General features: G+C 35.9%; 2 protein-coding genes and 1 non-coding gene across 3 annotated transcripts; 1 reads left to right on the top strand and 2 right to left on the bottom strand.

Moving 5' to 3' along the window:
• Positions 1-18,240: 18,240 nt before the first annotated feature.
• On the bottom strand, positions 18,241-47,957 carry ism1 (isthmin 1). The gene is made up of 6 exons (XM_056470627.1): positions 46,889-47,957; positions 34,740-34,940; positions 27,237-27,516; positions 24,126-24,269; positions 21,130-21,219; positions 18,241-19,378 (listed from the first exon to the last, which is right to left on the bottom strand). Exons 1-6 carry the CDS (start codon positions 47,024-47,026, stop codon positions 18,861-18,863), a joined length of 1,371 nt encoding a protein of 456 aa, XP_056326602.1. The 5' UTR covers positions 47,027-47,957; the 3' UTR covers positions 18,241-18,860.
• A 10,346-nt stretch (positions 47,958-58,303) lies between these two features.
• Positions 58,304-110,004, bottom strand: sptlc3 (serine palmitoyltransferase, long chain base subunit 3). Its single transcript, XM_056471155.1, has 12 exons — positions 109,543-110,004; positions 108,805-108,999; positions 107,071-107,225; positions 106,403-106,551; positions 94,226-94,350; positions 89,141-89,234; positions 83,031-83,136; positions 79,789-80,008; positions 73,359-73,485; positions 65,526-65,661; positions 64,159-64,288; positions 58,304-59,057 (listed from the first exon to the last, which is right to left on the bottom strand). The coding sequence occupies exons 1-12, from the start codon at positions 109,651-109,653 to the stop codon at positions 58,944-58,946; spliced, it is 1,662 nt and encodes a 553-aa protein (XP_056327130.1). The 5' UTR covers positions 109,654-110,004; the 3' UTR covers positions 58,304-58,943.
• A 29,515-nt stretch (positions 110,005-139,519) lies between these two features.
• LOC130240204 (U6atac minor spliceosomal RNA) lies at positions 139,520-139,643 on the top strand. Its single transcript, XR_008838745.1, has one exon. It is a non-coding gene; the product is annotated as a U6atac minor spliceosomal RNA (small nuclear RNA).
• The last annotated feature ends 4,536 nt before the right edge of the window (positions 139,644-144,179 follow it).

Below are 144,179 nucleotides of genomic sequence, written 5' to 3'. Positions count from 1 at the left end.
ATATATTGTCTATTTGGGTTTCACACAAAGAAATGAATAGTAGCCTAGATCATTTTCTCATGAATGAGGGCTTCAGGTTTGGAATGCCTGAAAGGCCTTAACCCTTTAACTGCCTGCTCTACCAAATGGTTGACCATATTTTTACTGTTTTAAATAATGACTGTTGGGAATGTGAAATATTTTATGGCATACTTCAATAAATAAACAGGATTTTTGTGTTAAAAAATGCATTGAGTTTGTTAACTAGCGACATTTGGAGTTAAGAAATCCAATCCAATTTTTTTTTCTTGGTGGGGCAGTTAAAGCAGAGATGCCCAAACTAGGGCCCGTGGGTGAAAGTTAGGCCTTTGTACCCACCAGAGGGAGAATGATTGGAAAGAGTTGGGGAATGCTTTTAACAGAGATTCTCATTTCTAATTTAATGTAAACTTGTGTTTGTTTGTTTGTTTGTTTGTTTTAATGTTGAGCTACAGAAAAAGCAAACTGAAATTAAATGTTTTACTTAAATATTGTAAATGATTCAGATTTTTTTTAAAAGTACATAGTGTAACTTAACGAATAGGGGACAAAGCACAAGACATCAGCGTGCAAAGGCAGGCTCAGCATGACTTGTGTATTCGGCATTGAATTTCGTTGTTTTATAAATGGATTTTTTTCAAGATTTTATCATAATAAATAAATTTGTTAAAATAATATACATTTTCAAAAAATTTGAATGCATTAGTAAATACGGTTAAAGTAATTTATTTATTTTTAAATATTATGAAATATGGGAGTCATGGTGGTGCAGTGGGTAGCACGATCGCCTCACAGAAAGAGGGTCGCTGGTTTGAGCGCCAGCTGGGTCAGTTGGCATTTCAGTGTGGAGTTTGCATGTTCTCCCCATGTTTGCGTGGGTTTCCTCCGGGTGCTCCGATTTCCCCCACAGTCCAAAGACATGCGCTATAGGTGAATTGAAGTGTTGGGTTGCGACTGGAAGGGTATCCGCTGCGTAAAACATATGCTGGATAAGTTGGTGGTTCATTCTGATGTGGCGACCCCTGATTAATGAAGGGACTTGGCCGAAAAGAAAATTAATAAATAAATTATGAACTTCATGAGGAAATTACCAATAGCAACTTTAGTGTATATTGCTATATTTACCTTATACCTATCAAGTTTGCATTTTGGCCCTTCATAAGAAAAAGTTTGCCGTAAGTGGAAAATGTTGAGCTTGCATGTCCAACCTTTTCTTGCAAATTGAATAAATAACACAAACTTCAGATAAACACCTTGAATGCCGATATTTGGATGAAATGCCAGTTTGTGGTCAAATAATTGTATTGGCTCATTGTGACTTCTGAGGGGAGTTTAAATTGGCTGAGAAAAACACATAAATTCCTTTGTGTAGATAACTCAAGATAAATCAACTTCTAGAATCTGACTAGTTTTTGCCTTGGTATGTCCCAAATCGAAGTATGTTGAAGAGAGTATGCCAAAGGTTACCGGATGGTTTACTGTTTCCGGTAGAAAATGCATGTGTTGAACCGTCCATACTCTAACCGCTGATATTGCCCACAGTACATTGATTGTTGGACGTCTACTCGAGGCCAGCCAGAAGTGCAATATGCACATCAATTACAATAGAATTTTATGACACATATTTAACAATAATTCATATTTTTACAATACTGTGACGGTTGGGGCGGGGGAGGCGTTAATACAATTTATTGAGTAATTTAATAGATAGCATAAATAATACTCGGTACAACTACTGTTTTTTTGTTACTGTGATGGTTTGTGTTGGGGTGAGAGTAGACGTTAATAAAATACAATAACTGGGAAATGTAATAAATAATATATTTATATATAAATAATTCTCGCAAACTTCCGGCCGCATCCAACATCTAGCAACAACTGTGAAAAGTGTAAATAAACTACAAACATGATGAAAGCATGAGACCAACCGTCAAGTACAGAGGCTTTGGTAAAGATGTTTGTATGACTGTTAATTAATATCTAGCCAACTGAATATTTAAATCACGTTTTCTGTCTTTTGTTTCATCTGCAACAACAATACTGAACTTATATGAAACATGCTTGGACATTAACATCTGAATGCATAATTATCCTGGGGAGATTGCTCTGCATGATAGACTCGTGAATGGGAGATTATCCTGCTGCTGCTTCTCCAATAAGGTAGGTAATTAAATATGACAGAAATGTGGATGATGTGTGGATGATTGACAGGGCTCATAATAACTAAGCAACACAATGATCTGTTAAGGAGGAAGTAGTATGTCCCAAAGCATTCTCTTCTGTTACACACTCAAAAGTATATATTTTTCCTTCACAAAAAAATTATACTTTTAGGGCGTAGTATTGACCTTATTCTTCAATGCGGAAGTGCGCTCGTTTTTGCGATTGTTTTAGAACTTCCGATTCAGCTGCCAATGGGAGAAATGACTATGAATAATAAACGGCAGAAAACGGTTAAACTACTTACTCTACAAACAAGTATTTGCATGACAATACAGACAAAATAGAATAATATAATTAGAAAAAATATCAATTTGCAACACCAGGCAGCAAAACGAGCTGTTTTAACGTCTAAAAATGAATGGAAGTGAATGAGACCGGAAGTCTCGTGCCAAAATGATTCAAATGGCTGCGCCCTCTCGTACGCGGAGAATAAGGTGAATACAGAGCAGACGAGTTTGTGCAGGCTTTAAACGTTTAGAAATTAAACTAAAATGTTTTTACTTTTATTGTTAATTCCTAATATGAAATTTAATCGTTCGCTAGGCAAGCAATTTTGGAGAATTTGATGTTTCCCCCGTTCAAACAGAACGGCCGACTATACGACGAGAGGCGTTTCAAAGATGGCCGCCGAGTGAAATGACTTCAAAACTTGCATAGCTATCTACATCTGGTTAACCCTCTTCATGCCAATCCGTACTTCCAGTTTTAATTTGAAATGCTTTCAGAAGCTCAGCAACACAGGTAAGAGACTGTTGGGATTTTCAAGTTCACCAAAAAGTAAACTAAAAAGACCAAACTTTTGCATTCACGTTGCACTGTTACACTGTAATTTGTGGATGCTGAATTATTTGAACGCTTCCTATGTTAAAATGAATTGTTTAATTTCTGGAGGTCTATTGTTCTCAGTGTTTTGTTTAGTCTTTATATCTCATGAGCTTTTGTAGAGTTCCAGACTGCTCTATTTGTAGCATCGTATTTGTTTTTGAGGCTCTAACAGACAGCACGAGTTCTATCCCTGTCCTCCCCCTGCTTTTCCTACTCCCCACATCTTATAATCTTAACTGTGGGCTGCCAAAGATTTATAGTCTAGAAATAAATTACACACTCGACAATAACCCAGAGGTGAAAATAGAAGCTCTCCAGAGAATGAAAGAACTCCCAAATGCTTTTGTTTGATGTCAGATTTACAGATTGATGGCATTTTGTAGTTCGAGTTAATTGTGCTTTGCTTTAATATCCATAAGTTACAATAAGGGACAATCATGTGGTTATCCCATGTCCTATAGGGAGTCTGGGTTTATACTTGTCCCATTGTGTATGTGGTCAGTGTCATTGATTTTTGTTGTTTGTTATGCCTGTAAGAGTGATGGATTTTTGCTTCACCATGTATTTCACTGTATGTTGACACTTGCTGAGTTGCTATTTCACAAATACAGTAATTGCATTTGTACTTTGGGGAGTGGTTGGTATAATGTTCACTTTTTTTTTTTTACATAGGTGTAGTTCATAAAATAAATCAGTTTCAGCTATAGTTTAAATTAGAGCTGCACAATATATCGTTTCAGCATCGATATCGCAATGTGATCATTTACAATAGTCACATCGCAGGTCATGCAATGTTGAGTTTGTATTATTATTTATCATTTGCATGTGTTTTTGATGCCTGTGATTGTATAATGATTTTAACATTCAGCTATAAGAAATTGTACCTTTTGTGACCTAACTAGGATCAATTTTATTGAATTGTTTTTATTTTAATCTTTCAGTTACTGTACTTGAATATCGTTAGACTCGGGAAATAATAAAACACTTTATTTTAATGGTATCCTTTTCTTGATTGTACATGTAGATGAGTTTCCAGTTTGTAAACATTCAGGATGTGCGCGATTGCAGAAAAAAACCCGGGAGTGTTACCATTTACAGCGAGGGAGTGACAGCCGATGTGGTAGTTTGTTGTTGTATTAGAGATAAGTTATATTGAATACATATCGTATATATTATTTACATGATGCTTTCAGTGTATTATGACAGCTTGTCACCCAGTGATAAGCACAGTTATTTGGCAAAATTAATGTTAAAGTGAGCGGCGTTCGTCTGATTTCGTCAGACGATTTTCGTCTGGTCCATTTACGATAGAACCCTCCCAAGCACGTCCAGCCCGAAATATACAACAATCTCATTGAAACTCCAAGTGATTTTACAAGAGGGAAGTTAAAGGCCTACAAATCTTTGGATGCCTACAATTTATTCTATACAATTCTATAGATTATGCATGAAAATACTCATAACACATGCAAATACAGAAATGCACTGAAAGTAGTAAAGACCACAATGAAAACGTGTCGGGAAAGCCCAAAAGGTTTATAGATTGTTTATTAGATTTGATGGAGATGCAACATTAATTGATCAATCTCTGCCTAAACATGTGCATGATAACACTCACAACACATGCAAATACAGAATCGCACAGACAACAACGAAAATGTTTCGGGGGACCCCCATAATTTTATAGATTGTTTATTAGAATTTATGGAGAGGCACTCCCACCGCAGAATCATACCAATCGATCTAACATTATACATAATTTCCAAAATAGAGATATGAAGTCATATGGTGAAATTGTATTCATGTCGCAATATATATCGCAAAATAATTTTTTTTTTATAATGTTAGAATTTTCCAATATTGTGCAGCCAAACCTCCCAATACGGAAGTAACAGAAACTGCAATTCATCAAAATTCCACTAGTCCTGACTCCATAATAGAGCAAATTGCAATTGAGCCCACTGTTAGAATGGGCAACTTTACAGCAGAAAAAAAGGTGTTTACAGCCTGGTACAAAGAACGATTTTGGTTCATATAGCTATTATTACCCTCCATGACAACTGTGAGGGGGGTGATTTTTTTTTTTTTTATAACTCATCCATTTCCTTTATATTAGGTTATATTAAGTCCGCATAATTAAGGGCGTGGCCACTTGAGTGACAGCTAGGTCTCGCTGGTCGCCGTCACTTCACCTCCGGCAGATTTGAATCCGGCAGATTAGCCACTGATCTTGGCATTTTCATCGTATTTTTGTTTTGTTTTATGTGGCTTTACACGGTCAGCTGCCTTTTGGACTTATTTCTTACAATTATCAGATGATATGGGATGCTGTGTGCACTTAATTGTGCTCACAAACCATTCACGTGGCCTCCGTTTCCCATGTGAGTAAAGTTATATACTTGGATACCATCTCTATAAATGTATTTGTTTTATTTAAGATCATTTATCATTTATGATGTTCTTTAGAGCTGTAATGCCCTCCAGAATCTGACAGATTGATTAGCTGTGGGCTCTAGAACAGTCATCTGAGGCGTTATCAAACAGTGTTATGCTGGAGTTCATCAATAGCCTTGCATTTACTAACACACCCTATATCTGAAGTGTTTGGAAGTAATTCGCGTTTTCCTCCTGTAGAAAAACGTCATAAGAACAATGCTTAGTGGCTCACTGTATTACTACAGTGTTTTTAAAAGTCTAAACACTTTATTGATATAGTGTACAGCCAAGCACATGTGGTCAGAACACAAACGAGTCGCAGTTAATAAAGTATCAAGCGTTTCTCCCAAAGTAAAGTCTGTCCTCCAGGTCTAAGCAAAGTGCCAGCAGGAGTCTGTAGCTCCGCCCACTCTCCGCCTCTTTGCCCTTGTTTGGTATCCCACCGTGATTGCGATGATGCGCGAACAAAATGGCGATGGTTGGCCGCGCCTACTTGTAGCTTCTTTTGCGCTCTTCAGAAACCTATGGGTGACGTCACGGATACTCCGTCCATATATTTTAGTCAATGGTGCAGCCCTAGTTTAAATCACGTTTTATCACCCAAAAACTCTTAAAATAAAGTCCTCCACCTGTTTTCTAGAAAAAAGAAGGGAAAAGAAAATGCCTTTGGTTAATGTCAGATTGCAGAATGATGGTGTTTTGTAGCTGGAAGGTTCGAGGTAATTGTGCTTTGCTTTAATATCCATAAGTTACAATAAGGGACAATCATGTAGCTATCCCATATGTTTGTTCTTAAATTTGTCCGTCTGTGGATTTATACATGTCTTATTGTGTATGTGGTCAGTGTCATATTGATTTTCGTTGTTTGTTATGCCTGTAAGAGTGAAGGATTTTTACTTCACCATGTTTTTTTCACTGTATGTTGACATGTACTTGCTCAATTGCTATTTCACAAATACAGTAATTGCATTTGTTCTTTGGCGAGTGATTTGTATAATGTTTACATTTTATTTTGTTTTGTATATTATTGTAAGTTTAATTCATAAGATAAATCAGTTTTAGCTCAATAAAACTGCATGTTTTGTCACCAAAGCACTCTTAAAATAAAGTCACTGCATAGACCCACACACATATTACAAAATACCATGTGTAGCTCACCTTGAACACTTAACGCAAGTATATTCCCTGTGTCACTTTCCATTTCAATCCAGTTGGCTGACACTTTTATGCTGTGCACGCCGTAATGTTATTTGTGAGGTTGTGGGGTTGCTGAGGGCCCCTTCAGCTTTGAAAAGAGATACTTGGTCTTTAAGAGGTGGCAGGGCACAGGAGCGAGTGCCCCCAACATTCAAGGTGTATCCAATGCCTCGTGCTCAGCGAGACCTAAAACGCAAAACAGACGGCAATGCGAATGGAGATCAAAGACTGCGACCGTGGCCTGCTGTCCACACATGCTGAGCTCTCCTGTCAGACTGAATCGCTGCCATGTGGCTGCATGGTGTCTTTCTGCGCACACCAACTTGCGTAACAGGTAGCTACTGCTTACGCTCACCAAAATCTCTTTATTTAGGCTTCTGGACTGGATTGGATTCTCAGTTTGATGCAATTTTTAAACAAATGTTTACCCTAACATTAAACTTTGCTGTTCATTTGTTCACACTGATGCTATCCAAGATCTTGGTGATATTTCTTTCAACAGAGAGTTAAAGATTTGCAGTTAAAAGTGTTAATTGTTTAATTAAATTAACTGTTAATGTCTCATTTCTAGCAAGTACCCTTCAGAACCCTACCCAACTAAAAAAGCAATCCATACTCTACCATTTGTTTTTTCTCTGTAAACAGTAGTCCAGTATCTAAAAGGTGGAGCTTGGCTCGTTGCAGAGCATCGGTTGCTTGAATTGGACATACTACAAGGCATGGGCCGGTATAAGATTCTCACAGTATGATAACCTTGGATAAAAATATCCTGGTATCACGGTATTGTGATTACTGTTCTAAAATATATTCTTTTTAAATGTCAAAAAACAAAAACTTTTTTCCCCTTTGAACACAATATATTTTATTTTTTGAAAGATTTATAATATTTTGAGACCGTAAACATGGCAGGCTAAATAATTCAAGTGAATCATTGACTTCTGCTGTCTTCATTAGTTACAAAAACACAGATTTTTTTACAATAAAACATCTTTGGATTTTTTTTTGTCCAAAAAAAAATTGTGCATATACCTTAGGAACGGTATTACAGGAAAATTTTGGCGGTTCTAAAACCTTGACTTTCCCAGACGACGGTATACCTTGAAAACGGTGATTGTCCCATGCCTAACTACAAAATGACATTGATTGCTATTTTCTGGCATAAACCACACCTATCAGGTGACCTCCATTACTGCTTTCTGACATACAACATGCTTTTCAAGTATGGATTCTGTTGGCATTGGAAATGCAAGCCGGATCAAGGTTTACCATTCTGTATCGTACAAAACTGCACTGTATTCTCTCGGCGGAAACAAGGACTTAATTTCAACAGCTACTAGGGCTTTGACTGTCATAAAAGAATATAGGGATTTTTTTTCCCTGCGTCTCCTGGCAATACATTTATGGAAGACCAGGAGTACCGATTAGAAATAAAATGAAGAATTAAATTATCAATTGAATAATTTAAGCATTAAAATGTGTATAAATAAATCACAATTTAAACGGACGATTAATGGACAAAAAAAATATGTAATTAAATGTTTAATTAAAGTGTGCTTTTAAATGTTACTTATTAAAGCAATAAAGCAATGCATTTAAAATAACTTTTAAATGTATAAATACATTTACAATTTTATAAATGTTTCTTTAATTCATGTTTTAAAATGCTGATTAATCAAACAATAAAAATAGTGAATAAATAAATCTTTTAAAATGCATTTAAATGCACAATTTAAGTAGCTTTTTAAAAAGACATTTAACAAATGCTTTTCTCTCTCTATTTGCCACTTGTTTTTCTTTTCCTTTTGCTACATGCTTTTCTTGAGTTGAAAATAAATTTAAAAATGCCATTGGACAGTCCACATGTGGGAGCAACCAATCAACTTTTGCCTTAAGTTGAGCTAAACCCTCTCTCGCTTGTAAATGAAGTGCGCAATGTCAATGGACAGAGAAAAAAAACATTTTAGCATTTAGAGTTTAAAGATTCATTAATCAGCGTTTTAAAACATGATTTAAATAAACATTATAAAATGTTTTATTTATTTGTACATTTAAAAGATATTTTAAATGCATTGTTTTATTGCTTTATTTAAATTGTGATTTTAAATGTCATTTAATAAACACATTTAATTATGTACATTTATTTGTCCATTAATTGTCCATTTAAATTGTGATTTATTTATGCACATTTTAATGCTTCAATTATTGAAATGATAATTTTGATTCTTCATTTTGTTTCTTACCGGCACTCCTGGTCCTCCATATACATTGGGGCCTATTGAAGTGAAATGATCAATCTGAAACTGAACATTGTTTACAAGATCTGTATCTTTAATCCACAGCTGCAGGAAACGGTCCTGAATGTATTCACACAGCAGTCTTCAGACAGAAGTATTTTTAAAAAGTCACATTTTCTATTAAATAGTCGAGAAGTCACTCTCAGGCCATCCATGAGAGTGACTTCTCGACTATTTAACAGAAAATATACATTTTGGGGTACTGTCCCTTTAAATCCCAATCATATGCCGTTTTCATGAGTCTCAAAAAATACACAAGAAATTGTTATATTAGTATTGCTAAAGTTATTATATTACTCAATTCAATCTACAAATACGCCTATGTGCTCTTTTTAATGTGACGTCTCGTGATAGACTGCTGTTATCTCAGTTCACACGTCAACTGATAATATCTTTGCTACAAAATGAACCTACATGGACATCAAAAGGTTTCTGAGTAGAAATAGTATATGGAAGCACTACTTGCTACAATGTATCATCTGTCAAGTATTGCTTGAGTAATCAGTTTTTCACAGAGGAAAGACATCAGTGAAACAGCTTGTAAACAATGTAACAAAGTATCATCACATTTACCTCAGCATACGTTCAGCATCTATAAACGTAATGGTTAGCTAGAAAATTAATATAAGAAAATGAGCATGTTGCTAAATATATCCATTTTATTATATTTACAAATGCGTTGTTTTTTTTTTTTTGTTGTTTAGTTTTTTACATTAGCTAAAGATGAAATGAAACCTCGAAAACCACAATCATTAGCAATTCGTAAGCCTACATGTTTATTTCAACAGCACGCAGAAGTAGGTTGTTAATCCTACATGTTATTTTACATTTAGCATTTTTTTATTTGCTCACAGATAAATTTAATACAGTAACTATCAACCAACGATATTTACTGTATAATTTGCAGTGTTAGTTCAGAGGCACAATGTCTGTGTCCAAAGGATTTTAAACTAAAATCAAACTGTAAGCTCCTCGGTCAAAATAAAATGGTAACATTTGTTTCTATACTGGGCACTATTATTTACCATGTCTAAAGTGTGTATACAGAGACAGTCACGTACACAGAGCTCACAGCTCGTCTTCTCCTGCTCCTGTCACACAAGGACATTCTGTGCTGGAAATAGCCGGCAGACACCCCTTCAGCATAGAAAAGAGAACTTAACGTAACTTTCCTCACTGACTGACTAGTTTACTATTTGTTTATAGTGGATCAGAGTCATATTTCAGACTAGGCGAGTAAACATGGTAAGGATCTATTTAAATTAGATCTGTCAATTTAGTGGGAAAATAAGTTAAATTACCTCTGACCTATACAGTTCTTTTTGTCTCCAATGGGATCAGTTGAACATTTAAAATGTAAACGATTGAGAATTACAATTAAATGTATAATGTTAACATTTTTCGTTCGCATAAATTAATTAAAAAAACTTTATCAAAAACACAATTATTCATTTTCCTTAGGCTTAGTTTTTTTTTCATCTGGGGTTGCCACAACAGAGTGAACCTGCCAACTTATTCAGCAAAGGTGTTACTCAGAAGATGGCCTTCCAGCTGCAACCCAGTAATGGGAAACATCTATACACTCATTCACATACTATACTACGGTCAATTTAGTTTATTGAATTCACCTATAGCCATAATTGTCAACCCTCCTGTTTTTTTCCTGGGATTCTCCTGTATTTTACAGTTCTATCCCACTATCATCCCGTAAAAATATTTTCCTGTGTTTCTCCTGTTTTTTTTTTTTTCAATCTTTCTATGAAGGATGGCAATAAACATTAAAGAACCAATAGTCCCTATACGCAACCTATACCACCGCACCCCTTGCTCTTAAATGTGAATCTATTCTGTGCTTTCATTTTATTTAGGCATGGAAACTTGAAAAAATGTAAAAACGGCAGGAATCCCTTCCTTTACATTACAGGCGCCGTCGCCCCTTCTATGCAATCCCTAAAGCAAGATAGATGTCAGATGATAAATAGATGCTGTTTCCCAAACGGATTCTGTACACGCGATTCGAAACGGACGAAAGTGGACACTGATTTTGGGTGCATGTTGGAACATACTTACACAAAATAGTAATAATAACAGCATATAAACATGTCGATCTTGGTGTGTTTTCTTCTAAACACAACAAAATTCACGCACACACACAAACACACACACGCACACACACACACACACACACACACACACACACACATATACACATACACATACATATAATATTTTCAATTAAGGATTTCAATTACACATATCTTCAAATTGTGTTTTCCTAAATACATCCTAAATGTATTAATATTTAGAAAAATATTTTTGCGCCTGAATCTTTGTTTCAGTATGATGTTGACCACATTTATATTATGTTCTTGTATGTTTTCTTGTTTCAAATAACACTAGTGATTCTTTTAAAAACGAAATTCTTAAAAAAAAAGTTTAAAATATATTTTAGGAGTATATTCTAATTTATCAAATGAGTAATCTCTTCTGTAAAACATTTAATTCTTATTTGCATTCTCATTTATTTCAACCAATAAGATTTTGTATACTACAATTTCATTCACTACTGACAACAACATAGTTTCAGATAAAATATAGGTTTAACAGTGTAATTTTTAACAGCAAATCTAAAGCTACAAAACATGCTCATTTTCTATTTTCCCATAGTCTAGTCCTGTTATCTCTAAGGTCACACACTTGTGCAGTGTAGTGAGGTGAAAGACTAAGGTCACGGCTAAGGTCGTAAGGTCATGTGTGCATTTTCAGCCGCCTTTATGTGTTCTTATAAGAACGAACCCTCGCGAGAGTTAATCTGAGCCCCTTTGAGGTGTTTGTCAGCTACTTGACCTGTTTGTTCAGCTGCGTGGCCCTCGTTCCCAACCCCTCCCTGAGTTTTTTTGCACCCTGTGCCAACAAGTCGTCTCTAGGTCAGGCATGGGGCCAGGTAATACTCCATTCACTCTCCCTGTGAGCCCAGGCATTCCAGCTAGTCTTCTTCGCCAAACGGCGACCTGGCAGATCAGGTCAGCTATTCCAGGTTCTTGCCTTCTAATTAAGCCCGCCAAGCAGCCGCGGCCCTTGCGGCATTGCGGGCCAGACACTTCCTGAAATGTGCTACACCACCCATAAAGTGCCAGCGCTGAGAGAAAGAGTGCAGAAGCGAATTGGATTTGGTCTAAAAACAGCCTCGCTCCAAACCACCACTCCACACCTCTCACTGGAGGAGGGAGAATAACTGAAGAGCTGGTCAGCGGCACTGTGGGATTTCTTATATAAAAGCCAAGTAGTGGTTCTGCATCATTGCAAAGTGTTTTTTAGTTGTAAAATGATCTAACCAGTACTTTTGGCTCTTTCACTTCAGATAGATTGTAAAGGGATTAAAAAAATTAAATGTTAAGGATATTTTATAATATTTGTATTGGAAGACCAGATCTATGTTTATGCATCAATAATTTATAAACAACGCTATACTTCTAGATAGCAATTTAAAAGTATAGTGTCTAGTGTTTAAATTACTTTATAGGGTAAATGTCAAAATATGGTAAAATAGTGTTACATTCGCCCCTTTTACACATACAGACCTTTCCGAAAAATTACTGGCAATTTTACAGAAAAGGATCATGTGTGAACAGGCCCTTTTTGAAAACACCGGTAAATTCATTCTGGCAATTTTCCGGAAAGAGAAGTTGTAACATTACCATTAATTTGTCGGAATGCTGCGCTGTATGAACGTAGAAGAAAAAAAATTGCCGCAAAGAGCACGTTCACGTTTAGAACATGCTGACGTGAGACGTCTACTCCAGCCAATCAGAACATTCAGACGCATTCTCATCCGTCCTGTTTATGAAAAATAAAAGCCTTTGAATATTTTTCCAGACACATTTAGCTGCTTGATGCTAGTCAGATAATGTTTCTATGTTCACAATACTTATCCATCCACAGAATTTGTAATGAGGTCAAATGTGTAAACATTTTGCTGTGGTTCGCGCTTCTGCTTTTGGATGTCTCTGGGACAAAGCAGGTGCATTAATGCTAAAGCTTTAAATAAAAGTGAAACCATCAACAAAAGCCTGACCCCTTCTATGTTTACAAATACAAGCACAGCCGTTTAGAGGTTATTTCTGGTTAATGATGTTAAAATTTGCTGGTGTTTTTTAATGGATGTGTGAACTGTCATTTCCGAAAAAAAGAATGTCCTTGCCTATGTAAACACACTTTTATTTACTGGTAAAGTTGTTCCGGAGATTTTCTGGATGTTTACCAGTATCACTGTGTGAAAGGGGCTGACAAATTAAACAGCATACGTATTCTGATCTGTACATAAAATACAGAAAATAAATTTAATACTAAATTCCAAATCATTTGTACACTTCTTTTTCTATATATGCAAATATTTATATATATATATATTTTGTGTATAAACTTGTTACACTTAATGATAATTTAATCTTTAAAAATGATTGATTGTCACAACTTTTTGCAAAAATGTAACTAAACAGGACACTTTGTAATATATGAAAAATAAATGCAAGATCGGACCTTTGTGTTTTAAACTGAATATTGAAATATTTATATGATAAGTGTTTTTAAGCATTTGAAGTACAAAATTAACTAGACATGACGTAATGTATTTCCCACCACTGAGGGTTGTACTTTCAGTGTTGGGTTGCTGAAAGGGGACACACTGTGTAAAACATATACCAAAGTAATTGATGGTTCATTTCAGCCTCCGGCACCTACACTGAATACAAATAATTCAAAGACAATTCCTTGCATTTACTAAATTCTTTTAAGTTAAGTGGTTATAAAAACAATGTTTGTTTACATTCCGCTCAAATAAATTAAGTTGAACATTACTAAACTTAATTTGTTTAAGTCACCACACATAAATAGTTTTCAACAATTTTGCAGACAATTTCAACATTTTTTCAGTGTAGACTGCAGATCTGCACAAGAAGTCTGGCCAGAAGAGAAATAGTCTTGTCTAACTAAGCCTTGTTTCTCTCAAGGTTTTTTTTCCTTCACTTTCGTCAACTGTTAGACTGTTAGACTACCCAGAAAAGCATAAAGGGCATTTTATTTGTACTCTGTCCTATTTTTATAGGCTTGTAATTCATATATAAATATATTTTAGCTATAAAACAACTTCATCACCCTAGTTGATCTAAATGAATAAAATCTTTCCAAAATAGAGCTATTCAAATCATCCGGTAAAATTTTATACATATCGCAATTTATGTCACAGCAAAACAAAATATGGCAATTGTCAGATTTTTCCAATATCGTGCAGCCCTAATTTATTATTTTGATATGTTAATCAAAATCTCTGTCATGAACTCTGTTAACAGAGAATGTTCATATCATGTTTTGTGAAACCACTTAACTTGTTCCTCACCAAGCTGAATTTCTTTGGTTTTGTCAACTCGAAACTTACTCTGCAACCCAGAGTTTGTTAAACTCGTTTAATGCTACAGGCCTCTGAACTTTAAGAGTTTTGTTGTTTTTTTCTGATAAATAACACCTACATTTTCAGTGAAGGCATAAGTCTCTTATTATCCATAGCCGTTAGTGCGTCGGAAGCCGAGCGGTGCTGTAAATAGAAACGGTGTAACTTCTCTTAGGACATGTGGACTGTGTGTGTGTGTGTGTGAGTTGGTATGGGGGATCTGCCACCGCTTTAACACAGGCCTGATGTTTTAAAATAAAGCAGGCTGTTTGCTTTGATGTGGAGGGGCCTCTGAAGCAGACGGTCTGATTCAATAAAGATCACTGCTGCTTATCCTGCTCCATGCTGTAAGCTTAGCCTTCACTCCAAAGAGCTTTTATGAAGGTGAGACAGGGAGAAGACCATGAGAATTCACTTGATACTAACGGCAAACGCACTTTAAACCCTGTTGATCTATGTCCTGCTGATCGCGTCAGAACGAGGTTGTGCTCCATGTTACTCGCAGTGGGCTTCTGTGATGAAGTTTGACCCGTTAAGGTCATTATGTACAATTATTTGACTTACTGTGAACATGCGTCAATATTTAACAGCTGCCAGGCACCAAATGCAGGTAGTTGCTGATGTCAAACCAACATAATGTTGTATTACTGAGGCACTTTTTCACATGGATGATGTTAATAGAGGTTCAAATGGGTGTCTATGTTTTTATGCATACAGGTTTTATACGTTTTATCAACAGGTAGATGTAAAAAATGCAGGCTTCCACACAATTGCTTCAAGTTGTCTCAACACAATTTGATTAGGTTTAATTGTTTAGCTTAGGTTTTATCGATTAATGTAATTGTTTTTACGAATTTAAGCGGATTGAACATAAAACAATTAAGTTGTTCCCCAAAAACTCAAGAATTGTTGATTCAGCTCATTTTAAATAAGTAGTCTAAACAAGGAGTAAAAATATTTTGAGTGTAGGTAAATGGCCTTTAGCAGATCCTTTTTGTAATGTAAACATTCATCAGGATAAATGTCATTAACTGAAACCAAAAAATCAAATAAAATCACCTACACTTTAATTTTCAATCATTAAGGGAGACTAGATGTAAAATTTGTCATCTGAAGTTGACAGGTTTTGGATTAAAGGTTAGAAAATGTCAATGTTTACAACCATTTCTAATACTTTTCCTATTTCTTTTAGAGCATTAATGATTTTCAGTGTCTCATTTCTTATTCATATGTAAAACCTGCAAACCTATTTCATAATATTAGATGTAATGATTAGAAAAGTTAAATACAAACTAGGAATGCTCCTAATAACTGATTCATCGTTAACAGAAAGTTTTTTTTCTTCTTTAATTGGCTGCGTAAATGTGCAACACGTATTTGTTAACTCAAGGGACGGTAACGCATGCAACCATGCATGCCTACAGACACATTTTGCTAAATAAGCAAAATGAAAGAAGAATATTGCTAGTCACAGTTTGACACCAACGAGTTGATGGCAAACCAGCGCTGATGCTGGTTGCCTCTGTCCTGGTTCCATGTCATAAACACCTCTGTTTATTTGCACAATTGGAGAAAGAAGCCGCAAAACAAAACTTTCTGAAATGTGCTCTGCTTTGAAAACAAGCCGGCCACAAGTCAGAGCGTCAGGATTTTCTCTCCATCAGAGTGTGCTCCGGCACTGCTCATAAACACAACAAATAGGCTATAGTTGTGATGATTTAAGTACAAGCAACAAACCAACCTTTTTTTCCATTTGAAAAATTACAGTTATTAATAGTTCTTATAAAAGATCCATTTTCAAAATAGCTTACATAATCTACAAATTAAACGAATCCAAAGATTTTATTCTTTTTTGCATAATGATGTCTCCGCACCAAACTGAGGCATTCATTTTATAGCTTATAAAACATGTATGCAAATTAATGCAGTGTCATATGTAAACAACAAAATTGTTATATGCTATAGTAGCCTATAATTTACAAAAAGTCAACATGTGAGTCTTGTCATTGTCTTTCTTCATACGCAGCGCGCACATGAACCGTGAGTGAGAGAGGAAATAAAAGCACACAAGCTCTAAGGTAAAACCAGACGCTCAAGACTTCTATTTAATAATGACTTCTATTTAAAATGTTGACAGAGGTTTGTGATATAAAAATTACAGTGGAGCATTAATTAAATGCAGATTTTCCATGAAGCAATCGATTTGGGGTAGATTGCAATTTTTATTTATTTTTTTGACGGAAGAAAAAAAAACATCAAAATATGATGGGAAAAAAACTGCTTATGCGGGTTCTTAAAAAGGATTCAGCCAGTGTTTTTGTTTTGTAATTTAAATTTGTCATTTAAGTGAAAAATATCTAGGGCAGGGTTATTTATTTTATTCTTTTCGTTTAGTTTATTCTTTTTTCTATGCTGTTGAAAACACTGCAGGTGCGTGAAGATGTTCTGTTGTTAATATGTTCGCATGTTAAAAAAAAAATAGTATTTTAAAATGCAATATTTAATGTTTCAGACACAAAATAGACACATCAATTATAATTTTTTTTTTTAAATAATAATTTAATATTAATCTGACCAGTTAACTGTTAATATTCGGTTAACAAGCATTGGTTGTCGGTTGAAAAAATAACCAAAATCAGCATCCCTAATGCAAACGCCTGCTCATTGACCATTCACTTTAGAGCAGAGATGCCCAAACTAGGGCCTGCAGGCCAACGTTGGCCCATGGTAACCTTTGATTTGGCCCGCCATTCCATTTGAGAAGAGAGGGAGGAGGATGGGAGGGTTAAGGCCAATGTCTTAAACAGAGCTCATTACTAATTTTAACGTAACCTTTGTTTGTTTAATTGTTGAGATACCAAAAAGCAAATGAAAATTAAATGTTCAATTAAATTGTGCATGAATCAGATTTTAACGGTAAGGATTCTCGACGAGCAAATCACGTGTATTTAATGTATTCAGCATTAGAAATAGGATTGTTTGTTTTTATTGCAAGAAGTTCATTATAAAATAAAAAATAAATATATATATATATATATAATTATTAATATGATTATTTTTAAAAGTAAATTTATCTTTAAATATTAGGAATTACCATATAACAGTTTGGTTTATTTAAACCAACCACCACCCTCAATCAAGTTTTGTTTTTAGCCCTTCTTAAGAAAAGGTTTGGCCACCCCTGCTTTAGAAAGTCGATGAGAAATGAATGGTAATAAAAGGGTGTAAACAAGATTGGGAATCCTGTTCTTCCAATCAATTAAAATGCATCTTACCAAGTCTAGACATGGCCAATGTATTGCCGAATTTGCTTGAAATTTTCAAAAACCTCAACAAGAATGTGCTGACAGCTACAAAACCATTGGTAATGTTTTCTATCAGATGAATACTAAGAGTGCTGATTTATGCTAATATTGATCTAACACAAAACCGTGAAAACCTAATTTACACAAGCATCTAAAGAAGTGCTCTGAGGTTTTAACACTGGCCATAAGAATGCGGCCCGCTATTCATGTGACTGCGCGATCGTAGTCAGAGAAATTACTGAGGAATTTGAGAATATGAGCAAGCTTGCAAAAAAAAAGAAGAAAGAATCTGAGCCCCATTTAAAGGGGGAAGAGTATTTTGCGTCAGACATCAAAAGCAGAGCTTAGGCCTGTTTCTGGATGGAGCTAATAGGAGTCTTGTGGAATAGCTTAAAGTGTTTAATATCTGAAGACAGATCTTATTTGACTGTAATAGAAGGTGAAAGACCCTTTGACCCCAGCAGTTCATATGGATTCATCTTCTGCACATTTAACGTTTGATGATGACGATTAATGTGACATGGTCTGTTTATTTAGCACTCAAAACGTGTCCATACATCTAGATGCACAAATTCCTACCACTGACACATAACTATGACTTAATAAATACTTTGCAAAGATTACGCAGAGGGCTGTTTTGTTCTTAGTAAAAACGGAACCGTGATACAACAGGACATTATGTAGGAATTCTTTCATCCAGCTAGACAAATATACGCATGTTTACACAGGAACCTGAATGTTGTATCCAATGTCCTGTTGGAGAGTCCTGAGGAGAGGGTTTCCAACTGCATGTTAAGTGTAATACAAGCATGCAAAAATATGGGAAACTCTCGCTGTTGGTAGATCATTGGTGCATTGGTGATTCCTGATAACTTCCCTTTCATTCTTTCCCTTTACTCCTTAAAAAATTCAATGTTGAGATTCCCCAAATAATATACATAATACAAAGAGAACCATGATGGATTTTCATCTTTGAACGCAAGGTTTTGAGGGTGACCATATGAAGATCTCTGTGCATTGCTGACGGTGCTGTCTGTTTCTTATAGCAAGTCCTATTCAAACGCACAGCCAGCTTTCAATACAAGTTCTGCTTCTGTTTTCGAAAGTCCATAGTGTTCAAAACTCCCTGGCCTCTTCGAACTGTTTATAGTAGTCCTCATCCTGAGGGTTTTCTGCACATTTCTGTCCATTATTGGGGGGTCGAGCGTGGTTATAGCGGCTCCAGTCCCCCTTGCAGATGATCCAGGGTAGGATGTCCACTTTGTAGTGTAGGTCAGCGGAGAACTCTGTGCTGATAAGATTTGGCGTACCGGCTCCTTTTCCACGGGTGATGAGTTTCATGCTGTCGTCGTAGCAGCAGTGCTGGGCTGCCAATGTTGTGGATTCTAGCGTGAGCATGGAGCGGATGCAATAGCGGGCTGTGGGTTTATAGATCTCCAGCTTCTCCTTTGGCCCACTGGCGTCTTTCCAGCGGAAGTTACGTCTGGTGGCTGCATCGTGGACATCCGCGGTGCTGTAGGCCACCTCGGTTGGGTAAAAGCAGGGACAGCTTGGTAGATCGGTGGCCACTTTGCTCATGTATTTCTTGAGAAACTCACTCTTGCAGTTCATCCAACGCTCACAGCTGTCGGTATCTGAGGAGGAATGAATGACAGTTGTCAAGATCACACAGTTAAAGTAATGTTAAGACTTTAGTTATGTTCACTCAAAGACAGAGCTGATCTTTTTTTCCCATCATTCAAAAAAGAAAAAAGTAATTTAACATTCTTTCTAGAAGTATCAGCACAGACGTAAACAAAACGTGTGTAAGGATTCTGTGCATGCTTCAAATCTTCTTAAAGTCTTCATGATTGAATCTTAGCATGGCTCTACAGCAAGGGTAGAATTAGTATGGATGGAGGGGATGGTAAATTAGGTCCCCACCAATATCAAAAGCATATAAACCCCTTGCTATACAGTACAATTTGTGGGGCCGTGGAAAAACGTGGTGTGTCCACGCTGGTGTGACTAACATAATCAGAGCTTATTAACTGTTATATAAATAAAGATTCTTAGGGTTTGTAGTTCGTTCCTACTGACTGACTGACTGACTTACAACAATATATTTTTAGCAGTACATCCTAACATGAAGTAAATATGTATACCGTGAGCATTTTTTAAAATATATTAACAGAATTAATGAACAATTAAACTGTTTCTACTCCTTAATATCTAATTGTGGTCCTAATTTTTAGATCCCTGACTAGTGTAACGGAGGCCAGGTAGTAAGTGCTGTGCAGGTAAAGCTCACTCCTCTGACCTCTAAATGTGCTTTAGCGATAGACGCTAGAGGCCATGGTCTTTAGCCTCCTTGGTAGAGCAACCGACTCCCATGCAGAAAGTCGCTGGTTCGATACCAGCTTGGAGTGGGTTGGGTGGCATAGGACCGCCAGGGTTACATTGGTGCTGTGACCCGGATGGGAGTGAGCTTTAGGGGGGTGAGTGTAACGGAGGCCAGCTAGTAAGTGCTGTGCAGGTAAACCTCACTCCTCTGACCTCTAAAGGTGCTCTAGCGACAGGCGCTAGAGGCCATGGTCTTTAGCCTTCTTGGTAGAGCAACCAACTCCCCTGCGGAAGGTCGCGGTTTGGGTGGCGTAGGACCGGCATGGTTCTACTAGGAGTTGGTTCTTTTAGATCAGAGGTGCCCAAACTCAGTCCTGGAGGGCCGGTGTCCTTCATTTATTCATTTTCTTTTCAGCCAAGTCACTTTTATTCACACACATACACTATGGACAATTTTAGCTTGGCTAATTCACCTACAGTGCATGTCTTTGGACTCTGGGGGAAACCGGAGCACCCGGAGGAAAGCTACACGAACCAAGGGAGAACATACAAACTCCATACAGAAATGTCAACTGACCCAGCCAAGGCTCACACTAGCGACCTTCTTGCTGCCACCGCGCCACCCAGACCAGTGTCCTGCATATTTTTATTCCAACCCCAAATAAACACACATGAACCAGCTAATCAAGCTCTTTCTAGATATACTAGAAACTTCCAGGCAGGTGTGTTGAAGGAAGTTGGAGCTAAACTATGTAGGACATCGGCCCTCCAGGACAGTGTTTGGGCACCCCTGTTTTAGATGAATCAGAATCATCCAGTGCAATGAGTAAAGATTAAGTTTAAGGATGATTTAAACTAGCTGCGCTTTATGAAGAATCCTCCTAGTCACATCATGCAAGCACAATTATTTAACCAGTCTATATTTTTTCTATAGTGCTTTAAGGATAGTACTTAAATAGTTGTTTACAAGTTAAAACTCTATTAGATCAAGACTGGATTGTTGTTGTTGTTATGTTCTTAGCGACCAGTTGCCCAAGTGATGCTTAATTGCAAAATAACTCACCAACTCCAAACAGCTCTGTTGCATTGAACTCTTCAGTTCCAGCGAGCAAACTGACTTCAGTTGCTGCCGTCTTGAAAGCATCTTCAATCCCTGTACAAACAAATAGTGTTTAACTCTTGTTAATGATGGCCATTTTGACCATGTGTCCACCTATTTTTTCCCACATAAGAAAAGGCACAAACATTTACTTCAAACATTTAATTAATCTCGCATCCAGTGCCTTCCAGTTCTATTTAGCTGTACAAAACAGCTTGTTATGCTGCTTGGTGCAAACAGGTATTTCACACCATATTCTTTTAATGTGTTTTCTTCCTAGTTAGCACAATGGATTGTAGTGCAATCCTTTTTTTAAATTTTATTTTAATTCTTTACTGCTGCTAATGAAGCTGATGTCTTGCACATTTACAGAAACGGCTTACTTCTATATTGAAAAATAGCGGTAGATGTGCCACTTGTAATCAGTTTTAATGACTTTTATTGTGTAACCTATATCCGCTTGTTAAGTCTGATGTCACAGGTCACAGTTTCTTGGTCCAAACGAACAAAAAAAGGTACAAATAAATATACGCTCTCAGTGTGCTGTAAAACAATTGATGCCTAATCATAATCATAGATGGTCAGACAGTTGTTCAACTTTTAAATACATTTCTAAAATAATAGTGTTGGGGGTTTAGCAAGTCCAAAGACTTAAGTGCACTCCATGATTTTGTAAAAGATTTGCTTTAAAGGCACAGTATGTAATTTTCGCCACTAGAGGGCACATATTCACAACAAACAAAGCGTAGTTTGATGATGCCATAACTGAGTGTGGAATCATAAGAGTTGTCATCCTCATTACATCCTATGCCACAGTCCACTACTTCTGGTTCTTTTCCTCGTGATCATGTGGGGAACAAGAAGATCTGTTCAGTCATACTAAATACGTTTTAAGGCTAAAAACATTGTAATGCTGCTTTGTAGGGCTGTGCGATTTTGGGGGAAATATCAAATTGTGATTATTTTTTATTATTATTTTTTTTTTATTATTATTTTTATTTATTTATTTTTGCAATTTCGATTTGATTTGCAATAAAAAATGTCTAGAGCAAACAATAGGGAAATATGGTGTTAGTTATCTCCTGGTCCCTTTGTGATGTTTTTTTTAATATGGTGTAACAGCTGCAAACAACTGAAACAACTGAAAATGTACTTTGCTGTTGCTAGCTACTATATTCAGTGTCATTGGCGATACTTTTTTCAATAGCATCTGGATGCAGCCTTTATGATGCAAGCTGAGATAGCATCTCTCAGATTGCATATGCACTGAGTCTGCAGACAGACCCCTCTCGCTTTTTTAGGGGCTGGTTGTTGTATTTCCTCATGCTGTGGCAATAATTCTATGACAGCTCTTACAAATGACCTGTTTTTGTTTGGTGTCCTTGTGCTGTTTTTCTTTGATTATTAAGGTCCAATCCCAATTAAATTTTTGTATCCCTACCCCTTCCCCTTCCCCTTGGCCCTTAAAAATAAGTGTTAAGGGGAAGGGCTTCAAAATGTACCCCTAAGAATTGGGACAGCACTACAGCACCTGCAGAAGTCATATGCCATCACGATCTCTTGCTTCATATGAGATCACACGATCGCGACTGCTGTAGTTTTTCCAGTTGTGTTATTTTTTTGGTGTTTATCTTCAAGAAATCACTGAAGGCATTTATTATGTTATCATAACAATCAAATGTGGCAATAAGATCGTAACATATTCATCTATGTAAACACACCAAAAACTACTTTAACATTATAGCAGACACTGCAAAATGTGGCAATAAGATCGTAACATATTCATCTATGTAAACACACCAAAAACTACTTTAACATTATAGCAGACACTGTAAAAAGGTAATTCCTAGCCACTAGACTTTTCTCACAGGGTATTCGAGTGTCATTGAGTGTCAGAATGTTGTGGACTGCTATACAGGAGTTATTATTAGGGATTATAGATCGCAAATTTTAAAGGTTTTTATTTTAGCGTTTTTTTTTTTTGTTTTTTTTTAAAGCATGACGGTAAAATACGAACCCGGCTATGAATATATTATAACATGCTTGTTTGTTGTAAAAATTCGTAATAATGACAAAAAATACTAATTTGTGGATCTCCTTACCCCTTGGTTTCTACCCCTTGCCCTTAGCCCTACGCCTTGGGACAGAATTGGGAGACCCCTACCCCTTGGTTGGAACTCGCAAAACAAGGGGTAGGGGTAAGGGGAGGGGCTAAGGGGTAGACTTGGGATTGGGCCTAATTCTTCTGTTAATGCTTCTGAAGTGACAGACTCCATCATCCTACTTGTTTGCGCGTTCCTGTTTGTTTGTTTTATTGTGGGCGTTCCGCATTGTTCGGTTGTGCAATTCTGATTGGGCAGAACGAAAATGTGCTCACTTAATTGGCTAGTAAGACTGTCACACACAGCCGGCAGCCACGCATTTGCTCGACCGCTAAATATCGCTTAATGAGAAACAGCCAGAGTTGAGAATCCTTCAACTTTATGCAAATTAAAAGTGACTTTCTTGAGCGACCAGTAGAGCTCACGTGATCCTCTCTCGCTGGCTCAGAGGCCAGTTGCATTCGTGCTCTATATAGCTACGCAGACCTGCGAGAGCAGCAGGTCGCCACCTAGAGCGACAGGCAGCTACAAAGTCGCTGCTAGTCTGAATGAGGCATCATACTTCAGTTTCATCAAATCTTGACAAATCAAATGCTCTGTAGTATCTGACATGCCCTGTCCTCTTCAAGACACTTCACATTTGCTTTTCACTTGATGCGCTTGAGCTCAACCAGTCTCATTGGCAGAGCTGTGATAAAAGCAAAATGCTATTGGCTGTTTCTTTTTAAAGGGGAGGAGCTACACTATGTCCCACCCTCAGATTACATCAAACATTGAATAAAAAAAATGCACATTTCAAAGCATTTCACGGGACCTTTAACAAGCGGATGGGTTACTCCAAATGAACACTTTTCTCACCTGGACAGCTGGGCATGTCACATGTCCGTGACTCTGTGGCGGTGCAGGCATAACCACACGACCTGGTCCGCTTCTGGTTACCATTTCCACAGGATACACTGCATGGAGACCAAGCACTCCAGTCGCCTTCCCCATCTATGTAGTCTACGAGAGGCAGAAAACCAGTCAAATCTCACACATTCACTGGCACTTGAGTGTTATGACATGATTCCAGCGCAGGCCGTGTTGTTGTACTCCTGTCCCACTGTGGAGATCTGATTCAGACCGTATGTTTATAATACCTGAGGCTCTTAAACCAGGCCTGCTGCTCTATACCATTAGCATACCTCTCTAATTGACTCATACACTTGGGAGAGGGTGAGTGAATGAGCCAAGTCTGCATACTTATGCCAGCTTCCAACTGCTTTTTAAACAACATGCATGTACTACTGGTAAATTTCAGTGACGTTATCGAGTGGCAACCAGAACAGACATTTTGAGGTGGAGTATTGTAGAAATTCTAAAATGCATTTTCTGACATTCCTATAATTTTATGACCTTAAAGGCAGTTTTTATATCCTGGGCGTTTACTATTAGTCTACCAGATGCAGAGATTTCTGGTCATAATGTATTAGCTTGAAACCAACATGAGCTAATACATTTTCTGTTTAGGCCAAAACACAGCTATTATTGTTATTATTATTATTATTATTATTATTATTATTATTATTATTATTAATTTATATAACCAAAACAAATATAATAATAAAATAATTCATATATAAATTACAAATATTTAAAATGCTTTATTATCATTATTATTTATTATTATTATTATTGATTTATATAACCAATAAAAATATAAGATAATTCATACATAAAATACAAATATATAAAATGCTTAATTGTATTATTATTATTATTATTATTATTATTATTATTATTATTATTAGTAGTAGTAGTAGTAGTAATAATTTATATAACCAATAAAAATATGATAAGTAATAATTCATATATACAATACAAATATATAAAATGCTTAATTTATTATTATTGTTAATTTATATAACCAATAGAAATATAATTAAACATTTCATATAAAAAATGCTAAATATAAAATTATTTTTATTATTTTTATTGATAATGATGATACATAATCAAATCATTGTAAAAGCTCTATAGAAATAAAATTATAAATAAAGTTATTAATAATAATAACAATAATAATAATAATAACCACATTTATTTTTGTATACAAAACTAATTTAGAGCATAAACGTGTGTTTTGTTGTTGTTGTTGTTGTTGTAATTGTAATTGTTTTATATATATATATATATATATATATATATATATATATATATATATATATATATATATATATATATATATATATATATATATATATATATATATATATATATATATATAAACCAAGCAAGCAACCACATTTATATCCACTCCCCCCTGATGAGAGAAAAACAAAGACCTTTGGTCTCAAAGACAGCATTACTCTCAGTGCCGTCAAACCACATGGTCACAGTCGAGTGCGGGCCAAATCACAGGCAACAACATGTCTAAAACCCACACTAGCCACAGTTCCTACACTCACCGCTAATGCAAACGAATAAGCCAATCAAGAGCAAATACAGCAAACCCTCAGGAATGAGTCACAGCCACAACAGACCGTCTGTTAGTCATGAAGACCGTTCATATGCTGCCTTTTTAGCTTCAGATTGGTATTATCTTTACTCGTCTATCAAAGAGAGTTTCTGCAGTGCAAAAGAGTTTGGGCAAGTGGTGACAGGGTAAGAATGTGTTTGTCAGTCTCTTAGACTACCTGTCAAATCTGGGATCGGTACTATTTTTAAATGTTTTTAAAAGAAGCGTATTTTCCTCACTAACCTACCAAAAAAGTCCAAAAGAGAGCTATTATTCTGGAGGAGCAGATGCTCTGGATTCTCTCTTTCCTCCTTTGATGTTGAGGAGTGTTTTCTGTCATGAAGACAGACTCCGCCACACAGGAATCTGTCTCTTACAGGAAACAATCTACAATCACAGACTCTGTATGAGGTGCTGTCCTTGTTATAGTGACAGCATAAATCATCTGCAGTGGAAATTACAGATGCTGTCACCTAACGTCAGAGCCCTTCATTAAGACAATAGGTCATGATGCATCCAAGCTCTTTGTTTTTCCTTCATATTTTAACCTTTCAAGGTAAACTCCATATACCAGAATACAAACTTTAAAGATTCATCCCTGTGTCTGTGCGTTTTGTCTCCATAAGTAAAAAAACAAAAATATGTTTGTACTTGGATGTCTTTTAATCCCCTCTCACAACTGTTGGTTTTGCTGTCTTCAGTAGTTTGTTGAGATGCCACAATGATACTGCATTACCAATTTATACTTGCAGTCAGCTTGTTTTGTATTGATACCTTTTAAAAAATCTATATCAAATTATACAAATATTTAGTTCAACTTTCCAACTTTTTTCAGTTCTTTAGTGAAATGTTTGTCCTAAAAAACTTCATTTTATCTGTCCTGTGTTACATGACAAGCAAGCACATGCTTCCACAAAAGCCTTGTTTTCCAAGTCAGGGGAGATCGTTAGAGGTGAAGTTAACTTTAATATCTAGATATTAAGAAAACTGTTTTAAAAATACTGTATTTAAGAAGATTTAAGTATTTGAAAAGCAGATACTTCATTTAGAAATGATTTGTTATCCACATCTGTATCTGTACCAGTATTGTTAACATTTTAACAAAAAGTGTTTGTATCTTATTCAATGTTAAGAAAATTTAAAGGCTGGTTCAGTCTTAAGGTGCAGTGGAAAAAACTAATTAGTGCAAAAATGAGAAAAATCAGGCTGTGTGAGTAGTGTAAAAACCTAAAAAATATTTTTTAAAATCATGACAACAAATGCTTTTGGTACATTAATTTGAATTTCATCATAAGTTAATTAGGATTCAACCTTTTTTCTTGGTTACACCAAATTTAACCTAATATCTTAAGTCAGTTTGAAATTATGTTGTAGTAAGTTGTAATAGAATTTGTAAGTTGAAATGACTAGAATGTTTTTTTGCTTCAACTAAAAAGCTTTTTTAGCGTGTACATAATGTGCTGATGAAATACCGTATTCAGTCTGGGTTCTGCTTCCCGCTCCAGCTTCACTCTTCACTCTTCTCTCCCAGTCTCCGAGCGGCTTGAGGAAGTTGCTGTCCTCTGTGTTGCTCTCGTAGGGGTAATCCTGTTCCTCAGGCCCCTTCGGAGTGGACACAAACGATGAGGACGAGGATGATGAACGCTGCCACCAGTTCCTCCAGTTAGGAGCCGCCCAGCCAGGCTTGTTTTCTTTACGCATTCCCTTCTCTGGCTCAGAACCTTCCAGACTGTCCACCACTTCTATGGTGACCTAAAACAGTGGAAGAATATTGTCATTACAAGTGTTTACTGAGGCAGATGTTGCTATTAACTATTTTGTTTATCCTTAAGATTAGGGATTTGAACAAACACTCAACCATAAAAATTAAACTTCAATGTGGAAGTCGTTATTAATCATTTTGTGAAATGAGTGATACCTAAATAGATTTGTTATTTATGTAATATTTAAATAATTCTGAATGCAATTAGTAAATCAATAAAAAGTTGTTCATATTTTTAATTCAGCAACGATGCATGAAATAGAATATAAACAGCAGACATTTAACATTGACCTTTCTATAAGCATTATTTTTATTGTCTTGGTTTTATTTTTATTTTCATTCATTTTTATTTCAATATTTCTCAACATTTGTATCAATATAGATCAATATTTAAATAAATAAATTATTTTATTTTAACTATACATAAAAAAAACAGCGACCCCAGATTAATAAATGGACTAAGCCGAAAATAAAATTAATAAATGAATGAATAAAAATATTTAAAAATTTGGTCGCTGTTTCCAAAAACTTCGGAATTATGAAGAGTTATATTCTGATGTCATAATTTTACTGTGAATTAACAAACGGGACATTTTAAAAGTCTGTTCAAGTCCACCATAATGACTATACAAAATTTTGCATTTTAATCAACAGTAGACCTACACATGGGCCTAATATTATTGTTGTTTTACCATATGTTTGAGAATGAACAATAATAATAGGCTAATCATATTAACCTTTATTTTACATTTACAGAATTGTGAGAAAAATCATGATCTTGATTTTAAAGAGCCCATATTATTTACATTTACATTTAGTCATTTAGCAGACGCTTTTATCCAAAGCGACTTACAAATGAGGACAAGGAAGCAGTTTACACAACTATAAGAGCAGCAGTGAACAAGTGCTACAGACAAGTTTCAGGTGTGTAAAGTCTAAGAAGCTAAGCATTAGTAATTTTTTTTTTTTGTGAGAGAGGGCACAGTTAGTGGTATAGCCAGAGAGGCAGTTAAGATTAGGAAGGAAAGTGGAGACTAAACAGTTGAGTTTTTAGTCGTTTCTTGAAGACAGCAAGTGACTCTGCTGTTCTGATGTAGTTAGGGAGTTCATTCCACCAACTGGGCAGATTGAATGTGAGAGTTCGGGAAAGTGATTTCTTCCCTCTTAGGGATGGAACAACGAGGCGAAGTTTCTGGAGGGCACATATATCTGCAGAAGTGAGAGCAGATAAGAAGGAGCAAAGCCAGAGGTCGCTTTGTAAGCAAACATCAGAGCTTTGAATTTGATGCGAGCAGCAACTGGCAGCCAGTGCAAACGGGTGAGTAGCGGAGTGACGTGCTCTTTTGGGTTCATCAAAGACCACTCGTGCTGCTGCGTTCTGAAGCAGCTGAGAAGGTTTGATAGAGTTAGCTGGTAGCCCGGCTAGTAGAGAGTTGCAATAGTCCAGTTTGGAGAGAAAAAGAGCTTGAACAATGAGTTGAGCTGTATGTTCAGATAGGAAGAGTCGGACCTTTCTGATGTTATAGAGTGCGAATCTGCAAGATCGAGCAGTTCTAGAAATGTGGTCAGAGAAGTTTAGTTGGTCATCAATCGTTACTCCAAGGCTTTTTACCATTTTGGATGCAGTAATGGTTGCCCCATCCATCTGGATTGAAAAGTTATGGTGTAGAGTCGGGATGGCAGAAACTTCAAGCATTTCCTTTTTTGCGAGGTTAAGCTGAAGATGATGATCTTTCATCCAGTGTGAAATGTCTGACAGGCAGGCTTATACATGAAATAAGGTCATATTTAGGTTGTAAGGGTCTCCAACAACAGTCTAATATGCATGCAAGGTCAAAAAACACTTTCATGGTCTTATAATCTGCATTTATTTTTACCTAATTATCCCAGCGACTCCCATATGATTCGTTCAGCGATTCATTTGTACCCAAACCCGTCCTCAGCGCGAAGCTAATCTGCGCTGATTGGACCGATGACAGCCTGCTGCGATTGGTCGAAACTGACAGCCTTCAGCGCGAGACAGAGTGAAATGCCCAGCAGCTAATCAACAATATAAAAGTAGTCACAGTGCATACACGCTTTATAGTGTAAGGTGTGGATTTTGGCTGCCAGTGGGTGAATGTAAATACAGACGATGCACTTAAAAACAGACGACAAATTATTTTATTGAGCAAAAACTCCAAGAACTGGCGAGGAGCGCGTCACCATCTACCTGCTCTTTTCACACAGACACACACACATACACACACACACACACAAACACCTCCTCCTCCTCCTTAGAAGACACAACACCAATAGAGAGGGAGACGTCCGCTACACCTCCCTCACCACTCGCGTCCACAGTTATATCTGCGACACCCCCCGTCCTCACTTTGCTAACGGGTCACTTTTGTTTTCACTTTCGGGTTGAGGGTGGCGTGATCGTCCTTAACCTAGAGCAGCAGTTCAGCTTGCTGAACCGGCCCTGCGGAACACACACACACATACACACACACACATTACCCTCACCGTTCGCCTAGACTAGAGTGCCAGTTCAGCTTGCTGGGTGCAATTTGGACACCTCCCTTGAACCTAAGCTGAAATATTTTGAAACTTGACCGTTGCATGTGTGTAGGAATAGCTGCCGATCCGTAAACAAAGCGGCACACGTCGCGTTTTCAACGTGGCTTTACACGCGATATGAGAAAATAAAGAGTTAACCTGATACAGTACACGCGGTTACAAGTAACAAAACACAACTAAATACATAATTTGCAAGCTAGAGTAAACGAGGCAACAGTTTTAATCGCACATACTTACACTTGTGAAATGGGGGTAGAAACTGATTCATGATGCACTGATCCATGTTCTGACAGTCTTTACTGATCCTTCCTTTAACAAACTGATGAAGTCTTCTTTTTAAGCATGTAGTTTCCAGAAGCACTCTGGGCTATAATGCTGAGCTTTCATCTTTGGGTAGGCTGTCGATAGTATCCATCTGCACAGCGTGACTTCATTTGACCGGTGTCTGTGTGTGTGTGTGTGTGTGTGTGTGTTTGTGTGTGTGGGGCTTTTTTTCTATGTTAGTGGGCGGGGCCGCAGGTTTCAAATGTCCTGGGTTTGCGCGGGCAACTACTTGTGCTTCGTAGCCGCGTCATCACGAAACACCTAATGACTCGTTATCAAGACGACTCGTTTGAAGCACTATGAGTCGACTCCTTTATAGATGAATCAATAGTTTTAAACACTGTACACTTACAGATTTAAGCCTTAGCTGGATATTTCACTTCACTTAGAGCTATGTTACACACTACATGGAAGGGAATTTTCAAAAACCCATAATATGGGCTCTTTAAGCAAAAAAATTGTGATTCACATTTTTGCCAGAATCGTGCAGCCCTATTTAATTATTTAGGGCCAGTAAGATTTGGAATTAAATGAAATAAATTAAAATAATCCTTTTTGTTTATTAATTTTTCATTGTAAACATGATATCAAATATTTATTTGAATCAGCACTATGGTAGTACCAGATACAGAAACCGTCATACCTCATAGCAATTTCCTTTTGCAAGAAACATTTCCAAACAGTAATTTCATGCTGTGCTATAAAACTAAATCAAACACTGCAGTTCGTATCGGGCCCTTTTATTGCGAATCTAATTTGTTTACTTGCACATGTTGAGAATAATCACACAGATCAAGAGTGTTTGTTGTAGCGAGAGAGGCTTTTTTTTTGTTTGTGGCACATCAAACAGCGAGGGCTAGTGTGATCTTGTGGAGGTCCAGATGGACGTTGGCTCAGGTCATGGTCATGCACCACGAGGCTGCCATTCTGCAACGACACCCCCCAATCCCACCCCAAAAACCCCAGCAGTAACACATGTGCCTCCCAGATTGGGGCAGGGCCTCTTTCTCTCGCTCTCTCTCCACCTAAACATCAAGTTCAAAGGGCCTCTCAGCCTCCTTAAGACCATGAAAGCCAGATGATGCTTTGGATCAAAGATACCCTTGCCCACACACACATACACACACACACACTCCCCCTGATCCCCACACACACACACGCACTCACTGGCATCTTTAGACATCGATACACTTCATCCATTATGCCATTCTTGGTCAAAATTCACATGTTTTTCTTTCTGATGTAGATTGAGGTTGAGGTGGATTAGTTGGCGGTCAGTGCTGTGCAGGTGTATGTGGTTATGGAGAGTTGAAATAGGTGAATGTGTGAGTAAGTGTGTGTGTGTGTGTGTGTGTGTGTGTGTGTGTGTGTGTGTGTGTGAGGGAGAGAGAGAGAGGGAAAAACAAAGAACCAGAAGGCTCTCTTTATTGAAAAGAAGTGCTGATGTGCATCAGAGCTTTCTGCCACTTTCTGTTTGCTAAGATTTTAGTTTCTGTGCTTGGTCAGGCACATCTCCTTTAAAAGTTTTTGCATTTGTGTATGGTGAAAAATCATTTGCTGACATTACCTTTGTCTTTTTGTCAATATCTACAGTGCATCCAGAAAGTATTGAGAGCGCTTCATTTTTCCACATTTTTTTTTGTTACAGCCTTATTCCAAAATGGATTAAATTAATTTATTTCTTTATTTTCTCAAATTCTACGCACAAATACCCTGTAATGACAATGGGGAAAAGAAGATTTTTTTTTTAATTGTTGCAAATTTATTAAAAATAAAACCTGAAAAATCACATGTACAGAAGTATTCACAGCCTTTGCTCAATACTTTGTTGATGCACCTTTGGCAACAATTACAGCCTCAAGTCTTTTTGAGTATGATGTCACAAGCTTGGCACACCGGTCTTTAGGAATTTTTGCCCATTCCTCTTTGCAGTACTTCTCAAGCTTTGTCAGGTTGTATGGAAAGCGACGGTGTACAGCCATTTTAGATTTCGCCAGAGATGTTCAATAGGACTTAGGTCCGGGCTCTGGCTGGGCCACTCAAGGACATTCACAGAGTTGTTGTGAAGCCACTCCGTTGATATTTTGGCGGTGTGCTTTGGGTCATTGTCCTGCTGGAAGATGAACTGTCGCCCCAGTCTGAGGTCAAGAGTACATTTCTGTATTCATCTTTCCCTCTATCCTGACTAATCTTCCAGTTTCTGCTGCTGAAATCTTCCAGTCCCCACAGCATGATGCTGCCACCACCATCTTTGTTTTAGATGACTTTTGGCAAATTACAGATGGGCTGCTATGTGCCCTTTACTAAGGAGTGCCTTCCGTCTGGCCACTCTACCATACAGGCCCGATTGGTGGATTGCTGCACAGATGGTTGTCCTTCTGTAAGGTTCTCCTCTCTCCACAGAAGAATGCTGAATCTCAGACAGAGTGACCAATGGGTTATTGATCACCTCCCTGACTAAGCCAATCACTCATCTTAGATGACCGGCCAGCTCTAGGAGTCCTGGTGGTTTCAAACATCTTCCACTTACGGATGATGGAGGCCACTGTGCTTATTGGAACTTTCAGAGCAGCAGAAAAATTTCTGTAGCATTCCCCAGCCTAGTGCCTCAAGACAATCTCGGAGGTCTACAGACAATTCCTTTGTCTTCGTGCTTGGTTTATGCTTTGACATGCACTGTCAACCCTGGAACTGTATATACACTGTAAAAAATGCAGGGTTCCACATGATTCATTCATGTTGTCCCAACACAAATGGATTAAAGTTAACATAACACTTTTAACAAATTCATGTGGATTGAACATGAAAAAATTAAGTTGTGCCAATGAAATCTCAAGACTTGTGTTGATTCAGCTTATTTTAAATTAGTTTGAACAAGCAAGAATTTTTTTGGAGTGTAGACAGGTGTATGCCTTTTCAAATCATGTCTACTGAATTTATGAGAGGTGTACTCCAATTAAGCTTGTGAAACATCTCAAGAATGGTCAGTGGAAACAGAATGTACCTGAACCTACTTTGCAAAGGCTGTGAATACTTCTGTACAAATGATTTTTCAGGTTTTATATTTGTAATAAATTTGCAACAATTTCAAAAAAATCATTTTTCACATATGGGGTATTGTTTGTAGAATTGAGGAAATAAATGAATTTAATCCATTTTGGAATAAGGCTGTATCATATAAAAATGTGGAAAAGTGAAGCACTATGAACACTTTCCTGATGAACTCTAGTACTAGATTTTTAAATAAAATGTCATTTAGACAATTTTATTTTTGCTCTGAAAATGTTACAAAAAGATGGCATGTTTTCAAACATGTTTATAATTTTTTAGATAACACAATGATTTACATGATTTAACATTTAAGAAGTGTTAAGAAATCAATATTTGGTGGAATAACCTTGTTTTTAATTATATACAGTTGAAGTCAGAATTATTAGCCCTCCTGTAATATTTTTATTCTTTGTGACGTTTTATAAGCTAATTTCGAGAGAAGCACTTGATGTGATTGATCAAAGCTGGTGTCTTATCCGCAATTATCAATAAACCAATCAGATCAATCCAAGCCTACAATAAACAGCCCATTTCCACCTTACCACCCTTATCTTCGTTTTGGAAGAATTCCCCCGTCCAGCCCATCCCCTCCTTTTCCTCCTTTACCAGGGGGAGCTCTCGAGACCTACCTGATCTCTGACCCCGTTTTCATGCTAAATGACCAGGTGGGAGCCCTGGGCTTAATTATCTCAGAGCTCAGGGTTCTCTCCCGGGACAGCATGCCAAACCTTCAATTAGTATCAAGCAAAATCTAAGTGTGAACTCTTGAATATATTTTCCCCCCAAGTTCTGTTTAACAGAGAGATTTTTTTCCAAATATTTATAAACATTAAAGTTTTAATAACTAATTTCTAATAACTTAATTCTTCTATCTTTGCTATGATGACTGTACATAATATTTTACTAGATATTTTTCAAGATACTAGTAGTCAGCTTAAAGTGACACTTAAAAGTTTACCTATTTTATCAATTGAAAAAAAAAAAACATTGCTTAAGGGGGCTAAAAATATTGACCTTAAAATAGTTTTTGTTTTATGTTTAAAAATTTTATTCTAGCTGAAATAAAACAAGTAAAACTTTTTTCCAGAAGAAAAAAAAAACATTATCAGAAATACTGTGAAAATTTCCTTGCTCTGTTTAATATCACTTAAGAAATATTTGAAAAAGAATAAACATTTCACAGCTAATAACTTTGCCCTCAACCGTAATGTCATTGTAATACATAATATAATTACAAATATTGTAAGCGACCCTAATAAAGATAGCAAGCATCTACCTGTATGTTGGGGTTTTGCCTATTTATATCTGCTTTGGAGAGGTCAGGGAAGTTCTGCAGGTCCAGCAGGAAAGCTCCAGGGCCGTCTCTCTGCAGGCTCCCCACTGTCCTGGGCTGAGACGCTGGAATATGAGCCACCCGGGTCTGTTTGTCACCTAGCCCCAGCTGAACTGAGGAGCTGCTTTCTGCATTCACATTATTCTGTGTAACAGAAACAGTAGAAAAGCATTCGATTAGCATATCTCTGCTTATGGAGCCACATTTTAGCATTCTGTCACTTCGCTTTCTCAGTGGTTAGTTACATTTATTACTTTTTTATTTTTGCAAAGTTCACAGCAGTCCACTAAAAGGACAAACTTTTGGCTCAGTTCATTGTGAGCATCCAGTTGGTCCACAGACATTCATAGACTTAAATTATTCTAAGAAAAGATAAATGTTCAAGGAAGCCGATCTGACTGAATCAACCCTTTGTATACACTTCTTGACTCTCTGTTTTCACAAATTCAGAAATTCATCTCGGTTATTAGCTTGATTCCGTAAACACAGATGAGAACAATTAAAAGTGCTCAACATTGTTAGATTCATTATTCAGCAGTTATTCAGCAGTTGTTCATCATTCTATGTTATAATCATATTATACATTACACTAATAGTATACAGTTTTGAAATAAAATTTTGAAACGTTATGATTTCAGTTTTTGATTTAAAGTGTGATTATTTATATATATATATATATATATATATATATATATATATATATATATATATATATATATATATATATATATATATATATATATATATATATATATATATATATAAATTTTTTATTTTTGTACTTTTTGAATATAATAATTTATTATATCTGTGTAAACTCTAAAGGATGATTTTGGTGAAAACAGCATACGGCATTATGTTGTGCATTAGTGGTATCCCTTCAACAACAATGCTGGACTACAGACCCATATTTTTTTATTATTGTTATTTATTTATTTTTTTTTACAAAGTGACATCATCAACTACTGACTTGGAGTACATAATACAGCAATTTTAGGCATTGTAATTGATACATGTGAATGAAGACCATTCTGACAACACTAGTTACTTCTCCACCCAAAGATGCGAATTAAACTTATGCACAAAACTGGGACATTGCATAAAAGACGTACGAATAAAGCAGCGTTTCCGTCCAATGAGTCAAAGAGAACAAAATCGTCACTTCCTGATTAACTGGCGGCAAATATCTGAAGTAACAGAATTTGGCGTGGTATAGAGAAGCTGTGTGAATCTTTTCCTTATTTAATAAATGACTTGCACCTCGGAAGACAATGCCGACACACAATGAACGCGCTATAGCATTTGGAAGAGTGAGACTTGAGCACAGATGCTCTTTACAAATCTGGAGGTAATAATATAATTAAACTAATACTGAAATGGTTAAGGCATTTTAGAACGACCAAAACAACATTTTAGATGTTTTACAATGTACTCAGCCTGCTGGTTTGTCCGTTCACACACATTTTTATCATCACATGATCTCATAACAAAATCACATGACCTTTTTTAATGCGCATGTTGGAATTAGTTGGGTAAAAGTGTTTCCATCGTAGTTTATACTCATCTTTTCTTATCAAATAAAAAGTTTATTCTACTCAGAGTGGTTTTCACAAGCAAATTGTTAAACACAAAATAAGATATTTTAAAGGATGTTGGAAACCGGTAACCATTCACATCAATAGTATTTGTTTTTCCTGCAATTAAAGTCAATGAATAATGGTTTCCAACATTTTCAATGTATCTTCTTTTGTGTTCAACAGAACAATAAAAAATTGTGTGGAACAAGTCAGAGGTGAGTAAATGATGACTGAATTAAATTTTTGGGTGAACTGTCACTTTAACAGGGTGACATGGTAGCTCAGTGGTTAGCACTGTCGCCTCACAGCAAGGAGGTCCCTGGTTCAAGTCCCGGCACGGCCAGTTGGCATTTCTGTGTGGAGTATGCATGTTTACCTCGTGGTCATGTGGGCTTCCTCCAGGTGGTCTAGTTTCCCCCACAGTCCACAGGCATGCGCTATAGGTGAATTGAATAAACTAAATTGGCCGTAGTGTATGTGTGTGAAAAGAGTGTGTATGGATGTTTCCCAGTACTGGGTTGCAACTGGCATCCGCTGTGTGAAACATATTCTGGATAAGTTGGCAGTTCATTCCGCTGTGGTGACCCCTGATGAATAAAGGGACTAAGCCGAAGGAAAATGAATGAATGAATGTCACTTTAACATTCATCCAGTTGCATCTTGTTCAGATTTTGTCTAGGTGGTTTTCTCTTTTGTCACGCTCTACATGAAACTCATGTTACACAGCTTATAAGCAAATGAAAGCAATCAAAATAAAATGTTATTGATGCCAGCTATGATTTCAGTCATAATCTGTGTGTTTTGATAAAATGCAGTGAATACATTATGATTACATTATTGGTTTCTCACAACACATCATATACTAGTCACAAAGTTTTGACATATTTTCTCCAAAAATCAGGGTTCGCTCCTCATTTTATCAAGTAATTGATTAACATGGTAACCGTAGACCTCAATTCTATATGGTTCTATATAAAAATGGCTTCCTGAATATAAGTTTATTTTTTCTTTACACTTTAAAGGTGCGATTGCATCCTAGACGTCTTCAACGCCCCTGTAACCAGCCATATGTTCACGAAAGAGACCTTGAAGATGGAGATCAAGGGAAACAATACTGGTTTCATCTGGCTGAGCCCAGCACTGTTTGTTTACACTGAGAGAGATTAGAGACATTAGCAGCTCTACTCACTCAATCTCACCTCAGATGGCCTAATTACCCACAGGTGCTGCATTGCTCCTTATCGCCCCATAATATAAACACACACACACACACACACACACACAAGACTTTCTGTGAATCCTAAAACAATAGCCCACAATTTACAGATTACAGAGGGATAATTGAGAGCAGAGTGGTTAAAACTCAGTTACATGTATAAATTAATCATGTAATCATGAAACCTTTTTTATATAATTCTTGCTGAAAAGCATTAAAAAATCTTTCAAATTCTTTAGAAATATCAGTCGCATGCTTAAAAGAATAAATTACAAATACTCTAATTACTGAAGTAGATTTAAAAACGTGTACTCATTCAGTCATTTTCCTTCGGCTTTACTTCAGCACTACTTTATTCTGTGGTGATTGCTTAAGTAGAATAATCAGTGATTCTCGTCCAATCAAATCATGCATAGAAAAATCATATTAGACAGACTGACGTCAAGACATAGATGTTTTAAAATGCCATATAAAATGCCAAATGGTCTTAAACAATAGCTAAATGCACTACAGAATGTTACGTTTGTAAACACTTCTACAAATTGCATGTATTCTATCAGTGCAAGTAATGGTACTAAATTGTATGTATGATTTTTCAGTACTTTTTCCACCACAGCTTGAAAGTAAATTATTTTATGATTAACATTTCTGAGCAACAGTTTTGAAAACTAGTTTATATTCCTGCATAAATGCATTAATAATTTTGACCGTCAATACTGACCTTATGACCTATGTTGTGTTTCATTTTGGCAACCAGTGGTGTGAGTAAAGGTTGATTTATACTTCTGCGTCAAGCGCATGTGTATGGTCTGGCACAGTCTTCGCGCAGTCACATACCCCTCGCCGACGCTGAGACGTGCACCTCTCAAAAAAATGTAAATACATGTCACAACGACTCTGTGATCAGTCGGCTTGGTAGCACTGACGAATGTGGGCGGGGTGAGAGCCCCGCAAACCCATTGGAGTGAGTGTTTACAAGTGTCGAGTCCTGCGAAGGAGCTCCAGATGGAAACTTTTGTTTTGGATTTACCTTAAACCCAAATTAAAGTTGTTGCATGTCCGCCTCTGAATGAGTGAATTTTAGCTACTTGTACTTTAAGGTAGCATTCAGAAAAACACCCACAAAGTAACTCGATACAGAGGACATAACATATCCTACTGCCAGCTGGCGTTTCAAAAGTGTTATTGCAGAGCAACACAAACAGCACACAGAAGTATAAAAGCACAGCTACAAGCAAGGCATACGCCGTAGGTTACAATGATAACTCGACACAGCAGTATAAACCAGCCTTAGCGCATTACAAGTAACGCAAGTTATGTAATAATATTACTTTTTTAAGTAACAAGTAATGCATTACTTAAAAAAAATGAGTAATAATATTTGAGTTCCATTTTTGAAAGTGTAGCGTGAGTTTTAGATTAATTAATTAACTTTTAAAAAATAAATTGCTAAAATAAAATTAAAGTAGTCACAATGAATCACACAGTTAATGAATGAATGTGTTCATTATTTAATACATCGAAGAAAAGGAAAAGGGGATCATCTCAATGGACAGTTATTTTACTTAAGAGAAATAGTACAAAGTAGAAAACGCATTGCTTTAAACTTTAAACTCATTAATCTGTATATGTGCCATGTATAGCTCTGGGGTCAGGAATTCTCAGATAACATTATCCTAAAAAATATATATATATTAATAATTATAATAATAATAATAATTATATATATATATATATATATATATATATATATATATATATATATATATATATATATATATATATATATATATATATATATATATATATATATATATAATTATTATTATTATTATAATTATTAATATTATTAATATTATTTATTATTTATATATATATATATTATTTATATATATATATATATATATATATATATATAATTTTTTTTTTTTTTTGTACAGTGGTTATGCAGTGTGTTGTTAATTTCAGAGTTAAAAATCTGTTAAAAAAAGAAAGAGTAACGCAACTAGTTACTTTTTTTGGGGAGTAACTTAATATTGTAATGCCTTACTTTCAAAAGTAACTTTCCCCAACACTGTTGGCACCCACCTGTTTTATTAGTCTAAACACAAAACCTCTGTTTTCATGATGCGTAATGAAAAGATATTTTTTAGTCATTTCTTAAGGGCTGTCAACTGCTATCAGTCTGCCTTCTGTCTTTCTTTGGATCAAAAGAGGAGTTCTGGCTAAACTCTTCCACTCTTTACTCTAGAGCAGATGAAATAGATAGAAACTGGAGCTCATAATGCAAAACTGTTGCGCACCTCGCTGGATGACAGAAAAATGTGCTTTTCCCTGTCAAAGAGGGTTGTAATTGTTTTTCCTTAAGACTGCCAAGGCATGTGTTTGCTGTCACATACACACAGGGGGCAATTACTCCACAATTGGACAGCTATAAGTAGCTTGTAATCATGCATACTGAGCTAGAGAATAAGATCAAAGGGCACCATCAATCTTTTGTCTCTTTTCTTTCCTCCTCCTTGTTCACTCAAGCCATTTTGTCTGCCTGGCTGAGCACTGTGTTGTGCACTAGCGTAGAATGTGTTTCTCTTCAGGTAAAAGTAACCCAGGGAAGCTACTAGAGTTACTTGATTGTGGGTAAATTATAGTCAAGCTTTCCTTTAGCCTTACTATAGACTACCAACCGAAAGTTGCTCTCTTTAATGATGATTATCAATGAATAGATTTTTCAAACTGGTTAAGGGAATTTAATTATTCAAACAAACTAGTTCTGGTGGTGACCAGAATAATGTCAGCATTATAGTGTGTGATATTTTTGTGGAGTTGACAACTGCTTTGAGTGTTAGTAGCTGAAGCCTGTTAGCTAATTGGCAGACGGTATTGTACCACATTTTACTAATTTTTTTTTTTTAACAAAAACTTGCTTAATCCCAAAGTATAATTCTCTTTTTTTAGGGTCACAGTATACAGAAGTGTCGGTGTATAGTGCATACCTGTAAACTCTCCTGTTTTTCTCAGGATTCTCCCACATTTTACAGTTCTATCCCGCTATTATCCCATAAAGGTATTTTTCTGTATTTCTTCCATATTTTCAATCTTTCATTGCAAGTTGGAAATAAACATTAAAGAGATGATCCTCCCTATACGCAACCGTCGAACCACCAGGGGATGCCCCTTGTTCTTAAATGTGAATCTGTTTTGTGCTTTAGTTTTATTTAAGCATGAAAACACTTTGAAATAACTATAAAACGGCGGGTTTCCCTTCGGAAGGGACCCTTCCTTTACATTACTGGTGCCGTTGTCCCTCCTATGCAATCCTCAAAGAAGTCATGTAGTGATGCGTGTCTGTCAGATGCGCTCCATAGTGATAAATAGACACTGTTTCTCAAACCGATTTTGTACACGCTATTTGAAGCTAAGCAAAATTTTGGGTTTTGGGTGCGTGTTTGAACAGACATATACACATAATATTAATAGTAATAATAATAATAAATTAAAAAAAATAATAATAATAATAACAACATCTAAAGATGTCGATCTTGGTGGTTTTTTTAAAAACGAATAATTTTGTATTAAATAAGCATCCCTTATTTTCACATCCCAATGTAATGACAGGTATGGTACAGTGCACCTAATGCAAATTTTGTCATCAGAATAGTTTTCACGGCTGTCCATTCGACTATTCATAGAATACTTAAGAGGTCTGAAAAGTCTCTAAATCAAACAGCAAAATAACTTATAGGGTTAGTTCACAGAAAAATGAAAAATCTGTTAACAATTACTCAACCTCATGTCGTTCCAATCCCCTGAGACCTTCATTCGTCTTCAGAACACAAATTAAGATATTTTAGGGCTCTCTTAGATAGACAGCAATGATCCCAAGACAGTTAAAAATCAGCATTAAAACATTCCATGTGACTTTAGTGATTTAACTTTAATCATACTGTATGTAACTCCACAAACACTTGTGCAGCAAAAAAAAAAAAAAAAAAACTGTACAAATGACTTTATTTGTCTGTGTCTTCCACGTGAGATCAGGGTGTGTGTTTTCTACAGGCAACACTTCCGTGCCACTCTGCTGACTCTAATGGCAAATATGTCAAACTTCAAAATAAAGTGCACCCTGACCTGACATGTAAGACATTGGAGAACAAAGTCATTTTTACATTTTTTTGGGGGGTGGAAAATAAGAGTTCTTGGAGTTTCATCTGAATACAGTTGAACTCCTGAAGTCATGTGAAGGTTTTGACAGTGTTTTTGGTTCCTTTGAATGTCTGGGAAACCATTGCTGTCTACACTGTAAAAAATGCTGGGTTCCACACAATTCCTTCATGTCATCCCAACACAAATCCATTAACTCAATCATTTTTACAAATTTAAGTGGATTAAACATAAAACTATTAAGTTATCACCCAAAAATAAGGATAAAAAGTTATCCCCTCAGATGTCATTGAAAACATCTTCATTTATTTCTGAAATACGAAGTAAGGTCTTGGGGGACTGAAACAACATGAGGTTGAGTAATTAATAAAATATTTTTCATTTTAGAGTGAACTAACCATTTGGTGCACCCAGAACCAAACAGCTGTTGATTCCCTTTGACTTCCATAGTATATATTATTTTCATACTATGGAAATCAATGGGGAGCAAACATTTTTTTGTTACCCACATCAATAAATTAAACACCAAATCACCTGTCAATAAAATATGCTAAATCAAGTCTTTTAAACTTTTCCAGTAATATGTGGTTTAAAATAAATCCAAAAATGTAACCAATTCTATAAAATCTTGAATTAAACAATAACAGGTGTAAATGTGGCCTTAGATAGTGCAGACAACTGTATGACATTTTTACAGTTGTTATGTAGACTTTACGCACCATTCTTCAAGCCCAATGGACCTCTAACTATGAAAACAGACACATGAGTGACGTACAGACGCCCCCATTACATTTCTGACTGCTTCCACCTCCTGCTTCCTCTTCTTTCCCTTTGCTTAAGGAGCATGACACCATTTCAATGACACCCCTCTGAGGGGGTCGTCCCACAACAGCGCACAGGAAACGAAGGCCAAACACAAAGTGCAAAAGGCTTTTCAATACAACACTTACACAGAGAAGTCAAATATTTGCTTTTTTGACGTTAGCTCTAAGGAAATAGGGCCGCACGATTCTGGCTAAATTGAGATTTTTTTTTTAAATTAAAATCCATATCACAGTTTTCTCAGAGTTCTGCAGATGTAAAATAAAAGTTAATATGAGTAGGCTGTTATCATTGTTATTCTCAAACGTATGGTAAAACAACAACACTAATATTCGGCCTATGTAAGTCTGCTGTTGGTTAAAATGCTAAATGTTGTATAGACTTAGAATGGTGGACTTGAAAAGACTTTCAATTTGTCCTGGTTGTTAATGCACAGTGAAGTGATGCATCAGAATACATCTCTTTTTATAATTCTATAGTTTAAATCAATGACATTGTCATTGACAACATTATTAGACCATTTTTTTCCACTGGTAAAATGAGACATTTGTCATTCTCAGATTCTCTCTTTTATTATATTCAACATCATATTTGCTAGAGCAGTTATACTGACAGTGTCTGACACTGTTAAACATTTATTCTCATGCACAACGCTTTGTGTTCGATATGAAAAAAAAAAACATGTTAAATGCTTGTCGTAATCATAACTTTAAAATGCGATATGATCATTTAAATGATGTGCGCGCTTTTGGTTTCAATTTGGCCATGAATACACCATAACATTAAGACAGAAATGACATTTTTTGGGTGAATTATACCTTATAAATTCAGTATGTGACTCTTTTAACACTATACGGAGGTGTCCATGTTGATGAGCAATGCACTGTATGTAAAACAATGTGAAGACTTGAGCGATCGCCTTTATTCTTCTCCCAATTGTGAAAATATAATTGGCTGAATCGTAGAGAGGCTGGATTAAGATTGTGTGGGGCGGTCAAATCGAGATCAGGATCTTTTTTCGGTTAATCGAGCAGCCCTAGAAAATACACTTTTTTTTTTTTTTTTTTTGTAGTCTGAATAATTATGTAACCAAATATTAAATTTGGCAAGATTTATAGGTAAAATCTTAAGAATTGGTCACTGTACATTTTCACTGACCATATTGAGACTACCAATTTTAGGATTATGGCTAATTTAATTCCTATTATATCAATTCACTTTGCTTTTCCATCAAATGTAAACTTACAAAAATGTTTATTTAAATGTGGATAAATAATGTTCCATCGTCACTCAATGTAACACGTAGCTATGCAAAAATTAAACAACATATTTATTATAACATGTACTAATTAAAATTGAGTTTTGTTGTATTTGGGGACTCTAAAGTGTTATTCCAATGCACAATAATGTTTAAGAAATATACTATTTTATTTTTATGTCATCAAATGTTTCGCGTACTGAATATGCCTGACATTGTTTTGTTCATAAACTGTTAGATTGAAAGACAGTGAAATGAAATGGAAGGTATTATCGTGCATTCACACAGGGCGTCAGAGTCAACGCTTGACTGAGGGCATGTCTGAAGTTGGGGCTGACAGAATCGCCATAGCAGCCAATGAAATTAGTCCGCATCGGCTACTGTCTGAGCTGCGGTATTTGCATAAAGTGATCTGATTGGCTGACACTTCCGTTGGCGCTTGAAAAGTTTAGAAATCCCCAACTTCTGGGGATATGCACATCAATATAGCAGCATTTTTTATGACCCTGTATAACAATAAATCATATTTTTACAGTACTGTGACAGTTGGGTTTAGGGTTGGGGTGGGCGTTGAAAAGTACAATTTATTGAGTAATTTAATAGATAGCATAAATAATAGTCTGTACAACTACTGTTTTTACGTTAATGTGATGGTTGGGTTTAGGGTTGGGGTGGCGGTAGATGTTAATAAAATACAATAAATGGGAAATTAAATACATAAGATAAATAATTCTTATTAACTTCCATCTGCAACCGTATCTGATCTAGCAACAACCCTGCTGAAGCAGCGCTGACTGGCCCACAATTCAGTTCGCCAATGATTGGCGTCACCCATTTAAAGTGAATGGGAAAATCGTTACTTTGTTTACAGGATAGAAACCTCATAATAATTATGTTCTTTATATATGCAGGTGTTGGTGGTTCTGTTACTGTTTCAGTACATTAACACGTTTTTTGAGATTCCGTCATAACCGAAATCCCTCACTGCTGCCCCAAACTCTCCACAAACTAAGTTACGTTTGATACTGTCTGTGAACATTCCAGACATATTTCCACTAGCCGTGTATGTCATAAACGTGTTCCCAGAAAAGTGAGTTCTGTCCCAAGACTCTCCACACAAAACCACAGCCTTGACCTCCAAGGCTAAACTGTAAAGACTCACCAGGGATTCATTCACTTCCTCCAGCCACTGACTGCAGTAAAAACAGTGAACAGACTGATGAAATATAATTCAGCTTCTGAAATGCCAAGCAGCTGCTTTAATAAAAAAAAGATATGTCCCACTTTATTTTAAGTGCTGTATACTACTGTGCATTTACATAAAAACTAAATAATGCAGTGTAGTTATTAATCAATGTACTTATTGTGTTCATGTCGTATCACACAACACTTATGGTGCTATTGAGGTGGAATATGGGTGAGGTTAGGGACATGGTTAGTGGTATAGTTAGGTTATGTCATGTTTTTTAGATACAAGAACATGAAAATATGCATCTTCCTGTAGCTCAAATGTGAACTTGAACCACCCTTATTAGTTTTTAATTGAGATTTATACATCATCTACACTAAAAAAATGATTTTTATTATTTAAAATGAGCTTAAACAACACAATTCTAGAATTTTTCGGGAGACAACTTAATTGTTTTTTGTTCAATCCACTTATTTTGTAAAAACTAATGAATTAACTTAACTTCTTTATGTTGTCCCAACACAAATCGATTGTGTGGGGCAATGAATTTTTACAGTGTAAAGCTTAACATTGATGTATAGTTTGTTGGGTTTAGATAAGAGATGCAACTGTTTGATAATTCGGAATCTGAGAGTTCAAAATCACCTTTAATGTTGCCCAAATTAAGTTTGCAGCAATGCATATCACTAATCAAAAATTAAGTTTTGATAAATCTACTGTAAGAAATTTACAAAATGTCTTCATAGAACATGAACATTACTTAATATTCTAAAGATTTTTGGCACAAAAGAAAAATCTATAACTTTAATACCAATTTGGCACATAATATTTAAGGCCACTAAACACCAGACCAAAAGATTATCATACTGAATCCTGCAAGAGTCACCATAGTGGATGAACACACATCTATCATGGGGTTATGCCAACGTTTGCAGACTGACAAAGGCATCTCGGTGTCAATCTAAAAATACATCAAAAAGCCAGCCGGAGGGTTTTTAATGCACCCAACAAAGCCCTGTTGATCTCAACCCTTCTTGACCCCGGGGTCTGGTCTCTGGAAGCATTGCACTTGCTCCGTAAACAGATGGCAGAACACTTTTAGCTGAAATCTGCACAGACTCATTAAAGCCAGGTCTAATCTCGGCCAGCGGCACTAAAAGACAGTCTAAACTGAGAATGTTTTCGGTGGCCCTGAAAGTCACCCTGCTCTGTTTTAATGGCCCACAATCATGCTGCTGAATACATGTAGGCTCTATATTTGGCTTTCCCGGTCTGATCTTGGCAAATGCACAGTTTGATGCAAGGGCATATTAACTGGAAGCTTGTGTGGCACTGATGGAGCAGTGGTGATAAACGGTAGGCTGCAGCCATCAGAGAAAATGGCCATCTCTTACTTCAGCTCAGGTTGAACCACATGCAGTGTCAAAGCTAGCTGTCAAAACAGTACATCAATGTGCGACATCAAAAATAATGTTAGGGTTGAACTTTTTATGAAGTTTCCTAAAGATATGCACATTTCACACCATAGTGAAAGGCAGGTAAATACAAAGTGTATTTTAATTATAAGAATATAAATCCTGCAAATATGCTTATAACTTATTTTAATGATATTTCTCAGCAGTAATGCTATTTCTTCTGTTAAAAATATCCCCAAATTGATTTATTTAATTGAATTATTATGAAAAAATAACTTAAGTGAATAGATTCAAAATATTTGGATATGGATTATACACGTATATATCATTGTATGGTCATTTAAAACAATTGTAACAGTTTTAACGATCCTACAAATACACTGTATTACTTTATTCTTTTGCTTTTGGAGTGAAGTGTAACCTAAACACGTCTTCGAGAAATTCATCCACTCACCTCGGCCACTCGCGAGTCTTGCTCCAAGCTCACCGTGTCATTCCCGTGCTGCAGCGGGCTGCTCCGCAACACCGTGATGTGTAAGGTCAGAAGAAGGAGTCCCAACAGCAGCAGCAGCTCCGCCGCCAGACGCACCATCCTCTTCACCCGAGCGCTCTTAGGACCCTGCGCCGCCGCCGCTGCCGGGCTTCCGCTACTGCCTCCTGCCGCTGCAGACACTCCGAGCTCCGGATCCGCCGCGGACGAGGAGCCGCAACACCACTGCGGAGCCACCTCTGGGTCCAGAAGAGCAATACTCACGGGAAAAAGAGTGGCTGGAAATGCCCTCGAAGAAGCCCAATCACTCCACGTTTGAAAACCAATCAGACCAATGAGTGATCTATAATTCCTGAGCTTAAAGTGGTGTAATCCTGATGTCCAAAAAAGAACTCGATTTACATTTACAAAATAGAAAAGTAAGTCCCACAAACTCCAAAATCGTGTACCATTCCATTGAGGTATTCACTTTCCTTATAACATCAGAATAAAATGCACTTTATAGGTTGAGATGCGATGTTTTACTACTTTATTTGGGGACAGTTTTACTTGTGCGCAGGTAAATGTTGCGTAATTCTGAGATCATTCATTCTTAATTTTTTATTTTTTTTCAAAATGAAATAAAACACTAATGTCTTCAGTTCAAGCAAGCTCAGATCTTCGTGGTTCGTTCACCTCTCTAATATAAAACCTCTGAGATGGATACATTGCTGCGCTTCGGCGTGTTGCGCAGTGCTGTCATCCTCTCCAAACGCCCAAGTCTTCACGGATGAAGTGTAAAGCCCATCTTCAGCGTGATCAAGATCCAAAGTTTCTCCTCTGACTAACTTATCTGAGCTCTGTCCTGCGGAGGGTGTTTGAGCCGCTCTTGCGCAAGAGTCTCCACGCACACCTTCTGCGTAAAAGCGCGCTGTCAAATAACACACGACACCACAGCTCAAGACTTGTGTGAGTATGAGCGTGCGTGTGTTTCCTTTTTGCGTTGTGTATCTTTAGTCCAGCACAAACACAGTCAGACTCGTGCCCACAAAGCCCTTGGTGTTTTTATATCCCCCTCTTCTTTTGGTTTGCTGTCACCTCCCCTCCCCACAGATTTAACCCTTTATGTGCCCTCACACGAGTGCGCTCTTTAGCAAACACGCATCTGTGTCCTGTGCTGAGCGCCAGAGGGAAAATAGATAGGAATTCTATATTTTCTGTGTTGTGTCTGGATTTTTCACAGTGGATAGTGCAATATGTAACAGACAGGCATGTTAGTTCAAGCTAAATATATTAGACATTTTAATGAGATCAAATAAGACACATTAAGAATAATATTATGATTATAAGTTACATAAATGTGGCAAAATGCTTCTCAGTTATGCTAAAGTTATGTTTCTTGGCAGGGATAGGCAAAAGTACATTAAAATTTTACGTGCATCAAAATAAACTACAAAATACAGCAGCCACAAGATGTATCAAAATAAAGTACTCTAGTTTTGTATTTTGAAAATACTACAAAATAGGGAGCATGACATTTCTTCAAAAACCTTTTATAAATAGGTCTATTGGAGCACCATTAAACTGATTTAGTGAAGTAAGCAATGACAAGTTTAAGTCTGCATCATGCACCTCTACTGTACATGAGGCGGTATTCATAAAAATCTAACTTGCAGGCCCGCAGCCAGGGGTGGGTCAGTGGTTCGAAAGACCCACCCCCTCACTGATAAAAGGTCTAGAATTTGTCCCATACATGAGCTCATTTGTCTTATTTTAACTGCTATGTCATCATAAATTGTGAAGGCATTAAAGAAACCTTTCAATAAATGCAATCAATTATAGTCCAACGGCCAGTTGTGCAAAAAAAAGTAGAATCTGACCTAAATGAAGTCGTCTTTCAAGTAACTTTTATTTTAAATCTTGGACCTTATTCTTGAAAGAAAACAAAATAACTTCAGAAAGGTTTAAAGCACCAAAAGCGGCCCATATTAAAGATAATTAAAATACTAATTAGGCTGTTTTTGCTACCCATGACCTTTCAAAACGTACTACTTTTAAAAAAAAAAGAGAATATAAAAAGCTTGAAGTTCTACATTATTAATGTTTAAAATGTTTTGTTATTTAGTGCCGGCCAGTTTATTTGCCCAATAAATGACAATAGGTTACAGTTTTTCTTTAATAAAGTTGTATTAAAAAAAAAAAAAAAAAAAAATATATATATATATATATATATATATATATATATATATTCCATTTAAGTTGAACTTTCAACACTGAGCTCAAAACTGTCTTCAAATGAGTAGAATTAACTTTCAGTCAATTCTGAGTTAACTACACTCATTTCATTTGATAAAGTTGACCGTTGGGTTTTACAGTGTAGGTAATTTTGACGATGTTTCAGTTTAGTTGCATGACAGAAGATTTCTTCATCACTCAGCAATATGTCCATTTTGACAGTTGAAATAAGGAATTTTTTTCCCTAATAGTCAAGACGCTAAAATGTACTTTTACGCTCTTAACAAACGTTATAAAAAACAGGAAGCAGTGTACTTTATGTATGTATGTATGTATGTACGTACAGTACTCAGCATATATAAATACACCCGTCTTTTAAATTCATATTTTTAAAAGGAAGCTATACAATATTATATTTGTGCATATACATTAGATTAGTCAGTACTGAAGCCAAATATGGAGCATATCTGATAAAATAACTTACGATAACGGTCCAGAAACTAGTACACCCAAATTTATATGTTGTAGAAAAATATTAAACAAGATTAAACTCGGTTGAACATAAAACAATTAAGTTGACCCCCCAAAAAATCTAATTTGAAATGAGTATTTTGAATAAACAGCAAATGTCATTTTTTAAGTCTGTACACTGTAAAAAATGCAGGGTTCCACACAATTCCTTCATGTTGTCCTAACACAAATTGATTGTTAACTTAATCTTTTTTTTTTACAAATTTAAGTTGATTGAGCATAAAACAATTAGGTTCCCCTACCAAAAAAAAACTTAAAAACTGTGTTGGTTCAACTCATACTAAATAAGTAGTTTGATCAAGCAGCAAAAGTCATTTATATGCCAAAACATGCTAATTTAAACACTTTTGAGCACGCTATTTTAAAACATTGATGAATACGGCTAGACTAATAAAACATTATTTGTAATTAGACTTCACACCAACTCTAATAGAGTGATTGAATTAATTTAAAGCACTAATTAAAAGTGATTAATGGGTCATTTGTAAAAACTCATATAGGCCTTGCTTTAGTTTGACTGATTATAGTGCTAATGAACTTATCATAGATTCTAAGTTGAGAGGTGATGGAACAATAAGAGGGTCTCTCTTTCCCTCCTCCAGATTTTCACACTTCCAGGAATGTGAGGCCGAGGTGTGTCTTGATTTGCATTTGTTTGTTCTTCGTGGGTCGTCTGAGAGCTCACATCAAAAAAAGTGCGACAAATGTTTTAGCTCTCATCCTGAACTTGCGTATTCAGCGGTTCAAAGGGCTTCAGCACATTATGTTTTCTCAAGAAAGATCTTTGTTTGGACTGCTTCCCCTTAATTAAGCACACAAATCTGCACTGCTGAATGTGTGGAACGCAGGGCTAAATCATTATTTTACACTTCACATCTAGGTTACATTTCAAAATCACCCTTTTTTTTGTCTAAAACACTTATATGTAGTACTCCTCTCCAAATCTACTGGTGGTGTTCAAAACAATACATTTTTTCCAGTTGGAGTGGCACACAGTTGGTCTGGCAGTTTGAAAGGGTGGATGAGCAGTTAATGGGGCCCCTATACTGACGGTCAATGCTTAGACAGATGTTTTCTTGGAGCAGCACATTGCTGTATTGGTAGCAGAGGAGATGGAAGGAGCCTTAACATCTGTTCTCCAGACCAACTGGACCCTCTGACACTCAAAATGGGGGTAAACTGATGGAGAGAGGCCCATCCTGTTGCCTGTGTTTATGCTGAAATCTGGGTCCATCCTTGATTGTTTTCCTATAAACTGCGAGGAATTGTTTCACAAGTAGGGTGGTTTTAATCTTTAATGTCAGTAATTAAAGTATTGTTATGTACCTTGGTGAAGTGAAAGTTGATTAGTTGTCCTTTTGTGAGGTTTAAACACTTGCAAATATCCTTTACTACCTCAAAGTTTACCAACTGTTTTAAAATGAAAGCTCACCCTAAAAATGAAAATGCACTCACTATTTGCTCTCCCTCAAGTCATTCCAAACCTTTATGAGTTTCTTATGTTGAACACAAACGTTTATAAACTGAAGAAACAGAAAACCTGTGACCACAGTAGGATAAACTGATAATATGGAAGTCAATGGCTACATGTTTCCAACATTTAAAAAAAATTGTGTTCAACAGAAGAAACTCAAAAGGATGACAGAATTTTCCTTCTGGGGTGAACTGCCCCTTTAACGAGCATTTTTGACGAAGCTCGCCACTAAATAAATGTCTGAATGGCTTCTAAGGCTATTTTATTAGGATGCAATTTGTTGGATCGGATCGCAAGTACAAGGGAGATGCATTGCTGTTTACCATTTAAATGCAGTTGTTTGTTTCTGTTGAGGGCAGGACTGTGGTGGGCTTTTTCTGATCTTTTATTCTAATACTGTGAAAGCTTGCACAATTTGAATACTGTATATATAAAGAACCTGAATTAAATCATCATGTACTTTTTATGTTTAATAAAATTAAAAGTACATTTGCATTTATTCATTTAGAAGCAAATATACCAGTAAAGGAAAAAAACTTGAACTTGAAATCATCAGTGAGCAGCAGTATGTAAATGCTAGTATAAGTTGTATGCTGCATGCCAGAGTGTGTGTATGGTCACGTGATGTGCGTTTTCAGTGGTGTAGTGTGGACTGAAATCTTTTTCAGAAACGCTACGGGAAACACCAGTGTGGACGCGGATCATTTTTGTTATAAAACGCTATTTTAAAACGCGCAGTTGAAGTCAGAATTATTAGCTTCCTTTCAATTTTTTTTCTTTCTTAATTATTTCCCAAATGATGTTTAACAGAGCAAGGAAATTTTCACAGTATGTCTGATAATATTTTTTCTTCTGGAGAAAGTCTTATTTGTTTTATTTCGGCTGGAATAAAAGCAGTTTTTAATTTTTTTAAAAACCATTTGAAGGTCAAAATTATAAGCCCCTTTAAGCTATAAGTTTTTTCGATAGTCTAGAACAAACCATCATTATACAATAACTTGCCTAATTACCCTAACCTGCCTAGTTAACCTTATTAACCTAGTTAAGCCTTTAAATGTCACTTTTAGCTGTATAGAAGTGTCTTGAAAAACATCTAGTCAAATATTATTTAGTGTCATCATGGCAAAGATAAAATAAAACAGTTATTATAGATGAGTTATAAAACTATTACGTTTAGAAATGTCTTGAAAAAAAATCTTCTCGTCGTTAAACAGAAATTGGGGAAAAAAATAAACGGGGGCTAATAATTAAGGGGGCTAAGAATTCTGACTTCAAATGTATTGGTATAAACGGGGCCTTAGTTTAGATTTTTCTCTTTTTTTCATTTTCTGAAAAAGATTAATTGGATTTACATTTTTTTTTTAAAGGTAAGTGGTTGCAAACTATTTATTTGGGAGTTTTTCAACAAACAAATTAAATGTAGTAATCTTCAACTTAAATTGTTTAAGCTGAATTGTTAAAATTCAGCCCATATCAATAGTTTGCAACCACCTAAAAAACGAGTAAATCCAATGAATATTCTTTTTTTTCAGTGCAGGTGGTTTATCAAGCTCACTCACCTGTGTGGAGAACACTCAGATTTTTTGATCAGATTTTAGACTAAGATTTGCTTATTAGAAGGTGTCTGGTATACATGGAGGAAAAAAGGGCATGTCCCACAGGTGGATTGTACTAAATCAATTAAAGATGCTTTATAAATACTTTATGCATTGAATCATGTAAATAAACACAATTTAGTTCCTGATGTTTTAGATGGGCATGTTGTTGAAAACTATTCTGCACAGATTGCTTTGCTTTGCTTTGTTAGACCTGTATTGTCATTTTGTAATTTTACTCACATTATGTAAATTTAACAAGGACCACAGTTTAATAAAAAACAGTCTACTGAAGTAAAAACTCACCTAAATCTTGGATGCGCCAAGGATGAGAAAAGTAACAGCAAATATACATTTTTGGGTGAACTACTGATATAGCTAATCATAATAATAATTAAAAAACAATAAGGAGAATCTTCATTTAAAGAAACTTTAAGGTTCACAGTTTAAAAATGCTATACACTGTACACTACCTGACAAAAGTCTTGTCGTCGATCTCAGTTGTAAGAACAACAAATAATAACTTGACTTCTAGTTGATCATTTGGAAAAGTGACAGAAGGTAGATTTTTCTGATGAATCATCTGTTGACCTGCATCTTAATTATCACAAATACTGCAGAAGACATATTGGAACCCGCATGGGCTCAAGATTCTCACAGAAATCAGTCAAGTTTGGTGAAGGAAAATCATGGTTTGGGGTTACACTCAGTATGGTGGCATGTGAGAGATCTGCAGAGTGGATGGCAACATCATCAGCCTGAGCTATCAAGACATTTGTGCTGCCCATTACATTACAAACCACAGGAGAGGGCAAACAATTCAGCAGGATAGCACTCCTTCTCATACTTCAGCCTCCACATCAAAGTCCCTGAAAGCAAAGAAGGTCAAGGTGCTCCAGGATTGGCCAGCCCAGTCACCAGACAGAAACATTATTGAGCATGTCTGGGGTAAGATGGAGGAGGCATTGAAGATGAATCCAAAGAATCTTCATGAACTCTGGGAGTCCTGCAAGAATGCTTTTTTGCCATTCCAGATGACTTTATTAATGGGTTATTTGAGTTATTGCAGAGATGTATAGACGCAGTCCTCCAAGCTCATAGGAGTCATACACAATATTCAGTCTTTTTCCACTGCACCATGACTTTATATTCTATACTGTTTGGCGGCAAGACTTATTATTATTATTATTATTATTCAGAATTATATTCAATGTTTCATATTGTATGACAATGGAACGTTGTTTTACCCATATTTTGACATTTTATTTTCACAAAAAAACATTCTTGTCATTGACTCGCATTAAAATGAAGCCAGAAAACTTTGTTTCAATAAAACATTTTTGTTGTTGTTCACAAAATGAATACTTTTATTCAGCAGTGATAATTAAGTTGATCAAAAGTGGCTGAATTTTCAATAATTAGAAATAATAATATAAAAATTTCACAGATTTTATACAAAATATGGTAGACCAATAGAATATTGGTTATAAAAATACACCCTAATAAAAGTAAAAAATAAAGCCTCTAAAAAAAAAACAGAAGTCAGTTTGTAATAGACAAGCGGAGCTCCTCCACATATGTTGGTCATCACTCAACACAACCTTGCTTGATAAATGCTGTTTTCCATCTATTCTCAAATATTTTCCAGTGCAACGACAATTACCCCCTCTATGTCCCCGAAACGGAACACAATCATGCATTTTCCAGCGAGTCCCTGAGACATTTCCCCAGTTTCCCACCGCAGCCTTGAGAAATCATCATCACTATGGTGTTGGTATTCTTGAAATAACAAACATTGTTTCAAACACGAGTGAAACAAGTGCAGACTAGAGCCCATCTGTCTGCAGCATTTACTATCTGTCTTGATTCCTCGCAGCATTAATCAGTCGGTTACCACACACCTGCGGAATGTGCATCTCTTTTACTAATTGCTAGTTTTAGGTGAATATTGGCCCGTGTGCAACATAGCTGGCATGTTGAGCTCTGGCGTTCAGACAGTCTTTTGGGTCTCTTTCAAATGTAACAATTAAGTTTTGTCTCATTCGGAGCTCGGTAAAACATGTGCAGACGCTACTTTTGTTTTCACAAACCTAATTTGCAGCAAGTCAAAGAGATAAAGACTATACGCTTTGGTGTTTACTGTGGTAAATAGAGTTTCTATAGAGACCATGTAAGTGTTAAGGAATGTGATAAGTTTTACGTTTGTATGATTCTGGTTCTGTAATGGTTAATTAAATAGGGATGTTTGATTGTTTGAATCATACAACATAAAACACCAGTAAGATTCCATATAAAAATAGTTATTAGTTCATTTTTGGACTGCACTGTTTGTGATCTATGATATTGAATCACTGATGAAATAATGAACTCTTTAGTGTCATTCCTCTGAGAATCAGAGTAGACTGGCCATAGGTTTATGATTGATTTAAAATGAAAAATTCTAATACAGGAATCAGCCAATCATACAGAATGCTCATTTCAATTAATCTTAATTGAATTATTCATTTCAATTCATTGTGATTACATTTATATTCTATTTTAAGGGGCAATGCCTGCCCAATTGATTTCCAAGGGCATTTACCACATCATAAGGGCAATTTAATTATCTTAATCTGCTTTGTCTTTTATGTCAAATTAATGATTTAATCAGTTACTTTAATCATTCAATTAATAAATCAGAACACTTTAAACTATAACAAATAACAATAAACATTTAAAGGGGTCATGAAATATATTTTTCCTTTTTTTTATTTTAATTTTGTACTGTTCTCTGAAGTCCACATATAATTATAATATGATGGTTGAGCAGAATTGTTTTGCCCCATTGTTTCCCTCCTCATTGGAAACCAATAGCTGTGTCTCATTTTAGAGGCTGTATCCTCTGAAGGATGCATTCGAAGGGCACTGTGTCATCGATGCACGACGAAGGTTGTCTTATTTAAGAAAAAAATAGTCGAAGGCTGCTTTAAATGCAGCCTCAAAATGCGTCTATCGTTTCCCAGGTAATGAAGGACACAACCAGTGGATCTTTTGTGGCCTCCTTCGTGGAACATCCCAAGATTCGTTGTGCGCTGATAAAACAGGATGTTTTTTAAAAATAACTCTGAATTAAATGTATGAATAAGGTTTACTTTACTTGGATATCTAAACACATGTTAAAAACAAAGAGTATGACATGTCTTACTAATGCTGCTTTCACACCAAAGTGTCAAGCACAAGTGATTTACATGCAAAGACGCGGATAGACATTCGTGGCGTGAATGAAGCGGCTTGAGTTGAGTGTTTTGCGCGATTGATGCAAATTGCTCGAGTTGTAAAATCTGAACTACAGCGGACATTCGTGCCGTGTTAACCAATCAGGATCTTTCTCTTGTAGGGCCGTGATTATGAGGTAGCACCTGTTGTTGGTGTCCCCGAAGAAAATTCTCTTGCCGACACCGCACAACAGTTCATCAAACTGAGCTCGGCTCAGTCGGAAGTACCGCTAAAAGCTATCATCATCCAGGTATAGTTTATGAACTCACAGAGCTGGGTGCACCTCTGAAAAGATCTAGTGGACTCAGACACGACTCCAAACGAATCAATGCTCTCTATCAGCCTTCCTAAAGCACATAAACACAGCTATTCTCTCAATAAAATCTATGTTAGCCATTTAGCAACAAAGCTAGAGTCACCGGGCAGACAGAAGCCGAATTCGCGGATGATGCGAATTCGTGTGTATTGTAAAATAAATTTGACATGCGAATGAAGAGAGTAAACTCAAAATGTTCAGGCGTCTATCGTTCCGTGACTGGTGTGAACACAGAATAAAAAGTGATTTTATAGACTGTTTACATTATATGTATATACGGATCAAAAAAAAACATTTACAGCTTCTGTAATCCTTGTTTTGCCTTCAGATCACTTAAAATAAGTTTTAAAATTACGTTGAAAAATAGTTATTACAAATTATATTACAGCTTATTAATGGCAGATGTTATGGTTGCTAGGTGATAAGAATTGTCTTCTATAGGCTCAAAAACGCTTGGTTCGGCCTGTGAGGACTTCGAAGGACTCACCTTTGAAGTCTGCATCCTTTGGAGGATGTAGCCTCCGAAATGGGACACAGCTATAGGTGTGATGAGGCGGTGATAGTCACAATAGGTGTGATGAGGCGGAGCTTATCCACCCCATTACATCTTAAAGTAAAACATTCCAGAATCGGTCATTTTGGCAGACTGCTTTTAATATAAGCTATTTTTAGAGGAAGGAGGTCTGAATCTTACATGATGTTTTTATAGTGCTGTGACCTCTCGTATGTCAAAAGATTAAGCAAATTTTGGTTACACATTTCATGACCCCTTTAAAATTGTATGCATAATATTGAAGATAATTATACCAGGACAGATCTGCGATGCTATGACAAATATTATTGTTCTTGATAGAGCAATATTAATAATTAATGTTGATTAATGTTGATACTCAGACAAAACTTGCCAGTTTATGAAGTTAATTATAGTGCAGGTTATTTAATAACTCACGTTATAATCTCTGAATCTATAAAATAATGTCAAATGCCCAGGACGCTCTATTTTTTTGGCATGCAACATTTTTACAGACACTGCGACAGTTGTAATATACTTTGTGGCATCTTTTTTAAAACCCAACTAAACATATAAGTAAAATATATATATATATAATCTACGCCATTTTATTGTGAAAAGAAGTCCAATGCATAAAAAGCGTAGTGCTTTTAGCGCAAAACTCCTGTCATTGCATAAGTTACAGAGCTCCAGAAAAGGTGTAAAAAAAATCTTGTGAAACATGCTAATCTAAATATAATGCCACAAACGGACACACTTCATTCATGTTGACATTTCACTTTAAATGGGATCGCTAATAATATTAATAGTTTAGTTTAATTGTGCAGGAACTGGGGTATTTTTGTTCATTTTGACCACAATTCTGGCCATAAGCCACCCTGGTCAATTAGTCATAGTAAGGCCCACACGGACTCTGCATGCGCAGAATTCCACAGATTTACGCAGCTTTCCAGCCTGTCATTGATTCTGTTTATTTACTTGTGTAAATTTATTTTATTCAGTTTTTAATTAATTACAGTAATATTATTGACTAATATGAAAATGTTCATATGATTTATTTACAATACAGTTTGTAAAGTAATATTTTCTGTCTTTTAGTAGATATATTATATAAGAGACTTGCTTTGTTTACCAAATAAAGTGAATCTAATTAGACTTGCATTGTAAACATTAAATAAAAGTTAAAAAGGTATTATCTTTTATTTAATATATTGGGTTTTAGTTATGATACTCCGCAGATTCCATTTGGCCCTAGTCATATATCAAAAAAATCTTTTGATTTCTGTTAGAAAAAAACAAAATGTCCTGCAAATGAACAGAATTCCTGCATCTAACATATGTAAACAATCCACATAAGCCATTTGATTTACAAGAACAATCAGTCAATTTATTATTATTATTATGAATATTATTATTATAAGTCGTTGTTTCCTGAAAAAACATTAAAGCATAACAGCTTAAATTAGGACCTGAATCTGTAATATGCAAGGTATGAATGTTTAATGGCTGTGAATGAGCTGCGCCGGGTGTGTAACAGCCAGCCTTGTTCAATCTTTTAATCAATGCACTTGTGGATCACACAAACACATAATCCAGCACAGAATGAAGGTCTTTCATCAGTCCATCTCAGCAGCAGGATAAAAACAACAACAACAACAAAAAAAACAGGGTCACTTCAAGGGCTTTCTTATCCGCAGCTCGAGTTTTGATGTAGGTCAGTGTTAAGGGAGTTAATTGTTTGATATATTTAGAGCAGCTTTTGATATGTGTTCTATAAACACAACCGTCGCGACCCTCCCTTTGTCCCACAATCCCCTGAGATAAAAATCATTTATCAAACTGCACAAACTCTGAAACAGCAGTTAAAATAAACAATTAAATATAATTGTACAATATATACACACTTATAAATGTCCAAGCCTCGTGGTAGGACAAACTTTAAAAGCTGTTAGAAACACTGCAAACTTTTTTCTTTTTTTGGAAAAGCTGAACTGTCTTGCATGGAACGGCAAGACATTTTATTTTATGATTTATTTAAAAAAATAAAAACCAAGGCATTCACACTAAGGTGACCTCAGTGGTCCTTCAATGTGGACAAGGCATCACACTCACTGTGTGAATGATCAACTGTCCAGCCTAAAGTTTGTTTCAGCGTACAGCTCTGGCCGATAAGGGCGTCTGTGACGGGAGAATTTCACCCTGATGTAGTCTCCAAGTTCATCAAGGCTCTGAAGTACCTGAAAGGTCAAATAAAGAAATGTGAGGCTACAATATGTCTGAATAAAACATTCTTACACCTTTTCTAAAGTCAAATTTAAGCACTTTTAAGTACTTTTTCAGACTTTTTCAGCACTTTACAAGAATGGCAAGTGATATATTTATATACAGTTGAAGTCAGAATTATTAGCCCCCCTTTGATTTTATTTTATTATTTTTTATTTTTTAAGTATTTCCCAAATGATCTTCAACAGAGCAAGGACATTTTCACAGTATGTCTGATAATATTTTTTCTACTGGAGAAAGTCTTATTTTGTATAGAAGTGTCTTGAACAATATCTAGTCAAATATTATTTACCCTCATCAAGGAAAACATAAAATAAATCAGTTATTAGAAATGAGTTATTAAAACTATTATGTTTGGAAATGTGTTGAAAAAAATCTTCTCTCCATTAAACAGAAATTGGGAAAAAAATAAACAGCAGGGCTAATAATTCAGGGGGGCTAATAATTCTGACTTCAACTGTACATACTTCATATCAGATGATATTTTTTGTTTAAGTATTCTATATTATAGTTTCCCAAAACCTAACACTAAATTACTGTCGTTTACTCTTAAGTCATTTAAATGCATCTTAAATGTGTCATCTTTTATCTTAAACTGATATTCATTTTAATATTATGCACTGTTAAATCATGAGGCTGTAATCTCCATGCATTTTGACTCCTCCAACTGTTTATGCAACGAGCGCAAACACAAAAGACAGGCAGATTACACTACAGGCGCATGCAGAGTCCAGAGTTTTCATTATATGCAAAATCAAAACAATTTCTTTTAAATGAAAGATTATTTTATTTAAATGCTTTATTATTATTACCTATTTAGTCAAATTAATTATTATGAAAGCAGTTTCAAGCGCTTTATCTAAAATCTAAGCATTTTTCAAACCTTGAAAACACTCTATTAAAATTCAAGCAATGATTTCCAGCACCTCTATAAACCCTGTGAACATATTCACTTCTGTGGCATTATTAGACATCCAATTTAAGACATTTGAAGCTCAGATTGAAATGGACTGGCTTTCACTTGTGCTCAGAATTAGGGCTATGCGATTTGGGGAAAATATTGAATTGTGATTTTGATATTTTTTTTTGACAGATATTGCGATTTAGATTAGATTTGCTATTTAATTTTGTAATCGAGCTTCAGCTCAATAACCTTTATCGTAGCTTCTATCGTAGCGAGTGTTAGTTAAAAAAAGAACAAAAAATTTAAACATTTATTCAAATTAGTTTTGTAATATTCAGAAATGAAACACTCATTTTTCTCGAGAGCAAACAGTAAACACAAATAAAATGACTTTACCTTTCTGTAAACAAGTTGAACTCAAATTACGGAGCTAGTGTAGCTTATTATGCAAACAAAATAATTATAAAAATACACTTAGCAAACTAACACTGCTGAAACAACTCTGATTGAACGCACTGGCAATACTTTCAGTTGACTTTTTAGCAAGACACTCCTCATATCCCCTCAAAGCCTGTGGTGCTTTTTTAGGTGCTGGTTATTCTGCGACAGCTCTTATAAAATGACCTGTTTTCTTTCGGTTTCTGTGACTTTAAAACCAAAATATTTCCATAATACTGATATCCAGTTTTTCTTTGATATTCATCTATTGATGCTTCTGAAGCTGCAAACGCTATCATCCCACTTGTTCCCGCTTTTCCGTTTGTTTGTTTTTTTTATTGTGGGCATTCCGTATAGTTTGGTTGCGAAATTCTGGTTGGTCAGAACGAAAGTGTGCTCGCTCAATTGGCTATTAAGACTATCACACACAGACGGCAGCCATGCATTTCCCCCTGGGTGGGGGAAGGTAAATAATACCTATTTCATATTGCAGCCTCTTGCGATTAGATAACTGCAACATTTCAAATAGCGATTGCCATTCGATTAATCGCACAGCCATACTCAGAATGCTTAACTCTTGTTTTACATTTAAGGGGGCGTTTACACCAGTGTTTTCCCGATGCTGTTCCTGGAGGCACACCAACAATACTCACTTTGGATGTCTTCCTTATCTGACCCATTCATTTCAGGTCTTGGAGTCTCTTCTAACAAAGCTGGTGAATTGAATCAGGTGTGTTTGATTAGAAAGTGTTTGAAAATGTGTATTGTTGGTTGAGCTCCAGGAACAGGGTTGGGAAAGGAGGTTTTACACAACACTGTTTTTAACAAAAAAAAAGAAAAAGGAGAAGAAAAAAAACATGTTGGCAGCTCATTTACGGGATATTGGGATTTTAGAGCTTGAAACAGATAACTTTAGGGATAACTTTTAGGGATTTTTCTTCTAAAATGGTACCTGTCTCTGTGTAAACTAGAAAAACACAACATTGTGAAAACGCTGATGTCATGCGCATGTTTATTATGTGTATAGGCCTTTTTTCTTTGTTGCTGCCGGGAGGGCACCACAGGGACCAGCACCTTCCGGTAGGATGCTTAGAACATCCATTAGAATTGTCATCAGTGAGAGCAGCGTTTTATCAACTGTTAATTCTCGATCCGAAAGTAGGTGTCAATACGGTTTTGAGTGGCTTACGGAATGTGTTGTGATGCACAACTTTGATTTTGAAAGATGTGTGTTGTGCCGTTATGGGGCTTTCAGATGTGGTTCAAGTGTGAGAGAAAAATGTTCTCCTAATTCAGTGTCTGCCGTCAGAAATGAAATACAGTTAAAATATTTGAAATACACAAAAATAAGTTGAAATACAGTCAGTGTTCCTGACCTGTGAGCTATACTACTGTACTCAGCAGACTCTTTAAGAGACACACACATCACTGCATTATTTAGAGCAAACCATATCACTGGCATGCAATTTCCAAAAATGACCAATAAAAGTATGTTACTGATACTATGTTGGCTGATTTGCATGTTGATTCTAATCGGGAGCAGTTTGTTTAATGTAGTTAGTTTGTATTGTCTGGTGTTTACTATGGTAATGTCTTTTCTGTAACTTAAAAATGGCACTTTATTTTCGCTTTGTGTCACTTATTCAATCAGTGTGTTACAGTACGTGTGCGTGTCAAACATTTTGGTGAATTACATTTGCTTGGGTTGGTTATAAATTTGAAAAAAGAGAGAAAATGTTTACTTTAGCGATGACAAGGCTTCATTTAAACCAGGCATGTCCAAGCTCGGTCCTGGAGGGCCGGTGTCCTACAAAGTTTAGTTCCAACCCCAATCAGACACACCTGGGCTAGCTAATCAAGCACTTACTAGGCTTTCTAGAAACATCCGTGCAGGTGTGTTGAGGCAAGTTGGAGCTAAAATCTGCAGGACACCGGCCCTCCAGGACCGAGTTTGGACACCCCTGATTTAAACGGTACGAGTTGCTGTCTGACGATGAGGGTAAAATGACTTGCAGCAATTATTTTTCATTCCCATTAGATCACATTTTTAAAATAATCATTCCAGGAGGTGGTGCTGATCAACAGCAGTATTAGTTCAAAGATGTTAATAGCAAATATAATAAATTAACAAATAAATGTTACAAATAAATGTACATGCTATAGGTACAGTATGTGTGATTACCTAACAACAAAAAGAGTTGTAGATTACATTTGCTCACATCTAATCTTAGCTGAAGTTCATTTTTAAAACAAAAATACTATTAAACGACATTTATTTCAATTCCCAAAATGAATGTTTTTAATTCTGCACATTATAATATATTGATTACTAAATTCACCTACTGCATTTAAAAAGCACTGTAATTATTATTTACTAAATACTTTTTTTGCTTTTACATAAATAAAACTTTTTTTTGTTGTCAGTTGTGACTCCAACTTTACTTTTTGTCAAAATTAACATGTACGAATGTTGAATTGATCTTTATTCTTTATTTTTACTTTATTTTACTTTTCATTAAGGTTTCTAAAGTATTTAATCGCACAATGTCTAAATTCAAAATATTACTTAAATTGTTTTTGTTTTCTGTCCCACATTTGACTCCAATAATGGTCTGGCATTAAAACATGACTTTCATTTAAAGTTTTAAAAGAGTTTTTAAAGATTTTTTTAGCACAGTGTCAAAAAAAAATAGTTCAGCTTAGGTAATTTGGTCTTCCAAAATTGTATTATTAGTTTTGTAAGTGTTATAGTACATAAATATCAAAAGTAAAAAAAAACAGCTGTTTTGATTATTATAGTCTAAACCAGTGACTATGATGGAAACACTTTTACCAAATAAATTCCACTACGGGTGTTAAAAAAGGTCATGTGATGATAAAAATGTGTGTGATTAGACAAACCAGCAGGCTGAGCACATTGTAAAACCTCTGAAATGTTGTTTTGGTCATTCTAAAAAAACGTAACTGTCTCAGTATTGTTGTTATATTATTAATGACCTTCAGAACTGTCAAGAGCGTCTGTGCTCCAAGTCTCGCGCCTTGTCTTCTGAGGTGGAAGTCATTTATTAAATAAGGAAAAGATTCACACAGCTTCTCCTACTGCAGCAAATTCATTATTTTCTATTAATATTTATCTCCAGTTAATCAGGAAGTGACGATTTTGATTGCTTTGACTCGTTGGATGGAAACGCTGCTTTATTCATACGTCTTTTATGCGATATTCAAGTTTTGCACATACAATTATTTCGTATTTTTAGATAGAAACATAGCTAGTGTCAGTATGGTTAAACCACTTTAGTATTTACTGTAACTTACTGTAACTTACTTTAGTGTATTTTCATTTGGGCGTCGGACAACTGAAAAATGATCTAGTAGCAGATATTGCAGCCTCTGTTTTTGCTTTTTACCTTGCTCTTTTTTTGTTAACATTTATTATTATTTATTTAGGCTGTGTGTTTTCACAGTCTAATTCCAATGCCTAATTATTACATTGTTAAAATGACTATAATTTAATAAAATTTTCTTAAGAATAAAATATTATGTGTTCTTTGGAAGAGTGTACTTGTCATTCTTGCATTATATAATGAGTGACATTAAATGCCTTTTAAATGACAATAATACTGTTTATCACAATATATTTTTATGCAATATGTCATGCAACAAAAAAATGAATAGCATGACAGGCCTAGTTTGTGATATTAAGTGCTTATTACCTTGTTGAGCATGTCTCTGGTGTGAGCAGCAGACACACAGAATCGAGCTCTGGCTTCTGTAATAGTAGTAGCTGGAAAACCAACAACTACCACACCGATCTTCCTCTTCAACATGGCCCGTGAGAACGCTCTGCGGGCAGACAATTAAAACCCATAATGATGATCAGCCCAAACTTTTAAATGAAGTTTAGACACACACACACACACACACACAGACAAACACATGTCTGCCAAACCATTAAATGTTCTAGAACAGCTTGCATCTTCAAGTTTTGTATTAATATAATGTCATGATTGATGGTATAAAACAGGGAGAGGTTTTCACGCTAACCTCGAAAGCAGCAGATTCCTTTTTAATTTGCTTGTTTCTTCCAAAACCATTAATGCATTCAAGTTTCCAGACATCGTCAACACTCAAAGTATGACAATCATCATTACAAACAGAGGTTGTTATTAAATATCGCATGCTCGTGAAGCGGTTATGGCTTGTCTTTCAGCATTCAGAGCAGGGTGACGCTGTCCCATTCAGAGTTTGCACTGTCTGCTACCTTTCCTCGCCCTTTGAGCGAAGGGAAATCCATTGTAAACCGCACAGCTGGACTGTCATTTGCATTAGCCAAGAGGGAGAAAAAGAAATGGATTGACAAGGCAAAGGGAAAGGTATAATGGAGGAGGGAAAGATTGAGAGCGAGAGGAGGAGAGAAGGCCTCCACTTTGTCAGCGGCGAGAGAACAGAGCGGCGACGGAGAGTGAAAGCTGGATTTAAAAGGCCTCACAGCTGCCGTGGTCTTTGTTGCCGTGCCAGGAAGCTGTTATCTTTGGAGGAGTCTGAAACGCCTGTGCAGTGATGAGCCTCTCGCATGTCATGTTTTCTTTCTGCCTCTCTTGTTTTTTGTTTTTTTTTACTGATTCATGGATCAACCAGACCATCCAAGATGGCCACGGTCCAACGTCTTCTTGAAAAGACCACATCGCCTTCTTTGGAATGACCAGTGGAGATGACTGGAGCTTTTGTTGGGGTGTCTTCAAGCAGTCAGTACATTTTCCACATGGCATTCAACGCTATCACCTTTGTAACCCGATGTAAGCCTCGCATTGTTGTTTTACTGGCAGCCCCGAATGTGGGCAGGTTCACAAGTTCAAAGGAGGATTACTATAGTGTCCAGACATTGGAAACTGTCCTTAATCACAAAGACAACGCGCAGACCAGGAGAAAAGCTCACAAAGGAACGAAATGCTTTGCTTCTTGCTGGCTGAGCGATCTAAGGGTTCTCAAATGGACTAAATAGGGGTGTGTGCAAATGCGAGACTGGAGATGCTGTTATGTAAACTGCACATTGAGGGTTGGTTATCTGAACGACTCTTACCCGACTTTTCCTGGTTGATATAGCAGGAGCGGTATCACCGGAGAGTCTCTGTTGCCATAAATGATGAAGCCCATCTCTTTCAGCCGAGATCTGAAGTAGCGTGTGTTCTCAGCCAGCTGTCGAACTCTTCGCTGGCCTGTGGGGGAGATGCAGACAGAGGTGTCATCCAGGAGAATTTGTTAGCTTTCATTGGAAAAGGAGAGACGTAAATGGGAGGCTAGAATAAAGTAAAGGTCGTGATTTACAACGGAGCAACCGTAGGTCAAAAGGAAAAGTGCAAATAATCTCAAAGGGCTCCTCCGCTGGGACAGGATTTGAGGGATTTGATTGCTCTAAGTATGAAATGGATGTATCTTATGCAAGTCTCAGTTACCATAGATGTACTGCGTTTATTTATAGGCTGATTACTAAGGTGACAGTGAAACTTTATAGGCTTATTTTTTGAACTAGTGAAAGAAGTTAAACAGAGAAGATAATCCAAATAGGAAAAATCGCAATGATCAGAGCAGAAATACTATGAAGCTTGTGAGTGAAGTAGAGTGGTGTGATGGCTCAAGTGAGGCCTCCACTTACAGTATGTAATAGGGTTGTCACGATGCTAGAACTCAGTACCAATAGATACTGAAATTTTAAAAACGTCCATTTCCTGTGAATTTTTGAGCGCTGTTGAGCTTGTTCTTAAACACTTCTGATTTGCCATTGTGTTCACATGCTCAATAGAAATGACTGTGATTGGCCATGAAGGTCATCACCTCAGCGAACTCATCGCCGTTTAATGTGTGTAACAACAGATAGAGAAACACTGGAGTGTTTTAAAGCCGCGATTCATCAGCGGATCACTCGTATGTCAGTTTATAGACAAACCAGCTGATTGACGTGACTTTGAAATGCTCCAGTGTCCCTGTATCTGTGTTTACACTCAGTAAACAGCGGCGAGTTCGGTAAACCGATGACCTTCACGGCCAATCACAGTCATTTCTGTTGAGCATGTAAACACAATGGCAAATGAGCTGTGATTTAAGAACTTGCTCAATGTAGTGTTGCAGGATACCAAAATTTTGACTTCGATACGATACCTAAATTAAACATCACAATACTAATTCGATACTAGACCATCATTTTTTTTCTTTAAAAAATAATTCATTAATAAACACTCAGTGTTTGCTGTCAGCTGAAACAGAGTAGAACCATTTTTTAAAAATAAAACAAAAATAGAAATAAAACAAATTATATTCGTGGGCTTGCCATGACTATCAGCAACACGCACAATAATTCCAAATTTCACTTTGTTAACCAGCTGTTTGTGGGGTTTTTTTTTATTGCATTGTTTTGTCACTATTGATGAGCACTTGCAACTACAGCTGTCACCCAAAAGTACCGGTACTAAAAAATGCTGAATCATATTGTTTTGAGAGCCAGGGTATCGCAATACTTTTTTAGTTATCAGTATATCGTGCAACTAGCTCAATGGCAAATCAGCAGTGTTTCAGAATGTGCTCAACAGCGCTCAGATGTTTGCGGGAAATGCATGTTTTTAAAATCTCAGTACCGACCAGTACCGAATTCCAGCATCGTGACAACTCTAGTATGTAACACTCATGGTCCACAGTGAAGTGTACATAAATCTGGCTCTGAAATTAAATGTCTGAAATGTGTATTTGTGTGTAATGCATTTATCAATAACAGTAGACCTATAACAGGTATTATGTTTGCTTTTAGAGCAATTTATTGAATAGCTGGTAGACAAAATCATGACTGCCAAATTGCAGAGCTTGTGCAAACATCTACACCTATATATGAACATGTTTTTTCAGCTTTTTCTCACTACAGTGATATTTCTTGTTTATTCTGATAATTACATAAGAGTGCAGCACATATTTATATATTCATCAGTGAACAAAGGAAAAGCAGTATACAGCTGTTCTCTTTTTTCTTACCCCTATTCAAAAAACTTTGCTGTGAGTTTTTCCACAAATAATAAAGAACGGTTTCCACATTCTCTTCAAAACTTTTCTCATTCTTTGTCCTTATATATTATGTTATATACAAGCTTACAAGTGACTAGAATAGGCAAGTGAACAAAAAGGATATAGATGGTGACTACGGTATGATTTTAATCAATTTGTATGTCTTTGTACAGTCCAGCTAAACAAAAATATACTGGTTTGGTGTGCTTTCTTACAACATGTCCTATGTTGAGAGGATTATATGATTGGTCAGTAGGCAAAAGTTCTTTTGAACATATTACCATTGACACTTGCACTGTTGAAATCTAGTTTTAAGATGCAGTTTTTTCAAAGACTGAAATGAACTTTGTAAGTGGGAAAAACTGAATGGTTCACTAGTGAGAAAACAGTTAAACAGACCATCTGCATGAGGATAAAGAATGAGCCTCCTCCATTCAGCCTCTTTACTTTCTCTTTACTTTACTTTACTTTTACAATTTATTTTACTCCTTTACTTTCATGGATAAGGAAATGGTGTTGTACGGACTCCACTGAAGACATCCATTAGCCTACATATTGAATTTTGTTTGTAAAGTGCAAAGATTTGTTTCAAAACTATTTCTAAATTCAGTTCTAATTTCCAGCAAACGAATAAAAGAACAATAATAACAAAGTGTGGTCAAAAAACTGAGTTATATCTAAAAACACATCCTGTTCTTATGCCCCATATGGTGATGCATACGTTTCCAAAACCTGACAGATGGACAAATCTAAACTTATTTTTATTCAAACAAATACAAATATGCATAAAACAAAAATTACTGCTAATAACAATAACTTTATACAAATGCAAATTGTCATGAATAAATTGATTAAAAGCCCCTCATTTTTCATATGAAAAGATATTTGTGTATTGCTGTACATCCTGTGTGTATTAAGCAACATGTAAGCATTTGGACCTGCATAGGCGCATAACTAACGCACTCAGCACTGGACTTTAGACCCGCTTTTAGTTGGTCAATGTAACAGTCAATTTCAGTTCCTCAAAATAGCAACACGCCAACAATGCGCCTTAATTCACCTCCTTTATAGACCAGCACACCCATGAGGCCACAAAGTGGCGCAAATGGATTTGCTATTTAAGAATGTGGGGCAAAACATGAAAATTAGGGTTGCACTGGTCTGAAAATTGCAACAAATTGCGCCAAACACATCTTGCACCTTATTGCACTGGGTGTATGATAGGGCCCTAAGACTAAAACTAAATTTACTAAATGTATAAAAACATAATTTGTAAAGAACAGAATTGATATTCATAAGCTTCACTTTTAATGACAGTCTCCCTATGGTTGTGATGATTTTCTCATATTTATTGAAGCCATTTTGTGTAAACAACAGGGGTTTGAATCTGGTGTTCATTTGAAAATACACTGAAATGTCGTCACAATAATTCTGTAGTAATTTGTCGTGCTCTGAAAGTCTGTGCCCACTCTGCGGTAGCACCAATGCCAAACAGACCATGTCAGGCAGAGTCTGCAAACCATAGTACAAATATGTCTACAAACTAGTCCTAAAAACAGCTGGCACAAAGACAGCCCCACTTATTTTCCAATTCTTTTTGACTACACTGTTTGCCTGCAAGTTTCATAGTTGTTCTCTTTAAATATAGTTGAAAACACTGGGAAAATGGCCAAGGAATTGCAACATAATGTAGTGGCATCAAGCCATACCACCAGCAGTCCCTGCTCTTACAAAACAGCCTTAGCAATACCTCAACTTTAGACAAACTAGAACGAATACTTGATTCCCAATCAACAAGAGTTTACAAACAACTATTAGTTCCCTTTAGGGATACAGGCTGATTGTATGTGAAAGACTAGAAAAGGGGCCCAAGAGAGGAGACGGGAAATGACATCATGTGTTCTGCCGTTCAAATCCCAGGATGGCTCTTTTAATAGCCCCTCATTAAGACCATTAAGTAGTTAGGTGAGACAGAGCAGACCCATTCATAAAATAATCCAAAAACATAGTAACAAACAAAAACAGGAAGAAAACGCTCAATTCTTTTAGACATTAAATGTTTTCGATACCTTCACAAGCTCTCGAATCTTCTGAAAACGCCTCCTAATGTGTGTGTGTGGAGTTGTTCGATGTGTAAAACAGTACCAGCTGGTTTTGTTTTGTCAGGCTGAATGGTAGACAAATTTCATTCTTTGCCAAGACACTGTTGGCTTGAACGATAGGATACGATGGATTTGGCACACAAACGGAGGCTGGGGGTAAACTGAGAAGCATGGAGTCAGATGAACACGGTACCATGCGGTTAGCGGTAGCTTAGCGGTTGAATTTTGGTGGTTCAAGACATAAGGAGATAATTCTAACAACTTAATGCAATTGGAGACACATCAATAACTCGATGGACACCAATACTTTTCACGCGCTGTCTTGTTCAGTTTATGTCCACATCCTCTATCTTTAATGGTGTGAATCATGCCATTCTGGAGGGCTGGCCAGCTCCACCTCCAGCTCTCTTTGGCACCACCGCCTAAGCTCTTTAGAAAACAACAGCATGTTTGCATATAACTACCTGTGAAGCGATTGGCAGGTATTTCAAAAGGAGGTGTGCTATGAAGCCAAGCTCTAATGATCTCATGTCAGCAGAACGAATACAACCGCTGTTAACTTTCATTACATTAGAAAGCCTTCAACAGAAACGCTGGCAGACGCTGGAAACAGCAGGTGAAGCTCAAACCAAACAATTAGTCATGGATGTGGTACAAGTTCAGATAGTCTTCTGTTTAGATCGAAATGGAGCATTATAAAGTGAACTCTCAGGCTCTGCTTACACTGGTAAAAAGATGCTGTTTTGAGAATTCGCAAATGGATGATGGTAAATTTAAGGGATATTTTTTAAAGGGGACCTATTACCACACAAATACCACACAAATAATGTTTTATAACTCTTTGAAACTGCCCATTGATACAATTGTGCTGTTTTGGTGACTGACGCTTTAAATTCAAAAGAGGGCAAAGCTACAAATGCCTATGTGTCAGCATAATGACAGATTTAGATGCCGTTTATGCTAATGAAGGAGAGATTGTTACTAATGGGTGGAACGTTCACCATCTGATGTCATGTACAAAGGGAGAATGTCAAAGTGTTTTGGTAGACTGTTTTTACCACGTGATTATAAAAATAGAATGAATACATTTTTGACCATTAGAGGCTGGCTATATTCACACTGTTGCCACAAAACGGTGTTTAAACCCCTTATAAATGTGATATTTTTTTTTTTACCATGTCCATAGGTAGTCAAAAATGCATTAGATTACTTTCATTTTGTAGACATTGACTACGTTTACATGGACATGAGTAATCGATTTACTTGCCTTAATACTATATGATTAAGCTGCTTACGTAAGTTTAAATGTTCCTTTCATGATCCGGTTTATACACTTTCCATGTTTGGATTGTTGAGATAAGACAATATTTGTTTGAGATGCAACAATCTGAAATCTGAGGTCTCAAAAAAAAAAAAAAAAAAAAGAAAAAAAATGTTGAGAATTGTTTGTTGTCCAAATGAAGTTCTTAGCAATGCATATTACTAATCTAAAAATTCAGTTTTAATATATATTCTGTAGGAAATGTACAAAATCTCTTCATGGATATTATACTTAATGATCTAGGTAAGGGAAGTTCATTTATATAGCACATTTCCTAAACAGTGATAATTTAAAGTGCTTTACTTAAAGAGGAATAAAAGAAACGAGTATAAGAAAAAAAAAATTACAAACATTTAAATGTTGTAAAACAGGTTTTAAAAGAATAAAAAAAAAGAAAGACATAATAGTGTAATCTGTCAAACATAGCACAGTGCTCATTCGGTAAAGGCACAGCTAAACAGATGTGTTTTCAGTCTTGATTTGAATGTGCCTAATGTTGGCGCACATCTGAACATTTCTGGAAGCTGATTCCAGCAGCGGGGGGCGTCAGAGCTGAAAACCGAGTCACCCTGCTTTGACTGAACTCTTTGACTGAATTTCTAATTTATTTTATCCTAAAGATCTGGGGGATCTGTTAGGTTTGTATTCAGTGAGCGTATCTGTAATCTATTGAGGTCCTAGGCCATTTGGTGATGTATAGACAAGTAATAATACTTTAAAATCTATTCTGAATGTAAATGGAACCCAGTGTAAAGACCTGAGGACAGGTGCTCTACTTTTCTGGTTCTGGTCAGAGTCCTGACAGCAGCATTCTGGATGAGCTGCAACTGTCTGACTGCCTTTTTGGGAAGGCCAGTGAGGAGGCCATTACAGTAATCCACTCTGCTGGTGATAAAAGCATGAACAAGTCCTCACTGGATACAAAGCATCTAATTCCTGCAATGTTTTTGAGATGATAGTATGCTAATTTACTTACTGCTTTGACATGACTAATGAAACTCTGATCTGACTCCGGAACAACACCAAGATTTTTGAGCTTATTCTTTGTTGTTTGACCCCTAGAGCCAAGGTACGCATTCACCTTGAGAACCTAATCTCTGTTCTCAAATGCAATGACTTCACAACTTCTAAGAACTTTTTCATTTTCACAATATTAGATCAGAAGTGCAGAGAAGCAACATTGTACACATACCCACTCAATAACCCTCCCTCACCAAGAAATAGACAACATATACATATTAAAATGCCAGGTGTAAATGAGAATGTGTCTCCTTTGTCTACTTGCGATCCTATTAATCAAAACTCATCTTAATACCAGGTGTAAAGCAGGCTTCAGATCAGTGTGACTCATAATGCCAGTAATAACAGTGATGGGAAGCTTGTCCAAGTCTGATATAGACATCACAAATCAAAACAGCCTAGAGAGATTCTCTCTGCACAAGTTTTGACAAGAACCACTTGTCCGACTGAAGCAGAGGAGTTTTATTTGAAATAGTTATCTGAATTAAAAGGTGTGCTGTGTATACAGACTTTGACGCAATCATCCTGAAAGCCTCTTATCTTTTATAAACATAGAATAAGGATGATTCCACAACTTCCACAATTAAATCTGTTTTGTTTGTTCTTCTGTTAACTCTGGCATCGGTAAGGTTTTTTTTTTTTTAAATAATTTTTGGAGCAGGTCATTGGACAACACCAGTGGTTTGTTCTGTTGACAATCAAAAAACCCCAAAAACATTTAAGGAGGATTGCAATAATGACTATAAAATTGTTTTTAAAGAATTAAAAATTCCAGCCAATCTAAAAGAAATATGACCTATCCAGAAGAAAAAAAATTATAGGAAATGCTGTGAAAAATTCCTTGGCCTTGGGAAATATTTGAAAAGGAATAAAAAGTTCACAGGAAGGATAATAATTTATATTAAAACACTTTCACTGTGGTTTGAATTCTCTCTTATAACAGTGTGAACTTCAGCGAAACTAAAAAGAAACACGACGTCTCCTCTAAAAACATAAATATATGGATTAACGCATATCAAAAACAGAAGGCAGCTTGGGAAAACCCTTATAGCATCTGGTGCCATTCTGCTGACTTCTAATACCTGGAAATATGTGACCTTTCCTTGACTAAAGGTCTGGATTCTTTAAGCTAGTTCCATTGCTTTATTGTAATCTGTTTTCCATTTATTTTTATACGCTGCGGTGAAATACATTTTATATGGTTATTAAATCTCTTTCCTATCAGATTCCTCTTGTTTAGGCCAACGTGTTGGGTGGAGAATTTCACTGTCTGTTGATATTAGAATCACTGACTGGTTTGAAGTGAGGTCTCGGCATCCTCTGACTCATCAAGTGTAAAGTAGTGCTTTGACTAATGTGGAATTATACATGTGAATTATCTTTTAGTAATGAGTAAGTGTCGATGCAGTTGTTGGTTACTTACCTTCAGTGGTTCCATCGACTCCCATGATGCATTTGATTGCCCTGATGATCTGCTCCACGACAGGTGGCGACATGGCTGTAGCGTAAACTGCACTGTGAGAGTGACACCGCAGATAATCCACCAATTCCTGCAGAAAAAAATAACAAACATAGTTCATTAAAATAATACTTAAATAAATTGGTATTTACTAAAATTAAATCACGGAAGCACATACAATTTTTATTCTAGAAGAAAAAAATTTGCATAAACTACGATGGAAGCACTTTTACCAGACAAATTCCAGTATGCGCATTAAAAATGGTCATGTGATTTTGCTGTAAATTGTCACGTGATGATCCGCGACTTCAAACACCACTACATGTTCATTGAGTCATGGCATTTGTCTAGGCGCAAGTCATTTATTAAATGAAGAAAAGATTCAAGCAGCTTCTCCTACCGCAACAAATTCCAATAGTATGGATGCAGCCTTGATGATGCAAGCTAAAATTGCATATCTCCGTGATGTCAGACACAATACACTCAATGGAGCTAGTGATGTCACTGAGGGGTAGGGTTAGGGGTGGGGTTAGGTTAGTGCATTGGATGCAACTGCACCAGGTCTGCATCCAGACCCCTTACGCAAATTCCAAATTTCCATTTTGTGAATATATATTCTCTGATTCATTGGATGGAAATGGTGCTTTATTCGCACATCTTTTATGCGATATTCCAGATTTGCACATACATTTATTTCACATTTTTGGATGAAAACATAACTACTGCCTAAAAATAAATGCAATTGAAGTAAAAGAAAGAAATTTATTACATGGTTTCCGCTATATTCATTCTTCCATGGCGGGGTGCCACACCAAAATTCATACCGACACAGCTACATTACAGCTTCTCATTCAAAACATTCAGTCGTTTTTTAGTGGGTTATATTAGCACAAAAATGTATAAAAGGTAAGTGAATTAAAACAGCACAAACTTTTCTGTAACCGTAGTAATGCTGTGCGTTATTTGTTTAACCCTTTAAGGTGATGTGCTTAGAGCACAACTTAGAGCACAGTAAATGGTACAACAAAATGTTTTTTTTACAATCCCATTTGCTGAAATAATACAAGAAAAACGCCACAATGGTGTTATCAAGACTTTCAGAAAAAGGGAAAAATTGTGTGAGACTGATGATGGCAGCCAGAGGAGAGAATAATGTCAAGTTTACTCTCAGCACAATAGATGCTGCATTACAAACACCTCGCATGCGGTAATTTGATGCAAAGATGATATAATACACACGTAAATACAGAAAAATGTTTAAAATTAAAATGTTTAAAAAAATCTAAATATTAAAAACTTTCTAGTATTTAAGATTACGATGACTGTTAAATGCGTCATAACAGTCTTGTGAAAAGGGTCCGTCACCAACAACAATGGCGGCACACACTATCTGCATTTTGATTGGTCAGATCACCTGTAAATCAAACTCCAAGCTGAACATTCTTTTTTGTTTTTCATTTTCTTCTCGGCTTATTCCCTTTATTAATCAGGGGTCTCCACAGCAGAATGAACGCAGCGGATGCCCACCTGCAACCCATCACCGGGAAACATCCATACACACTCATTCACACACATACACTACAGACAATTTAGCTTACCCAATTCACCTATACCACATGTCTTTAGGCTTGTGGGAGAAATCGAAGCACCTGGAGGAAACCCACGTGAACACGGGGAGAACATGCAAACTCCCCACAGAAATATCAACTGACCCAGCCTAGGCTTGAACCAGCGACCTTCTTGCTGTCAGGCGACAACGCTACCCACTGCGCCACCGCGTCGCCCACCAAGCTGAACAGTCAATTTGATTTTGATTTTACAAAGACTAATCTGTAAGTTTTAGGCAGAGTAGGTGATTCATGAGAATTGTATTGTGCACTTGAGGTTTAACCTCAGGTTTGTTCAAAAGACCTGAAATAGTAAGTGATTTAAAATGCCACCTACTTGCAGGAGTAGATGAACCGAAACACTGAACAGTCTAAAATACACCACTAGAGGGAGATGAAACTACACAGCAAACAAACACTTACTGATTTACTCGTAATGACAGCTTTACTCCCTTTTTACTATTTATTTATTCCATTAAACACTAAAGAAGATATTTTCAATAAAGCTGGAACCATGTAACCACTTTCATCCATAGTAAGAAAACCAAATACTAAGGAAGACAAAGGTTACAGATTTCCAGCTTTCTTCAAAATATCTTCTTTTGTAACTCAAACCGGTTTGGAACAAGTCAAAGGAGAGTAAATGATGATGGATTTTCCTGACGACTGTCCCCTTAAAATACCTTAACTACAAATCACTTGACACAATGCCTCACATTTTGCTGTCTAGAATTTAAGAAATGGAGTAAAATGTGTGTAATTCAGTTCACAAAAACACAAATAAGAGTGTGTGTGTGTGTGTGCATATTTTAGGACCATTTTGCCAGTAGTTCCAAATAAATTTAAACCTAGCATTTTCATTACTGTTCCATCTCTTAATACTTAAAAAATATAGTTCCCCCTAACATTCAGGTCATTCTTTCAGCCTTGGGTGGACACCAATACAGTGATTTCCACACAAACAGATGCTGTTGACTAGTTATGTGAAACATTCTGCTTCTCAAACAATTTTTCCAGACTTTATTCCTTGTCGTTTCTGCATCCGTTAAAAGGCTCCTGAGCAGCAGCCGATAAAGCTGAGCAGTCTAGTCTCCAGCTCTTAATCTGTGTCCTCCGACATCTGCATCCATGTGGAGGGGCGAGGGGAGGGACGCACATGGGCCTCTGCATCCAGATGTGTCCTCTACTTTGAGGACGGGGGCGATGGGGTTTTTAGAAGGGGGAGAAAAAAATCTGCAAATCAAACATCTGCTTCCACTTAGAGTGCAAGATCTGCAGAGCTTTAGGTCCTGGGAGCTTTGTGGAAACAGCGTAAGATAAGTCAGTTAAGAGAACGTGTCCGAAATCCACCCACATCTGTGGAGTGAAGGACTGGCTGGAGCCATTTGGCCAACCTCCCACTGCGCCTGTGTACACTGTCCTCACAGCTGCTTTACTCTGCAGCTTCTGGGCTCCTTTATTAAAGAATAAATTGTCAATCTAATTAAAGGGAACATTTTTTTTTTTTTATTAAGACTAATTATGACTAAAAAGTAGGTCTGCACAATACATTGTTTAAACCTCAATATTGCACAATTGTGTGAATTCTAGTGGTGTAATGGATCACAAATCTAACAGGTCGGACCATTTTTTGGATCAGCAAAAAAAGCAGGAGACAAATGTCAATTGCTTTTCATTTATACAAAAATATTACTGCAGAAACCAATGGCTTTAACAAACAGAACTTACAAGCTGTAATTTTAATAAAAATAAAAATCAAGAAAGAACCAGCTGAAAAAAGGGAAATATTCACTACGGAAAATACAGTTGCTGATAATGCTAAATATAGGAATCTAACATCTTGTTCAACAGATCATATTTATTCTCAATTAATGATTCAACAATTCACACAAAACTTCATGTTTGATTATAGGTGGATCATTTTTGAAAACCTATTCAGTGACATAATTTTGATGGTTGGTTACACAATGTAATTGCTACAACATTCACCAGCGTCAAGTTCCATTAAACGGTGATTTTAGTCTTTACCATAAACATCAGTGTTTATATCTGAACTATAATCTGTTCTCCAGGTACTTCTGTGTAATTTCATTGTTTGTAATTAACTGAAAAAGTGAAAAAACTGAATCTCTCTCGTTCAAACGCATATTTGAACGCAGCGCTTTGAAGGATTAATAAACATATGCAAATCATTATCATTTAACATTCATGTTGCGCGGGTTTGAATTGAGATCACAACCTTTTAATGTTTAATTGTGCAGCTTTACACTGAATGCATTAATGCAGCCTAAACAAACAGTGACAGAAAACACCTTCAATTATTAACCTAAGAAAGCATTTAGGTAGGTCCCACCACAACTTTTTCTGTCATCATTATATTTAACAGAGAAACCTAACTGCTTTCATACACATGATTTGAATGAGGCGGGAGGTGATCTTTCATTTATTGTTATAAATGTTGGATTAACCTACAAGTTCATTAAAAGTTATTAATTCGTGGGTCACGTGCGAACCCACAAACTGTGGGTTGTGATCATGATCCGTTACACCCCTAGTGAATTCGCAATAGTCACAGGATCTGCAATGTGGAGACAGGATTATAATTGACCAGTCACCACAGTTAGACTTGAAGTGACTCTGCAATGTTACCAAAAGTTGTATCATTTTAAAGGCTTGTGATTGTAAACATTTGAAGCCAGTTTAAAGCACAAGAATTTATTAATTTATTTATTTATAAAGGTTTGTTTTAATGTTATATCAGCAGCATTGGCTACATTCATGGAAACACCTGTACTGAATATTCAATATATAATTTACAATGCGGCATGGTGGCTCAGTGGTTAGAACTGTTGCCTCACAGCAAGAAGGTTTCTGGTTTGAGTCCCGGCTTGGTCAGTTGGCATTTCTGTGTGAAGTTTGCATGTTCTTTCTGTGTTGGCGTGGGTTTCCTCCGGGTGCTCCGGTTTCCCCCACGGTTCAAAGACATGCGCTATAAGTGAATTGGATGAACTAAATTGACTGTTGTGTGTGAGTATGAGTGTGTGTGAATGTGAGAGTGTGTGGGTGTTTTCCAGTACCCAGCATCTGCTGCAGAAAACATATGCTGAAATAGTTGGTGGTTCATTCCGCAATAACAACCACTGATATATATGAGACTAAGCCGAAGGAAAATGAATGAATGAATAATTTACAATCATAACTGTTTCTTAATCATCCATTGTACAAAAATATGCAAATAACAACAACAACACTGTCACTGATTAAAAGTCATATAAGTTTCCTTTTGATAATTGATATTCAAAAAATCCTGCAGAAGACAGGATTCGTTTCCCTTTAAATAATTCCTGAATAAAAACATTTTCTAATATAATTTAAAAATATACATTCTATTAATAAATGTTTTGGAGAATAAATTATAATGTTTGCAACTATTTATGTATGTATTCAATAAAGACTATTCAGTCTTGTTTTATAATTGATTATTCAGTTTGTCTACCTTAACACTGCTAAACTCCCAGAAAACTGTGCGCTGTTGATTTGATTTGTTTTGTTTTGCTTTGCTCTGTTGTGTTTATCAATGCTTATGATTTTATTAAGCCATTGCAATACTGCTCTACTAAAATGTTCAATTACTCAATGTTTTTTTTTTTAGCTTATAATATATTGTGGTGATATTGCTTTGATATTAAATACACTAAAGCTTTATGATTCATTATTGAAAGATTATGATTCTGATTCAAACACACAGCAGTCCTATTACTAATAACCATAATTCTGAAGAACCATAATTGTCACTGAATCATCCAAGAGATTTGTTCAAAAACACTGATTCATGCAATAATAAAACAAGCGAAGCCTTCTCGAATCACTGAATCATTCAAACTAAATATTAATTCAAATAAGGATTTTTTTAAATAAATGACGTTTTTTTTTTATCATATCCTATTCATCGAGCAATGCTTAAATCAATAACTTTTACCACAAAATAATATTAAGTGGAACAGTGTTCAACTTTGAGGTCAGTATATTAGAATGCCCCCTGAAGGCTCATGACTGGAGTAATACTGTAATACATAGTGAAAATTCTGCTTTGATATTACAAGAATAAAAGTAATTTCAAAACATTCATATAGAGAAAAGTTATATTCAATCATATTACAATGTCAGTCAAATAAATGTAGCTTTGCTAAGTTCAAAAATGTTTTTAAAAAATCCTACACTGTCCTCAAAACTTTGAAGAGTAGTATAGATTACAGCCTAGTGCCATTTTAAGAAGCATCCTGTCCAAACCTGCAATTCTGATTTGTTCCATAAAACAGACCTGGCACTGGTCCAACAGTCTCACCTTATTAAACAACACATGCATGGGGTCTCTCTCTCTCTCTCTCTCGCTCTCTCTCTCTCTCTCTCTCTCTGTTCTCCAAAGTATCTGTAATTCAAAAAGCCTGCAGTCGTTTTCAGTCTTTTATAATCAACTGCCATGTCCGTGATGTGGTTATGAAGTGAAGTGGTCTTTTTTAATGGAGTAATGAGATGAGAGCGGCGGTATGACAGGACCGTGACTGACATTTGGGGAACATATGTAGTTTTACATCATGAAACCAGACCGTGTGTTTGAGTCCGGGGAATGGTATGCATGTTGAGTAAAGGTGGCAAAAGTCATTTGTGCAGCACCAGCGTCACCGTATGACAAACAGTAGCTCTATGGGTGAATTTCTGTACGTTAGGCTGATTTCTGCCTTTTGAATTTTGATGACCTTGATGGTAAAGCATTGAATGCTACCCACCTTTTTGCCAGCAATGTACCCGCCGGTAGCCCCGAAGCTCTTTGTGAAGGTGCCCATCAGAACGTCTATTTCTTTAGGGTCCACCCCAAAATGTTCTGTAACTCCTCGACCGGTGGGCCCCACGGCTCCAATGCTGTGGGCCTCGTCGAGGTACAGATAAGCCTTGTACTTCTTCTTTAGTGCTATGACCTCTGGCAACCGGACGAGAGAGCCTTCCATACTGAAAGAAAGATTTCAGTTACGGTGTTTATAAGACAGGGTTGTGACTACAATTAAAATGTAAATAGTAAATTATTAACGTGCATTTCATTACTTGAAATAAAGTCAATTTAAACTGAAAATGGTCACATTTTACAATAAGGTTTCATTAGTCCTTATTAAAATCCAAATTCATGCTAGTTCACATTAGTTAATGCACCGTGAGTTAACATCAACAACAGTATTTTCATTAACTAACGTTAACGTAAACAATTACTGTAGAAAATGTATTGTTTGTTGATTTTTCATGTTAGTAAATGCTAGGGCTGCGATTATTTTATTTTTCTGCAATTTAACAATTGCTATAGGAATACAGTTTCACAAGATAGTTTGAATAGCTCTATTTGATGGTTTTCTGAGGAGTCTAACAGTATTCGGGTACAGAAATTGAATAATTACAATGCTAAAAAATGTTTTGCTTACTTTGCTTTGTCTCTTTCTAGTCCAAATATCTAAAACTTTTTAGATCAATTAAGAAAATAGTATAGCATGTTGAGTTTTTCCTTAAAACAAGTCAAATAACTGTGTTTTAGCTTTGAAATGTAGATATTGTAGATATGTTATGAAACGAGACAAAAATTCTGAGAAAAACTTTTTTTTTTTCATAAATCTTATAAATTCCATATACATGCAGTAATTAAATTAAATTAAATTATAGTTGACCAGGGGCTACAGAATTGTGAGTCAACATTGCATCTTGTGATGTGATGATTGCAGATGCGCATGTTGCGATATCGGTGGTAAAACGATATATTGTGCAGTAAGTAACATTAGCTAATTAATAAGTAACATTACAACCTTATTGAAAATTTTTACCCATAAAATATTATAATTAATATAATTTTTGAATATTATTTATTGAATCTAGTTGCTAAGTTTATTTGTTTAACTTTCATTTAGCTTGACTTCAATAAATCACAATAAAACTTCAATATTACCAAAATAAAAAAGTATTAGAATTTTATTTTCAAATAATGCATTTCATTTTCAACTTTTTCTTCACAGCTATTTATTACTTTTTATTTAGTAATATAATAAAATAGTATGAATCTCATTCGTATCGATTAATATAATTTGCTCATACCCCAAGTCATGATTTTACCAAGTAGGACATGTTCCTGGATTAACATCTATGTTGATCCTGAAACAACATTCCAATCAGCTAATCAGAATTAAGGGATATGTTTACAGTTTATGTTAAGTTTAGGCTTACGGTTAGGTTTATGCACTTCATTGTTATCCAACTTTTATTCCCCTCTGATTTTGGGAATAATTTACGGTTATGGTTGGGTTTAGGGGTAGGGAATAGGTATGGATTACATTTTCAACAAAAATGATGTTCCAGGATCAACATACAGTGCTCAGCATATATAAGTACACCCCTCACAAATCTGTCTTTTAAATTCATATTTTTAATAGGAAGTTATACAATATTATATTTGTGCATATACATTAGATTAGTCAGTACTGAAGCCAAATCTGGAGCTTATCTAACAAAATAACTTACGATAACGGTCCAACATGAGTACACCCAAATTTATACGTTATAGAAACATTGTGGAAATTTTGTAGGTTGTAATTGTTTTTACAATATTTAGCTTGAATTTAATTGTATTATCTCTTAGTTTCTAAATATGTTTGGTGACTAGAATATTATTTGAATAAATATATCTGTTTAATAAATCTGTTTTGTTTAAATGCACCAAAATACATTGCCTATATTCACTGAGAAATGGATAAAAATATTCTATTTCAAAATGGGGTGTACTTAATTATGCTGAGATCTGTAGATGTCTTTTAAAAATATATATTTTTTACCTTTAATTGAGATAGGACAGTGGAGATCACAGACAGGAAAGTATTGGGAGCAAAGAGAGGGGAAGGGTTGGCAAAGGATATCAAGCCGGGAATCGAACTCGGGTCGCCGTGAGCACCATAGTGCTATATGTCAGCCCACTTAACCACTAGGCTATTGGCGCCGACAGAGCTCGGTAGATGTTAATCCAGGATTGCATCGTACTTGGCAAAATCCTGACGTGCCATGCCCCCTAGGTTTCCATTAGGTGTCCATTTTACATTAAATTATTAAAAAAATACAAAAAATAGTTAAGTATTAGTGAAAAGGTGGCTAATTTATATGAACTGATACAATGCCATTTGTACTAAAATGTACAGCTATTTTTAGTACAAATGGCATTCTCAGTATATAAATACAAATTAGCCTAATGTATTCACCAATACATGACACTTTTTTGTATTTCATGCAACTATTTTAGGTTATAATGGATATTACATTGTAATATATTAATTTAGCATGATAACTGTATCATTGCATGTAATATTATGTATAATAATCATTATACACATTAATCCTTATAATCCATAACCTTTTGTGTCTCTTTTTTCCAAATAAATAAAGCATCTGTACTCTTAGACAGTGGTTCTGAGAAATTCCACTTTTGTCAGTGACAGCACAATGCACTCTAAATGGTTTGATCTGGCTACCTTGTACAGGTGTGGTTGCAAGTTAGTGAATCATTCATAATCTTTTATAATCCTGTGTGAATTTCATATAAAATTCATGAAGCTTTAGTGTTCACATCACAGCACAGTGAGCACAGATTTATGCAATAAATGACCTTACAAAAAAGGGTTATCAATGCTTAAAAGACTGGAAATGGTTACGCATCCACCACTGAAGACATTGGCCTCAATAAACCGACAAATCAGAATAACATAAAGAAACGAGAGCAATAAAGAGGCACTTCCACTGCATCCAAAACAACTGCCACTGGTTATTTAAACCCTAAGAGATAGTAAATACCTCTCTCTCTCTTATACATTCCTTCTTTGTCAAGTAATCCAAGCTATAAGTGAAGCTGAATACTAATTTATTATTTATTTGCTTCATCCTTTATTTCATGCAACTGCTTATATTAAGAATGGACTAAACATAAGCGAATAACATCCACGAGCATTCTGACCTGTAAATGCCCTCCACCATTATAAGAATCTTCTTCCAGGAGCGATGGGTACGAGGCTGCCCGGAGCAAATCGCTTCCTTCAGCAGCTTTTCTAGACTCTGCATGTCTGAAACCAAACACAAAACAAGCACACTGACACAATCAGCTAAAAGAAATACACACCCTTAGTTGGTATTTTTTCCCTAACCAAACAAAGAGCTTTCTTCTTTATTCATCTTCCCAATGCAAACAGAAAGAGACACTTATAAAGGTTTACAAAAAGGATTGGTTATAAGAAATTTTATAAGAAATATCACATTCTTTTCTTTATCCCTTTCGATTAGATCCAGATTAGAAGACTAAGACATTACAAATTGAACAAACAACTGAACATGCTTCTGGATGCCTCTACTGTATTAGGATAATGATAAGGTTCTGGTATATATACTGTACCCTGCAAAAAATGTTTATCTTACTTTGAGTTTTTGACTTGTCGCAGTATTTAAAATGTATAAAATATATTTTTTGGTTTTCCAAAATAATACATCAAGATAGGTGTTTATTTCCCTTATCATATCTAAACGTAACCACATTGGCAGACAATTTTGCTTGTTTTAATCTTAAAAAAAAAAAAATTACTTAATTTTGATGTACTTGTCTATAAAATGTAAGATTTTTATTTATTTATTATTATTTTTTTTTAAATTTGGACCAGAAACGAGACAAAACCTCAAAGTAAGAAATCAAGATGCATTTTCTAAGCAAGTATAAAATATAGTTTTTTTCTCAGAAAATCTAAACTTCACTTACAATTTAGCATGTTTAAAAAAAAACTCACTTAAAGATGCTGTATGTAAGTTTTTTCTCTTCTAAAGCATAAAAATACCATAATATATGTTCGCAGATATTTAAGAAACATGCTAAGTGAACATTCTTGTTTATCTGAAAAACAATGCAGAAGTCAGATATTCTGCTTTGAAAATGGGCGTTCCCTGCCAGAACGCTATCTTTGTTTTGGTTCTTTTAATCCACCCACTGCCTGTTTAGCCAATTATATTTCAGCACCTCAGGTTGCCTTGGTAGAAAATCACATATTTCAATTAGTCTGTCAGAAAGGCTCTGAAAACATGCGTCCGTGACTGAAATGCGACCTCCTGTGGACAGTTGCAGACAGAAATGAGATGAAGATTCTGAGTTCCACACGAGGTTATTAATTAGCAAATAATATAAATATTACGAACGTAAACATTAGGTGAGCAGGTTACATTGTAACCCCATATCAAAACACGCTATGTGATGAGATTTGCAGTGATAAGCAATTTGGCTGTTTGCACCAGTAGAAATATGACAGAAATTTAAACACAGTCATTCAGAAGCACAGAATATGCACTCACTCATGAAATGGTAAGGTTAAGAATCAGCTTAATACATCTTAAACCTCTTTAACATTATTAAATGTAGATGAGTTGGTTTTGAGTCATTGTTCTAAAGTTCAATTTCAAACAGTTTATTTTATTTTCAAGATCTGAGGTGAACTATCTGCTGCTGCTTTCAGTAGTATGGCAATAAATGTCATGTGAAATGGCACTCAAACTCACATTATTAGCATTTAACACTAAATAAAGCACATGAGGCGTACCTGAGGTGATCATTGTTTTTTGTTTTCAGCTGCAAGAAATAGAAGCTGTTTCTAATATATCAATTCGATGTGTTGGTTAGAACAAAAACTTATTTTAATATGGAAAATATTCCTTCTGCGTACTGTTGCTTTTATATAGAACATGATTTAAATCAGCCTTTAGGCTTGATTAGACTCGCTCCTGTTGGTCAATCTGGCAACCTGCACTTGCGTTTGTTTTGATCCAGGAATGTAATACCTAGTTCAACCACTGGGTGTCAAACTTACATACTGCACCTTTAATTTTGATGAGGTAAAGAAATTGTAAAAAAAAAAAAAAAGTCTTGTCTTGTCTAGAAAATGCTGCTTGATTTAAGAATTGTTTGATATTTAGACTAGAAACCAGACAAAGCATTGCCTAAATAAGTCATCAAAATAGTTGTTTTTTTTCCCCATAGAAAATCTAAACAACTTGCCCTATTGGCAGAAAATTAAGCTTGTTTTAAGAAAAAAAACTCTTATTTTTGATTTTTTTTACTTGTCTAGAAAATGCTGCTTGATTTAAGAACTTTAAGATATTAGGACTAGAAACAAGACTAAAACTCAAAGTAAGAAAAGCATATTTTGCAATGTACATTGGTGTTTGCTAATCCATGTATTCAAAACCTGAATTAAAAATGTCACTACTGCCAAAGTAAGACTTAGCAAAAAATAAAAAAGTCAATTATATACAAAATAGTTGCCCTACATCACTAAAATAAGTCTAAATAGCTGTTTGTCCATGTGGGAGAGTGGGGCTTTTATGTATCAGGTAAATTACTTGAATTCAATGATCTGATTTATTACAGCATGAACTTGCATAAAACAAACATTAACCAAAGCTAAATTGCATCTTACTGCAAAAAAGTCTTTCCAATAATTGTATCCTAGGGGGAATGACTGGCAAAGCCTGAAGCATTGAAGGAAAGGGAAATAAATTACAATGATTAATAGTGATGTTATGTAAAACGGAGTTCTAATTGCACACTGGGATATTCAAGGGCACTATTATTGGTTGGTCCGATTTATTGTGTAGGCCCAAATGCATGAGTGCATTATGTAAATAAGCCCCAAAACACATTATAAGCAACTAGCCCAAAGCTTTTAATAAACAGACATTGTAATGTTATAAACTGGCCAACAGATGGCAGAGTTGAACTACAAAATCAAACTAGGAAAGCTGGATTGTGACCTGTGTCACATCCTGATCTCATTCCTCCACTCTTACCCTACAAACTTCTCCCCTTCCCTACTGTCTCTATGAATATAAAGTGACAAAAAGACCAAAGAATAGACTGTTCCATATAGTGTCTCATTAAAGTGGCCTCATTTCAAACAGGTGGACATATTTAGGCCAGTGAAGGCCAATGTGGACACGGCCTGCTTTCTTTATCCACGCAGTCCTGAAATACACTCACCTAAACAAAGCTTTCAGGCCAAGAACAACTTGAATAGGAAGAATGACACGTCAAATCGGAAGGTGTGTGGGCCTAAATGTCAAACTCTGTCTTTGTTTAGATTTGCTATGCTGTCATGCAGCTCGGCTATGGACGTTTTGAGTCAAAACTTATTTGGTGTGCAGTGGAAACCCACCTACTCACTTCAAAATGCACGTTACTCAAAACATTTGAAGTGAAATGACAAAGTTTCATTTTAGGTTTACCATTTTTAAAAAAAGCTCAATTCTTTCCCTCACCAAGTTCTTATATAATTAATAAAGCAGCAAAGCTAAAACAGGCCTTCTCTGAATATTCTCAGTGTCTGCAGAACATTTAGGGAATTCAAAGGTCCAGCGAAATTAAAACAACATCTAAAGTGTTTTTGGATGTTAGTATCAGTATGTTAGTCTTCAAGGATATCTTTAAGCTATTGTGATACAAAACAATGACAAAATTTAGAAGATATAAATCCAATATAAACAAAGCTTGTAGTTTGTCACTTCCGCCTGAATGTATCAATGGTTTTTTTTTTTCACATCACCTGATATTCAGTTTCTCATCAAACATTTTTTAAAGGGGAGGGGCTATTCTATGTCCTGCCCTCTTTTCGTTTTTCTGTTGAGATTATGCCAAACATCAAATAAAACCTGCACAATTCAAAGCACTTTACTGGACCTTCAAATAAACTTAATTTGTTTACATTCAAATGTGCCTTTTCAATGGGCATAAGCAGACACCAACCAGAGAAACAGAGAAAAATAATGCTACAGTCTGCTTCTGATTATATATCTTGCAGCAGGATTAATGTCAAGTTCCATCTTCCGACTTCTGAACATTACGCAGTCATCTAAAAATGATGGATAACACTCAAAAAGTGAACATTTAGGGGAAAGTTCATCCAATAAGGAAATTGTGCTGTTAATACCCTCAGGGCATGCAAAATAAAGGTCACTACCTTTCTTTGGTAAGGAACAATTATACATCTTTGGTGATTCATAAAATATAAGTCAATGGCTACAGTCACGCTGGAATGAGGGTAATAATTTAGTAAATAACATTCAGTTTATTAAACAGACAGACTTAAGTTTCGCTTAAATCCATCCCACTCTGTCTGATCTACAATTCCTGTGTACTTGGTTAGACTGTTTTGCACTTGAACACCACCAAGTAGTGTTTTACTGTAACTTCAGGAGCTCTAGGCATGTGATGAAAAAGCAGCAATCTCATTGGTCATCCAGTTTTTAAAGTGGCATGTAAGTTGTTTTTTAAAATAAATACATTTGTGATCGATTTACGCCGAGGGGTTAAATCCTATGTGAAAAATACTACATTAATTTATAGTAAATACTACAGTGTTTTTGAACTATACTATAGTAAAGTGCATTATACTGTATATATTTTATTTACATTTACAACTTTTATTTTATTATGCATTTACAACTCTTTGTTAATGAATACTACAACATACTGTAGTATTAATTATAGTGAACTAATATATTTTATAGTATAAATACTTATGGGGCGACGCAGTGGCGCAGTAGGTAGTGCTGTCGCCTCACAGCAAGAAGGTCACTGGTCCTCATCTGGGACGGTTGGCGTTTCTGTATGGATTTTGCATGTTCTCCCTGCGTTCCCGTGGGTTTCCTCCGGGGGCTCTGGTTTCCCCCACAGTCCAAAGACATGCGGTACAGGTGAATTGGGTAGGTTAAATTGTCCGTAGTGTATGAGTGTGAATGAGAGTGTATGGATGTTTCCCAGAGATGGGTTGCAGCTGGAAAGGCATCCGCTGCGTAAAACATGTGCTGGATAAGTTGGCGGTTTATTCCGCTGTGGCGACCCCGGATTGATAAAGGGACTAAGCCGAAAAGAAAATTAATGAATGAATAAATACTTTTTACTACAGTAAATTGTAGTGTATTGTAGTATAATGTAATGTTATAAAAACTACAGTATTGGGTCATTAGTTTATATTAGTATAGCAACTATAGGATCACTACAACAGATCAATCCAAGTACTTCGCTATAGTACGATTCAAAAATACTATTGTATTTCCTATTAACTACTATAGTATTTCTTCACGTGAGAAGCCTGGGTTTTAATTTGGCTTGTCTGTTTATTTTTTGACCCTCAAAGTCACTGTAACATCTGACTCTCACCAAAACTTTTTTTAAGGTTCAAGTAAAGAAAACTAAGCAAACTAAGCTAATCTTTGTTTTTGGGTGACTTACCCCTTCAAGGCTAACACAGGGCAGATATTTGTCAACAAACATGTCCTAACAAATAAATTGCTATGCAGTGCGAACACTTATTCCGCAGGTGTACCTGTTTAAACAAAGAGAATAATTTACCGCGTTTTACACTCCTGCTTGCTAAACAGGTTGGATTATGATTTACTGATGAACTTTGACTCACCGATGCATTTCATTTACTTTAAAGTAAATATTTATCATTAGCGTATCATATCCACCCACATTACATCACACACACGCATCTCAGCTAAATCAAAGGTGCCTCTGCACGTGTTTCCATCTTGGAAGTTGCACTTTACTCAATAGGAAACTAAATACAACATTACTTCTCACCATAATCAAACAAACCTGAATCAACTTTTGTGGTCAATTTAAACAATTTGCCAAGAGGAATGGAGTTAGGTTGAAAAGAAAATACTATTTCGCTTGAATCAAGACCATTTTCAAATGAGTAGCACACAACCTACTATTAGCCAGATGCTGTAAGCGTACATTGAAGCTTTTGTTGTTCATGCATCAACTATTCTCATTGATCCTCTAGAGAAAGATGCGCTCAAGTTTTTCAGTAACTACACAAGAATGCCATTAACCACTATGGAATCCCTAAAGCACTGCTAATAAAAACCCGCAAACATAGCCCGCTGCAGGCTAATGCTTAAATGTAGTTACTAACCATTAAGGTGATGACCTTAGAATTTAAAGACGTTGAGTAGTTGTGTTCATAACTAAACCCACACAGTGACCTGGCATTTATTAATATCATAATATTGCGAACATGTACTCACTGTTGTGTTTGAAGACTCGAATGGTTGCTCCTGACAACCTGGCTCCAAGAATGAGGGATGTGTGATTTAGCTCATCGCTCAGAATCAGACAGCCCTGGAAACAAGACATATGTTACTTCATGGCTCTGAACACATAATGAATCAGCAACCCACCAATAACGCATTGTGAGGGTCTATTCAAAAGATATTGCAAATAAATCACAAACAGTTTAATATATGGCACCTTTTAAAAATTCTGCTTTTGGTGGGGTTTACAGAAATTACAAATGTCATACAATTTAATGATCAAAAAATAAAATAAATATATCCTATTAGTTTTCACTTATTATACAGTAAGTTTGTTTTTCCTTTTCCCCCTTTAATTATTTGTGGGTTTGTCTGTTTTTCTGTAATCTTATATCCTCCATTTTCTGTTATTGAAATCTTAAACTTGTAATTATTTTGAGCTCATTTATTTTGAGCACATTTAATTAACCACAAATTCAATCCAGTCACACCTAAAGATTGATCAGTCTGGTTCCAGATCCACTTTATCAGCTTCGGGGTGTAGCGGATCACAGTTGATCCGGGATTCGTATGGTTTGGAACACCCTTTGTCTGCTGATTAATAATTTTTTTTTTTACTGGTACTTAATCTTAAATTTGTAACAATCACAGAGAGATTGCCTCTCACATCATTCAGATCACATGTATGAAAGCATTTAGGCTTTCCTGTAAAATATAATGATGTTGGTGATTTGCATGTTTATTAATCCTTCCAATCGCTGCATTCACATCTGTGTTTGAAAAACGCAAAAATCAATAATGAGATTCAGTCTTTAGTTTTTTGAGTTGGTTATGGAGGTACAAACAGTCAAATAACACAGAAGTACTGGGAGAACAGTTTCTAGTTTAGATAAAACCACTGATGTTTATAGTAAACATTAAAATCACCATCATATGTATCAAACTTGATACTCACAAATGAAAGTTGTAGGCCACAATTACATTATGTAACCAATAGGTGGCAACAACAAAAATATGCCACTGAATACTTCCTCAAAAATTATAAATCTAGCAATGAAACATGACGTTTAATGAGTGAATAACTGAATCATTTATTGAAAATGAGCCTAAAAATAAATATGGGTTGTACAAATTATGTTAGATTTCTACATTTAGCGTTATCAGCAACAGTAGTAGTAACAGTGAATTTTTCACAGAACTGAATATTTGACTATTTATTTTTATTCAGCTGATAATATTTTCATTTTATTTTGAATAAAATTACAGGTTCCAAGTTCTGTTTGTTAAAACCAAAAGTGTCTTGCAGTACTGTTTTTGTAAAAACTGCAAATAACTTTTGTCTCCTCTTTTTGGCTGATCCGAAAAAAGGTCCGATCTGTGATTAAAAAAACTATAACGTGATCCAAACTGTGAGAGTTGTGATCCGTTACACCACCACAAAAAATGTATTAAAACATGTTAACAATGTGCTAGAACATGCTAACATATCAATCAAGGCAGAAGTGTATTAAATCCTGTTTTAAGTATGCTATAATTGTAACTGTTAAATCATGCTAACAATGTGCTAAAATCCATTATCAATGTTAACCCATGCTACAAAAATGTTAACAATGTGCTAAATCATGCAAATAATAAGCCACATCATCAGCAGGGTGTGCTATCAGTGCTAGATATATGCTAGCAATGTACTGAAAAGTTAACAGTGTGATGAATATGTATACTAAATAATGCTACATAGGATAGCATAGAGCTGGGTGATTAATTAAAGTATTTGAAATCAACGTTCAGAACCTATAACCGATACAATTTTTCCAGGACAATTTTTTTAATTACTTTCCATTTCGCATGTGGAACCACGTGACTCTGCTCTGTAAGGCTGAGGCTGGTTTATACTTTTGCGGCCACTTTGCGGCTGCTCTCTCTGATCAAGTAGGATAATGGACCCATTCTTGAGCCTTACTTTGCACTACATTGACGATGATTGTAAGCTGCGCCGGAGATGCCTTGAGACGGCATATTTTCCATTACATTCAAATTATTATTTACATTGGCAAGGCAAGTTTATTTATATAGCACATTTCATATACAGTGGCAATTCAAAGTGCTTTATATAAACAAGAATAAAAGAGACAAGTATACGAAAATAAAAACGAATAATAAAAGTGATTCAAAACATATAAAAACAGATTAAAATGTGTTAAAACAGGTATTAATAACAAAATAGACATAAAAGTGGGATCTGTCTGATGATGCACAATGCTCATTCAGTAAAGGCGCAGCTAAATGGATGTTTTAAGTCTTGATTTGAATGAGCCTAATGTTGGAACATTAAAATATTTGTTTAAAGAAAATGGAAGAAATGCACAGTTTAAAATATTATTTACACGATATACTAGGGTTATTTTATTTAGAAGAGATACTGCTCATTTTCTACTTTTAATATGAAAATAATTAATTTTGTTTCCTACAGTGTAAGTTATTTAGGCAATGAGTGATTTAATTTCAGTTGTTTAACACTGCTGTTCAATAAAGAATCATAGATAGTAGACGGTATGTTTCCTTCCATAGATATATACACTAGATCTTGCATACGGACCCTGAGCATGTGTCAATAGCGCCACCACATTTATACAGTGCTTCCAGGACAAATGTCATTCAACTGCACTAGTCAACCGCAAAGCCAATGTGAAAATGCTGGACGCTGTGTATGGGTGTAGTAATGAGCAAACAAAGAAAAACAAGCACAAAGGCAGAACGTTTCATAGGTAAGATTTCGTTTTTGTGTGTTGCACACTTTTGTGCTAAACATATTGATGATAATACTGTCTTTTAGTGCACTGATCATAAAGCAAAGTAGGCTTGTGCTAGTTTTGTTGAATAAAATAAGCAAAGAATGTAAATGAAATATGACAACAAGATACTGCCGTGCCAGAAACTTGTTTTATTGTCAGCTAAGAGAACAAGTCATTCATAACGGGGATTCACTCACAATCAACTCGCTCCCTCTGTTAGAATTAGAAGTAAAAGCAGAAAAGGGGTGTGTGTTTCAGGACACGGATTAGATCAAATTTAACAGAGAGGGAGGAAAATACATTTCCATGCACACAAACACACAGTCTTTGCCGGCAGTACCTGTGTGATCACCATCAATGTAGAAAATGATGTAAATTTATCATTTTCATAATTAAAAAAATATTCGCATACTGACCACCGGGAAAACTCCAGATAAGAGATATATGTATATACAGTTGAAGTCAAAATTATTAGCCCCCCCCCCCCCCCCCCCCCCCCCCCCCTGAATAATTAGCCCCCCATTTATTTTTTTCCCCCAATTTCTGTTTAACAGATATATTTTAACACATTTCTAAACACAATAGTTTAAATAACTCATCTATAATAACTAAATTCTTTCATCTGTGCCATGATGACAGTAAATACTATTTGACTAGATATTTTTTAAGACACTTCTATACAACTAAAAGTGGCATTTAAAGGCTTAACTAGGTTAATTAGGTTAACTAGGCAGGTTAGGGTAATTAGGCAAATGACTGTACAATGATGGTTTGTTCGGTAGACTATCGAAATAAATATATAGCTTAAAGGGGATAATAATTTTGACCTTAAAATTGTTTTTAAAATTAAAAGCTGCTTTTATTCTAGCAGAACTAAAACAAATAAGACTTTCTCCAAAAGGAAAATTCGGATTTAGTGATTTGGGGGCCCTAACCAACTCCAGCCATCAGGGCCCAAGTCCTGAAATGCACTCCTTCTGATTTTATTTAATTTAAATTTATTTAGCAGTTTTTTTATGTCATCTTCTTTTCAATGTTTTTTCTTAATGCAAGATCTACATTTGAAATGATTAGTTTTCTTAAAATGAATTTACAACAAAATAATAATTTCTATTTAATATCTATTTAAAACATAATAATATTATGTTTTATTGCATATTAAATGATATTTTATGATGTAAAAATTATATTTGTTTGACTCTCACTATACAAATATGATGTTATATATAGTTTATAGGGATAATTTACACTTCTAGGTATTTATTGGGGGCCCCCAGATGTCCTGGGGCTCTAAGCTGCAGCTTACCTTGCTTATTGGTTAATCCACCCCTGCCCATGCAAACACTGGGAGAACATGCCACGCAGAAATGCCAACTGGACTCAAACCAGTGACCTTCTTGCTGTGAGGCGATAGTGCTAACCACTCAGCCACCATGCCACCATTCTTTTAAGTTTTCCATTGACTTTTAAACCATGTAAAGAGAAGAGAATCAAAAGACTATTCTTATATTTTGTTATAAAAAAATACAATATCTGCAAGGACTTCTGGGAACACTACTCTGAGTAAAGACTTAAATTAAGTTACAGTAGATTTATGAATTTGGAAGACATTTTCTTCTAATGCATCTTACAGTGCATTCGATCAATGAGCCTTTCCCCTGGAGATCAAACCCCCAGTCTTAGTCTTCTTAATGTTAAATCTTCTGACATAAACTGGATGACAAAGTCTCAATAGCTGCAGAGCATGGTCTTATTCAACACTGTCATCTCCTCTTCACCTTGAGAGGCCTTGACCTGACACCTCCACCAGAAGGCAGAATTTGTTGGACCCTCTGCTTTAACCGATCCCTCAAGGCTGCAGCATCATAAAGACTTTCCATGAGTAAAAACATCCCCCACTGCATTTTTCTGGCACCTCAAGACAGTCCTTCAGCCCTTTGAATCTCCTCCAGATCCTCAGGTCTTCTCATCAGAGCTGGTTTTGACGACCACATCATTGAGCCAAGCATAAACAAACCCTAATGAGATGCCCTAAACAAACGTTGTCACTTCTAACTATGCTCGTTTATCAGATTGCACATTATTTTTTAACAAGGGTTTGTTTAATGTGCTGGTTCGTTGGCTTATTCAGTGGTGCATGAAAAACTGTTTATGGTGGCAATTAATAGCAGACACCCAGAGATAACAGATTAATAGCACAATGCTGAGCTCAATTCAACAGATAAAACTGAATGATTTAAGACGGATGTAAAGAGGCACCATTGAGGATTAACTATTAAATGCTGACCTTTCCGACTAGAGCTGGAATGTTCATGGAATTGGTTGCGAAACCCATTCCAAACGCCATGGCAGACTCCACACCCAAGAAGTCAGCCACAAGTTGCTCAAGTTCCTCGTGAATGCTGAAGTTACCTATAAAGAGATAAAGAAATATATCAGTATGGTAGTTTTACCAAAATGACTCACCTTTTTGTTTCATTTTACAGTAAAAGGGAACAGGAAATGCGACAGAACAGACTTGAGAATTGGAACCTACATGAGTATTGCAGTTCAACATGTTACACGCTTGCAAGAAATCAAATTAGAGTTGATTTGGACCTAACAATACAGTGAATTCCTCCATTGACAAAGCAAATCTCACACTTGGAATACTATTTACAGTGTATTCAAAGATATACAGTTGGAGTCAAAATTATTAGACCTCCTGTGTTTTTTTTTTTCAAATATTTCCCAAATAATGTTTAACAGAGCAAGGAATTTTTCACAGTATTTGCTATATTATTTTTTTCTTCAAGAGAAAGTCTTATTTGTTTTATTTTGGCTAGAATAAAAGCAATTTAATTTTTTTTTAACAATTTTAATGTCAATATTATTTGCCCCTTTAAGAAATATACTTTCGATAGTCTACAGAACAAACCACTGTTATACAATTACTTGCATAATTACCCTAACTTGCCTGTTTAACCTAATTAATCTAGGCAAGTCTTTACATTGCACTTTAAGCTGAATACTAGTATCTTGAAAAATATCTAGTAAAATGTTATTTACTGTCATCATGGCAAAGATAAAAGAAATCAGTTATTAGAAATTTGTTATTAAAACTATTATGTTTAGAAATGTGGTAAAAAAATCTTTCTGTTAAACAGAAATTGAGAAAAAATATACTAGGGAACAAGTATTTAAAAAGGGCTCATAATTCTGACTAAATTCTGATAAAATTGTATATGTATCTAGTATGGGCATTTTCTGAGATTAAACCCATGATTGTTAAGATACTACAACTACACAACTCCCACTAAAGATGCTATTTAATATAAATCTACAGTAGATATACCTAGGCATAGCTGAATAATAAGAGTTCAGTACATGGAAATAGCAATACGCTAAGCATCAAACACTATTGTTTCCTTGTTCTCATATGAATCCCAAGAGTGTAAAATCACAGTGAAAATCAGATCAATCGAGAAAATAAATAAATAAATAAAATTCACAGACTGCTACATGCAATCATTGAATAGGATTATCACTTATATGCACGCATCTGATGGTGTATGAATCCCAATGTTTCCTAATGGGATTATAATAGCTACGTTTCTATCCACCTATTTTTATGCGCATTAAAAAAAAAAAAAAAAAAAAACTATCTGTTGATGGAAACGCCAAGATGCACATAAGTTTTGCAAATACGTATGCGCAAAATGGAGTAGGATAAACCTTTTATTCGATAAGAAAAGATTCGCATAAACTATGATGAAAACACTTTTACCGAACAAATTCCAGCATGCACATTAAAAAAAAGAGTTATGTGATTTTGTTATAAGACAACATGTGATGATAAAAATGTGTGTGTATGGACAAACCAGCACACTGAGCATACTGTAAAACATCTGAAATGTTGTTTTGATCATTCTAAAATGCCTTAACTATTTCAGTATAAGTGTTATTATATTATTAATGACCTCCAGAATCAAGAGCATCTGTGCTCCACGTCTGCTATTTGATTGACACAACGTCTCCTACTGCAGCAAATTCCATTTTTACTTTTGATATTTGGCGCCAGCTTATCAGAAAGTGATGATTTTGTTCTCTTTGACTACTTGGATGGAAATGCTGCTTTATTGGCACACCTTTTATGCGATATTTCAGTTTCGCGCATACATTTAATTTGAATCTTTGAATGAAAACATAGCTAATGATAATTTCCCCCCTTATATTTTAAGTTTAAGCTTATAGCTTATCTATGTGGGGCTCTTGTTTTGAAAACGGGAGAGGCAGGATAACTAAAGCAAAAAAATAAAGGTACTTAATAATAGAACTCAATAATATTCATGACAATTTCAATTATGCTCAAACTCAAGCTTTTGATTCTAGGGATATATTTTGAGTTAATAAGGAGCATAAAACCATTTCTGGAGAATTTACAAACTAAGCCAAATACCTATGTAGATATCACAAAACAATTTAACTTATTGAATCAACGCACTACATGGCATCTTTAAATTAATAAAATCTAAGGCCACAATTCTCAAAATTGTAAAAAAACAAAAAACAAATAAAAAAGCAGGAAGTGTTCATTAGAGGTATTCTGATAGGACAAAATAATAACAGTAGTCCTCTGTCTACTCTATGAATGTAAAGTTGCTTGGGGGTAAATACCTGGTACTCCGACACCTGGTAAATATTTGACCAAATCTTTGCCTTCCACATCAACCATTAACAGAAATCATAGATGTACGTTTGAAAAATTCATCAGAACAGATTATTTTCTGGCCAGAATCGTGTGTTTTAAGGCTTTAGAGGAAATTACTTCAGAATTTCATGCCTGTCTTCCACTTTTCCAGACAGCACCAGCAAAAAGGAAACAAATGAGATCTGTCAGAACATGTAAGGTGAAAAGGTATTAATAACTCAGAAGGTGCCTTCAGAGACTGAAGACATAACTGCAGAGATGACGTTTGCCATACTGTAAATGTTAAGACAAACATCTGATACTGTCTGATAAAAATGTGACCTCATTGGTTAAATATAGATTGATCTATAGATATGTTCCATAAGCATCTTTAGTGTTTTATTGTCACGGCTGAATGATTACATTTCCCATTTGAAGACCTGATTAAATAGTGCTTAAAGTTAGGACATTTAGTATCTAAATAGAAATAGACAGTTAACCAAAACTTTTTTTTTATTAATAATAAATGAAATTCTTTTGAAGAACACAAAAGAATATAGTTAATGAATGTTGGAACATAAGAATATTCATACATATTTGGGATATGACTCTAAACTTGTGTTAAAACTCCCTTTGAAATGGACACACCTATGATGTTACTCAACTGGAATTTGAAATGGAATGCTAGGAAGATGGATTTATTTAATGAGTCATAGAATGCTTCTAGAAATGTTTCAAGTTTATTGAGGATTCCTGCACATTTCAAACACATTTCCAAAAATAATATTATGATTAGACCTAAATTACAGCAATTTTCTTCCTTTTTTAAAATTCTTTTTATTGGTTTTAATTAACTTCCAATAAAATGGAATGCATTAAAACATCTAATAGAATTCTAATAAAATGTCTCCAGATGTACTTTTTTAAAATATATTTTTATTGAACCTTTTTAGTGCAAAAACATGTCAGAAAATGACATTGAGTAAAAAGATAATATCCATCATACATGTAATTTGAATTCTGACCCCCCACATGAAAATGTATAATAAAATAATAATAAATCTAATTAAATTGTAATTAAATAAACTAATAATAATAAAATATTAAATATAATAATAATAATAATGCCATAAAATACTAAATTATATTACAAAAAGGCATATTACATTTCTTTTGTCCAGGCTGAGTCTAACAGACAAGCTTTTAGTCTTAGACACTTAGAGGTTCCTAGATAATCAAAAAAAGGGTCCTTTGTCCGAAAAAATAGAAAAGGTGTGCCCTTCATAGCTGTGGAGAAAGCATTAAGTGGAATTATGTTGCAGACTACAAGCAGCCATTATCCAAATGTACATTTAAATCATGTACAATCTTTTCTTAATGCAAATACCATAGAAATATAGACATTTATAAGTTTAACCTGCCATAAAGATATACCCATCTGAATATGCATGCCTGGTTCACATTATTTCCTGTCCCACAAACCCTTCTTTATCCATCATGGAGGCAAAAGATCATAAAGGTCTGACTGCAGGAAATATTTAATAACCTTAAGCAAGAAAATCTTGCTAAATAGATTTCTAACAGTCAATAGAGCATGTACAAAACTCAGTGTTAGGCTGTGAGAAAACGCCTCTTCTTTTACATGATTCCCACAGAGAGCTTTGTGCTCTAAAACACCATTGATCACTCTGGACCTCCGATCATTCCCTCTCACAGCAGCAGCTGAAGCGTGATGTGTTTGATTAAACCTGAACCAGCCCAGCCAGCTTCACTGCACTTCAGCATGATAACTGAGAAGTTCGTTCTATACAGAGAAAACCCATAAGGGTCTTGACTTCTAACTGGGAGATTGTAGTAGTCTAATGAAGTGAGAGATATTAGTGATGCTCATAAAGAACTCATTCACCTACTGGGATAGTATACATAATGAGAACACGTTCATAAACCAGCTAGTTCAAAACATCTCAACCTGATTTGATTTAAATGAATGCCAATGGCACTGAGAACAGTTAAATGTACATTCAGTGCCCAATACAAATTAAAGGGATAATTCACCCATTTGCCATCATTTGTTCACCCTTTATTTGTTTGTTTCTTCTGATGCACATAAATTACGTTATTTTGAAAAATGTGGGAAACTTATAACTATTGACTTACATCGTATTTGTTTATCCCACTATGGATATCAATGGTTACAGGTTTTCAGATTTCTTCAAAATATTTTCTATTGTGTTCAAAAACTCAAACAGGCTTGGAACCACTTGCGGATGTGTAAATAGTGAGTACATTTTTGGGAACTATCCCTATAAACTCAATCAACATTATTATGACCAAACTAAATGGATGAAATTGTTAGTAAAAAGTTAAAAACCATGTTGGTACCTTATAATTCTTTGCAACATGATTACTTGTGCTAGTAATCATGCTTAAAACTCAAAATTGACTGAAAGTTAATTCTACTCATTTGAAAAGTGTTTTGAACTCAGAGTTGAATTTAATGAGTTAATAAAAATACCTCATTACTTCAACTTAAAGGGAGTAAGTTCACAGTATTTATATAGACTATTTTTTCAACTCAAATGGTTTGTTACAATCGGTTTCCTTAATCGGTTTAAATTGCCTTAACTTACTGGGTTTTACAGTACTCAGTTGGTTTGAGTTCTCTTCATTTATTGGGTTTTACTGTGCTCAAATTGCTTCTTTTACTCAAATAGATTAAGTTCACAGGACTCATTAGGATTAGTTTTTGAACTTAAATGGTTTGTTGCAATCGGTTTCCTCAAATAGTTTGAGTTACCTTACCTTTTTGGGTTATACAGTGCAGCAACACCAAAATAAACACAGTTTATATTTGGGTATACTCAAAATAAATATTGAGTATTCTTCAGTTGTGTCTGAGCTCAAAAAATTGATAAAAACTGATGAGCCATTATGTAAAAAGGCATGATTCTGTGCACATGAGGTGGCTATGGTAAAATAAATGTAAAATAAATACCACTAGGGTTAACTATTCACTTCTGTCAGTTAAATCCAGACACCTTTACTCTAAAAAGGGAAACAAGGTCTTGTGCTTTTTACATTAGCCTATGGATCATGTTGGTATTAGTGGTGTAGTGATAAACGCATATAGATGTTCTGTAAAAAAGAAGTCCATCCTCATCCATGCACAATGGTACAGCAGGAAAGGGACAAATGTCATGAAATGCCTCATTTCCACTGAGCATTACGATTCAGTTTAAAACAGTACAGTTCAAGCACACACAAATAAAGTGAGAAAGCAGCTCCACTCGTGCTTTCAATGCATTTTGAGATTCCTTTATAAACAACAAGAGGACATACAGCAGATTCTGTTCATGCTTTTAGAAATCTTGGAATGTGTTTGCTGTCACAAGAAGATGACTAGGCTTGTTTGAGTTTAGGTTGACCATAGTTCATTGCTGTGTGATGTCACTGTATCACTGTATTATGAAGATGTCATGTCTCGGTTGTGTTTTTAAAAATGGTGCTTCCAATGTTTTGATGATTCTCTGTACACCAATAGCTTTCAGCTGTGAGTCTAGCTCTAGCTACAGTTCTGTTGTGCTATGTACCCAAAGGGTGGCAATAAAGTGTAAGCGTATAGATAGCCTTTAGTAACATTGATAGTGGAAAACGGACATAAATGCATACCGTATTGTATTGTACCAAACCTTACCACTCTTGGAAACAGACCAAAAATTACAGCCAGTGTAAAATACAACATTAGCCATAAATATTGCCCCAAATTTATAGACCATTTTAATGCGGTCTTGTCATTAGCCCATGAACAGTTCTTGTTTGTTATTAAACTATTTCATAACTGTAACAAGAAGCAATTCAATCATAACTTAATATTAAAACAGATATCATGGCATTATTTCTCAATATGTGGCTCTTTTTTGGATTCTCAGAAGCTGTAGAAATTAAAAATGTAAAACAGGAAATGCGTTGGGACCATTGCTTTTGTTTACATCGCTCAAAATGGTCTATAAATCCATCTGACCCAAAATATGATTGATATCTGTCCAACTGTCAATCTAGGACAAATGATTGTCAATCTGACCATAGCAGCGGTCAGTAAAAGTCGTTGATATGGTAAACTCTATACATCAGTGGTCACAGGTATCATAAATCCCATCATAAAACATATCAGAAAAACCCTCAAATGTTAGTCACTGTGTGACATCCTTATAAATTAATGATTAATTATTTTGAGACATGGTGTTTTATTACTACTTTAACCATAGACATGCTCTAAAACTTGCTAGCAACAAGGTAATTCATAGGTAAAAAATATACTAACAATATACTGCTTGTATTGTGATAAGCAGCATTAAAACCATAAGATTTTTTTTTAAAACCTTAAGAAACCACACAAAACACTATAGCAGCAACGTTTTGAAAACCTTCACAAACCTTAGCTTTTTTTCTCTCCACTTCAAAATAAACTTAAACTTAAATAAACTTTCTCTCCACTTAAACTTCAAGCTTACAAAGCTTTTTCAAGCATTCATGCAAGGCTTTCTCAAGGCAACATTAAAGTTTACCCCATGTTCCCAACAAACTCATCTAGTTTTTTAATTTTTTATGTCCAATAAAGACAAAAAAAGTCACAATCAGAAATTTGAATGCAGCTCAGTGAAAAATTCTGCTTTATGAGCTGCTCAAGTACCCTCTGGAGGAAGACAACTTTTGTCTAGGAAACTAATGTAGCAAATAGCATTTGCCACCCACTGGTTGTACAATTACTACATCAAAATGGTGAAACATTTAGCTCTTGTAAAAGTAAATGTGACACCTAAATGGCCCATTGTTGTCACCTCCTCCATCCTCCATAAGTACCACGTGCTTCTGTGATATAAATGTTTGACAACTGTAACCTAATGTTAAACCTATAATCTCTTGGTATGTTTGAATGGTCCATTGTGACTGTAAACACACGCATACACACACACACACACACACACACACACACACACACACACACACACATACACACACACTATAATGAATACTAAAGATACAGGGACACTCCTACAGGCAGAATTTCTGTAAATGATTGATGCAGAAGTCTTAAAACCTGTCACCAAAACAAACACAGAGCTTATTGATCTTGCAGTTGGAACAAAAAAGAGCTGTGTCGGTGGCCGTAAAGTTATAGTTAAAATACCATTACCCAACATCACATAGCTTATCTGTAAAATAGTAATCTAAAATAACCTAGAAGATACAATAAAAATTTGAATTTAAATTAGACCAAGAAATGTATTTATTTTATTCTTATTTTATCCAATTTAGTGTTACAAAGTTCATATATTTACTTTTTAATAATATATATATACTTCATATTTTTTATTTAAGAAGAAATTAGAATTTACAAATTAGGAATTACTAGTTTTAGTTACACTCTCCGGCCACTTTATTAGGTACAAGTTACTAATATCGAGTTGGTGCCCCTTTTGCCTCCAGAACTGCCGTAATCCTTCGTGACAGATTCAACAAGGTACTGGAAACGTTCCTCAGAAATTTTAGTCCATATTGGCATGATAGCATCATTCAGCTGCTGCAGATTTGTTGGTTGCACATTCATGATGCAAATCTCTTGTTCCACCACATCCCAAAGGTGCTCTATTAGATTGAGATCTGGGGAGTGTGGAGGCCATTTGAGTGCAATGAGATGTTTTGCGCTTTATGACATGCCGCGTTATCCTGCTGGAAGTAGCCATCAGAAGATGGGTCACTGTGGTCATAAAGGGATGGACATGGTCAGCAAAAATACTCAGGTAGGCTGTGGCATTGACATGCTCAATTGGTACTAATGGGCCCAAATTGTGCCGAGAAAATATCCCCCAAACCATTACACCACTACCGCCGCCAGCCTGAACAAGGCTTGTATGATGAATCTATGTATGATGAATCTATGATGTTGATGCCAAATATTGACCCTAGCATACGAATGTCAGAAATCGAGACTCATCAGACCAGGCAACGTTTTTCCAATCTTCTACTGTCCAATTTTGGTGAGCCTGTGCGAATTGTAGCCTCAATAGTCTTCAGGAGTGGCATCCAGTGTGGTCTTCTGCTGCTGTAACCTATCCGCCTCAAGGTTTGATGTGTTGTGCATTTAGAGATGCTCTTTTGCATACCTCGGTTGTAACGAGTGGTTATTTGAGATACTGTTGACTTTCTATCAGCTTGAACCAGTCTGGCCATTCCTTCTCCTCTGACCTCTGCCATCAACAAGGCATTTGCGCCCACAGAACTGCTGTTCACTGGATATTTTCTATTTTTTTGACCAGTCTCTGTAAACCCTAGAGATGGTTGTGCATGAAATTCCCAGTAGATCAGCAGTTTCTGAAATACTCAGACCAGCCTGTCTGGCACCAACAACAATGCCATGTTCAAAGTCACTTAAATCACCTTTCTTCCCTATTCTGATGCTCTGTTTGAACTGCGGCAGATTGTCTCTACATGCCATGTGATTGGCTGATTAAATTTTTTTATTAACAAGCAGTTTTAGAGAGGTATACCTAATAAAGTGGCCGGTGAGTGTATATAAACATATATACAGCGCAGCCTGAAATTATACCCCTGGCAAATTCTTACTGGCACTTTTTGTTCAAAAAGAGTTATTAAAACCAAAATTCTTTAAGAAATTCCTATCCCATAAGCACATACATGCATCAAATTACTGTAGGAACTGCATCTTAATAAGGAGTCATGGGGTTACTTGTTATTTCTCATTTTACAGAGGGCCTGCAGAAATATATCCAAATGCAAAGACGAGCTCTGAGAGAGGCAGAAAAATAAATGAATCCCTCAAATGAATAATAAATGATTCGAAAAGGACTTTACACAAATACCCCCGTGACTCAAGATCACATGTTCTCTTTGTGTCTGCTTCTGATATCATGCAGTATTTGGATTAGATTCACCACAGTAGTGAAGTGATTGCATAGCACCGCAGATACAAGATCTCAGATGACCTACTTTACTGTGATCAAATGTCAGATGAAGCAGTCATATCATTACACGCACATTTATTGTATATGTGAAAGGAGGAGGGGGAAAAAAGTGAGATAATCAGTTGTGTGCACTTGACCCAGCTGTTCTCTCGTGATGTTTTACAGCCCTTCTGATGTCAGAACAGGTAGCAACAGTCATCCAGCAGCTAAAAAAATGTCACAAATGCAATAAACCAGAATAACCAGTTCTCAGAACATCAGTCAATCCAAAGTACTCCAAGCGGAGAGCACTAATCTCTAAACCGCCATCTTTTCACCACAACTAGGTTCCATGGAAGCCGTTTAATTATTCACCAAGCAATTTTAAAATTGCTTTAGATAGCCTGCACTCAGAAACAGCCATTTTTAAACTGATTATATATACATAGCATAAAAAAAGCATAAAATAAAAGATTGGAAATCACAATTTAAAGGGTCAAGAAACCCCCCGTCTCAGCAGGGTGTTTTCACTCCTATATAGAAATAGAAAAGTCAGGAAAGTGGATGATTCTCGCTTTGTTTAGGTGGGAGTGGTGAGTGGCGAAAGAGGAAAAGGGTTTGCATAAAAATGGGAGTTTCAGTTAGAGTATGCGCTGATTTTCAGAGACAAAACAACACACAGACGCAGGGGAGAAAGTGACTATATTTACATGGACGTTTAAACTATCCTGTCACAAAATGTGGTGAAAATCCTACATGATGGTAATTGTTTGATTAAGATGTTAACATGTTTACATTTGGAGAGCAGCATTTACAGCGGATCTTTCAGTCCATAATACTGTAGTGATATTAACGTACTGTAAACTTAGTAACTAAATCAATTTGACTAAGGTATGTCTTTAAAACCTAAGAGAGTACTGCTGATGATACTAATTAACTTTGTTTCTGAATAAACATAAACAAAGAACACTGATCACACATTTACCAAATATGTAGAGACATTCAACACGAACTGGAAACGCGTCTTTTTAAAAAGGAGACGAGTGCAAATCCGGATTTCATCATTTTCAGATGCGAAAAGCTCTCGGGGTAAAAAAAAATAAAAATTCCTTACCAACATATTTCTGTTGCGTGTTAGCGACCGCTGTAATCCACATGTGAGACCAGCTGCGCTCTCATAGTGGGGAAATGGAAACAAAACCTTCGTTGCAGCACATTTATAAACGCAACACTGATGACCCATGTCTCCAAACAATTCTTCTTCTTCCACTTGTTTTAATTACAGTTAGCAACACAATGTGGCGTCTCTCTGCCGTATGAACATTGTATTAGGTAAAAACAGTCTTCAAAGCTATCATGCATATTAATGAAGTTGCACCTCATACACAATAGAGCGCGCTGATTGGTTCAAACTAAGTCTATCTATTGAATTAATGATGAAAACTCAAAGATGTAATGTTGTACTCGCCAGTACAGACAGCCAGTCTTCATGCTGGAATTCACACAAGGATCTAATCGCCATGACGCAGCTTCAAACTTTCTTTTCAAACCAAAAGAATGAATTTGCTAGAAATAATGCAAAAACAAACAATTTTTTGTGAAATGTTTGTGTCCTAATAGTGTTTGTAGCATCATGGGTCACAGACATGACTGTCAACATCTCAAAAAAATGTGTTTTGGTGTTTCGTGACCCTTTAACTTCTGGATTTTCATTAGTGTGGTGAGCTAAACATATTTGCTCTAAACAATTGCACACAAGATTTCACCTCTTAGCCCTAATTCAAACACAGCTTTTAACCTACCATGTGACACAAAAATGGAAATATGGGGAAGATCATTATGGACATGTGGCTAATCACAACCCATGTAGAGTAATAAAGCTGTTATAGATAGTGGGAGATATGAAACATTTTAGTCAAACATCAACCTAGGCTGCACATTGAATAACAGGTTGGGCCTAACCGATTGCAACAAACCCTTTAAGTTCAAAAAACCAATCCTAATGAGTACTGTGAACTTAATCCAATTGAGTAAATTAAGCGATTTGAGCACAGTAAAACCCAATAAATAAAAAGAACTCAAACCAACTGAATACTGTAAAACTCAATAAGTTAAGGCAATTCAAACTGTTTGAGGAAACCGATTGCTACAAACTATTTGAGTAAAAAAAACTAATCTATGAGTACTGTGAACTTACTCCATTTAAGTTGAAGTAATGGGGCATTTAATTAACTCATTACCTTCAACACTGAGTTCAAAACTCTCTTCAAATGAGTGGAATTATCTTTCAGTCAATTATACACTCATTTCATTCATCTCATAAAGTTGACTGTTGGGTTTTACAGAGTACAAACTTCTGTTAGAACTGTAAAAAATCTGCTTAAACAGGTTTGATCACATATAGAAAAATGTATTTGACAGGGTTTACATTGAGTTTAACTGAACCATCATAGCTGTTAACAAAGAAAATTCTGTCATCATTTATTCAACATTAAGGTGTCCCAAACCTGTTTGTGCTTCTTTGTTCTATTAAACACAAAAGATATTTTGAAGATTATTGAAACATGTAACTATTTACTTCCATAGTATATGTTTTTCTTTTTTACTATGGATGTCAGTTGTTATAGCATTCTTCAGTATTCTTCAACAGAACAAAAAAACAAAACTGTTTTGAAACAGGTGAAGGGTGAGTAAATGATGACAGATTTTTCATTTTTGGATGAACTATGCCTTTAAACAACCTACAATGCTTGGTGAAACAGTGTTAGAAGCTATAGAGGAGCTGTTTCTGTGATTACAGTTAGTTTTGATTGTGGTGAAACCACACACATACCTAGTTCCTGTCTTGTGCTGCAGACGCCCACCCCGTATTGTCTGGTCTTCTCTGCCACAGTTTTAAGGAAGTCAACGTTGTTTTCAGCGAAACCCAGATAGTTGTAGGAGCCCATGTTTATGACGTTTTCAATGGTTCTCCCTGTTAATCTGCAGTGAAATAACACATTAACCAAGCTGTTACTAATACATACACAGTTGTAGTTCCACACTCAATGGTTGCAATATAGGAGAGCTGTGCAAAAATATAGTAAAAACATCTTAATGTTAGTTTTCTATTTATCTGATGGCAAAGCTGAGTTTTGATTATTCCTATAGTTGCATGTTCCATCAGAAATTATATTTTTAAAGTCTTTATTGTCAAATTTGATTGATTTAATACATCCCTGTCTAACACAAGTATGAATTTCTTACATAAAAAATGACTGACTATGCATTTTTAAACAATGACATATAATATCATATTTTAATATATTTCTACCCACGTGAAAAAACCAGACTAGATCAGTGTGAATGGAAAATCATACTTTGTGCTGATCTGGTCAAAATATGCATGCTTTTTCTGGTAGAGCTGGTTGACCAGTTTTGCTGGTTAAACAAGACTGTAAAGGACACCCTGTGCCAGAAACATCCCATAACATCTTATTTTAATGCAGTGCATTGATCTACCGGAAAGTCCAGTTGTAATCATCTGACACCCTTTCCATGAGGTCAAAAACCGGACCGGGAAGACTGCAAATGGGCCGATTCCAGTTGTCCCTGACTCTCATGTACAGATTTCGTTTGTAGAAGTTTTCAAAATCTTGGTAAAGGGGAACAAAGTCCTGTAATATAAGAAATCGGTTATTACATAATGACCAGCAGCACTTTTAAAACAAACTAATGTCCAGTGTTTTGTGCCTCCCTTCCACAATTTGTTCATTCATTAAAAAAGATGAGCCACAGCTGACACTAGATCAGCCGTAAAAAGACACTGTTTGCATTTGGGTAGTTACAACCGGGTGAATGTTTCAATACCATCTGCTCTGAGAGCATCAGAGTCCTATGAGACTCACCCACATCTTGTCCTTAAGTAAACTCTGCCAGAGAACACGAGGGAGGACTAAGCAGACTCTTCATTGTGTTGTCATTATTAAACCTACTTCAAACTGCTATGAATCTTATTATAGAGACAGTTAAGACAGCAGAAAATAACAAAGGTGCAACAAATGGCCATCTGACTTTTACAAGTTTTTGCCTAGGCTTTTGACTGCCAATCATAAGTTTTTTTCTGGTCACTGAGGAGATCTTTGCCCAGCGTTTCAGAGCTTGGATTCATTCTTAAGATGCCAAGAAAGCTCAAAATAAAACTGCACTCTTATTGATTCTTGTAGCCTTTTTTTCTCATTTAACACAAAGAATACACAAGAACACGCTGGTGTGTCTCAAACGGCAAAGTAGAAACCCCTGTAAAACAGGAATAGGGAGATCGGAAATGCCGTGAGATCATTTGAGGCCACATGTAAATTTTGCTCTTAAATGCTAATGGAGTGTATAAGTCTACACATCAAGCACACTCTGTGAAATATGCAGCGCTGAAGTAGAACTAGCTCTTTTCCGGTTCATATATTTATTTTCATTGGATATTGATGCTGCTATATCAGCATTCCAACACTCAAAAGTCTGTTGGACTCGATTCTTACTGACTTTTGTTTGTGCACTTTTGCAGATTAGAACTAGCTTGGAAGATGTAAATGGTGCCAATTTGGCTGCAGTGATCATGAAAAACATGGCAAGCACAAAACTGAAAATCCACAATGTGTTCGCTCATACCAATACAATGCTATTTAGTTTGCTAAAGGTGTGACTCTCTCTGAAAGCTTACTGTTTTATGATCTTGCCAACTAAACTTCAAAAAACTCAGTTTATGCCTCTGAATAACATCCAATGCACTGCCATCAGCTTTGAGTGAGAAATGCGCATAAAAGAGTCATCTTTGTGAAGGCTGCATTCTCAGTGGACAGACCGAGAGCAGAAATAATGAACTCACTCTCCACTGGGGTTTAATTGCGTCTTTAACCTCCCCAACATGACATATCATGGAGAGTTTCCATAGTGAAGAGTGAGCAAATGATGTGAAGGAAAACACTTCATGTTTGAGAATAAAATTGTCTTGCCAAATAAACATTTAAGCTGTTTAGAGACATGGTAAGTTGGTTTTTCTAATTCTAAAATAAAAAGTAAAATTTGGTAAATGGTTTACATGGGGTAAAGTTCAAAATAATAACAATAAAAATAACAGTAATAATACAAAAAAAAAAGTTTTATGAAAGTAAAAACTAGAGCAAGGCAAACCATAATAAGCCAACTTTCCTTAACATATTAGTTACTATGGGAAACTTATTAAAAGGGGTGCAAACCTACCTTCTGCTCTTCTCTCTCCTGGGCCTGATGGCACTTCTCTAACCCAACAGCTCTTAAAAAGTCCCTGAAATATCCAAACAGGATTACAATCCCATAACCCATGTATGTTAGGACTGCCACATACATGGGGGCCTCCTCGAATGAATCTTCACCCCTAACTCGAGGCTGATGAAAACCGTTTCCATTTTTCTGCACCTAAAAGGTTGACAAAACATTAATATTTAAATTTTTTTGGTAACATTTTAATGACACTGTAATTTAGTAATGAGAAATGACATTCAGACATAAACTATGAACTGAACACCCAATTTACAATTTATAAATATTTCCTAATAGCAACATTTTAATGACATTACTGGTTTGTACATTTGAGTCAGAAGACATCATGGTTTTGCATGTGGCTAATAATACAAATGATACAGCAAAAGTATGGTTATAGTGCCACCATATTCATGAACACAAACTTTTATCTCACTAACAAAACAGTAAGCATACTATAGTGATGACTCGAACCGAACTTCTGATTCTTTTGAACGAGTCATCTAAACGAACTAATTCGCTTAAATGAATCGGACCTCACAATTCAAACTCAGTATAAAAAAACTATATCAAACTTATGTAATAGAAACATAGAAGTACAACAGTAAGAATTACTTTGAGTGAACTTTAAGATAACCCGTCATTACACTGTCGTTTTTAAGAACAAAACGCTTCACTTGATGATTAAGTTTGATGTACCTTTTCATTTTTGTGATATCCATTTTTCAAAGTGTAGTTTTCCGTTTGCTTCTGGCCAGAATGAGACTTCAGCGTCCCGTTGCATGAATGAAGTTCCTCAGTTCGTATCATGTTTGCGAGGCATCAGGGATGAATTATAGCGATATTGAACTTCTCTGTCCCTCAGTTTAGATAAATGTGTGAATCCGCTGAAGTGTAATTCCCTGACGTGAGTCCACCATCCGGCTTCATGCTCAAATGACTTTGATTTGTGTAGCTACATACAACTTTGGACCAGGAAGTGTTCACGGAGATCAGAGGAGCGACGCGACGCGACTGGGCGCTGCCTTCTGACACCTTCGTTGATGATAATGAAAGAGCTCCAGTTTTTTTGTGAAGACACGCTGGAGCTGTCAAACTTGGTGTCGGTCGTTCTGAATCTTCCTCGGAATATTCTTTATAACAAATGAAAAGCAAAAGTAAAACTGCTGCAAGTGACCATGACTGACTGAGGTAGATTATAGGAAGTGTAAAAATGGGAATGATGCAATATGTGCCTTAAGGTTAGCTTACCTAACAGCATGAACATACTTCTTAAAACTGGTCTACAATTACCCTGATTTAACTGTGTTTGTGTATTTGTAAAATCTAGTAATCAAAAATGGTTTATGGATTGTGCAATGCAAGGGTCCTGAAAGGCCACCCAGAAGCAAAACACTGCAGGTGTAAAGCTTTAGTAAAGTTTGAATGCTTTTGTTGCACTGTTGTTTTCATTATCACAAGTGCTACCTGTGTCTTATTTTTGAAAATGGCATTTATAGTTTACATCTGCTATTTAAACAACTTTAATCATTTCAATAATTTCGAGGGTCACAAATAATCATTAGCATAGTCACATAATGGCATCCCTAAATAAAGCTCGGAATGTGTTTAGAGAAACTGTGATTATAAAATATACAATTACAAAAACATTTCTAACGTTTTAAATGATTTTCTTATATACATATATACACACACACACATAGACATATATATATATATATATATATATATATATATATATATATATATATATATATATATATATATATATATATATATATATATATCATCACAAAATTGAACGTTTATCTACTCACACTTCCATTTGGCTTGTCCATTCTTTATCAGGGTCACCACTGTGGAGTTACGCACCTAAATTTTCTTAAACACATTTTAATTTAAGTTGTTATATGTTATATTTAGTTTTTCAAGGTTTTTTATTCATGTTTTTCAACTTTTTTATTTTAGTAATTAGAGCAACAGTGCTCTGCGTGTGATCTGTTTTATTTCCAATAAGGTATAATGATTTAGTAAATGTATTTTTATATATTGCATTGTATTTGAAGCCTTAAAACAAATGTGACAAATGTTTTCTTCTGCATCTAAGATAAGCTTACAATCTCATTGCTGCCTTCAGCATAACTACCACTCCAACGGCATTCAGCTGAATGTGGGAAGTCTTCACCACAAAACAAGAAGTCATTGTGATGATTCCACAAATGAAGAAATTTCTCAAGCCGACTTTTCCTCCCTTGTGTCATCAAACAGGTTGTGCTCTTGACAATAATATATATGCACATATATACATATTAGGGCTGCACAATATAGTTTCAGCATTGATATCACAATGTGCAAATCCGCAATAGTCACATTGGAGGAGCTGCAATGCAGTTCAGTTTTAGTTCTGAGTGGGATTATAGTTGACCAGGGAACCACATTGTAAAGTTTGACCATAATAGAGTGAAAGTTTTTAATTTGCTTGTTTGTTTGTTTAAGGCCTATGCCTGTAAGATGTCATTTGTATTCAAACCATTTGTGTATAAGAAATTATAACATTTGTAGTTTTAACATAGATTAATTGTTTATGTTAATACAATGAAGACTTTGCACTGTTATTTATTTCCATTTGATTATTTAATTTCTGTACCTGAATACAATTAGACTCTCCAGAAAACCATAAAACTATCTTTTTGATTTATCCAGGTTTTCTGTCCAGTGAAATCCTCTTAATCAGTATACAATTATGAAGTCTTTCCAAATTGAGCTGTTCAAGTTATCTGGTCAAATTATATATTGTAGAAAAACAAACAAACGTCGCAATGTCAGTTTTTTTCCAATATCATGAAGCCATTATACATATACACTCACCGGCCACTTTATTAGGTACACCTTACTAGTACTGGGTTGGACCAACTTTTGCCATCAGAACTGCCTTAATCCGTATAGATTCAACAAGTCACTGGAATCATTCCTTACAGATTTTGGTCCATATTGACATGATAGCAATACGCAGTTGCAGCAGATTTGTTGGCTGCACATCCATGATGTGAATCTCCTGTTCCACCACATCCCAAAGGTGCTCTATTGGATTGAGACTGGGCACTGTGGAGGCCTTTTGAGAACAGTGAACTCATTGTCATGTTCAAGAATCCAGTCTAAGATGATTCACGCTTTAGCCATCAAAAGATGGGTACACTGTGGTCATAAAAGGATGGATATGGTTAGCAACAATAATCAGGTAGGCTGTGGCGTTGACATGATGCACAATTGGTACTAACCGATGTGGTCTTCTGCTGCTGTAGCCCATCCGCCTCAAGGTTCGATGTGTTGTGCATTCATAGATGCTCTTCTGAATGACTCAGTTGAAACAAGTGGTTATTTGAGTTATTGTTGTCTTATTATCAGCTCGAACCAGTCTAGCCATTCTTCTGTGGCCTCTGACATCAACAAGGCATTTGCGCATACAGGATATTTTCTCTTTTTCGGACCATTCTTTGTAAACTCTAAAGATGGTTGTGCGTGAAAATCCCAGTAGATCAGCAGTTTCTGAAATACTCAGACCAGCCCGTCTGGCACCAACAACCATGTCATGTTCAAAGTAACTTATATCACCATTCTTCCCTATTCTGATGCTTGAATTGAACTGCAGCAGATCGTCTTGACCATGTCTGCATGCCTAAATGTTCTGAGTTGCTGCCATGTGATTGGCTAAACAGAAATTTGCACTGACAAAAAGTTGGACAGTTGTACCTAATGAAGTGGCCAGTGAGTGTATGATATGTCTATGGGAGCAACAAATACCTGAGCGACTGAATGAGTGAATAATGAAGATACATCTAGATGGAAGAAAGGAAAGTAATGGAAAAGACAATATATCTTGAAGAAACAAATCTAGTGGAAGAAACAGATCTATCTAGATGGAAATGAAGAGAGAACAGGAGTGGCACCGTGTGGCACTGGTAGCTGGCAGCAGCCTGCAGCTGTCTGAACCAATGCTGGACCAAGCGTGGAACTGTCACTGCTAATTAACCACTGATCCTCCCTGTCCTGCTCTCTCCCTCTTTTTCTCTCCTCACTAAAGCCTGAATCGCTCTCTCTGTCCACCTCTATCCCCCATGAGCCTCCTAATCCTCTGCCAGAGACTTCGTGCTAAGGGAACTGCGCTAGCCTAGATCTGTCAAGCATCATTAGGTTTATTAATATTAGCACTCATTATTTATCTCATATTTGTGTGGCAGGTTTCTTTACACTCTCATTGAAGACCTCTAATGAGTCTTACAATTAGTGATGCATGAAAGGCCTTGTTGTTTAATTTATGTTTGCTACTATTTCATTGTGCAAATATTATTCAATTAGTACTGTTTTAAATAATTGCTGTTATTCTTACATTATATAAAGGCGCCATGGCCAGACTTTTCGTGTAAAAGTGTATTTTATGCATTAAGAACTGTTAAGATTTGTGAAAGTGTAAAACATTGTAACGTTACATGAGGAAATTTCCCATAAATGATATCTGACCTGTCTTGTCATGACTCATGAGTAGGCCCACATAGAATCTGACCGCGCAGAAATCCAGATTTTTAGCCCATCATTAAGTCTATTTATTTACTCGTGCAAATGTGTGTAAACTTAAATTTATTCAGTTTTTCAATTCATTTCAGTAATGTTATTAACAAACATGAAAATGTTCATATGATTTATTTACAATACAGTGCGTAAGGTAATATTTTCTGTCTTTTGGTAGATATATGAGAGACTTGCTTAATTTACAAATTAAGTGGATCTAATTGGATTTGCATTGTAATTAAAAGTTAAAAATGTATTATTTTTCATTTCATATTACGTTTTTAGTAACGTTATACTCCCAAAATCATTTCTTAAATAATTTGCAGATTTTTAACTAATTCTGCGCAGAAATAGCTAAAAATGTTAGCAGATTCTGTCTGGCCCTATGAAGCTTTATGTTTATTAGCATTGCTTATAGCATTAGTCACGGCTTTTTGTTTTGGGTCACTTTTTTTTCTCGGAAATTTCCCCAAAATCTCTCACTAACGTTAGGCTCGCGATTCATATGAGTATTACAATCTATGGTAGCCTATACTATTTACAGTTACGGTTAGGTTAAGTGTCAAGAAAAAAGAGAAATTTAATAATAAATCCTCATCTGACGAGAGGAACAATACACAGGAGAAACATGTCCCTCAAAATCTATAAACACACACGTTCGGGTGATTTTAATGGCACTAGCGATGCATGATTCGCGAACCAATCTTTCGATGTGGTTAGCAAAACTAAATCGTTTAGCATTAGCATCCATACTTACATTTTATTATTAGCTTACGTAAGTTACTGAATGTGGTTTCAAGTTACCTGTTGCTTTCCGCCAAAGCAAAGAAGATTACACTCGATGAAGTTGAAATTTATCGACAAGAAAGCCAAATTACATTTTTTAAACGAAAGGCATCGTTTGTTGTGAAGTTCTGCGCGTGCTCGTGAAGCTTGAGGCGATTCTGTGACACAGGTAATTATAATGGACACTAAAAATGATACACTATTATTAATGACAATTATTTTTAAAAACTCAGATATAATATATAGCATACGTCTAACTTTAAAATTATAAAATTATGTTTTTTTAATTTTTTAAATTATGAGTTTTTAATTTACCTTGCAAATACCACAGTAAGTGGGCAATCTTGGAGTAATGGCCTTATTAAAAATACTAAGTAGGCCTATATAGTATTTACATCTGATTTCGTCACTGCCTGCTTTTTAAAAGTCGTGTTGTAAGTGGAAAATGTTACATTTAAATAAATTATCTTTTTTTTATGTGACATGTTCTGTATTCTAAAAATCTGAGTTAAAAATAAACAGGCTTCATTTTCAGAATTTCTTCATTAGCCATGTTGCTAATTTACTGAATAACAGCACATCATGAATTCCACAGATGCAGATAATCCTGAGGATCATATTATAGCTTTAAGCTTTATTTAAAAAATATATTTTAAGCATCAGAATTTATATCTTTACTGGTCTCATACATTTGCATCCCACTGTACAAAACTACACAAATACAAAAGTTCTCCATTCCTCTAGATTTTGATCGAATCTTTGTGATGGTTTTACAAGAATACCCGCTGAGCTACATGTCTGCCTGCTAACCGATCCCTTCCTGCGGCATTTTGTTAGTAAGGTGACATGTTAAGTAAAGATAAAAGAAGAAGATTATCATTTTTACGCTTCAGGAAACCTCGCTGTTTCGAACTCTCCTGACCTCATTTAACAAGACTACATGACTGGGTGTGTTTGTGTTTGAGGTGCTTCTATTTTGCTAATGACTATGCAAATGAAGTTCAGAAAGCAGTTTACATCTGTACCTGCAATAAAAGAGGGAGAAATCTCTTCTAAATGGAAAACAGTGGGAGAGTTACTCCAGCAGTGCTCTATTTCAGTATGTACAAAGCCTCTTGCTAAAAAGGGTTCATATGAAGCAGCATGCCTTTCTTCTTCCTTTTGATCTTAAATGAGAATATTTTATATTCAGATGAATCATACTTTGACTCATTTGTCTTTTCTTCCAGATTTTGTTTCGCATTATTTGGATTTCTTGGTGATGATGCTATAATGAGATAAAGTACCCCGGAAAGGTGAACACACCTGCTGCAAAGAGTTTCTCCTCCACCTAGTGGTCAATTTCAAAAGGTATGTGCGTTTGACTGTTATCATGTACAATATTGTTCAATAGGCTGATGGAAAAGTAGGCATAGACATGAAAGTATGCTCACTAATTAATATAATTTTTAATGCAGACTATTTCAAGAGCAGCACTTATCAGATAATAAAATGCTCATTTATGATAGTTCAGTATGCGGAAGTAGAGTATGTGAATGGAAATGAATGGCATAATGTAATTCTGCTCGTTATCATTTTGCTAGCCATTTTATTCATGGCAGGCAGCGCTTCGTCTGTGTCTTGTCTCGCACTTGATGTTTATGGGTGATGTCCTTGCTGCTCTGTCCTAGGAGGGGTTCAGAGTTAATGCAGTGCTATATTTGTGTTTACCCTCAGGGGCCATTAAATCACATAATTTCTTCATCAGCTGGGTCTGACCTGATTTTCTAGACGGTCTCCTCAAGCAATGCAGGGGGAAATAATTAAATGGCACAGAAATGCAGATACTGTGGTGTAATAGTGCTTTTCATTTTTCTTCTTGCCCTGCAGAGAAAAAAAGAAGAAATTATAAAACTTTACTTTCACTTGTAATTTGTCTGATCTTGGAGTATATACAGTAGTACATAATAAGAAAGAATTTGTGTGTGTGTGTGTTCAAGTTGCACAAATCTGTGTTCGTGTAAGAACTTGTTCACATTAGGGATGATACAAATAATGTTTTAATCATTGTAAATTTATAAAAATTAGTCATGTTTTTAGTCATGTAACTGTCTTAGAAACTTGAATGGGGTGAAACATCTGTGCATCTGCAGTACAGAGCTGTCAAGCTTCCATTTGTTTCAAGCCATATTTAGATCATCTCTCAAAATAAGTAACACTGTTAACTACATGAAAGAAATAACAACTTTTAAGCACCGATAGCAGCATGTCAGTCAATAAAACAGGATTCAAATGGTCATAGAAAACCTGTAAAAGTCATGGAATTTTGTTATGGCATTTTCCAGGCTTGGAAAAGTTTTGGAAAAACCCACAATGTTTTGGAAAAGTCATGGAAGTTACATTTACATTTAGTCATTTAGCAGACATTTTTGTCCAAAGCGACTTAAGCTGCAGTCACACTAGCGCTTGTGCTTGCAAAATTCTGTCGTACGGTGCTGCAATAAGGGGCGGGGTTAAACAATATGATTAGACATTAATGAAAGTGAGCGATTTCTCCATATGTAAAATGTCTTATTTTAAATTGTCTTCTATTGGTCTCATTCAATCACCTGATGTGATTTTGCAGGTAAGGATTCACCAAGCTTGAACTTTCGTATGCAGTGAAATGCGAAACACGTGCTTGCGTTTCTGGTCTGCTGCATTCACATGCCTATGAATGAAAGTCTATGGAGTGAAAAGTGCAATGTGATCGCGGCTTTATAATAGAAGTAGATAAAAAAATAAATAAAAGATAAAAATAGCCTACTATTATTAGTTTAACAAATTATTAAGATTATCTTAAATGAGTTTGACAAATGTCTGTATATTGCAATGGAGGATAGTTGTTTTTACTTTTCTTTTCTTGGCCAAAAACATGCGCTCACATTATTAGTGCTGCGTAAGCATCATCTATTTTACATAGATATCAAAATAAATTGAAACTATTGCGTTTTATGATATGCTGTAATAAATTTAAATGTTTCTTATGATTTACCACGTATATGTTGACAATACATGAAACATTAGGTCATGAAAATTGACTTGAAAGTCTTGGAAAATCATGGAATTTTTGTAGTAAAAATGTGTATGAACCCTGTTTAAAACATGAAAACTTAACATGTCTTAACATTAAAGATAAAATTACGAATACACAATGCTATTTACAGGCAAGACCATAAGCCCCTATTCATCCGCTAGCATAGGATTGCATTGTTTTAGTGCATTGTCATAAAGCATTTCATTATATCTTTGCTATGGGGGAAAAACAAGTTAGTATGTTGGGTGAATGCTGTGGGCAAATTTCTTCACATTTCTTATACTTTACATTGTCAATGAGGTGCATACTGAATTTAGTATATTAATATTTTTTCTATATATGTACAAAGTAAGTAAAAATGAATGGCAGTCAGTAGAGGAAAGCTTTGTTTTGCCCTAAGAGTGGGCATTCCTTCACATGGAAACTATTGGTCAATCACAATAAATGTATTTATGGACAATTCTATTCTGGTCTAAGGTTAAGTTTATTTATTTTTCACAAAAAGGGGCAGTGTACATTAATCAACGTTCATCAAGAACGTAAATGTACCCAAATTAGCCCAAAGACTAGTTTTCATTGGTAGTCTCTTTGCCAGATGTTACAAGCCATACCAATAAAAATACAAATTCAAACTAAAAACAATACTCAAATAAACAACATAAAACAACCACAACAACAATATCAAAAAGCCTAGTGTACACAATGTTGATTAATAAGAAGCTATTTCTTAAATTTATACTTAAAAGACTTTAAGTAATTCACATTCTATGACAGATTGCGGTATCATATTCCACTTATGTGATGCTTTAAAGGGCCATGAAACCCCCCTTTTTCAGTTCAAGTCTACCTCAGAATTTTTTCAAAAAATGCTCCATGATGGGTGTGAAGTTCTGCAAGCAGAGGGAAGAGTGGCCGTGGCCAGCAGAGCAGGGCTAAAAGAGGGGAGTCAACAACTATTGTCAGTTGGCTCACAAAATGAGACTCAAACCATGAGGAGAAACATGATTTTATAATTTACAAAGTTAAAATGCAAAGAAATAAACTGTAAGTAATTTTATGCCCTGCTACATTTATCATTCCTAGTTTCATATACACATAATAAAATTTTTTTTATATCTTCCTAGAAATAATCATGTTTATATAAACACTATAAATGAGGAGGACTTCTCTTCTCCTCAATCCCCGGGTCTGAATGCAGGCATCGTTGATAGCAGTGCAGCAGGTCTATTGCCCTGTCTATTCCAACCATTAACTCTGCCAGCTTTGCTGTATCGGCCCTGACAGCATTGTGGGGAAAAACATGCAACAAACACCATGGATCATGGAAACAAACACATATGTCCCATGCCGTGCGCAGATGTGGTCTCATCCAGTCATTGGGTCTCACAGCTTGGCAGGTCTGCCTTGCCTTTGGAAAGCATGTGCTCTCATAAATAATTAAGAAGCAGGCTCTTCTCGTAGGATAAGAAAACTCTGCTATGAGTAATAGCAGATTCGAGATACTTCACCGTTTTTTGATCTCACCCCAAAAATTATTTTTAACCCGGAAGATGAAGTTAGCAAACAAAAGCTCAAAACTATCTAGTTTTCTCACAATTAAAACTGACGGCTGCTTAGGTCGTTTTAATTAATGCTCAACACGCACAAATCTGTAAAAAGTATTCGAGGGTATCTTGAACCTTTAAAAGAAAAACAAGCATGACCAAAAAAGTCAAAAGTGTATTAGTAATAAAATCAGCTCTAGCTGCACCCCGAGTCACTCTGTTTTTTTAAAAAAGTTCTGTTTCTTCAAAAAAGTCAGATAGAAGGGGAGGAGCTGAACTACGCATAATCTTGTAAACCGCACAACCATTTTTTAACTTTGTTTTCCTAACTAAGCAGGCTATGGGGTTTTTAAATAATACAGTGATGAAAACTAAACTGTTTTTTATAAAAAAAAAATTAAGTGCTTGTTTATATAATAATTCCAGAGATTTTAAAACTGTACAGTTATAAGTATTAATTGTGCAAGTAATGTTTTGACATTCAACATTCTAAAAAAAAAAGTGCTATTTAAATACCTGGATGAGGGACTGTGTTTAACCAAAAAAAAAGGTAGGAACGTTGAACATGTTGTGCAAGAACACTTTAATTACATAACTGGCGAGGCTTTCAGACACGAATGATAAATGACATAATAACCTTAAAAGTAAGTAAAAACCTTACATTGGATGGTTGAGTGCATAGTGCGTAATGTGTAGTGTGTCATTTGAGGGTACTTATGAATAGCCGAGTTCACTTTACAATTTAAATGATAACGGCACAGATGGGCAATATCACTAGAATTACTTTTAAACCATTTTTGTGTACCAGATGAGAAAATAAAAATGTTGACAACCAATCAGAATGCTAATCATCGAATCAAAATCATTAAGAAAGCCAATCCGAATGCATTCAAAGCAGCAGGCAAGATTTACTGCAGTGTGCAAATTTTGAATGCTTCATTTGGTTGTGTTTCTCTGTTTGGGGAATTTTAGCCCCAGGGGTCCATTCTTCGTACGTCGCTTAAATGATCTAAGATGATTTGGCGGATCCTGGATCTTTTAATCTTGATAACTGATCTCTTGCTAATTTGGGTCTTCAAACAAGTTCGCGAATCAGATTAAAATGTCTGGATGAACTGATCTGAGATTGCTGTGTGTGTTGTAAAGGACAGATCTATTAATCCTCGAAATCATGATCAGCAATGCAACGATTGGCTGACGGCACATCAGCGTAATGACATCATCTGATTAATATTCAATTATCCATGTGAGCAAAATTACATAAAATTAGCAGTAAATGGTTTGTTAAATATGATGCGCAATAACTTTCCACATTTGTTGTGAGCTGCAGGCTTTACACTTTCATGTGTCAAGAGCAGGGATCACCAAACTTGTTCCTGGAGGGCCGGTGTCCTGCAGATTTTAGCTCCAACCCTAATCAAACACACCTGAACAAGCTAATCAAGGTCTTACCAGGTATACTTGAAACAGTCAGGCAGGTGTGTTGACGCAAGTTGGAGCTAAATCCTGCAGGGACACCGGCCCTCCAGGACTGAGATTGGTGACCCCTGGTCAAGAGTATTCATCATGTATTTCGATCCATATCAATGTATTTAGTTCTACATTGAAAGAAGATTTTCTTTATTATTGTAGCCTAGGCCTACTCAAGTTTTTTTTAATCAACGTAAGGAATAACTTAATTTTGCATCAAAAAAGCATTTTGATATCGGTAAAGGTGTCTACAACTTTTTTTAAGCATCAAACCACTGGTATATTAGTGGTCAAAACACGTGCATGACTGCATAAATTATTATCCTTTATTATTATTATTATTTTTTTAAAGTCGAATATTGTGCATGTACGCGTTTGTATCTAAAAAGTTAATATCAATAAATTTTCTCTTTAAACCACCAGGTGGCAGTCTTTGTACTTTATTTCGGAGTGCAGATTGCATAAGTTTTATTAATATATATTTTTTAACTTTGTGTATATATATATATATATATATATATATATATATATATATATATATATATATATATATATATATATATATATATATATATATATATATATATATATATATATAACTTTATATACAAAAAATATATTTACTATTTTCCCAAGTGTATATAACTACTGTAAGAAAATATCAGCATTTGGTACATACTTTCAGTATTATCTTTGCTTGAACTGACCCAATTTAATTCTGTTTATATGAAATAAACCTGCTCCCTAGCAGGTTTGAGCTAGCAGAATGAAAACAAATTTAGCATGCTTTTATTGATGTAAAGAACTCAGAAAAATGAAGCTCTTAATATTAAATAGATGATGAAATTTAGGTTGCAATTAAAACAGTGTCTAGTACAGTGCGCTATCCCTGAGGTGTTGTGATGCGTGCAGTAAGGTCATGACTGTTTATCCAACCTTGAATTGGACAGGTGAGCTCCAGGGGGTTTCAGGAGCCACATAACATTCCTCAGAGCTGTCAGTGCCGGCGAGGGAGGGCCATTGAAGAAAGCACCCTCTGTCTGTCACAGAGGGAAAAAACAGATGGTGAGAAGGCAGAAAGAGAGAGGTGATGTAAGCCAGTGCGACCCAAATTGGGTCATACGTCTGTTTTGATTGCAGGAACAACACAATGGTATAACCAGATAAGAACATTCAGTGAATAAATCATTCATAGTTAGTAAGAGTGCTCCGATCAGGAATTTTCTGGTCAATCATCAATTAAGCAGTATCAACCAAAACTAATTCAGATCACCAATTATGAAATCAATTTGAATCCTTCATATACATCATATTATATAAGGATGATTCAATCTGCCAGTTTTTATCCATATTTTCAATATTAAATCAGGCTTAAAAAATCAAAGAGCTTCCAATGTTTGTACATAATGCTTAATGGTAGATTGATGTTAGTAAATTAGTTTTATTCAAACTAATTAGTCAATCAACTGTTCATTTTTAATATTTTATTTTATTTTTTAGATTTTATCTATCAACCTATAATTAAAAAAAAATCCTCAAAATTGTATTACTAATTACATTAGCTACATCTTATTTCTTCTATGTTGTTAGTTCATGAACTTTTGTTATTGTCTCTCTAGAGCAAGGTTGCCATGTTTGCTCATAATTTTTTTTTTTTATTTATTTATTTATTTTTTTTTTTTTGTGGAGGGTAATATTTGCTTAAAGCAGGGGTGTCAAACTCAGTTCCTGAAGGGCTGCAGCCATGCACAGTTTATTTCCAACCCTAGTCCAACACACTTAAGCCAGGGTCACTACATTTTTCGCCCCAAAAACTTCCATTCAAATGCAAGCCAATGCGACAGACTAGAAACACAAGCTCATGTAACAAGTTTCGCAGTTCGCTGCCTTGCGAAGTTCACGCTTTGTGAACTCTAACCTGCAAAATCACGTGACTGCTTGAGACCAATCGAAGATCAAAATGTAACCTCTGGACAGAACTGTAAAATATGGAGCAATCGCTCACTTTTTTAAATGTCTAATCATCTTGTTGAATTCTGATAATTTTCGCAGCACCGTACGACAGAATTTCGCAAGCACAAACACTAGTGTGACGTGATTTGACCTGTAGGTTTCAAACAAGCCTGAAGGACTCAATTAGTTTGATCAGGTGTGTTTAATTAGGATTGGAACTAAACTGTGCAGAGCCATGACCCTCCTGGAACTGAGTTAGACACTAGTGCTTTAAAGGAATGGAGGGGGGGTCGCTTGGTGATTTCCAAAAATCTTACATAATATTATTAATTCATTCATTTTCTTTTCGGCTTAGTCTCTTTATTCATCAGGGGTCGATAAACCGGAATGAACCACCAACTTATCCAGAATATGTTTTACACAGCGTATGCCCTTCCAGTTGCAACCCAACACGGAGAAACACCCATATACTCTTGCATTCACAACATACACTATGGCCAATTTAGTTTATTCAATTCACCTGTACCGCATGTGTTTGGACTGTGGGGGAAACTGGAGCACACGAACTCACGCAAACACGGGGAGAACATGCAATCTCCACACAGAAATGCCAACTGACCCAGCTAAGGCTTGAACCAGCGACCTTCTTGCTGTGCAGTGATCGTGCTACCCACTGCACCACTGTGACACCCATATGTGATTAAACTATTAGAATTACCATATTTTATCCATAACCAACAGAAGATAAAAAAAATAGTTTTTAGTAGATTTTTATAGATTTTTAGTAGATTTTTGTAGTTTTAATAATTTAATATATACGTAATATTTAATAGTTACATAACAAAAACAACAACATGCAAATAAAAATCCATCAGCCTTTCAATGTTTTTTCCATTGGATTGCCACCCCTGGGGTTATTATGCTAGATTAACGTTACAGAAATAGTGTTAGTTGAGAAGATTGATTTTACAGCACAATGTTAAACTTTGACACCTTTATAGCACTCACATACATTTAAAAAACAAAGCCTTCGACTGAACATGGAGGATGATCTCCAAGTGGCAGTCTCCAAAATTAAACCAAGAATAGTCTTGTGCTGTAAACATTGTGCCTATGCACCATTCTCATTAAGTGAGGTTAATATTAAATTACACAAATGAATAATGACTATAAAACATTATATGGTTGTTAGACTGCACTTTTTGTGTTGTCAATATGCTCGTGTTAATATAGTTTCTTTTGGTGTGTGTGCACCATTGAGTGCAATATGTGTATGTTTATAATCACCTCCGAGCATAGAGGGGGTCGCGAGTCACTGGAGTTGTTATTTTAGGGGACGCGGACTGAAAAGTTTGAGAACCCCACCCTTAAAGGATATAAACTGAGTATGTGTGCTATTCTAGGTAAATCTGCCCACTGAGGGGAATGAAAAAAAAAATCAAAAGAGAGATCATGGCTTGTTTTCAGACTACTGTGCAGTCTGATCAAGAATTAGTTAATAGACCTATTGACATATCTGACAATATTACTGTTTTACCTAACGGCAGGTAGAGTTTATGCAATTTGATAGCACCTTTACATGTTCTGGTATATTACAGATAATCAGTGAAACAGAAAACACTTCCTATATGTATTGGTGTTGATGGTAAAGTCAGGGATAACTTCCTGGTAGAACTTCTTGATGTTCATTGTTCTGTGACAAAACCAGTTGAAAACTGCTGCAAGCAATGGTTCAAAGGAGAAACTCAAGAAAGGAAGGCAGTTTGCTGAAGTCTTAGACTACAAGAAAGATGAAGGAAGATTTTTGAGACGTTTTTGCAGAATGTGATAGAAAATGTGGGATAAATGGAATAAATGAGAGTGGAGGTGGAGGTCTTCACATGGTCAGAGGGTCAGAAGTGTCTCTTGGCCACTGTTTCTTTTGCAGCAGCTCTAATTAAGATCTCCAAAGCATATGACTCAATTATGATGAAGCAGGCGTTTAGTATTGAAGAAAAAAAAAGAACTGCCTTGACTAATGAAAGTTTCAGGCAATATCCTGAGGCACTTCCTCTCACTATTTCTCATGCTGCTTCGTTTTGTTCTCTCTCTCTCTTTCTCTCTCTCTCTTTCATATATTTTTGCACTCTTGCCGTCAATCAGACAGCATCTTCTCCGCCCCTCTCTTCCTTTGCATTGCTGTTTTATCTTTTCCAACCTGCTTCTGCAGTGAGTCATTCTCAGTTTGGCTAAACAGCGAACAGTGTCTGTGTCAAGCCAGTCCTGCTTTGATGCATGTGTCTGTGACCATATAGATAAAACAAGTTATACATTTTCTGTCCATACCCTCAGAATACGGCATCAGTAAAGCAGTAGCCAACATAATAATCAGAATGGTTATGATTTATGTTAGTCTGTTTTTCAAATGTAATTTCATTACATTTTGAAATGGTGTAGTGTATAGTATCATGAAGATAAAATTATTGCATTACTACTGGATAGAAACTCATACTGTATGTGCAATATCAAAGTATACACCCATTCTAACTTTAATTATTTTATATGTTGATCAAAGATGAGATGTTTCATTTTTAAATCTGTATCAAATATTAATCATTTAAAACAATCTATAGAAAAAAACTATTCAGTGACGATATACAGCCGTATCGCACTGCTACAAGTGTAATATTGTGTTTATACAACAGTTCGACGACATAATCGTGTATATAAAAAAGTCAAAAAATCCTTTTGTATGAGGAACTACTTTCTTTTGCCATTCACATCTGAAGCTAACCTCAGAACAGCAGAAACAATTGCTACTTCACATCTAAAATGATGACAAAAGAGGTGATTTTGCCTACATGTTAAGATTATAAGGCATGAAATTCCATCAGTATAGATACATTTCCCAGTATTTCTATGTTGCCATCAGGAAATCACATTAATTAACCTTGAAAAAGCCAAAGCAAAGCAAACACTACCAGAAACACTACCAGACTATGGTATATAGCACCACAACATACAAAAGAAGGAGATTGACTTAGTAAGTCACTTACCTATTTATAATGATTTGATCAGCTGTAGTTTGAAATTACGCTGAGTTTTTTTCCACTATGGGCTTATTATGCAGTCTCTGTCGCCATCTTGTGGCGGAACGTCAACTGTCTTTGCTCTGCTAAAAAGCCTCAAAAGTACATTATGTTGTCCAACAGCTTCAATATTTGTCAAATTGTTGTGAGTTTATTGATCTGCTGTCACTCTATGTGGGTGAAGTAATACAGAAGTGTGAGGAGTGCGGTTATAGCAGAATATTGTATGGCTATCAGCCAAACAGATTCGAGAACCAGACAGAACTGTTGTACCAAAACATGCACAACATTGAACTGAACATTTATCAGTTTCTGTCCACAGGGTTTGGACAGTCATTGAAAACCTGAAAAAATAAATTTTGACATGGTGTTTTCCAGGCATGGAAAAGTTTTGGGAAACAAAATGAACCTACAAAGTTTTGGAAAAGTCATTAACAAATATCTGTATACTTAAACATATTTTAATTGGTAATAAGTATTACATTTTTCCCAGTGATGGGTTGCAGCTGGTAGGGCATTCACTGTGTTTAACATATGCTGCAAAAGTTGGCGGTTCATTCTGCTGTGGCGACCCCAGATTAATAAGGAAATAAATGTATGAATGAAAGAAGAATGATTCAATTTTGAATATTGCGAGGTCCATCTCTTCACGTGGTGTTCTTTTTATATGGTAAAGAAGCTACTTGCAGCTTTGCAGTTTGCTGTATAGACTAACATATCATTTAGAAATCGAGGTGGAACAAAGGGATTATTCCAGATTAATACCAAATCCTCATTTTTAAAAGTCGCCATTCACATGTCATATCCTTTGCGTGCACAAGTTTTTTATTTCAAATGGAGACCCTTGGCACTTAATGTAAAAAAAAATGGCCGCCATATTGAATTGTCAAACAAGTGTTCAAAACTGGCCACTTCAAACACCCATTTGCAATGAAGGATTTTAAAAAATACAAATGCCTACAAAGAGATTAGGGCATAGGAATGAGTTCTTCTGAATAGAACCCAGTGAGTGATGTGCCTCGTGTTTTTCTTGCGATTTTTAGACAGGTTATGTGAATAGCCTTTAATTCTAACATGAGGATTAATGCTGACAGATCTGCCAGAGTGAGTGGCGCCATCTAGCGCAGTTTATGATCGCAGTACTCTTCAGTTTTTACCATAGAATGTGTTTTACTTTACTTTTATTTGCTGAAATTAATTATTGCTGATGTAAAGTAGTGAAGTCATGCCATTTGTTAATCATAAAACAAAAATGGCTAGTCAGAATTGAATAATCATAGTATTTAGTTTTTTGTGAAACATTTTTTTTTTAGAAAATAGTTCCTTATTGTGTTTACTAGTGATTAAAAAGTTTTTTATTATCATTATTAACGTTGTGGAGTATTTGTCATGTTTTAATTGTCATTTTTGGAATATTATTGAATGAAATTGCAGTTCTACCAGTCATTTAGTTCTATAATTTGTTTTCAGTCATTTTCTATCATTATTCTAATGTTTTGTGTGTAAATGACTCTTCTTGGCCAATAACATGCTCTCACATAATTTCATCTAAAAGTGTTGTGCAAGCATTATCTAATTTAATTTAACATAGAGATAACAATAAATAAGAACTGCATAGACTGCCATGGGTTTTACGATATTCTGTAATATATTTAAAGGTGCACTTTTTCCTATTTACCATATATTACATGAAACATTGGATTATGAATATTTACCTGAAAGTCTCACAAAATTTGTGGATTTGTAATAGTAAAAATGTCTATGAACCATGTAATTCTTCACCTTTAAAAGTTTTAGAAGCTGCTTATTCATTTATTTTTAACACGTATCAGTGTGAACCAAAGGATACAGAAATGCATTTGTGGACAGGGAGTTTTATTTTTATTTTGAGGGACACCATTCACAGTCCTGTCTCACTTTCCTTAGGCAAGATAGGGCATGAACAAAGAGAAAAAAACAAACACTGGTTCCTGCAAGTGCAACATGGGATAGTCTAGCGGTAGTGAAACAGCTTTTGTTTAGTTTGAGCTAAAAAAATAAGAACAAAAAGAAAACTTTCAGTTGAACCTTACTTTATGTAGTCTTGGCTGCATTATTCTTTGAATTGCTATCTACCCTGCAAAAAGTGAACTGTTGGATCAATTTAATAAATCTATCTATCTATCTGTCTGTCCGTCCATCTAGCTATCCATCCATCCATCCATCCATTCATCCGTCCGTCCGTCCGTCCGTCCGTCCATCTAGCTATCCATCCGTCCGTCCGTCCGTCCGTCCGTCCGTCTGTCTGTCTGTCTGTCTGTCTGTCTGTCTGTCTGTCTATCTATCTATCTATCTATCTATCTATCTGTCTATCTATCTGTCTATTTATTTGTCCGTACGTCCATCCATCCGTTCGTCCGTCTCTCTGTCTGTCTGTCTGTCTGTCTGTCTATCTATCTATCTATCTATCTATCTATCTATCTATCTATCTATCTATCTATCTATCTATCTATCTATCTATCTATCTATCTATCTATGTGTTGAAGTACTTTTAAAGTTAATCCAGTGGTTAAATAATTACAGTTCATTTGTTTTTTTCTTCTCTTAGACAATTTAAAGTGTTTTTAGCTTTGGACAGACACTTCATTCTTTATCATGTCTGACCAGATTTTACCCCAGTAAATCTTTTCTCCATCAGCGTTTGATGGGTTTTTCTGTCAGGTTCACTCTCACTCTCTCCAAATCCTCCAACCTAAAAACAGAAAACGATTTGTCTTGAGGGCCTACTTGCCTCATGGCCCGTATCGCACAACATCTTTGCTGGGGTCTATACTGAGAGACGCTGAGCTCTGATGCCCCTTCCCGTGGTTCATCCAAGACTATGGCCCTTTATAAACTATTGGTATTGGAAGAATGCCCTTCTCCCAACAACACTCCAGTGACTGTGCCTGCCATCAGGGTATTGATGCATGGACTCCAGGAAACTCACCTCAGTGTCTGGTAGTAATGTATTACTGTTGGCAGGCAGAGTGTACACATGGCTTTCAGGAGATAGATGACTGTTTGCAGAGGCCAATGGGGCCGTAGACTGGATGGATCAGCGTTTCGGTCTGCCGGGAAGGTGTCTTAAAGAGAGATGGGGAAAATGCTATTGAGAAGTAGCAGGTTTTTGGTGCTGCACAGTCAGAAGTGTCAGTGTAGTCTCTTGGGGAGAGAATGGAGATGATTTTTGTATTTTGTGAAGGTCATCTGTTGGAGACTAACTATTTATAAAGGCGTTATACCTGCCCACAAAATTGATTTCCAAAGGCTTTTTTTTAAAATTTTTATAAGGGCATCTTTATCACAAACTAACAGTAGCACATACAGTTAAAGTCATTAGCCCTGCTGCAGATTTTTTTTTCAATTATTTTCCAAATGATGTTTAACTGAGCGATATTCCTAGAATATTTTTTTTCTTCTGGAGAAAGTTTTATTTTTAGTTGTATCTTAGTTTTCTTGTTTCGGCTAGAATGAAAGCTGTTTTTTTATATATTTTTAAACAATTTTAAGGTGGTTATTATTAGTTCTTTAAAAGTGCAGTAGGTGATCTGCCAAAATACTATCCCTTAGCATAATATCTTTGAAACCCTCCCCTGCAAGCCACGACTCCTGAAATCACAAACGCGCACCTAAAAGATGACAGTAGACAACCCACTAGATCAGAGATGCCCAAAGTAGGGCCCGCGGGCCAAAGTTGGCCCAATGTAACCTTTGATTTGTCCCACCATCCCATCTGAAAATGATAGAGAGGTTTAGGGGCAAAGCCTTTAACAGAGATCATCATTTATAATTTGTTCTAATCTTTTTTGTTTGTTTGTTTTATTTTGCTATTCACTATTTTGTTTTGTATTTGTTAATATAAAGCAATGATTATTTTTAAATATTATCTAACAAATTAGGAAATTACCATGGCAACTAAATTTACCTTTGGCCCACTAATAAAGTTTGGTTTTTGGCCCTTCATAAGAAAAAGTTTGGGCAGCCCTGCACTAGATCATGTCATCTTAGTGATTGGTGGTGGAATTACAGTTATTTCTAAGCCATACTTACATGCTATTTCAGACCGAATATTCAGAGTAGCATGGTAAACAATATAAGGAGTCGTCACAGGTTGTCATTGTTTAAAAATTAACCAATGTGATGAAAATATAAAACCAACCTCACCTCAGTAAAGCAGGCTAGGCGGAATAGCGCTATTTACTTATGTTTTGATAATAAACTAAATAAATAAAAAAATTTATAGCAATTATTAATAAAAAATTACGACATTATCGATGCTGTTGAAGTTCCCTTATGAAATTGAAAATAATAGTTTTAAAACATAACATTACCTGTCTAAAAGAAATACTTCAGCCATGGTGTCGTCCTTCCTCCAGCATGCAAAAGTAACTCCAATATTGATTCAGGATTTTAAAAAGATTTGATTCAGCGTTTGTTTTTACTGTTGTCACTCTCTCGTGTGCATGTGAATGCAGATGTACAAATCTACATTTGCTGACAGACAGTTTGGACTACTTATCAGAACTATGGGAATTGTCGGACCGACCAATTTTAATTAGATGAAATTTTTTTAGTCTTATGCCTTACCCAGAATATAAAAATACATATAAATACATTTAGATCCTTCATTTTAATCATTACTATTGGAATGTGAAGAGGCTTTCAACAAGCACAACAAAAAATGCTTCTGAAGACAAATCACCTACTGCAACTTTAAGCAATATTTTTTCAACTCTCTTCAGAAAAAAACACTGTTAGACAATGATTTACCTAACTAACCTTGCCTAATTAACCTAGTAAAGCGGTTAAATGGCACTTTAAAGAGCCCATATTATACATGAAATAGGGTCATATTTAGGTTGTAAGGGTCTCCAACAACAGTCTAATATGCATGCAAGGTCATAAAACACTTTTATGGTCTTATAATCTGCATTTATTTTTACCTAATTTTCCCAGCGACTCCCATATGAATCGTTCAGCGATTCATTTGTTCCCAACCCCCTCCTCAGCGTGAAGCTAATCTGCGCTGATTGGACCGATGACAGCCTGCTGCGATTGGTCGACAGTGACAGGCTTCAGCACGAGACAGAGTGAAATGCCCAGCTGGTAATCAACTATATAAAAGTAGTCACAGTGCACACGCGCTTCATAGTGTAAGGCTTTTTTCACACACACACACAACCCTCCTCAGAAGAACTGGGGAGATCGACGCGAGTCTCCTAGCCTCTCCCTCTCCCTCTCTCTCTCTCTCTCTCTCTCTCTCTCACACACACACACACACACACACACACACACACACACACACACACACACACACACACACAACGCTCCTCAGAAGAACTAGGGAAAGCGACGCGAGTGTCTCTCTCTCTCTCTCTCTCTCTCTCTCACTCTCTCACTCTCTCTCTCTCTCTCTCTCTCTCACACACACACACACACACACACAACGCTCCTCAGAAAAACTAGGGAAAGCGACGCGAGTCTCTCTCTCTCTCTCTCTCTCTCTCTCACACACACACACACACACAACGCTCCTCAGAAGAACTAAGGAAAGCGACGCGAGTCTCCTGTCTCCTAGCCCCTAGGCGTCACAAACTCGACCTGTTCTTTTTTTTTCTCTCTCTCTCTCTCTCTCTCTCTCTCTCTCTCTCTCTCTCTCTCTCTCTCACACACACACACACACACACACACACATAAACACATCACGTTCCTCCTCAGAACTAGGGAGATCGACATAGGAGTCTCCTGTCTCCTAGCTTACGATCGCCATAGCAACGACAAACGGAAGTGGAACGCGAGCTCACAAAAGCCTTTAACGTTAAATCCGTAAACAAAGCGGCACGCGTCGCGTTTTTAACGTGGCTTACATGTGATAAGAGAATATAAAGAGTAACCGCGTGTACTGTACCAGGTTAACAAGTAACAAAACACAATAAATACATAATTTGCAAGTTAAACGAGGCAACAATTTTAATCGCACTTACTTACACTAGTGAATAAACCTCTACCACTGACTCTTCACAGTTCACAACTCATCTTTGGGTAGAGACTGTCAATATTATCCATCTGAGCACAGCGTGACTTCATTCGACCGGCGGCGTCTGTGTGTGTGTGTCTAGTGTTTTTACTGTGTTAGTGGGCGGGGCCGCAGGTTTCAAATCTCCCTGGTTTGCGCGCGTAACTACTGGCGAGGCTTGTGTTTCGTGGCTGCGTCATCGCGAAACACCTAATGACTCATTATCAAGACGACTCGTTTGAAGCACTATGAGTCGACTCTTTTATAGATGAATCAATAGTTTTAAACACTGTACACTTACAGATTTAAGCCTTAGCTGGATATTTCACTTCACTTAGAGCTGTGTTACACACTACTTGGAAGGGCATTTTCAAAAACCCATAATATGGGCTCTTTAAGTTGAATACTAGTATATTAAAAAATCTATTAAAATCTTTTGTACTGTCGTCATGGCAAAAATAAAAGAGAGCAGTTATTAGAAATGAGTTATTAAAAACTATTATGTTTAGAAATGTATTGAAAAAAAATCTTTCCATTAAACAGAAATTGTGAAAAAAGTATATTGGGCTAATATTTCAGGGGGCTAATAATTCTGACTTCAACTCTATATATTAACACCTTAATAAATATGATGGCATGTTCCAATCAGACTGAATAAAGAACCAAATACCATCTTGTACAAGATGCAATATTTTCAGATAATAAGTAATACTTTTAATATAGTAACTTTTTTGAAGTTATTTTGATTCAGTAATGTCTTTGTAAAATCTCATTATGAGAAATTTAGCCCATAAAGAATAAGAACAGACAGAAAAAACACAGTGGATTATAAAATATAGCGCATTTGTTTGTTCTTGGTCTCTTTTAAAGTTTAAGGAAACTAATCACTACAAAACTGAACCCACAAAACCAAATTTCTAAGATTTTGACAGCGGTGTTTGTGAAAAAGGGCAAGGTTAGCATCTCTTGCATACATTATAATGAAAAATGTGATTATTAATGAGTGCGAAATGTGAATGTGTTAATGGGGAATCTTTTGGCTTTGAAAAAATGTGTATCAATGACAAGTAAACACATTAAAAAGACCGTTGATTGCGTATCATCTGGAAAAATCAGATAATGTCATCCCACACCTCATCTTTCTCACAAATTCCTTTGGAAGCAAGGATGTTTACCGAAAGGCGGTCCTCATTTGCATATCTTGTCATTTATCATCTTAACAAAGAGATGTCAAAGAACATCACATCAACCCTTTCTAACAATTTCATCAGTGAAAATAGCCTTCAGAAGCGTCTCTCGTTACCCTGGTGTAAATCTGCTCTGTAATACTGAATCCGGATGTAAGGCATCGCAGTCTTAGCGGCTCTTTCTCACCATCACATTACTCCAACAACTGTGTTTTTGCACTAGTTTCAAAATATAGATCAAAAAAGCCATGGATTAGCTTTTGCCTGTGAGACCTGTCCTTGATGTAGAAGCATATCTGTCTCCAATCCAGCTACAATTCCCCTCGCTTTCAACTGAACATTTGCATCCAAGCTTTCTCAGAAAAAAAGTGTGGTTTCTGTCATAAATATTTTGAGTGTGTTAAACCTGAAGCTAATGGAAATCTTTTTTAAAACGCATACAGGAAGGGGCAGGCAGAACCACTTTTTCTGACCAAGGTTAGATTACTGTTGTCAGCTTTCCGAGCACACGTTTGAAAATATAAAAACCCATTATGTTTCTTTGAAGTCATCAAGCTAGAAATGGAAAACAATGAAGAGAAGACAGGAAATTTCACAAATGTCAAAAGGATTGACGGAGAAAGCTGATGTCATTGAACATGTCAGCAGGCTAGGAAATTTTCTTTTGACTTTTTTTTGACATCAAATTGTGGTCTGCAGCTTATTCTTGCCAAGAGCTGCCAATTTAGATAGAAAAGGTCTTGACATAAAATGACCAGTCAAAATTTGTTTTGCATTCCAGTTGCTGTTTAAAAAGGCTACATGTAGAATTCAGGGTGGCACAGTGGCTCAGGGGTTAGCACTGTTGCCTCACAGCAAGATGGTTGCTGGTTCGAGTCCCGGTTGGACCAGGAGGCATTTCTGTTTGGAGTTTGCATGTTCTCCCTGTGTTCAAGTGGGTTTCCCCCACACTCCAAAGACATGCGCTATAGGTGAATTGAATAAACTAAATTGGCCAAAACTTGTGTGAATGAGTGTGTATGGGTATTTCCAGTACTCTATTGTGGCTGGAAGGGCATCCGCTCCATAAAACATATGCTGGAATAGTTGGTAGTTCATTCCGCTGTGGCGACGTCTGAAATAGAGACTAAGCTGAAGGAAAATGAATGTAGAATTCAAAGCCAGCAACTTATTATGCTTACACTTGTTTACATGTAACATACAAGAACCTCTTGAGTTCTTCTCATAAATAACAGTCCACACAGGCATTCATAGACAACCCAAGGGTTTGTTTATTTTTTTTAAGCATTATTACAAATTGTTCACACATTGGCATTGCAAATAGATATTGATAAAAAATATTCTTACAGCGTTATTATAGTTCGTTTTGGGTTCGTTACCCCAAAAATAAAACTTTGTTTCCTCATGTCATACCCAACCCCTGGGCATTTGTTAACCTTTGGAATACAAATTAATATATTTTAGGTGAAACCTGTGAGGTAATATGTCAGTACCGACTGAGTGCAACATGCACAGTACTGTCATGAATGCGTGCAATATACTGACACAGGAGTAGAAACTGTTGAATAAATTTTGTTTAAAATTTTGAATAAATAAGTTTTGTTTTATCTGTTCACAAAAAGATTCTCGTAGTTTAATCATTTTCTGTTTGAACCACTGAAGGCATGTGGTCTGTTTGAGGATGTTTTTTTGGTATCTTTTTGAACTTTAAAGCAGAAACTTTGTTGTCCATGGAAGTTGAGGGAGCTCTCAAATTTCACCTAAATCTAAATTTGTGTTCCGAAGATGAATAAATGTCTGAGGGGTTTAGATGGACCTGAGGGTAAAGAATTAATAACAGAGTGTTCATTTTGGGGTGAAATAACACTTTAATAGTGAGCTTATCTGCAATATTTGGTAGAAAGACTTTGGTCAGAAAACCAAAATCCAATGCGTATGTTAACATGAACACCAACAATATGATTTTAATGATTAAGACAATAATCTGATTAAGAGTCTACCATGTAAACAGTGATTTTTGATTACCTCAATCCGACTAAAGTCATAATTGAACTAAACAGAAATCAAATTAAGACATGTCGAGTATGATATTTTTAGGCCCAATCTCAATTCTATTTTTGTACCTCTACCCCTTCCCCTTTCCTTTCCTTTTGGCCCTTGAAACCGAGGGTAAAGTGGTAGGGCTTCAAAATTTCCCCCTAAGAAATGGCACAGCACTACAACACCTTCACACGTCATCATATGTCATCGCAATCTCTTGCTTCATATGAGATCGACGATAGTGACTGATGTAGTTGTTTCAGTTGTGTTATTTTTTGGTATTTATCTTCAGGAAATTACTGAACGATATCATGTTATCATAATGATATAATGTGGCAGTAGTAACTGTACTGTGCATTTACACCCTGGCCATATTCATCTACATTTACATTTAGTCATTTAGCAGACGCTTTTATCCAAAGCAACTTACAAATGAGGACAAGGAAGCAATTTACACAACTATAAGAGAAGCAGTGAACAAGTGCTATAGACAAGTTTCAGGTGTGTAAAGTCTAAGAAGCAAAGCATTAGTAAATTTTCTTTTTTTTTTTTTTTTTGAGAGAGAGAGAGGGCACAGTTAGTGGTATAGCTTTTCTGACAGGGTAATAGAGTGTCATCGAATGTCAGATGTGGAAATATGTTGTGGGACTGGAGTTATTATTAAATTTAGCGGTTTGTATTTTAAACTCCACCACTACCCCTTCACGTGAATGTGCAAAATAAGGGGAAGGACTAAGAGGTAGAATTGCAATTGGGTCCTAGTCTCATTATTGAAGTGCAGCACAGACATGTAAATACCTTAACCAAACTATTACCGTCGTATGGGATTTTCGCCGCATTTTGTGACAGGATAGTCTATACACACACAACTGTTTGAAACTATTCTCTGCACATACCGAGTCAGTAAACCATAGACACCTACATTGTGAAATGCAGAGTTTTATTTCCCCATATGGCGTGCAGGATCAAATTCCATTAAAACAACGCTTCCAGCAGTTCATACTTGCATCCAATACCTCAGTTTGTCACTGCAGGGCATGCATGAAATGTTCCTGAATGAAAGTGAAAGTGCCAAACTGCAGTTAAAGTCTAAAAATTAAAAATAAAACAGCCGAAATTACATAAAACTCTGGAGGAAATGTGGATAGCATGGTGATGCAATGACATTAATCATATTATGTGCAATAACATGTAAGACAGGATCATGAAAGGAACATTCAAAAAGCATCTCATGTAAACACCTTAATCATATTATTGTCTTATTCAGATTAAGGCAAATAATTTGAAAACTGATGTCCATGTAAACATAGTCAGGGATTTTATTGTAAATTCCCAAAAGTCATTAGCAACAGATTGGGATTTCAGTCTCCTACTTTTTTTAGGGCGTACTCTCAGTACTCTCATGTGCTGGTCAGTTCAACAGAAGAGAAGTGCTCTCGGTCAGCACAGTGGAGATTGCTTTAGTTATATCGTTTAAGACGTTTGGGATGCGGTGACACAATCAAATATTTTCACTTATGACGCTCATAAATAATTATAAAATTCATCATGCTGCAGGTAATAGGAGGTTTGCTGAAGGTACAGCTTTCATGCAGTGAGAGGTTTACGTCTTTAATAAACTACGACAGTTCGCATTCATTGAATAGTAAGAATGATTAACAAATCCACATGAAACAGTCCCTTAAAAGTCACGTCTCATCTTCAGTTTCAGGCTCAGGCACACTTTGCACTCACACTACAGGCATATTGCGCCAAAGACCAAGTGAACTGCGCTCTGGCACACCTCTTCCAACCGGGCCATGGCCGGCCAACTGAACCGCGCCTGAGCCCGATTTAGAGCACTCACACTTCTCAAACGAACCGGGAAACATGCCTGGGCATGGTTCGGATAGCATAGTGTGAGTGTACCCTTAGTCTAATTTGTCAGTGGTTTATACAGCTCAAGGAAATAATGCCCCAGAATCCTTATTTATGTATATAAAGTGATCTATTCCTGCATTTTTACATTTGAATGTACTGTCTTTCAAAACCCATGCATATGATGAATACAAGAATACTCACATAAACATAACTGTGTGAGTGGGAGCAAGTGATACCTTGAGATTTTCTGGAGGTTGGCAGAAATGAGTCATTTGCATTGATTCGGAGCAGTCAGGTCTGGGGCCCTTGCAGAAATGCACATAACCTTTTCAACATTAAAGGCATGTTTGAACTGGAAATCCATATCTAAGATAGTCCATAAGTCTTTTTGTGGTTTTGTTTGAGAGGTTTTTTTGACAAAAGAAAAAAAATATATAAAATGTATTTCATCACTCAGGTTTGATCAATGGAAGTGGTTCATATTTATTCAAGCTTTATCCATGTGGAACAGTGCTGCTGGTCCAAAGGAAGTGGCAGTAGGTGACCCTGAGGAGTCCATTCTCATTTAATCTTTGTCCTGGTGTGCATCTGGACAAGCAAGCTCTCCTTCAGAACAGTGTTTCATGTTGCGTCAGTCCCACAGAGACCGGCACAGAACAATCAATGCTGGAAAAGCTCTCAGAACTGAGGGAAGTTAATGGCCCTGCCTTGTTCTGCATCAGATATGATCAATATAACAAATGAGTACAGTTAAGACTTTTCACCATATCAGATGCTCATAAAAATAAGCGCTTTGTTTAAGCTGTTTAAACAGCGATGCATTTAGTTTTATAAAGGGGTTGTTATGGCAGAAATTTCTGTGTTAAAGGCCGTTCACATCAAAATTGAAAAAATTGTCATTTACTTACTCTTGATCCATACCTGTATTGACTTTCTTCTGCCGATGATGAAAGATAAACCTTTCTTTCAAAATCTCAACTGTGCTGCATTTTATATATATGTATAAAGTGAACAAGAATGGGAATAAGTGATTTACAGCAAAAAAAAAAAAAATCATATTTGAGACCATGTTTAAGGAACAAAGTAATCTTCTTCCATCACATTTCTCAAATTTCCTTCAGATTTACTGCTTGATTTGCAAAAAAATTGACATTACTGATGCTGAATACCAATGTTAATAGTGTTTTCCCTAACAATAATGTACTATGGTTTCATTATAGTAAATGTATTTATTTGTTTATTTTTGCACATTAATTACCATAAATACCATGCAAGTAAAAAAAAAACTATGGACAGTGTAGCAAATTTATGGTTGAAAAAAAAAATAGGCGGAAATGTTAAAACTTTTCTAATAAAACGTTTGTTTGCAATTAAAGATGTTAGCTTTACATCAGATTTAGCATAAGTTTTCATTAAACATCATTCCTCTATAGCAGGGATGCCCAAAACTCTATACACTACTTGACAAAAGTCTTGTCGCCTATCCAAGTTTTAGGAACAACAAATAATAACTTGACTTCTAGTTGATCATTTGGTATCAAAAGTGGCTTAAATGAAAGCCAAAGGCCTCTAGATTACGCTTATTCCACTAAAATAAAGTATGATCATGCCTTGATTTTTAAATATTTAATTAGGACCGTAAGGTCTGACTTTGCTTAGACAAAAGTATTGTCACTTAACAGAAATAATGTACAATATAGAGTATAAAGTCGTGGTGCAGTAGAAAAAGAATTAATAGTGTGTTAGAGCTTGGAGGACTGCATCCATACGTTTCTGCAGTGACTCAAATAATGTATTACTAAAGTCATCTGGAATGGCGGTAGAAAGTATTCTTGAAGGACACCCAGAGTTCATCAAAATTCTTTGGATTCATCTTCAATACCACCTTCTCCTTTATCTTACCCCAGACATGCTCAATAATGTTCATATCTGTTGACTGGGCTGGCCAATCCTGGAGCGCCTTGACCTTCTTTGCTTTTAGGAACTTTGATTTGGAGCGCTATCCTGCTGAAGAATTTGCCCTCTCCTGTGGTTTGTAATGTAATGACAGCACAAATGTCTTGATACCTTAGGCTGTTGATGTTGCCATCCACTCTGCACATCTCTTGCACTCCGCCATGCTGAATGTAACCCCAAACCATGATTTGTCCTTCACCAAACTTGACTGATTTCTGTGAGAATCTTGGGTCCATGTGGGTTCCAATAGGTCTTGCGGAGTATTTGTGATGATTGGGATGCAGTTCAATACATGATTCATCAGAAAAATTTACCTTCTGCCACTTTTCCAAATGATCAACTAGGAGTCAAGTTATTATTTGTTGCTCTCACAACTGGCATCAACGACAAGATTTTTGTCATTTCTTGTCATTTTTGTGTAGTTTAGCCGAAACTTCCTCCAACACTGCAGCATGGACGTTTCTAGTATACCTAGAAAGAGCTTGATTGGCTGGTTCAGGTTTGTCTAATTGAAGGTGGAACTAAATTCTGCAGGGCACAGACCCTCCAGGAGCGAGTTTGTGCACCCCTGCTTTAAAGTTTTGAAAATAAACTTTACTGTTGAATCAGTTTAATGCAGCCTTGTTGAATATGACTGTTAATTAATTCTAGAAGTGTTAACTGTATTAATTCAAGTAGTAACTTAAGGAACTTCTGGAGAAACAGCATCATGAGAGTAGACTTTCAATTCAAATCACTAATCACTGAACTAATACTCCAACATCTGAAACTACAGAGTTAGTTTTGTTAGAAGAAGTTAGAATAAAAGTTTCTGCACGGCCAACCTTTTTCGAACAGCAAACAAAGTGCTAAAAGCCCAAGTGCAAAAACCTGTTTGTGAGTTCACAGATGGAAAGGCAGCTTGTGACGGATAACAAGACAGCTAAGACGCAGGGGAATGAACTGGGATCAGTTTGGACAGATCATCAGAGGTGAGATGTGTGGGGAGACGGGTGATGCTCTCAAAGCCTAGGGTTACTGGATTGAGCGACAGGATTGTGTCACCTCCCCCAGCGCATAACCAACTTGTGCCTCCTAATTGGCAGGAGGTGTCAGAGATGTTGACCGTCACCATTATCATTTTTATTTGGAATCAGATGCTCCATCAACACCCGCTGTTGTTTGAGAGGAGGGAAGGTTAGCACTCGACTTGACAAGGATAGAAGAGCCTTTGGTGACCTTCAGCGCACATACGTCTAATGCATTGCCACCTTCTCTCTCACCATGATCGGGGTGGTTTTGTAAAGGCTCAGGGCTGGTAGCCAAAGGGCTCCATTTATGGTACCACTGGGGTGGGCCATATTGGATTTTTAATTGTGCACTTTCATTTCCCCTATTTTACATTTAAATTACCTTTTGCTGTCATCTAAAGCTGACTCGGAGTTAAATTTTTAATAGCACTAATAATGTAGTAATGCCGTATAATGCAATCGTTTGCAAATCTGGAAATGAATATCCATTTTTCATATTGTGCATTAATAATATTGTGATGCCTAAATTCACTTGTGGCATTGACATAAAGCAGTGGCTCTCAACCAATTACAACAAAATAATAGAAGTGCACCCTCCATATACTCTTCATTCATTCATTCATTCATTCATTCATTCATTCATTCATTCATTCATTTTCCTTCGGCTTAGTCTCTATTTCAGAAGGTGCCACAGTGGAATGAACCGTCAACTATTCCAGCATAAGTTTCACGCAACGAATGCCCTTCCATCTGCAATACAGTATTGTGAAACAGCCATACACTAATATTCACACACAAACACACACACACACACACACACACACAAACGACAATTTGGTCACACTTTATTTTGATGGTGGATATTTTCTTGACACACTTTGGCTCCATTAGTACCAACTGAGCATCGTGTCAATGCCACAGCCTACCTGAGTATTGTTGCTGACCATGTCCATCCCTTTATGACAACAGTGTACCCATCTTCTCATGTCATCCCATGTCATAAAGCGTGAATCATCTCAGACTGGTTTCTTGAACATGACAGTGAGATCACTGTACTCAAATGGACTCCACAGTCACCAGCTCTCAATCCGATAGAACACCTTTGGGATGTGGTGGAATGGGAGATTGGCATCATGGATGTGTATCTGAGGAATATTTCCAGTACCTTGTTGAATCTATGCCACGGAGGATTAAGGCAGCTCTGAAGGCAAAAGGGGGTCCAACCAGGTACTAGGAAGGTGTACCTAATAAAGTGGCCGGTGAGTGCTAAGCACATGTCTTTAGACTGTAGGGGAAACCGGAGCACCCGGAGGAATCCCATGCCAACAACAAAGAGAATATGCAAACTCCACAAAGAAATGCCAACTGGCTTAGCCAGGACTTGAACCAGCGACCTTCTTGTTGTAAGGCAACACTGCTAACCACTGAGCCACTGTGCCACCCCATATATTCTCATATTTCTATGAAATTTGTATACATATTTTTAATTTGTATAATTATATATATTGTGGCTGGAAGAGCATCCTAATTGGGCATCCAAGTAACTGTTGATTCATTCTGCTGTGGCGACCCCTGATAAATAAGGGAATAAGCCGAAGGATAGTGAGTGAGTAAATAAATAATTTTTCATACCCCATTTTGGTCTTGACTATATATATGCCAGGCCAGAAGCTGATAATGAAGAAACATTATGGTCTGTATAGTTCTGTAGTCCACTGCTGTTGTTGTTTTAATTGTCAAGTACTTGTGCACCCCTACAGAATGGACACACCAAGCATGGCTTTGTTGTTTCAAAATCACATTTTTAATTTTCTTAGGCCATTGAAAAGCTGTCGTCATAAAAATAAATGCTTAAAACCCTCAAAAGTTTGAAATTTTTTGTTGAAAACGGTCCTTTATGCCTCATACACTTAAACTGTATGAACGAACAGGCTTAGTAAAACAAATCAGACTTTTTAACATGGATATTTTTTTAAACAATTGACTATTTGCTTAGCTCGGTTGGCTGTAACTTGTAACTAGAAAAGCTGTACTAAAATGAAAAATTCACATTACTGAAATATAGTTATCACTGTCATTGCTTTAATGGTGAAATGTGAAATTCATGGAAATAAATTCATTCAATATATTCATGAGCCTCTTGTCTCATTGTTATGCGTGCCTTTTAAGCATTTTAGTACTAACTGTATTTCCACTCAGGCACTACAAAGATCACTGCTATCATGAGGCTTGACATGAGTCATAACAGATGAGTTTTTACTATACAGTCACTGTGGGGTCGTCTTTGACCTCTATTTGTTTGCTGCAGTCCCCTGAAACCCCTCGCTGGCCTCCTGTGGGAAATAACCCGGTGAAAATGAACCGAGCAGAGCGCAGCATTGAATACGCGATGTGATTTAAAAGACCCGCTCGCTGCCTCAGGAAAACAGTCATTTGTGAGTGGTTGCATAACAGACAGGACAAATGAATGCGATTTAAAAGCATTTTATTGCTGCGCTATAGGTTTATTGGCCTTAACTGCTCTTCACCGCCGCTGTGGATATGAGCTGCTAAGGAAGTACTCGATGCAGCAAATAACAGCTCTCATTTTAAGGTCATTGGTCATGATGGATGTTGTGAGAAAGCTGAGATTTTTTATTTATTTTTTTTTTTGCACTGTTTGTTGGTTGGTTTCACCTAGCAATAGCATTTGAAAGTCTATGTGGCACTGAGCAAAAAAAAGCCACTTTTCTTTCCTTTATCATTTTAATGGCTTTATAATGGCCAGATTCAGCACTCAGCGGTCGGGATTATTCAAATTCCCAGTTGTATGTCTCTCGGGGTCATTGATGCCCTTGAAACAGTGGCGGTTGAGTCCAGTGGAGTCCAAGTGTCTTTGAGAGATCCTCATTTCCATAACACCTAAAGTCAGAAAACAGTGGATAGTAGCTACTTCAGCATGATTGCTGGTCTCTCTCCGGCAGGTGTGTAATTGGCTGTATGTTATGTGGCGGCTCTGGGTTGTTGGTATAGGAACAGTGTCTGCAGTGCTGCTCAGGCTAATTGGATCTTTAGCCTTCAGGAATCTTGATGACTAGCCAAGTAAGATGAGGGCACTGGGGTTGTAGAAGAAAAAAAATCCTGTTGCAATCTGGCCAGTGATGAGAAATGAAGAAAGGCAGTTGTGTTGATCCCCTGTAAAGGTTATTATTTTTAGCCTTCATAGAGGATGTAGGTTATTGTGTCAACCCTGTTTTTAATAAGATGTTTTTTGCATATGCTAAGATTGTTAAAGAATGTGCTTACATTTAGTTTTTCTAGACATCAGTTACTGACCTGGCATGAATAATATACATCAGTTTTATGATTGCTTTGTAAATAGGGATTGATCTGGCATTGTTGTTGTGCATTTTTTGTACTGTTGTTTTTGTGTAAATACCCTACATATTAAACCCTGCTCACACTATGTGCTCTATTTTAACTACTGTAAGGGCATGGTCTAAAGCGCATGCCGCACCTGCACTTTGGCCATGTCCGAATCCACTTTTTCTGGATGGAGAAAATGGTCTGCACACCTGGCACACAGTCTAAAAGGGTTGTCCTTATTCTCCTAATGAGTAATGGGTGTGTTTTAGCCTTAGCATGCATTAAACCAATCAGAGTCTCGTCTTCCATTCTCTAAGATACAGTCACGCCATGGCACTCTTTACATGTAAAAAAGTGTAAAACTCAACCCAGGCTCATTCTGATTATGCTATATACATTTCTGGAGAAAGCAAAATATGTCCCAGGAGCTACGTTTTAAAGATGCGTTTGTAGCGTTCGTTTTAAAGATGAAATGCAGCCATTCGTACTTCTGGCTACATAATTCACGATCTCCAGAAATGTATATAGGGCTACGTTTTTTTAACAATGAGCCTGCGTTGGTAAAACCATCACCATCACGGATCACCATCGGAACAATTTGAATTCTGAGATGAAGAACGCATAGAAAAAGGTAGCATTTTTATATTTATGTTGATGATTTATGTAGATGATAATAATCTTTTAATTTTCATATTTAAATTTATTTGTATATTAAATATTTATTTATTTGCTGCTGGGCGGCACGATGACTTGGTGGTTAGAGTCCCGACTGGGCCAGTTGACGTTTCTGTGTGGAGTTTTCTCTGGCTGTTTGGTAGGGCTGCAACTAACGATTATTTTAATAATCGATTAATCTGTCGATTATTTTTTTTTTTATGAATCTGATTTAAAAAAAACATTAATTTCCAACCGTTTAATCAAAAAAACTCATCCCTGAGCTGTTATAATAACAACAACAACAACAACAATAATAATAATAATAATAATAATAATAATAATAAAATAAAAAAAACGAAGTAGTTTTGTCCTGTTTTCAATACAAATATCTAAATATTTTTAAATGAAGATACATACTAGACACATGAAATAGCATTAGAAATTATGTCTTGTTTTCTGAAAAAAAACCTCACAATTATGTGATTGTGTGCTTAAAACAAGTTAAATTATTTGTGAATTGGGTAAGAAAAATAATCTTAATGACATATAATCTCACACAGAAGTTTTACCAGTTCACATAAGCGTGTAAGTGATCGTGATCTATAACATGAGATGGTTGTCACCATGTTTACTGGCGGCCGCATGTTTGCCTCATTCATAAGTCAGAACATGCAGGATTCAGTATGTAAATTCACCACTTACTCCCCAAATACATGCAAGTAAGTGGCTGGTGAACTTAGAGAAGAGTAGATTCAACTTTATAGTTACTTTAACTATGTGGAATTATATCAAATTATATTTG

This window comes from Danio aesculapii, chromosome 13, assembly GCF_903798145.1.
Source record: "Danio aesculapii chromosome 13, fDanAes4.1, whole genome shotgun sequence".
NCBI classification, from domain to species: domain Eukaryota; kingdom Metazoa; phylum Chordata; class Actinopteri; order Cypriniformes; family Danionidae; genus Danio; species Danio aesculapii.
The sequence above is the reverse complement of the archived record's forward strand: the minus strand, read 5'-3'. Positions and strand labels throughout refer to the sequence as shown.

Bases quoted from the DNA above. Each gene is read 5' to 3' on its own strand.
- ism1 (XM_056470627.1), bottom strand. From the start codon at position 47,026: ATGGTGCGTCTGGCGGCGGAGCTGCTGCTGCTGTTGGGACTCCTTCTT. The intron at 24,270-27,236 runs GTATTTCATCAG...TGCCTCTCGTAG, and splicing joins CAGAACCCAGACTGAATACG to ACTACATAGATGGGGAAGGC. The intron at 19,379-21,129 runs GTGAGTTATTTT...ATTCCTCCTCAG, and splicing joins AACAGAGCTGTTTGGAGTTG to ATACCGACAGCTGTGAGCGT.
- sptlc3 (XM_056471155.1), bottom strand. From the start codon at position 109,653: ATGATACGAACTGAGGAACTTCATTCATGCAACGGGACGCTGAAGTCT. The intron at 94,351-106,402 runs GTATGTGTGTGG...ATCTCTTTATAG, and splicing joins CAGCACAAGACAGGAACTAG to GTAACTTCAGCATTCACGAG. The intron at 80,009-83,030 runs GTCAGAATGCTC...TCTTTCTTTCAG, and splicing joins ATGGTGGAGGGCATTTACAG to TATGGAAGGCTCTCTCGTCC.